The 142,636-nt window shown below is 44.7% G+C and overlaps 7 protein-coding genes across 13 annotated transcripts in view; 3 read left to right on the top strand and 4 right to left on the bottom strand.

Moving 5' to 3' along the window:
- Window positions 1-625: 625 nt before the first annotated feature.
- Window positions 626-49,641, bottom strand: LOC149352675 (heat shock factor protein 1-like). 3 transcript variants are annotated; one of them, XM_089581893.1, is made up of 11 exons: window positions 48,700-49,641; window positions 47,181-47,289; window positions 43,263-43,384; window positions 32,942-33,310; window positions 30,460-30,728; window positions 23,662-23,833; window positions 20,212-20,501; window positions 18,245-18,347; window positions 13,231-13,269; window positions 8,790-8,829; window positions 626-5,989 (listed from the first exon to the last, which is right to left on the bottom strand). In XM_089581893.1, exons 1-11 carry the CDS (start codon window positions 48,802-48,804, stop codon window positions 5,679-5,681), a joined length of 1,929 nt encoding a protein of 642 aa, XP_089438019.1. In that variant the 5' UTR covers window positions 48,805-49,641; the 3' UTR covers window positions 626-5,678. The 3 variants fall into 3 exon arrangements, with proteins under 3 accessions (XP_089438019.1, XP_089438018.1, XP_089438020.1); XM_089581892.1 differs by having other exon boundaries at window positions 18,203-18,347; window positions 48,700-49,639; XM_089581894.1 differs by lacking the exon at window positions 48,700-49,641 and adding an exon at window positions 47,915-48,656 and having other exon boundaries at window positions 18,203-18,347.
- Window positions 49,642-54,527: 4,886 nt separating this feature from the next.
- Window positions 54,528-70,129, top strand: LOC149352676 (programmed cell death protein 6-like). 2 transcript variants are annotated; one of them, XM_089581897.1, is made up of 6 exons: window positions 54,528-54,820; window positions 55,193-55,254; window positions 55,429-55,473; window positions 63,900-64,079; window positions 66,018-66,127; window positions 69,809-70,129. In XM_089581897.1, exons 1-6 carry the CDS (start codon window positions 54,753-54,755, stop codon window positions 69,908-69,910), a joined length of 567 nt encoding a protein of 188 aa, XP_089438023.1. In that variant the 5' UTR covers window positions 54,528-54,752; the 3' UTR covers window positions 69,911-70,129. The 2 variants fall into 2 exon arrangements, with proteins under 2 accessions (XP_089438023.1, XP_089438024.1); XM_089581898.1 differs by having other exon boundaries at window positions 63,921-64,079.
- A 6,284-nt stretch (window positions 70,130-76,413) lies between these two features.
- LOC149352677 (E3 ubiquitin-protein ligase RNF166-like) lies at window positions 76,414-96,156 on the bottom strand. Of its 2 annotated transcripts, XM_089581896.1 has the most exons (6): window positions 95,903-96,156; window positions 91,926-92,079; window positions 91,626-91,844; window positions 84,258-84,365; window positions 82,896-82,993; window positions 76,414-77,146 (listed from the first exon to the last, which is right to left on the bottom strand). In XM_089581896.1, the coding sequence occupies exons 1-5, from the start codon at window positions 96,022-96,024 to the stop codon at window positions 82,928-82,930; spliced, it is 669 nt and encodes a 222-aa protein (XP_089438022.1). In that variant the 5' UTR covers window positions 96,025-96,156; the 3' UTR covers window positions 76,414-77,146; window positions 82,896-82,927. The 2 variants fall into 2 exon arrangements, with proteins under 2 accessions (XP_089438022.1, XP_089438021.1); XM_089581895.1 differs by having other exon boundaries at window positions 76,414-82,993; window positions 95,903-96,155.
- A 194-nt stretch (window positions 96,157-96,350) lies between these two features.
- On the top strand, window positions 96,351-111,567 carry LOC149352678 (putative ribosome-binding factor A, mitochondrial). Its single transcript, XM_089581899.1, has 6 exons — window positions 96,351-96,570; window positions 97,316-97,346; window positions 97,467-97,625; window positions 99,069-99,184; window positions 102,561-102,732; window positions 110,706-111,567. The coding sequence occupies exons 1-6, from the start codon at window positions 96,431-96,433 to the stop codon at window positions 111,141-111,143; spliced, it is 1,056 nt and encodes a 351-aa protein (XP_089438025.1). The 5' UTR covers window positions 96,351-96,430; the 3' UTR covers window positions 111,144-111,567.
- Window positions 111,568-122,263: 10,696 nt separating this feature from the next.
- On the bottom strand, window positions 122,264-125,869 carry LOC149352679 (F-box/LRR-repeat protein 8-like). 3 transcript variants are annotated; one of them, XM_089581902.1, is made up of 3 exons: window positions 124,958-125,177; window positions 123,507-124,800; window positions 122,264-123,279 (listed from the first exon to the last, which is right to left on the bottom strand). In XM_089581902.1, the coding sequence occupies exon 2, from the start codon at window positions 124,744-124,746 to the stop codon at window positions 123,538-123,540; it is 1,209 nt and encodes a 402-aa protein (XP_089438028.1). In that variant the 5' UTR covers window positions 124,747-124,800; window positions 124,958-125,177; the 3' UTR covers window positions 122,264-123,279; window positions 123,507-123,537. The 3 variants fall into 3 exon arrangements, with proteins under 3 accessions (XP_089438028.1, XP_089438027.1, XP_089438026.1); XM_089581901.1 differs by lacking the exons at window positions 122,264-123,279; window positions 124,958-125,177 and adding an exon at window positions 125,729-125,869 and having other exon boundaries at window positions 123,429-124,800; XM_089581900.1 differs by lacking the exon at window positions 122,264-123,279 and having other exon boundaries at window positions 123,429-124,800; window positions 124,958-125,176.
- LOC149352680 (cancer-related nucleoside-triphosphatase homolog) lies at window positions 125,199-125,774 on the bottom strand. The gene has a single exon (XM_089581903.1). The coding sequence runs from the start codon at window positions 125,772-125,774 to the stop codon at window positions 125,214-125,216; it is 561 nt and encodes a 186-aa protein (XP_089438029.1). The 3' UTR covers window positions 125,199-125,213.
- Window positions 125,870-126,087: 218 nt separating the features above from the next.
- The window catches only part of LOC149352681 (ubiquitin-conjugating enzyme E2 C-like), a 17,880-nt gene continuing 1,331 nt past the window's right edge, over window positions 126,088-142,636 (top strand). The window contains exons 1-4 of the mRNA XM_089581904.1: window positions 126,088-126,351; window positions 126,726-126,753; window positions 127,762-127,848; window positions 136,282-136,486. Coding sequence (XP_089438030.1) covers window positions 126,251-126,351; window positions 126,726-126,753; window positions 127,762-127,848; window positions 136,282-136,486 — 421 coding nt within the window. The 5' untranslated portion in view covers window positions 126,088-126,250. The remainder of the gene's footprint in view (window positions 126,352-126,725; window positions 126,754-127,761; window positions 127,849-136,281; window positions 136,487-142,636) is intronic.

Genomic DNA, 142,636 nt, shown 5'->3' on the forward strand with positions numbered 1-142,636 from the left:
GCCCTGCCCAAGTGAAATTTTTCCAAAATCTCATCTGGAATACCAATGAGTCAGTCACATTTGCAGTCTTCTACATGCTGCTCTCTGCCTCTTGAAGGGTCCCTGGGCCTACTTCCCTCTCCCCTTCTGTTCCCACACTGAAATGGGCATCATGAAATTGCTCGAGAAAAAATGCCCAACAAACGGACGATATTTTGGAAAAAGTAAAGCCCACAAAATTACTTATGTTATTAAAACTAATGTGGCGCATGTGCACAGATGCTTCCATTTTTTGTACTGCACACAGAACAGGTGGTTGGAGCCCATGCATGTGAAACTGATATTTTTCATGCATTTTAAACTGCAATTTTCTTAATCCCCCATTTTCATATTAAAATTCATGGTCAATATACTTCCTAAAACTGCTTCAGCATTACATAATTTTTCACATTACTGTATTTACAAATTCTGCTGTTAAAAGTGCTGCATTGCATGCCTTAATACATATGGCCCATAGGACACCCTTTATATAAAGCAATATTTTGTAAGAGAACAGATTTTTGTACCCCAGAAAGCCTGCAGTGTCCACATCAGACATCACTGCAGGATATGGCACAGTGTGAAAACATGAACAGTAAGAGTCACAGATGTGTCAAAAGACCTTTAATAAACAACTGAATGTGCTCCTACAACAATCTACACAGAGTCCAAATATTAAGCCAGGAAAAGTGCTTCATACTTGAAATTACTGCTGACATCAAGATCAACCACCTTAGGCTTCCATTTTCTTGTTTTTTTTCTGCCTGCAACCTTGCATGATGCAACACCCAAGCAGCACTTACACACTTCGCACAAGGTCGCACTGTACACACACATCTCAAGCTCTCTTTACAAAGCTTAGAACTCTTGTGGAGGGTTCATTCCTAGCCTTGTTCAGGTCATGCACGGGTGAGGAAATGGTATGCACAGCCTTCGCTTGGGCAACATTAACCTGGATTTGTAATGTGAATACAGTGGAACCCCGATTATGCGTCCCACGTTCAAGCGGCAACCCACATTTTACAATGAATCTGCGTGGGCCCCATGAACCTCTCATAGGGATAATGCATTAAAAACCTCGATTATACGACAGAAAAATGCACGCCCTGCTTCATACGACGGCCAGTGGGAATTGTCTGTAAAAAGACTTATGCACCTCGGCGACCCAGTCAGCACGTCAGATGAGCCGAGCCTGAAGGCCCGGCTCCAAGCTGCACAGCGCAGTCTCTCACTGCTCCGAGGTAGTGATTAAGCGGAACGGGGTGATAGGGCAGACCCACATGATGTGGGATAGGGTAGTGTGCCCACCGCAAAATCTGCAGTTGGTAGAGTAGAGGGTGAGGTAGATATGGAAGAGAACTGCGGGATTTGGGAACGCATGCGTTTGAAGCTTGCACCAGGTAATTTCGTCCGAGCGGATAGGGACCTGTCGGCCAGTGGGTAAACACATCAGCCAAGTCTGTAATTTAGGGTGATGTCCTGATTAGTGGTCAACTGGTACCTCGCTCATCTCGCTCCATGGTAGGGATAGGAGCTGGGCCCCGCCCAGATAATAGTGCCTCCAGCGTGTGAGTGGCCCACCTCGTTCCCTAAGAGGGAGGAGTGTGCAGGAGTCCAGATGAGCTGGATGGTGTGGGTTTAGATTGCAGGAGGCAAAGGGTGATGGGAGAGATGCGGCCTTTAGAGAAATTATTGACTGCGGTTTTGGAGTCGCTGATAATTTTGGGGGTTGGGTTCGAAGAGATGATGGCTAGCGCGATGGCTGCCTGCTCAGCGATATCTGGGGAGGCAGGGCAGAGAAAGTGGGGCGGCCAGTATGGTCCATAACCATGTACGCAAAGGCGTTTTGGTGGCGATACTCTGCAGCATCCACATATACCACCTCCTCGTTACTGCCATAGCATTTGTGCAGAGTCTCCGCCCTTTCCTGTCGAGCGGTACGGAAGACTATGCATGTTACAGGGAAGGGGGCGAATGTCAAGGCACTGATGAATTAAGGGGGAAGGGAGGCTTTGCGGGAAAATGAGGGACTTTTAGAAGATACCAACATGATTGAGGATGTGGCGGCCCGTCATCATGCGCGAGAGGCGCTTATATTGGCCCAATAAGTGGGCTTCTGAGTTCCGCTGCTGTGTTGTAGAGGCCTAGTGCCTGAATCCGGGCAGTGGAGGTGCCGGGGGGCAGGCGTAAGATGCCTTTGTAAGTCTTGCGGATGAGGGAGTTTATCTTGTCTAGTTCTCCTGTCGAGAGTGCTAGGTATGAGAGGGAGTAAACGAGGAGACTACAGAAACGTGCGTGCAACGATGCGATCAAGCACACGACGGCGTGTTATGACAGTTCTGCTGACGGTTCAAACTCATGCGACCTGCGGCCATCACTGCAAGACGGAAATTGAAAACTGGTTTTTGAAGAAAGGAAATGGCACGCAATTGTCTCACACCTTAGTGGACACCCGAACCAAAGGGAGGATGGTGGGAGTGAAAGAAGAAAGAGGTGCCGTAGTGGAGGACTCCGCAATAATTCTCTGGAATGGAGGACTCTGGCCAAAGGTTCTTTAACATGCACTGACAAAGCCAGGCCCATTTTAGTGCATAAGCACTAATCGATGGGTACCAACCACGAGCAAAATCGTTTGTTGTTTGTTCGCAGCTGGCCTAGCACAAGCATTACGTCTCGCGGCACTGCCTGCTCATCATCCTCTTCTATAGCACAAGCCCATGCTTTTGCACCGATTCGAACATAGAAAACATTCTCTGTAGTTTTTCCGTGCGCTTCGCTGACGAAGGCATTAGGAAAATCAACTGTTTGTTCATACCAGAATTAGACAAAATTAGACATTTCTATCACCACCGCCGGCTAGTTTCAAAGTGCTTTCCGCTGCGGCTTCATTGCGGAGCTCGGTAGGCGAGCGAGCAGCGCGCTGTCACCCAGCGGGCCGCACAACGCTGCAAAAATCGCGCCCCAGGCAATAATCGTGTTTGTTTCCTTGACAGCGGTTCTAGAAGTCTGAACGGAAAGACATGCTGCTGGTATGGTCGTACTGCATGCTGAAAAACGTCTTTGAAGAGTCAGAGCAGCCATATTTCTGGTGCGTCGTTTAAATCGTTTTTGAGGCGCATGTGACGTTTTTTTCACGCGCAGGGACAAGAGCACGCGCACCTCGTGCGCCGAAAAGCCTGGCTGCATGCGGTCCCATAACTAATTCTCGCAGCACGAAAACAGGCAATTTTATAACGTGCGGACAAAAGAACAAATAATTTTTGAAAGGCAGAGTAGCGGACGCGTTTATTATGCAAATGCGTCAGTTCAGCGACATGTTCAATTATACGACGGTTTCACGTGTTCCCCTGAAAGTCGTATAATCGAGGTTCTACTGTAAATGAGAACACAAACACTGTCTTAATTCGCTGGTACTGTATTCTTTCCACGTTGCAATATCTAGTCCGGATGACTTAGCTGGACTTAAGCCTTTCCAGTGGGTCTTGTGGAGTTAGGCCATTGGTCATAATGGCTGACATGCATGACAATGAGAGCATAGAGAGCTCCCATGAGGCACTACATCCACTTCAGCGATCACTTCAAGTGACATCCATCACAAAAGCTTGCTACAGTGCAGGGTGCAGTACGTTTCATTAACGATGCTGTCAGCACATACATGAATGCACAGCATTCTTTCTCTGTGGTAGTTCTGGTTCAGCCAGAGCTAAGCTACTTTTTAAAGCGAAAGCTTTACTGGCCTAGTCAAGCCAAGGTCATTGGCACCACAATTCGACCTTCAAGTGGAGAAGCGGTGGAGGTGTGGCAGCCACATGACATATCTTCTCTCATTCCCTCTATCTCTTCCCTTAAGGCGTGGTTCAAGTGTCCACCGAGATGTGACAGTTACTGTGCCATTTCCTTTCCTCAAAAAACACACCAAACAAAAAATTTGAAGACACTTATGCTTCGCCTTTAGTAGTGGAATGCGACAGCGTGTTGCAGCGCTGCCAGGGAGTCCACGGAACGCCATCACCCGTTCGGCGTGACGCCTTGCCCGTTAGAAACACCCCTGACTGCAACGCATTTTGAAGCGAAAGCTTCACTATAGGACCTCGGGCTTCAATCGTGAACCGTACAAATTTGACCTTCAAATGACCTTGAGCTTCAAAAGCAAAGTAAAGGCGCATCACTGCCCTCTTGGAACAGTGGACACTTCAGTCGTGCTTTAAGCTATGTGGCGGCAGTGACAGATGTGCGCTACATGCGTTGGCATTTACAACGTTGTGGCAGAAATGCAGCACTGAAGCCATAGGCCGTCGGCATTCATTGTGTTCATTGGCATTGACGTTGAAAACATTTTATACTGCGATGATTTTAAGGAAAGGAAGTGTGCATAAATGGTTACTTGGGTCAGTGGACACCTGAATCGCGCTAATCGGTACCTGGGGTGATGAGAGAGAGATGTGGGCTGCATGAGTTAGCGCTCATAACGTGGCAGACACACGGCACTGCTGCAATAGGCCGCAGCATTCACTGGGTGAGCAAACTCTCGCAATCAACCATTAATTTCCACCTGCCAGGGTGGCAGGGTGGGTGCACTGCCTATCCAGTGTCCGGAACGCACTCAACATTACACCAAGCCACTTATAGTTGCCCGATATGCCATAGCTTTCGCTCTGAAACCAGCTTCAGCAGTAGTTGAACCACACCTTTTTTTGAGGAAAGGAACTGACGCAGTAACTGTTTCACATATCTCGGTGGACATCCGCAGCCCCCGATTATAGGTCACCGGTTCGAATTTCTGCCGCAAGCTAGGCTCTAACTTAACTAGTAAGTTTATGCTGCACGAAATGCTGAACATACGACACCATCCGGATCACTCTGGGGCAAACAGTTGGCATGATACGATTTTTTCCAATGCGCAGTGCCGACTATAACTACGTCACTGGCGGCTTTTTGACCGAACCAGCTTTATATGCTACCACGTAAAACAAGTAAGCCGCCGGCGTTCATTGGCGCTGACGTTGACAACGTTATAGAGTCCGTTGATTCTGAAGAAAGGAAAGGCGCACAGCTGGCTCCCTGGATCAATGGACACCTCAATCTCGCTTTCATGTACATGGTGTTCGTGCCCACCTGCAAAAACCTGCTTTTGCTCAATATTCCGTGTTTAGCAATGCTAAACTGCCAGCAAATTTTTGCTACATTTAAATTTTCAGCCGTAGCAGTTAACAGAGCTGTGGCTTGTCGCATGCTGTTGTCATGTTGAGTCCCCTTCCTGTTAATCCAAGTCATAGGTGTCATCAATGGCTGTGTGGCCATAATCAGAGTTTCACTTATCCTGCACAGCCACATATGCTGCAGGAAGTTGTAAACTGTCTCTGCTTGTGGTTCATTGGATCCATATTTCACATATCAAGTCCTCTCTTTATGCTGCAGACAGTTGTAAACTGTCTGTGCTTGTTGTTCATAGGATCTACATTTATCAAGTTTGCTCTTTTCTTTGAGCTTTGCCTTTTGAGCTTTTTTTTTTTTATTAGTGTTAGTGAAAGTATCTACCCCCCAAATTCTGATCTCGCAGTGAAAGTAAATAAATCATGGGAGCTGCCGTCGGCACTTCCACAACACGTAAGGCATACTGGGAAGCTCACATTGGTTGATGGCCAGATAGCTAGCACATTTCACTTCCTGCTACTTCCACGGCGCTTTTTACCAAAAGTAGATCCTTTCTTCCCAACTAACCGTGAACCAGTCTGAGCCACTGCTTTGAAGTCATCTGGGTAAAGGATGGAAGGGGATATGGATTGTGAACTTGGATTTTCTTTAGTGGTGGCCAGTGAGCTGATCAATGCACCATTGGTTACATTCGTTGCTGATGAATTCCTTGGGAGTTCATCATCAGACAAAAGGAGTTCATGAACAGGTTGGAATGAAGGGTCCTCTTCGATTCCCAGGTCAGTGAGGCTTGGTGTATACTGCACTACCTCGTTACCTGCATGAGAAAAACAACTGAGCCACAAGAAAAAAGGCCAGCAACCTTGTCACCTCGAGCATTAAAATGTAATAAATTAATATAAAGTGCACCACAGCACTGCTTGGAACTTCTGTGGTATGACAAGGAACACAACTGGCATATTTTTACACAACACAGCTTAAACGCACACAGAAAATAATGCTTGCACTTTTCAGTTGTTTCCTCAGAAAATGAAAAGCAGTGGAAACAGCCTCTGCTAATGAAAGTTAACACTAACAGGTAGCAATCTATTACCATTAGCAGACAGCAGCACTGCTAAGCATCAAGCACATTTACTGAGCGTTAATTATGCAACAAATGTCATGTGTTCATGGAGTTATCAAAAGAACATAAAACAGACTGTTTACTGAGCAAACTTAAGTGAATGCTGCAGTTTTCAGCCACTGGAGCCACTCATTATATGCACGGCTGTAGATCAAAGTCGAACGGCAAGCAGAGTCAAACCTCACTATAATGAAACAGTTTATAACGAACGATATAACCACACATGTACATACACATTACAGAAAATGACGCTCACATTTAAAGTGGCTGCTACAATAAAGGCAACACACACAAAAAAACTTAGCTTGCATGCATGCAAAAGTTGCAATCCATCCATCAAAAGTTCTCAATAAATAGACTTGCAGGCTTGAAGCTACCACACAAGCCCCATACTAGTGCACCACACAGCACAACCATATAGTCGCGGAAGCAGACACATTTAACTAAATTTCTTGACACAAACTGTGGTTGTCCTCACTGCAGTGCCTAAGGTAATCAGCTGCAGTATCTATACTTCGTCTCACAAGATGTTTGCAGCACTACGGAAGGTAGAGCTCTCTCGTCCAATCAGGGCTGCAGAAATGCAGAAAATAGTCCCTCGAATATTTGAGGAGTGTATGACTATTAATCAAAACAATAAGCATTGCAACTAAAAACATGATTTGGACAGGTATATTTAAATGGTAGGGAGTGTTTCAATCACTGGTGAAATTACCAGACAAAGCCCGTACGGACACAGCTCTGCGGAGGCCTGCTGCGAGGTAGTGATGCGTCGCCACTTTCCAACATGGCGTCGGTTGAGTCTGTTGTGTCTCCTGTGTGCTCTACACCGACAGTGCGCTGTTTCCCCACGCAGGCAAAGCAGGTGGCTTTAAATGTTCTTGAAGCGCTTCGCGTCGAGTGCGGGGGCAGTTGGAGTACAAATGCGCTCATCAAGAGGACGGCAAAACTCACGCAGGTGAGCGAGCGAACGCTTTACAAGTGGACAACGGAGACGTTGAACGCGGGCCGAGTGTTGTCACCGAAGAAGCGTTCTGGCGGAAGAGGCCGCGAGCGGACAAAGAAGCTGGACAATTTTGACCTCAGCGTGTTGCGAAGGGTGGTACACACCTTTTTCCAGAGAGGGGAAATTCCAACTATCGCGAAGGTGGTTGCGCATTTCGAAGAGGACGAAACGCTACCGACCGTGTCCGCAGCGACAATGCAGAGGATGTTGAAGAAACTTGGCTTCCGATACAAGAAGCGCTCTCGGAATGCGATGTTAATCGAAGCGACGCACATTGTGCAGTGTCGCCGCCGGTACCGGTACCGGTACAAAAAAAAAAAAGTGGGGCTAGTCCCTTTGGAACGGGCGTCCGCCTGTCCAAAAACAAACCAAAAAAAGAATAAAAAGACATCACGCGCCACCTGCTAGAGGTAGAAAGAAGCCACCTGTACATCAGGTGGATCGAGCCACAGGCGCGTAGGAACACACTAATGTAGTGCGCGCCATCCTGATTGGACGAGAGAGCTGTACCTTTCGTAGTGCTGCAAACATCTTGTGAGACGGAGTATAAGGTTGCGAGACTGAAAGCCGGCCATGGTGGCTGCATCAGATGATTTAAGATGAAGAAATGCCTGTGTGCTATGGGATGCCACTGTATATTAAAGTATTCGAAGTGGCCATTCAGAACAAAATTCAATACCCTAGTAAGGTCATGTCTGCAATTAATTCCATTGAAAGCTGTAAAAGGTGCTTCCTGAATTTACTGTATTATCTCAATGTAAACAAAGTAATGCTATTCCATATAAAAGTTTCGAACTACTGCACATATTTTCATTTAACAACCTGGCACCTATGTCAAATATTACACCAATTTTTAAGTGCCCTTCCTAAGCAATTATGGCTGATTTAGGTATTCTATGTACGTAGTCTCGAGGGGTTTTTCACGGCATTCTTTAGTGCATTGGACCTATTATTGTCATACAACTTTCAAGGTAGCCAGACATCTCACTGTTCTATATCCCAGCACACTAAGCTAACAGAAAAAAAAAATGGTAGGGTTTTAACGCAGTTAAACCAAGTAAACGTGCGAAAGCATGTGTTTAGTTAGCATGGTTGGCTCATGTTTTTGCTTTGCTGTCTCATCGGCACATCTGGTGACGATGTTAGTTCAATAGTAGTATTAGTTGATGAAGACGACGGTGTGCAATGCACAGCACCAGAGTGCGTATCCATAGCAGTATTAGTTGACGACTTGCAATGCACAGTGCAAGAGTGTGTTGCAGTTTAGCACGAGGCATGATAGGTTGCGGCAATAGCATAGTGCTCTCGTGCAGTGGCCAGCGAAGAACCTGGTCTTTTCACGCCACCGCGGGTTCGAATCCCAGTCATGGCAGTATTTATACTATTTATTTACTTAAGCTTTGGCCAAGGTCACCCTCAAGGTCAAGCTTCAAAAAATGAAGATGCAAGAAGTGCATATCACAAGCAAGATACATTTAACCTACTTACCAACAGCATCTGAAGAACACCTGTTTTCAGTAGCCAAGTCCTGAAACATAACCAGATTTCAAGTTGCAAGACTAGGTTTTCAAAGTGCAAAGAACTCAGGAAAAGGGTTTAGCACACTTCACAGTCTAGGCTTTTATGAATACACGCACGCAGTCGAGCCCAGACATATCAAACTCGAAGGGGATGGCAAATTTGTTCGATATATCGACACTTTGATATATAAAAAATGGCACTGGATAATCTTATCTGCAATCCAGAAGCGATAATACATTGCACCCACGCTAGAGAATTGTTTATTTGTGACACTAAAGTTGCCACATGGCATAAAACATGTCAGTAAGGAACGTTATGAAATGTGACAAAAAAAGCATGAAGTCTGGTTATGTCTAAAAAGTCACATAAACTTCGAGTGCAAATGTTTTCTGTCAACCAAAAGTGGAAATCTGAGTCATTATTGGAAGACAAGCCTGCCTCTTGAAGAACACGAGCGCGCACCAGCGAAGTTCCTGGGCATGTCCACAGTGGGTGGTGCAGTGGTGTCGGAAGTGGGTCTAGCGAAGACCACGCTAGAGAATGCGCTTCTTTCAGCGACGTGCCACCCACCGGCATGTTGGCAGAGCACCGCTCACTAGGCATTTCGCATTGGAGCCACAGCGGACGGTGCTTTAAAACTAGCCACCGCTTGTCATACCCTCGTCACACGGGCAGTTTCAAATCCCCATTGAGTCAGTGGACATCAAACTCAATGGGGATTGCCCAGTGCCACACAGCGGTTTTCAATTAACATTGAACTCGATGGACATCGACTCATAGGAGGTTTGCAAATGGCCATTGGAATCTCAAGGGCCACTGAAAAAAGCCTCGCACTCACATTCAGCATCCAGCGGGCATTTGAAACGGACAACAATGTTTGAGTAAGGCACAATTAGCATGCATAGTGGTTGAAACAACACTGCCAATAAGAAATCAGGCCAGTACCGCAGTTCTGCTGGCTCAATTTCAATGGGGGGGGGGTCAAAGTTTCTGGCACAGGGCATCAAAATTTGCCTTGCATAATGAAAAGTGCCTTAAAAGATTAAATATAAAATTTCACTGCAATATCTTAAGTCTTGATCTTACAGATCATGTGCTTGATTCGTATACCAACCAGGCTTGTAAAAAGCCAGGCATAACAAAATATACTATAGTCGGATACAACTTAAGTCTGCAGTGAAGCTCCGCCCACATTCAGCCTCCCCGCACAGAATTCCTCCCCGACGAAAAAGTAGTCCGCTGCTTAAACGTATTTTGTTACCTAAACAAGGAGCTTGTCACAAGAAAAAAAATTATGAGCTCTAGAATTCTGATGCGTGGATTGTTTGATATATTCAAACATTAAAAAGCTGATTTCGTTTACTGTTGCGATTGGCCACCAGAGTAATACAAGACGTGGCGGACCGCGGCCCAGTATTAGCAACTGCTGTTTTTTTAAGTTGTATCCTACTATAGCAATCTGCAGTCACTAAAATTTTACCTCAAGGAACGCTTGGTTCATTAGGGTTTAACGTCCCGAAGCAACTCGGGCTATGAGGGACGCCGTAGTTAAGGGCTCCGGAAATTTCGACCACCTGGGGTTCTTTAACGTGCACTGACATCGCACAGTAGATGGGCCTCTAGAATTTCGCCTTCATCGAAATTCGGCCGCTGCGCCCGGGATCGAACCCGCGTCTTTCGGGTCACCAGCCGAGCGCCGTAACCATTGAGCCACCGCGGTAGGGCACCTCAAAGATTGCTTGGTACCAGGTCTTGCTTTAATTAATTTTTATCAGCCTGATTTTTTCATCACAGAATGCTACGTCCATACTACCGCAGTGTGCCAATTAATGCCATGTCAAATTAGTGATGTAATTCAGAAATTTTTGAAAATCTTGGCACTAACTATGTATTATGGAAGACAACGCAACAAACGGCATGAAAATTCGTCTAGCCATTAATGTGCTATGCTCTCCAAAGCAAGGCAGTCGGGTCATTAAACACTTAAGAAAACTGGCATTGAAGCTGCACAAGCAGTTCATGCAGACTGAAATGGCTCAGGGCTGTAAATGTTTAGTGTACTTGGCTGTGAGGCCTTCTTACATCCGTCCCTTTGTTAATTCAGTCCTGCAGGCTCTTTTTTCTTTTTGTTGTCCTTTTTTACTGAGAGTGCGTGAGCACAAACTTGCACTCTATTGCCAACACCGTGTGAAGTGCATCAAGGATGCTTTGTTCTAAACCGTTTCCAAGGCGCCAAAGTGTGACTACAAGTGTCCCTGAATAACGCAGTATCAGCTAGACAAATGTTCATTGCTGCCCTGACAAGCTGGCGGTGCATCCCTGTTGTGAAAATGGAACTTTGCCTGCATCTGAGCTGTGTCACGATGCCTCCACGTTAGCAACCGAAGTCAGCTCTGGGCATTAGTCGGAGTCTGACAGCACATAACCGAGACCTTCCCTGCATGAGCCTATGCCTCTCCATGCTGCTGCGTGATTGCATGTGCAATTCAGACAGAGGTTGCAGTAGCTAGGAGAACAGCAGCAGCAATGATTAAGGTTTGGTTGGTTTCATGGGGTTTAAAGTCCCACAGCGACTCAGGCTATGAGGGACACAGCAGCAGAGGGCTCCGAGTAATTTCGACCACATCGGGTTCTTTAACATGCACTGACATCGTACAGTACATGGGCCTCTAGTGCTTCGCCTCCATCGAAATGCGAATGCTGCGGCTGGGATCGAACCCACGTCTATCGGGATAGCAGCCGAGCACCATAACCACTGAGCCACTGCGGCAGCTGCAATGATTAATAAACAAATGTGCCCGACAAGATGTTTATTAAAAGAATGTTCCCTGAAACGTCTCACAAACAGCCTAGAATCAATGGTTGCACCGACACCGCAGCAGACAACTCTTCTTACAAAGAGGTATGAATACCGTATTCAACAATACGTTTTGCTGGGCAAGTTGGAAGTAATTCATACTGTGGATCAGTTGTGGAACACGATACAGCGCCCGTGTCGTGTTCTCTTTCCTTGGTCCCTTGTCCGTTTTGCGCTGATCCACCGTATTCACTCGCGTAATTTGCGCATTTTTTATTTTTTTCCCGCAAAATCAAAACTTCAAAAAGTGGGTGCACAAATTACACAGATTTCACGAACATGACCTAAAAACTCTAAGATGGTCATAACGCGCAATGTATACAGTATACTGCTGCATATAAGTCGACCCCGCAAATCGCAACCCTCTCTGGCAAAAAAAAATGTCGCCACATACCGCACCCCCGGTTCCCTACCCGCCGGCCCGCGCAAGCCCAACCCATGTTATGTAGTTCCCCGTGTGATGGCATGACAGCATGTGCACAGCTCAAAGCAATAAACACAGAACAATACAATCACAAAGCCAGCAGTCAGAGGCAAATGAAGATGCTAGGCGAGAAAAAGGCACTCTCGTTGCATGTGGCTTGACTGAGTAGCGGCAAACAGAACAGCCAACGGTTCAGTAGTTTAGGATTCTGGCGTGACGCATGCTCTGGAAGTTACCGAAAGTTTGCTCACGCAGCCGTTCATACAGGAAAGCAACTGCTGGCACAAGCGAGCCGGGTAAACGGCATGCAATTGACTTTTCCTTACCGGAGCCAATTTACAAACGAATTACTGATGTTTTTTTGACACTACTCACTCACCTTTCACAGCCGCACATGGCAACGAGGCCGTGTGCCTATCTTCCCGAGCCTGCCCTGCACTCACCTGCGTGCATGCTGGTGTGCTCGTGCAGCTCAGGAAGCGTAAAGTATGCGAGTAAGTTTTTTTTTTTTTTCATAAATCTGAGTAATAAAATTAGAGGCACACAAATTACTTAGGGCGCAAATTATTCGAGTAAGTATGGTATATACACCCGCATGCATGCACTGATTGGCCACTGTGGTGTGGGTTTAATACCCTGCTCCATAACTACCAGTGGAATTCTCCACAACATGATGATTTTTATGCAAAAGAAGCAAAATTTAGTAGGTGCAAGTGTTTGACCGTGGCTGCCCCCTTTCATCACCACCAGCCTAACTACATGCCTAACTACATCCACTGCAAGAGAGAAACCCAGTGAGCTCGAATAAACCTTCTCCAGCACCAGCTGCAAACACCTTATTCCCATACACTTCCTTCACTTGGAATTCACTTGGAACCACTGGTTATTTTCCCTTCTCATTACTTGCCCTGCTCATGCTGATTTCTCCTTGATTCCAGACAGGATACTAAGAGATCGCAATTATTCCTGACCCACTCTGTTTCTTTCCTGCCTCAATGTTATACCAATCATTTAAAAACCAGTACAACAGAAATTCAAAGGTTTTCAAGGACCCGCATGGACTCTACTGGCAGGATGTAAAGACTCGCATTTTGACAGATTTAGTATACTATGTATAAAGAACTTACCCCCAAGCGAGATGTCAGTGGATCTTCAGGAGAAAATAACTAAAAAGAGAAAGAGAGAGAATGTGTTATGAACACACACTTCTTGCACTTCATGCAGAACAAGCTTAAGAAACAGAGCTCCGGACAGCATGATCCACTGTAAGAGCTCATTACAGCACTTCAGTAGAGACTTCTTGCAACAAAAATTTTTCCCAGTTTTACAAATAGCATTTATTAATTCAATAACTTGATAGTCTAATAACAGTGTCAAGAAAAAGACACAAGTATAATATATGCATTGAACTTTCAGTGTTTATGAAGTAATAGCTTCATTAGTTTATATGGAAAATACATGGTCAAAGCTTTCGTTGTACGAAAGGGTGGTACACAGTGAGTACGCCAAACCTCAAGAGCACAGCACAAGGATGATTAGTTACTTCTGGACACCATGGCCCGACAGTATCTTTACTTTGTTCTGACAGATTTTATCAGTACATTAAGCTGTGTGATATTTTTTTGTTAGGTACTTCATTAGGTGCTTAAATTTTTTATGTATCACATAATTTTATATCAATCTTACACGCAAATGTCATTCCAATAGACCAACAGTCTGGAGTTGAGCACTATCCTCTATGTGTTCTTTTTCTTTAGTTGTTCCAAGTGCGCTGCAGATCTTTAAAACAGGCAAGGTAACTTGCCTCAGTGATGAACAGAAAATGATCAGAAGCCCAAGTGCTGGCAGTGATAAATTAAGAAAAGTGAGAAGTAACCATAACAGAACACTGTGGAAATACCATGTTCATTGAAATAGAGAAGATACATTTCGGTTACAATGCAATACCACTTAGAAATGTAATTTTTCTACTTATAACAAGTAGCCTACGCTGTTACTGATGAGCCTGTTATTCACAATACATTCCACTACCTTTGAGAACACAGTAGGTCAACAGATGCTTAGAACCATCCAGCACCTCTGCCTTGTATACAGTGAAATCTCATTAAAAAGCACCTTGGAGGACTGTGGAAAGCTTATTCAAAGTGGCAGTATGCCTTAACTAAAAACTTTAAATACAGGGTGAAATAGTAAACTGTGGGATTCAACGCCCAGAAGCAACATATGGGCTATGAGGGACGCTGCAGTGGAAGGCTCCGGATCAATTTAGACAATGTGGGGTTTTTAACGCCGGCGTCAGCGTTGTCAGCAAAAAAATCACAGGCATGACTCTGGTAGGTGGTCCCCAGAGAGCAACCTGGGAGGCAGGTGGGCCACCTAGGTCACGTGACCTTGCGGCGTCATCACAACCTGCCCACCGGATAGTAAGCAAACTGCCCACCGGTGGCAGGTGACCGTTAAATTAATGATTGGTCACCCGGGAAGGGCAACCTGGGCCGCACAAGGTCCACCGCTGGAAGCGCCTGCCATCACAGGGCAGGGGTGCATCGCTTAACCGCTGCACCACTGCGCCAGGAGGGGTATAAGGGCTCCCAGCGTTATAAGAACGTAAAGTACAGAATGGCCTTCTGCATATATGGGAATTAACCCATTACGCCATTGCATCATACCCTTAAGTCGGAGTTTGAGTGTCCCCTGCAATTTTTAATATGAGCTGACGTTGCACAGCACACGCGATTTTTGTATTTTGCCTTCACAGAAATGTGGCCATCATGGCCAGGATTGAAACCTGCGACCTTGGGTCAGTAGCCGAATGCCAAAGCCCCGAAAATTGGCCCTCGAATCTGGAAAAAAAAAAGGGGGAGATAATGGGATGCTCTCCCTTACCATCGAGATGGCCTACAAAGAGAGAACAATCGCATTGAAAACGGCAGAACGGGAAAGTGGGACAGCTGCAGCGTCCACTGCGGCTTGGACGACGCCCCCTGCGGTGCGGGGCAGCAAATACGGTAGAGGTGGGGAGGGGGGACTGCATTCGGAGGCGCTCACTACCGCTCGCGTCTTCCCGTCGGTTACCCATGGGTTACCTTCCCGTCTTCGCCAGCGTCATTGCCCCATGCAGACTGACTGTTGTTGCTTCGTGCAGCGACTGCATTCATTCACGGCATGACCGCGGCCGCGTCCCACTATCTGGTATAATGATGTGATAGGGTGCGGACAGGAAGAAAGCACGGCTATGACTCAGTCTAATATCGCTTGTAGGCGGAACATGGGGAGCGCCGATTTTTGCGATTTTGAAAGCCGGTTTTCCCCAGAAAATTTTTTTTTTTTAAGTTCAAGGATTTTTAGGACTGTTCGATTATTCGGACCATTTTTCGGGTCCCGCCGAGTCCGAAAAATCGGTCTGCGACTGTTTATAATATATCAGTCCTTTGGTAAAGAGCAGGGAGCTTCATATTAATCATTATGAAAATGTAGCACATCTTTTTGCAATAAATTCGAGCTTTCTGAATGCCAGAAAGCCTAATCTGTTCCCCAATAACACAAAATACTTACATAATACAATAAGTTTGTTCCATAGCTCAGTGCCGTTTATGCCCTTTACTCAGTTTGGGGAATAGGTAAGCAATCCACCTATAGTCGGTTACAACTTGAGAATGCAGCAGAAGCCCCACCACCCAATGCCCCTGATATTTGTACACATCTGCCAGCCAACTGTGACGAACAGTACAATGCCGAACTTTTTTCAAAATGGCTGCCTACGCTATGTTGTATGCCGTCGCCTAGACCGCCGGCGTGGAAAGCCCGTTGCATTTACTGTATATACTCATGTAAGGGCCACACATTTTTTCAGCGGTTTGGATGGGGTGAAGCTCTTACACGGGACTGGAATTTTTCCGCCAAATTTTTTCGACTACAGTGGAGCCCCCGATTAAACGTCCCTCTATTATGCTGCGATACTCATTTTTACACCTCATTAGCCGAGCCCCAGCGAATCCCTCTGAAACCTAACGACTGAAAGTGTGGATGGCAAGACGCACACCCGACGACTGGTATGGATTAACTGCTCGGAGTAAAACAGGTTGTCAGATCAGTGTACTGACAAACCTCTTGTGCTTCAAAGTTATCAAGATCAGGCATTCGACTGGCGCTAATGATGCTTCGGCCGACGGTTCAGAGCAGCGCTCCAAGCATGCGACCCGCAGCTAGCCTTCGCCTGGCGGGCTTTTTCACTAGCTGCACTTTCAAAGGCCTTGCGGAAATCAATTGTACATTCATTTCACTGTGATGTTATTGTGTAATGGTACACTGGTAATAAGGGTAGAGCTTTTATGATGAACTTAGACTAAATTTAAAGCACTTTTGCTGTGGCTTTGATGCGAAGCACACTAGGCCTACTGACACTGGCCGAGCGGCGCGTGCTACTGCGGCGCATTCCGCCGGTGCCTGAGCTTGACGGGCGGCGCGGCGGTGCAAAGAAACTCACCGCTAGCACAGGAGCACAACATTTTGTCCTTTCTGGTGCAAATGCTGAGCACACAAGACAAGTTAGCAGCGCCGAGGCACTGAGTTCGCAATTCCGGGCGGAGTCGGCACGCAAGCCGGGTGTTTCATGTGTGCAAATTTATGCACACATGAAACAAGTCTTATGGCATTTTTTTTTTTTTAATAACTGGCTGCCAAGTTGGGGGTGCAGCCCTTGCACTAGTATATACGGTATTTTGTGCTGTATATTGCGAATTCTGTGGAACACACTTGTGACAAAGTGCCATCTGTGTCATCACCGTGCACCCTTTTGCAAGCGCTGCGACAGGAAGGGAAAATGTCAGCGAAAGCTAGCGAGCGCATAGACGTTGCACTGCATCAACTGATCCCACAGTCTATCGGTAAACACCTCAGCCGCCGACGAATACGCAGTGGCCAAAATCATTTTATCCTGCTTATCATGAATGCCAGGTAGCATGCACGTCATAAAGCTACGTCGTCCATATTCGCGCCATATGAGTATGTTCTGTGCTCTGTGAAGTGGATAAAAGCCATCAAGTGCCAGAGTCATAGCGTAGCAGCAGTTGGGGAAATGCCAGTGAGAACCAGTGTCCCCGCACCGCCACAGCTGATTCCATCGTGATGGTGGGCTCAGCATCCAGAAACCGGTGTGCATCTTGCAGTGTTTTGCAAGTAAAAGAGTGCATACCTACTTTGCATCAACCCAATGTCCACTCAATGAAGGGCAGAAACGTTCCAGGTTTGTGTAATAAATGCAAGGTTATAAAGTAGAAAGTGTTAGTGTTTACTTCAGCACTAACACTGCATTCTTTCCCTGAGAATGCAAACAGTTCCCCCACGTCACTAGTTGCTGAGGCTCTCCATCTTGCCACATTAAATAGGAATGAAAAGTGACTTCTCGCGAATGGCTCATGACACAACTGTTGCTTGTGTGCATCTTGGCCAGTTGTTTTGGTGTGGAGATGAGAGTGCACCAGACACGCTGGCCAAGAGAGAAGTGCATTCCAATGTCACTGACAACTCGTGTTCATGAGGACAAAAGTGCACACGCAGTGATACGGAAGCGTGAAGACCTGCAAAGCGTGCCATGGCAATAGTTTTGCTGGTATCCTGGTTGTGAATACCAAATTTTTTATTTCTTTGAAAGAAAAAAAATTATTTAATTCTTTCAATAATAAATTTAATTCTAAATTTATTCCTTTGAAAGAAATAAATGAATAAAATAAATTTTATTCCGGTAGAGGAAGAAAAATGCACATTCACGTTTTTCCAGGACAAGATCACTCAGCTGTTCGACGCCAAGCTTTCACTGAAAAAAAAAAAACTTTTTGTGTTGCTGTTGCAAACGACCTATGCTCATGAAAGCATTTTTTAAAAACATGTGCAACTTCCTACTGGTCATTCTGAGCTTGTTCCAAATGCAAGATTTGGTGTCCCTAGCAGTGGTTCTAGGCACTCTCTTATCCGTCGAAGAGCCAGAAAATTATGATAAATCGGCGGAGGTGGGGCCTCTGCTGCATTATCAAGTTGTGACTGCAGTGTAGTTCACACAATTATGTGTGTGCATCGGAATATACTTTTTCGCTCATCTACCTTTGAAGATCCCGAGAAGAGCCCCGTCCAGTCAGGACATACCCCCATCAGTGTGGAAGTGTCCAAGTTGAGCCCTCCACTCATCAGCTGGTCGTGCAGCCAGTCCAGGTCAGAATCGATGGATTCCAAATGGTCGGCAAAAACCCTGCAATCAACACACACAAGATCAAATTGCTTTGCACTAAGGTGCATGGTTATGTTCTTGCTTACAATGTTTACTACAGTCGACGACCGAAAATTTGGACACCTGAATTTTCGGACATGCTTGATTATTCAGACTTTTTCGCGGCACCGTGACATGGCCCGTAGAGCCAATGTATAAGAGCACCTGAAATTTCGGACGCACCGCAACTGACTGCTTGATTTTTCGGACCTCGTTCGCACTCGCCGCCAATGCCTAAGCTGCCATATAATGTGTACAGTAGAGCCCCATTAATTCAAAATGCACAAGAGATCGAAAACTTGATCAAACAAAATGAAATTCAAGCTCAAAAGGAGCCTCTTAAATTGCGATGCTGAAATTTAGCGCGAGTCGGCACATTGCGCCCATGTGGTTTCGAATTAGTACTGTTCTGGAACGTCTTCTGCCACATGAACTTGAACAGTAGTCAGAGTTCGTTGAACTCATCTGTGCCGAGTCTTTCGCCTCAAATACAGGAAGAGGCAGCAGCAAAGCGCATGGGAGGCGTAGGCTTCACGGAAACAGTGAGTGCAGAAGGAAATGGTGGTGCACCGTAACTCTGAGTTCCCTATCGTAAAACCGTAAACAACTGGCATTTCAATGACAAGCAAGACGCTTCTCATTATATGCAAGCCATCGCAGAGTGCACATCGGCGGATACGATGATGAAGGCCAACGCCACTTCAGCCGTTTCTCGGTTCTTAATTCTTTTGCCATCTTCGCGTTCTCGTTCCAGGCCCATCGTACTGCGGGCACAGCGCAGTTCCCACAGCGGCGTGTTCGGTTTCCCGCCTAGACTTAGTCCCAACCTGTGCAGTCATCAGCGGCATGCCAAGGGCAGCACAGCCAGGCCGAGCTCGTGAGAGCGGTCGCCACCCATCATCTGTGCACACGACGCGTGACGAAATTTAGTCATGAGGACCTTCAGAATGTGTGCAATACACTGACCGCTTCCTCCGGCAACAAGTTTGCTATTTTTTTTTGGTGAAATTTGGTTTCCCGGACTGCCCGATTTTTCAGTCTTTTTCGCGGTTCCTAGAGAGAAAGAAAAATCGGTCGTCGACTGTATTCTTGCTAGTAAGCATTACTAACAGTTCTGGCCAAGTTTTGCTCTGGCTAGTTCTGGCTAACGTAGTGCGGGAGAACATAAATTGAAACAATGCAAACAATGTTGTGCAACATTTCATTCTCAATAACTGTCTCTACTAAGCCTAACGTAAAGATGCACCATGGTAGACACATCACAATGATCACCACCAGAGTAGAATATAGCGCACTGCTAACATCACCCACTTGAGAGGGTAGTATGAGCTGCCAACAGACTTTGTTCCAGATCTCTGGGAACGTGGTGCTTGCGAATGTACCAGGTGCATCCTTTCTCCACTGCAGTAGAACATTCCAGCAAGCACATTTATATGGCCTCAGTTTATTCTGTGCCATGGAACGAAAATACGCTTACTCATACACATGTCTGGTAGGTCAAATGTCCAAACTCATTTGAGGATAGCTTCCTGAACTTTTCATCTGCTAACTGCCAGATTGTTTGCAAGTTCAAGTATGTCAGCACATGAAACTCCCTATGTTTCTATGAGCACAACCCTTCGTCATCAATATGCACCACATTGCTTGTGACAAAGAGGAGGGGTGGCAGTTTGCCAAGCATTAGCAGTGAACAGGAGATGAAGGTGCACAACCCTTGTCACACCAGCATGCAGCACTGGAATCTCCAACAGCATATCAACCACACACTGCCTGTATTTTCCTTGCTAACAATGGGTTTGGATTTTTAGATGCTAATGCATGCTGCAGCTCAGGCATGCCGGCCTACCTTGTGGTGCCGGCAGTCTTGTCCTGCAGTGCAACCTGCATCTCCATGTTGGCTGGTGGAGCTGTGGCCACCTTACTATGCCCAGAGGTTTCTTCTGTGGCAAGATCAGTGCTAGCTGCAGGTAAGCCTGATGGGGAGGCAACCACAGGGGGTGTGGTGTCACCCGCAAACAAGGGGAGGTCTTCCAGCAAGATGCAGCTATCGAGCAGGTCCGAGGCACCGTTGGCTGCCTGCTTGTCACCAAGCACTGTTGGCTTTTCCCCGTCAATCAAGGGCGATGCAGGAACGACCTATATAATAAACAAAAGAAAATGCAGGTGCAAGCTAATTACTATTCCACATGACTATGCACCAAATCGCAATCCACAAGCCCAAGCAACACTAACTGCTTGCTAATTAGGGCAGTAATTACTAATTATCATTCTCCTCAGCACAACCATACAGTTACAAAGGAAAGCTACATGGCTTCCACAGAAACCACACAAATAAAATTTGTCCTGGCCTGGGACTTGAACCCGTAACCATTGAATGCCCAAAGCAGTTGCTCTATGAGCTATGCTGACCAGGACTAGGGATAGGCAAAGCAGCGCAAAGAACGCGGACAACGGAAAAGAGTGACAACACACATACTGATCCTTCGTGCTGCTTTGCCTATTCCTAATGAACCAACTAGCCCAAATCGCCACTCTTCATCAGTTCTGACCAGGACAGCCAGCAGATGGCACGGTGAGGCTGTCCAGGGTCTGCATTCCAACATCAATCCTTGTGAAAATTGATTTCCAGAAATGTGTAGAGAGTGATGGAGACAACACACATACTGATCCTTTGTGCTGCTTTGCCTATTCCTAATGAACCAACTAGCCCAAATCGCCACTCTTCATTAGCTCTGACCAGGACAGCCAGCAGATGGCACGGTGAGGCTGTCCAGGGTCTGCATTCCAACATCAATCCTTGTGAAAATTGATTTCCAGAAATATGTAGAGAGTGATGGAGACAACACACATACTGATCCTTTGTGCTGCTTTGCCTATTCCTAATGAACCAACTAGCCCAAATCGCCACTCTTCATTAGTTCTGACCAGGACAGCTAGCAGATGGCACGGTGAGGCTGTCCAGGGTCTGCATTCCAACATCAATAATTGTGAAAATTGATTTCCAGAAATGTGTAGAGAGTGATGGAGGTGACTGTGGTGCTCAGCTGCAATGAAAAGCCAGGCTCATTGTCTGTGGTAGTTTCCCCTGGCTGCAGAAGGTCTGCACCTTGCCACAGTTGCGTACACTACTTTTTCAAACTGAAACTATCACACACCTGAATGTTTTTCCATTCATTAGCAAAAAGTCTTCGTGGTCACTGCTTTCAGGCGCAGCTGCTACACAAATAACGTGACATCACAGCACCTTTGAGTTCTGAGTGCAGCCAATGCGATGTCTGAACCATAGACAACCACATACGGAACAAGCAGTGCCACACGTAGGCCACTCTGGATTTCGACTTGGGCAGCTTGCAGCGGTCTCCCACCGCTCAATCTCTCCTCGGGCGAACAGACGACGGTGCGCTAAGGCTCTGATGCATGCTACTCTGGTGCCATCTCTTAGCAGGTCGCTGCCATGGAGCCAGTCTTCTGGCTGCCACCATACCCTCTTCCTCCACTTACCTCCCCACGCTTTCTATTGCTGTATTTTTATCCTCCGCTGCGATTCGCATTCACTCTCTTTCATCCTCTGCTGCGCTGCTCATTCGCTCTGCCAGTTACACTGAGGCCGACGGCGAGGGATGTCACTCGACCCACGAACAAGCGCTTAAGAGCTGCACTCTAAAATGAAAGGGCCAACTTATATGTGGCAATTTAAGGTAAGTGGAGAACAATAGGAGAGGTCGTATCCTGCAGCATATGTAGATGTGTTGATGATGATGACCCATGACATTTCGGCAGTTGTCTGGCTGGTTTACAGCAGTCAAGCAACTGCAGCATCCCTAACCAAAATTACATTAGAACCACGTAGCAGAGAGTTTTCCGTTACCACAGCAACACATCCCATAGGTGGTACTACTACTAACAGCTGTTGGCACAAAAAAAAAAATGCATGGACAAGCAAAGGTGGCTTTTACATTAAGTCTCCTAAAGCAGCCACAGCACCCCCTTAACTCTTTCTTTTCTTATTCTCAAGTGTGTCTGCTGTGTTCACAACTGCTAATGTTTACACCAGTAAAACACCATCAGTGAGGCAAAAATGCAATACGTGTGAACGCCATATGAGTGCTAACAGCAGGTGAAAACATGCACACATATGAAATGCAACTGAATTTGTTAGTCACACTCATCCCATTTTTCGCTAGATAGGGAGTCAATAAATGCACAACAATATTGACCATTTACATCAGGAGAACAATCCTACCACATGGCACAGGCTGCAGCTCCTATAGGTTGCTGGAATTCCATTTAGTTGCAGTGACGGCAAAATTTTATCAAAAATATCCAAACTGCAGAAACACACCACAAGTTTAATGTAATGGGACAGTGTGGCACAACTCGCTTAATTAACATTGTCACCACTGGCAGGAAGAAAACATGTTAGGTTCAAAAACTCCTTGATAAGATGTGCACAGTGGCTTTGTAAGGTTGCCTACACTAAGTGTAGGTTGCCTACACTGCAGACACTAACATCAATAAGGTTTGGACATTTTGGTTTAAATGAAACAAAACTAAGAAAAGTCCATCAAAATCAGTTTTCAAAATTCGGTTTTAACTGAAATAAGTTAGTATTCTTGGCGTGCAAGGCATGTAATGCGAAGGCAAGATAACTGCTGGTCCTTAAGGGTAACAGAGTGGATTCTAAGAGAAGGCAAGCGTGGCAGGGGGGCGGCAGAAAGTTAGGTGGGCGGATGAGATTAAGAAGTTTGCAGGGACACGGTGGACACAGCTGGCACAAGACAGGGTTAATTGGAGAGACATGGGAGAAGCCTCCGCCCTGCAGTGGCTATCTCATTTAACTTGAGGTAGTCTTTTAATGATGATAGTAATTTCTTCTACAAGCACAGCTCCAAGTACTGCCATTTGCACGCTAATTACTGGTAAATTAATTATTCTTGATGACAAAGCACAGACATAGACTTCAATTGACTTTTGACCGCACAGGATTGTTGCATTAAATCACCAAAAAAGGTCAGTATTTCATTCGTCAAAATTAACATCCACCGAAAAAAAAACAAACTTAGGTCTTGAAATAAAAACTAAAAGAAGTCTGCCAAATTTTCAACAAACAAACCGAAAAGTCCAACCTTTAAACATAAGATTTTTTTTTTTTTGGCTTAACGGCAAACAACCAATCCAACATGATACACTTCTTGTAGACTGCTTTTCCAGTTCAACTGCTGTATACTCGCAATTTTGCGCACAGTGAAACATAAGCAGAGAGCCATCTGAAAACCTCATCTCAGCAACAGCTTACCGATTTCTCAGGAGTGACATGCTTGACAGTGGAAGTAGCTGGAGTCATAATCTGTACAGCCTTCACGGCGGGTGTAACTAGGCCCTTGGAACAGGCTGCAATTGGCTTCTCTGGACTAGAATCCGAAGAATCCACAACAACTTCCACAATGTCACACGGCACCCCGTCCGAACTGCAACAAATAAACAAAGAATTTGAATAAAATGCACTGAGATTACCACACTCCAATTAATAGCATTAAAAATGGAAACAGCCAATGCAAGATCAGTACAGTAAACATGCAATTGCAATTTAATATGCAATTTTTTTTTTTTTTATTTTTCACGTCACCTCCTAACGTTAGAAACTGAAAAAAACTAAACTGAAACCAAACAGATGGTGTTATGAAAGCAAACTAGATGGATTTTTTTAGCACCGGGTTCAAAATGTCAATCATATATATTACCCATTTCCAATGGCACCATACGAGCACATTTGAACAGATGTATGAGCCGGAACAGCGCAACACCTACAAAATTGGCAGTGGTTTAGCTTTGGTTAAACTGAGTAGTTGCGACAGCTTCACGTGGCTACACCAGGCAAAGCATTAAGTTACACCATATGGTTGCACTTGGTAAAGCTTTTATTAAACTGTTGTTGTTTCCTTGGTTATTGCAATGAAGACACTTATGTGACACCAGAAGTGGCTGTATTTTATTCCATCAATTGAGAAACTACTATGAAGAGGCTTGTGTGGTCGCTGAAGAAGTTACTCTTGGTCTCGATCTTGGTCACACGCAGTGAAGACTGTATTGGCTCTCACTGTAACACTAAGTCTATACAAAATTTCCACTGAGTCGTAAACTTGGGCTGATGTTATGAGACGACAAGGTTGAAACGCTGTTGGATCTCTTGTATGAAGCCTGTCTTTGCTGGGGTCCTTATTAAAGTCACCGACTACAAGCAGAAGTTCTTGTTGGGTAGACTCGTTTGGCACACAAGTCGAGATGACATTGAGCGCTTTTCATTTATTGGCCTTGGGACCTATGTAAACGTTACTTGCGGATTGAAGATCGGCTCACAACTTCTTAATAAGAGTCAGGCGAACGGTTTTCGGATGGCATCTCCGATGTCGAGGCGGCGGCGCAGAAGCTGCCTTCAATGCCCGGTGTTCCCGCCTAGCTGCATCGTCAGAGCGTCATTTTGCGAAGCGCTGCTCACGTTCTTCTGGTGTTTCGGCTGCTCTCTTCACTTTGCTCAAATCACGTCTCTTCTGCAGGCTTTCTTGCCTGATCACTATGTCTTCCGGATCATCAGAAGCAGCCAGTCTCCTGTGGTACGTCGTGCAGTGGGTCACGTCTTTCTCATCGTCTGGCTCCATCTTGTGGCTCCGGCCGAGGCGCGCCGCGGCGCCTCTGTTTATACTCGAGTTTGACGTCAGTGATCACGTGGTTACAGCAGGTGTTCAGCTGCACAGTGCCCCGCGCCTCCTCATATACAGCCTGCTGTGACGTCAGACCAGAGCCCCTGCAGCTCTCCCAAAGGTCATGTTGCACACACGGCGATACCAGGCTCTACCTAGCAAAGTGAAGCTATCACTTCAAAAGAAAACAAAAACAGCAATACCCAAGTCAGCGTCTGATCTGATACGCAGCTGACCATGGCCCCCTGATGCATGGCCGATAGCAGACACCTTTGTGGGCTGGTAGCGAAGCTCAGAAAATTAGAAGCTAGAACTATGCGGCAACGGCGTAACTCCTTCCTTCAGATTCCTTAAATTTCGAGGGAATGATCATCACTTGTGCACGTAGCTACTATGTAACGTACTATTTGATATTAAGCTACACCATTCAACATAAAACGTCATGCATCACTGAGTACAAAGGGTCGCAAACGGGAGAAGGACAATTCCACACGTGTTAATTAAAATGGCGCGGCAAAATGCCCCGGGCAATGGTCGACACAGCTGCCCATCAACATTTTGATAAGGCGTTCATTCAGACAGAATGAAGGGAAGAGGGGAGAGGTAATCGCTGCACGCTGAAGGCAGTAGCACATTAATCAAGAAGACATTGACACACGAGTACGATCTGTACAGCGCTGTCAGAAAACCAAGCACAAAATTTTTGAAAGTGAGTGGTGGCACCGAGAACGGGAGTAGGCGCCGCAGCTTCTGTCAAGCTGCGTCTCTCCCTCCGACTTCTCAAGAGCGTTCGAAACAACTTGAACCTTAAGTTCACACGCACTGCTTCACCAAGGTCGTGGGGAGAGGAGGACCAGGGCTGTGAGCTATGACGTGCTCATGGGAACTCGAGCCTACAAGCGTGCTCCAGAACAATCTTTTCCTTCATTAGTGCCAAGGGCCACCACCACGCAACCTGCCTTCACGCTACTGCTTTCCTCCTCACGCTTTTTTCGCTATCACAGTCTCCAATCCTCCGCTGCGTTTGCTCTCTTTCATCCTCCAATGCGCCCGTTTGCTTGGTTACGACAAGGCCGACGGTGACGCTCAATGAAGAAACAGCTGCCTAAGAGCTACGCTCTAAAAAGTAATGCAAATTAAATGTGATAGCTGGCAGACAAAACGACAAATAAAAGTCTACTTCTAGGAACTAGGCTGACATGTTATCACTGCATGGTTGCTCTGGGTTGAGCCAGAGTGTGCGGCATCACGAAGTGTGTGTGTGTTAATGACAGTGACGGAACTGCTGCTCAACTGTAGCACTAGCCAGAACGTGAAGTTTTTTCGTGATGCCCATGCACAGCTGTGTGTCAGTGTCCTACATGCACACTACATGCGCCGTAGCTGCCCACAGGAAGCACTAAGACGGGTGGTCGTTCCTCCAAACAAGAGACTGGTGGCCCCAGAGAAAACTTCCACAGTTAGGGAACACTGTCTTGCTGGAATCCAAAACTTCAGCCAGAGCAACCACATGGCCACTGGCGGCGGATGGCAGTTCAGTTGTTTCGTTTTGTAGCTCACTAGCATAATCAGTCGCGAAGTCTGAACAAGCAGGTGTTGGAAGGTACACTGTTCTATCGTCTTCAATCTCTGTCAGCCCTTTCACTTGTGATTATATTGTCGCTTAGCTTAGCTATGGTCCCCACCCATGTGCATGCTGCGATGCCGTGTGCGTGCCATGATAGGTTGATACACGCTTACACACATATTTTAGAGTCTGCTGTTTATTATCTTTATCTTTTTTAGCAAGGCCTGTGAGCTGGGCAGTGGTAGACTCTGGAAGTCCATTCATGCACGGAAATTTGCAGTAATAACAAAATGGCCACCGCCATCATAGCTGCTGCCGTTGACGCACGTGTCGCCAAGACGTACCAAAAAGTACTTGAAGTTGAGCACTCACTGCCAAAAAGTTTGCTGTACCAAAGCCCGAACTAGCCAAAAAATCTAGTCAGTCTAGAGTTTTTCACACACACGAACAATGTCTTCCTCGACAACTTGGTTGTTAGTTCTCGCGTCTCCTGCAAATATCAGAAAACAAACCGCATGTCACAGAGTGAACTGCGCTACTCTGAAATCCAGAGGAAGATGATGGTGTTTCATCCCATAATAGTGACCACGAATAATTGCCATTTGAGCCATCTTGCAGGTGCTGGTGGTTGGGCTTATAAAACTATGCACTAATACAGCGAAAACTCAATCTAACAAAGTAAAGAGCAGTAGCAAATTATTTCATTAAATAAAAAAATTCATAAAACTGAGAATGGCATTTTTCGCCCCTTTGAAACCTAATATCATAACATTACGGCACCAAAATACTAATGTGGCATCGTATTTGCAGACAACCTGCGCCAGTGAGTGTGAGAATCCTGCAAAGGCATCCCAAATCATTTGTACATGAAAGCGGCATCTGGTAAAACAGATTCGAATGCAAGGTGGGAAGCGCTGCCAACTGCAGAGTCTGTTGTTCTGAGCAGCGGCGCAGCACGAGCCCTATCAAAACAAAGCTAGGGCCATAACTTAGGCAACTAGATGATACTGCTGGCCCACTGCCAACAAGCTGCGAGACACTGTGGACAAAATACTGCATAAACGCTTGTAAGGGCCACACCTGTGTACGGGCACACCGTTTTCCCAACGGAAATATTGAAAAAGAAAAAAAAAAGATCCATGCAAGGGCCACACCCAAACTTCCCAAGACCCACATGGCAATAGCCTTCAAAATGCCCGTGCCATGGCCTCCACGATCAGCTCCGGCTGCGAGCAACAGCACACTTGATCGCGGAGGCCAAGCACGCGCACAGGCGCTTCCAAGTGCCCTCCACGGATGACACTCGAGGCCGCGTCTCATCATCATCAGCATCGTTAACTTTTTCCCCCGCCGTGAGCTCCTGCTATCCATATCGGCATCAGTATCACCAGCTCCAGCTTTTTGTGACTGTTGAAGGCACAGGAGTTGCGGTAGCATGTTCTCCACAATTGTGGCTTTCGTGTGCTGTCACCGAGCGTTGGAATTATAGCAAAATGGGCCTTAATAGCTACATGACTGGGAGTTTGCTCTTAAACACGGCAAGCGTGCGGCAGGCAGAAATTCGACGTGGCCGAGAAGTGCGCCCAACTATGACGTAACCAAAAGGATGCATTGAGGAACACAAGCTGCAAAAAGGGCGGCTTCCAAGGCAAAACCATACAAGTTTTCCGAACTGGAAGAAGAGCTGCTCTGCTATGTGCAGTGCAGAACAACGGCAATGCGTTGACTACGTACATGCTCTGCGACTTCTCGTCGGATGAGCATGCACCAGAGCGCATGCACCAGAGCACAGCACCAGCTCGCGTAGAAACACTCTGCGAGTGACGATTGAATGTAGAACAAATGCTGTACATTCCCCGATTGTTGGTGTGTTCTTACTTTTAAAAAAAAATTTTTCCACATCGCATGTATAGGCCACAACCCGAAAATTGGCCCTCGAATCTGGAAAAAAAAGTGCGGCCCTTACACGCATTTATACGGTAAGAAATTGCCTGCTTTTTTACTCATGTCTTCCTGGATTAACTTCGTTAGGTCGGGTTTGTTGCTCAAGTTTGTTTCGTTATTTCGGATTGATGAAAACATTGAAAGATATGAGTACTTGCCAGGGAATCAAAATTTGTTCGTTAAAACGGGAACTTCGTAAAATCGGGTGTCATCAGATTGAGTTTTGACTGTACATGTTTGGTTTTGTTTGGTTTATTGGGGTTTAACGTCCCAAAGCGACTCCGGATATGAGGGATGCCACAGTGAAGGGCTCCGGAAATTCCGACCACCTGGGGTTCTTTAACGTGCACTGACATCGCACAGTACACGGGCCTCCAGAATTTCACCTCCATCGAAATTCGACCGCCGCGGCCAGGATCGAACTCGCGCCTTTCGGGTCAGCAGCCGAGCACCATAACCACTGGGCCATCGCGGCGGCCTCGACTGTACATGTAACCGGTGAATATGTCACCAGAAAGTGCCAGCAAGCTAATATTAATTTACCTTATTTACTCGCATAACAGGCGCACTCACATAATAGGCGCACCACCAGTTCGGTCGCGAAAACTCAGATTTTTTTTATTTCCGCACGTAATAGGTGCACCCCGAACTTGGCACTGTGATCAATACTGTATTTACACGATTGCAAGCCAATGCCTCCCCCACCCCCTCCCACCCCCCCAATCTTTATTTGAACAAAGTTTTTGCTGAACTGACTACTAGTCCTCACTAGTGCTGCTGCCGTCACAGCTGCTGTGGACCCACAGCACATACAACAACATTGCGTGGAACAGCCGCACACAGTTTTCAGGGATTCTCACTTTAAATAAGTTTGGAAAGCTTCATCTACAGCTGGAAACCTTCCCGACTTAGGACCACGAAAACTTCGGCGCTTGGAGTCGCATGTGAAAATTCAGGCATGCAGCAGTCGCAACTGCCGCACTTCTCGGCCACGTCGAATTTCCAACCTGCCGCATGTTTGCCGTGTTCGGAAGCAAACTCCCAGCCGAGTAGCTATTAAGGTGCTTGCCCGTCGTGTTAAAACAGCAACGCTCAGTGGCAAAGCCACAACTATGAATTAACACGCTACCACAGAACCCGGCACTTTGACAGCCACAAAAATACAGGAGCTGGTGATGCTGATGCCGATACGGATAGCGAAAGCTCGCAGCAAAGGAAAAAGTTGATGATGATGATGAGCTTGGCCTTGGGCTCCCTCAGTGGGTGGCGTCTGGAAGCTCCTGTGCGCGTGTGTGGCCTCCGCGATCAAGCGCCCGTTGCGCACAGCCAGAGGTGATCCCGGACACCATGGTGCATGCATTTCGAAGGCTATTCCCACGTGGGTCGTGGAAAGTTTTAGTGCGGCCCTTACATGGAACTTTTTTTTTTTAATATTTCCTTCGGGAAAACAGGGTGCGGCCCGTACACGGGTGCGTTTATGCGGTATGTTCAATTTTGCGAGTCGAAAAATTTCCGGAACTTTACCCCGCGTAATAGGCGCACCCCGAACTTTGAGCCGAATTTTCTGGAAAAAAAGTGCGCCTATTATACGAGTAAATACGGCAGAACAAGTGAAATATGAACACAATAGGAAGCGCCCATGAAAGGACAAAAATGAAAAACAAACTGCAGGCAAACAGTTATGCGACCAACTACACCTGATGAAAGAAAAGAGCATTATTGCATCATATTAGCAAATAGGTCTTTTATATCTGTGATAGTGTGAATTTATATGAAAAAACATAACACCATAACTTTTTGTTCACTACTGTAACTTCAAACTTTTAAACCACAGTGAACAGCTGAATGTCACAGCTGAATGTTAGCACATCAAGCACGGTCTCACCTCTGGCCACCCTCCAAAGGGTCAAGCAAGCACAGAGGTTCCATTACATCTGCTGTGCTCAGGGGACTGGCCACGATGGGACCAGCATCCAAATCACTGGAGGCTGCCGGTGAAGCCAAGGAGCGAACTGGTGTCCCAGCAGTAGACACCTCAACGACCCTTGGGGACTGGCCAGCAGACAAAGGCTCACTACTTGTCTCTCCGAAGTCATCCATTAGGTCAGTCACATCACGAATTACAGGGCCTTCGGACATCTGGGAACCAGCAGGCTGCATAGGGCAACAAAATCACCAGTTAACTCTTCATGGTCCCTAATCGGGCCCCTCCCGACAATGTAACACTGCCGTTTCAGTATGCTGTTGAGCGCCACCTGACAACTTTCCATGGCTACACCTGATGTGACATCTCTTAAACCCCTGACCAGGCCGCGGGCCGACAGCGCGCCTCTCAATGTGGTGACGCATGAACACGTAGTGCGCAGGCCGCGGGCGAATGGACCATCGTGTGAATCGGCCTTTACTGGAAAGCTCGATCTATCGCGCCGTTGCTGGCTGTCAACGAAAGCTGCTTAGGTATCACTTCTTCATCTGCACAGTCACGATTAACACTGTCTGTACGCGGCAGAAATCGACCTGATCACTCCTCGCTGTCGCGCTAAGCCCCGCTGGTGACGGCGTTATCGGGCCATCGCGAAGCGTCGGCGCTTCATTGCTGATTGTACACAAGGGGATGCGACCATGCAGCGTACCCAACGCGCTTCAGATCTATACCTTTCGCTGCCACAGGATATGTGTTTAATCCTCGCTGTCACGCAAAGCACCACCAGTTACGGCGTTATCGGGCCGTCGCGGAGCGTCGTCGCCGAATGTAGACACCAGGATGCGACAATACAGCGTACCTAGCGTGCTTCAGATCTCTACCTTTCGCTTCTTGTCAGTTTTTTTAGCCTAAGACTTGCGCGAATCGAAATATTTTGCTTAGCGCCTGACGAACCTCATTTGGCCGTGGCAGTGGGACAGGGCGACCCTCAAAATGGCTCCGGGCTGCAAGCGGTCAACACCGCCAACCAACCAAAAGTCGCCATTTCAGTCACGTGATTCGGAAAACCATAGCAGAATGCGAAATGGCATTCTTCTGGTCCAGTTGGTATGATTCCACATGTAGGCCAGCGTGAACTTTGGGACGCAGGGACGTAGAAAGACACTTTGAAACACGGAACAAAGTGCTGACTAACAACTTCAATAAAAAAAGGGGAGAAACGGACGGAAATATATAGAGTGGTATAAAGGTGGAGAGAGGGCAAAGCGCATGGCAAATGGGGCCGCAATAAAAGCAAAAAACAAAACCTTGGAAAAGATGGCGGAACAGCCGTTAGTCGGGAACGCGAACCCAGTGAAACCAGATAATCTGAGGCAGCGTTACAATTCTGTGCGCACGTGTGCTGAGAACCGACAGATAACCTCTTGAAAATCACTCCCGAGAGCAGTTACAACATAAGATCTAGGCCACAAACTAGACAGTGAAAGAACCGAAGCAGCGTCAAAAAACACAAAACGAAAAAAGTATAATAAATAAACAAACAAAAAATAGCACCAACAAAAACATGCCGAGACAAAGCTAAAAGTTTAAAGCATGAAGATAAACATGAGGCTACGAAAGTTGTAAACACTTGTAAGAAACTTCCCGGCTTCAGGTGAGGCAAGAGTCAAGTTAAAACTAATAAAAGCCAACGGTAACGCAGCTAAACAGGGCTAAAAAGGCTAAAAACAGGAACAAAAAACAATGGCGAACCAGATCCTAAGAACAAACGGGGCGAAAAAATTGGCCGGTTCATGGGACAGGGCAAGCATCATGGAGGTAAGTACGCTATTTCTTTCGTCGACAGTGCAGTTGACGCGGTGCTTACACGGTCCTTTAATTAATTAAATTGGTTTTTGGGTTCATGGGACAGGGCAAACATCATAGAGGTGCGCTATTTCTTTCCCCTACAGTGCAATTGATGCGGTGCTTACACAGTGAATTGTCAACTGATGTCTTCACAGCCTGGTAATCAGCTTGGTAATCAGCCCTGGCCAGCCTTTCTTTTTTGTGCAATTTTGTTTCTTTGCCGCTTTCAGGGCTTGCTCATAGTTTTCAGCTGGAATATGGGAATAGCCTGAATTGAGACCTTTCTAACGAAACCAAAATGGGGCCGGAGGAACGCATATTTCTCAAACTGTGGCCAATCAGTTTGGCGCGATTAGACCTCAATTCTCAATTTAAAGGGCCACGCGCGCGGTTTCACGCCTTTGCAACGCTATAACACATGAATTAGGTGGTATTTTCAACGAAAATTCGTAGATAGCTGCGTAATGACCTCAGGATCGCGAAAATGAAAAAAACAAAAATCCGATTTTTTGACCAGTTTTCGGCCGCAAACATCCATGTCCCCTGTTAAAAAATATTTCTCAGCTCTGCCAATGAACTCATCTGAAGCACTTACGGAAGCGACTTGGTAGTCAGTGACGAAGGTACTCTTCGTCAGTCGAGGAACTTTGGAGCTGGAGTTGGGGCTGTCATGCAACATCAGTGGTATCTTGCGCTTCACAGTAATGTTGCGGTTGGCTTGCACCATGGTGACCAGGAACTGGATAAGCTTCTCAACTATCTGTTGCTGTTTCATATGCTTCTGACGCAAACGGGCTACTTCCCGCCATAGAGCCTCATTTTCCTTTTTCATATCAGCAAGCAGCTGGTCCATATGCTCTTGACGACCCTGCATGCTGCCAACGTTGGAGAGCAGTTCCTTGAGGACCTCATTGCGGCCGCGTCCATCATCAGGACCGACCCCCCCGGCCCGGCCAGATGGCACCTGCAAATGTATTCCCCAACTCTGTAGCGCAGCCAACTTTGTGAATCCATTCATGATCGACAAAGCATAGGGTTATATTAAGATCAGCTCAACTGCCTCAGAGATCAACGACCGCGATTATGACAATGCAGCAAATGTAGTAAGCTCATCCGTTTCAGTGGTCAAATTTCAGGCTTAAATTGAGCACTCAAAACTATACACACGCCTCTACTATGCAGAATTTTTACGAGCCTTCATGGCTATTTAGTACTGAATTTTGGCATGGCCTACTACTGCACAGGACCAGTAACAAGCTTTTAGGAAGCTAACTGCATTTTAGGATGCTTTTGTAAAACTTTTCTTGCTCTATCACTGTTGAGTAACAGCTGTGCACTATGTGACACCAAACCAAATTGTTCACGACTCTTGGAATTTTTTTCTTCTTGTGCACATTCCTCACTCACAAAGCTGCTCCAAAGTTCAATTCAGCACACAATTCCGTACCCATAAACATACTTTTGTATGTCATGTCTTTTACGCCAATGAATTCTGCACAACGTAACATGCTTGAATAAAAATCCTGAAAATTTCAACAGGTAAACCACCAAAATGGCTGCCAATACTAGTGTTCATTATATTTAAGTGCACTTTATCAGCTAATTTTGTTTCAAGCTTGGGTTTTCTTGAGTGGGAGTATTATGATTACGTATTACGTATCATGAGCAGGCATATTTAAAAACGCCCTGTAACATTCTTGTACCTTAACCCTTTTGCAGTCAAAGTTTTACCAACTATTTACATTAGCTGTGGCAAAGATCTAATCAGTAAATTTTAAAAGTGCAAAGAAAGCTTCCCTCGTACACAGCAACTTAGTGAAAGTGCAAAGAAAGCTTCCCTCGTACACAGCAACTTAGTGAAACACTTCTCAGTGCATTAAAGCGACTCAGGCTATGGGGTTGCAAAGTGGGGTTGGATTGTAGGCCTTGTTTTAGTGAGAACAGAACACCCACAGTTTTCTGTGTGGAGAACCGGAATCCACTTTTGTCTGCCCATGTCTCTAGTTTGTTTACTGTCAACTGTATTTGCCTCTCACATGTTGCTACGTTGGAGGACCTGCATGCTATTTAAAGATCGACACAGACTGAATACATAATGGACTTTGGGATTATTTTGCTTATGGAATTCATTTTTACAACAAAGAGTGTTGTGTTTAAAATACACCCCTGAGGAACCCCGTTCTCTTGAACGAAGTTCCTGAAAAGGGTTGATCCCAGGCATACTTGAAATCAGCGGTTCAACAGGAAACCATTTAGGCAGTTTAACAACCTGCCGCGGATGCAAAGTTCTACAAAATTGCAAAGAATCCCAAACCTCCAAGTTGTGTTGTACGCCTTCTCCAGGTCGAAAAAGACAGCTAGGCAGTCTTGTTTGTGTCTGTATAAAAACTTCAAGCATAGTATTTTCAAGGCGAACTAGATGGTCAGTTGTTGAGCATGCTTTTTTAAAACCACATTGATGAATGTCAAGGAGTGCATGTGATTCAAGGACAAAAGTCAATCTTATATTCAGGACACTTTCAAAGAATTTGGCTAGGCAACTCATAAGGGCTATCGGTCTATAACTGCTAGGGGAGGTTGGTGGCTTTCCAGGTTTAAGAAACGGTACAATAATAGCTTTCTTCCAAACCTCAGGTATTCTCCCTAGTATCAATATTTTGTTAAAAATTTCAAAAGTGCCTCTACTGAGGCTGGGAAAGATGGACCAGCATTGAATAGTGTATTTCGTCAGGCCCCGGAGCGGTTAGTTTTCCTGCAGACAGCACACTATTTCTGGGAGTGTGAAGAGACTATTGTTCAATTGTGCTGCCGCTAGTTGGGAGCCTTTGTTTCTCGGCTATGTTTTTATATTTTAAAAAAGTCTGCATGCAGTGTGAGGAACTCGAAACTGCAGCAAAGTGCTCCCCTAATATGTCTGCCTGTTCCCTTATACTTGTTTGTGTACCAGGTGTTCTCAAAATAGGAACTGTGAACAGTGAGAAACTGCTAATTAATTTTCAAACCTGCTCTCACATTTTTTCGATGTGACCTGGCTGTTTATAGATGAGATGTAACTTTGCCTTGATGCTTTCTCAGCGCTACGACGAACGTATAGAGCTTTAGCTTTGGCTTTTTTTAAATTTATGAGGTTTTCCTGTGTCTGGTACCTTCGAAATATACCCCACGCTTTGTTTTGTCGTTCTTTTGCTTCCTTGCAGTCTTGTGTCCACCACACTTAGTGGTTTTGTTGCACCCCTCCAGAAGACTGAGGAATAGCTTAGTGTGCGGCAGCTAGACTACAATTTGTAACCTTTTTATTTATCTCATCGATGTTAAGATTATCTAAAGCTATTTTTTCTATAGTGGCTTCTGTCCTAAAAACTTGCCAGTCTGCTAAATGAGGCTTCCAAAGTCGCTGTTTTGTTGGGATGTTTTGTGGTGGAGATGTTAAACTTATTGGTACCGGAAGGTGATCGCTGCCATATTGGTTGTGAACGATATCCCATTTAAAATCGTTAAGAACAGACTGTGAACTAAAAGACAAATCTAAATAGCTCATTTTCCTTGAGATTGGAGAGCAGTGTGCACTTTTACCAGAGTTTAACAAACAAATATTACTGCTCAGAATAAGATCCTCTATAATTTGACCTCTGGTATGTTTTTTCCCTTCCCCAGAAAGAGGAATGTCCATTAAATCGCCAACTACCAGATAAGACTCTGGTAGTTGTGCTAAAAGGTTTTCTAGCTCTATGTGGGTAACTTTCAGGTGTGGCTCGAGGTATAGAAAGCACACTGTAATAGTTTTATATTTAAGTAGAGTGGCTGCTACAGCCTCTAATTTAGTTTTAAGTTTTACTTCACGGGCTGCTATTGCACTTTGCACAACGATGGCTACTCCTCCCAACAGACTGTCTGCACGCTTTCGGTCAACAGAATAACATTTTTTTAGTACATTTGTACACTTGGGACCTCGGTTAGTTTCCTGCAGACACAAAGCAATAAAAGAGAATGGAGGTAAGATGTCCTTTATGTCTTTTAGGTTATTTAAAAATCCCCTGCAATTTCAATGTATTAAGAATGCCATCTTGTTTTATGTACGTCGGCGAGAAACTGTTTAGATTGGCCCCATGATTCAGGACTTGTCTCTTTTTTCAATCCAGGGAGTTCCACCGTACCTGCAACATCGACAGCACGGAGCTACCCTGGCTCGTGTCCATCACCTCTTCAGAGGCGCTGGACGATCGTGCAGACTGCACGTGGGTCTTGTGACAGACCTCGCCTCGTGGGCAGAGGTCTTGAGGCCTGCTGCCTCGAGAGGCAGCATGATCTGCTTTGGAGGTAGTGGTGTAGTATTAGCTACTTCCACCTGGATCGATGGCTCCGCCACGCCTCATTGCATGAGGTCTACACAGGTGCCAGAGGACAGTGTGATGGATCGCCCCATTGCACCACATCGGCAAAGGTTGTATGTAGAGTCAGAAGAAAAGTTGCCTGCCATTTTGATACGCATTCTCACCTCTTTAAATTAAATGTTTTCTTTTGTTTTCAGTGTAATTATTTCTTTTTCTGTCCACGATGGGCAAGGCCTGGAGCAGGCTGGGTGTCCGCCTTCAGAGTTAGCGCAGCGGGCTGCTTCGCAGTTTTCTGAAGTGAGTTCTTTTGAAGTGCATTTCGCGCAGGTTTTGCGGCCATGGAAACTCTGGGAACCATGGCCAAATCTCTGGCAATTGAAACAGCGTGTGGGGTTGGGAATGTAAGGTCTCACGCCAATCTTTGTGTACCCCACTTCAATGGAGTCGGGAAGTGTGCAACAAGTGAAAGTAAGTACAAGGTGCTTCGTTGGGATTTCTTTGTTTTCCTTTCTTATTTGGATTCGTTCAACTTTGGTGACATTTTGATCGGCTAAGCCATCCAGCATTTCATCTCCAGTAATATCTAGAAAGTCTATTTCAGAGATCACACCACGGACAGTGCTTAGTAACCTGTGGTGTATGACGGAGACACGAATGTTCCCAAATGCCACAACGCTAGAAAGTTTAAGAACCTGAACTTTGTTGTGTATTTCTAGGAGCAAGTCTCCGCTAGCTAGTTTGGTCACCTTGTCACCTTCCCCCGGTCAGGGTTAGGCTGGAGGTGCCGTCTACAGGAAGTTGGGGATTAAAGTAGTGTGTTGCCTCTGCCGAGGGGCCTTAAAAGTCCCAACGCTCGGCATCAGCTCAACCACCAGGATCCCCTTTACCCCCGACATGGCAAAGCCACGCACGGCTAAGCGTGGGTGCTCGGGTCCGTGGTGACGCACTGCCACCATCATCCCCCTGCGGGGATGTCCCTGCGGATGCTTAGGAACCCGTGGTGTCGCAACTCACCAACATCTACATGTAGCAGATGCCCCTGCGGGGCGGAATGGCACCTGCGGCAAAAAAGACAGCAGCACAACATAGATCTCACATTAAACCTCTCTAGGATGCACTCAGATGGATCCCTTTTATGTTTTATTTTAATGCAATAGCGTTAAGGGTCCCGTGATACGGAAAAGCCGATGTCATCGTCGTCGGCTTGAGCAAAAAATCCAGATGGAAGAAAAGGATCAATAAACTGGGCTGAAAAGAAAATTGGATTAATTTGGGTTTCGGTGGGATTCGAAACCAGGACCTTCCGACTGTGAGATGGGCACGCTACCCAAGGTCACGAAGGCTCATTGCTTCAAGCTAAAGAAAGGTGGACCCAGCAAATGTGCAGTGCTCTTTGATTTCGTGAAGTGAAATGTCTTATAGACACATACTGACTCATACACAATTATGTGTATGTGAATTAGGAATGAGGAAACTGAGTAAGCGACGTGAGTGAGACCCGATGAAGCTACGGCATTCTACTCTTAAAGGCGAAGCCTAAACCTCCTTTTCTTTTTTTTGCATTACTTCTTCTGCTTGTGCATTCACGATGTCAGTTTTGGAGAATGCTGGCTCCAATAGCAACTGCGCTACTATGGTGAAAGCATGAAACGCTTAAGAGCAGGAGGAAAAATTCATGAGAGCGAAATGGGACTGGATTCAGTCAATCATCCTTTTAAGTTTTTTTTTGCAGAGAGCCTGGCGCTCACCACAACTCCTGTCAATAGTACGAACTGTATTCAAGCACAGCATTGGCACAAATTTACGAAATATCTCCCATCTGTACGAACATGCAGCTGGTTCAATGCAGTTCAGCGCAAATGGTGCAACTAATGCTTCCCACCACGGTATCAGGCATGTAGAAGGCAAACACAGAGGCAAAAAGAAAAAGATTGTTATAGTCAGTGGCACAAAAGAAGACCTGAAATAAAATCCAACAGCACAAAAAAAAAAAAAGACCACAGAACACAAAGCAGATGGAATGAGTACTGACTCAAGCTTGTTTACTTCACTGATGGAAACCCCCAAGAAAGGAAGCTGTGCCTGCATTCAGCCATGATTACAGTATCACATGTAATCTCCTTTTGCCAGGAGGAAGTGATACTGATAAAATCATTAGCATGTCAAAAAAATAAAAAACTCTTCAAACAGTTTGTGTGCAAGTGTGTGTCTGCCTTCACCAAGAATCTTAATCTACAAGAATCTCTGCTTGCCCTCACAGAACTGCCTGCTCATTGTTGCTCCTGCAAGTGTGAACTGAGATCATTTTTTTTTTTTTTTCGCTTCAGTGCAAATTGTTGGAAGCAGTTATTGTAAAAAGGCAGGGTAACAGTTTGACCGGTGACACTTCAGTATTACATGCCCTGATGCCAATAGCTGTCATCATTCTGGTCTCTTTCTTCTTGCTCGTGACGCATCAGCGGAAGTAAAAAGTGGAGAGGACACTTAAGCTCCACCTTAAGGGCATGCAGCAGTAGCATTAATGAGTTAATAATGCCCATATATGTGGAATTGGTCATTCTATACTTCACATTCACAGATAGTGGGGAGTCCTCATAACAATCCTGGCGCAGCGGTTAACTCTTTCCCTACCGCGCCCATAGAGCATCGTTAGCCCGCTAACGATGAATGCTTGCGCCGATTTCGGACCGCTCCGCGTTGTTTACAGGCACGCTGCGCCATCTGTCTTATAGTCTAACAACTATAGTTTCGTTTTCAATGACGTTCCTTTTTTTACCGCGAGGTGGCTATTTTTAAACATGCTCTGAAAACGAGGGAGCGTCTGTGTCGAAAGCGAGAATGGACGCCTCCGCAAGCACATCGCGCGCTCCAAAACGTCGCAAATCTCGCGACTCCGCTTTGTCTGAGATTGATTTTATTGACGACACAAGTAGCAGTGAGTCGGAAGATGCTGCATTTTCTTCAGAATTTAGTTCTGACAGCGATGACGATGCAAACCGGCCTGGAACATCGGCACCTTCGCTCCAGTTAGTTTCGGTTTGCTTCGTGTGGGTCATTTTCGGTGTCTCCACATTTTCTCCGGATGTTTTATTTCTGTTGTCGGTGTCATTTATCTAATCCCCAGGGTGTCCATGTCATTTGGGCAAGATTCCTTGCCTCCTGCGCAGCAGAGAGTGATGTTCTGCCCAAGAAGAGAGCCAGGCATTCACTTTGGCTTGACGCTCCGCAGCAGGCCTCGTCGACTGCTCTGGGCTACTGATGTTTTCCGCCTCTTTTTTACCGCGGAAGTGATTGGAAAGATATGTGAAAAAACAAACAAATATGCCTGGATGAAGATCCTAGTGAAGCCAACCTACAATGAAGCGGATGGGTCCTGGAAAGAGGTCACCCCTGCAGAGATGACGACGTTCATTGGTCTCCTCCTCTACATGGGGATTGTTGAATTACCGCGGCTCCATCTTTATTGGAACACATCAAGACTTTTTGCTGGAATGGTTCCACCACAGCTCATGCCCCAAAAGCGTTTCTGGGCTCTGTTGGCAATGCTGCACGTGTCCGACCCTAATTTGGAAATCGCATCAAAATTTGACAGAGTTTCGTGGCTGCTGCAGCACATCAATGAACGATCGGCCAGTCTTTTTCAACAGCACCGCAAACTTCCAGTTGATGAAAGAATGGTAAAATCAAAAGGGCACTCCGGAATTCGGCAATACATTCGAGATAAGGTTACCAAATGGGGATACAAATTGTGGGTTCTCGCAGACCCACAAACGGGCAACACCATACAGTTCATAGTTTACACGGGCAAGCGAGAAAAGCCAAGTGCCCATGGCTTAGCGTATGATGTTGCAACCCGCCTGTGCAACCAATATTTGGACCAGGGCTACTGTATATATATGGATAATTTTTACACATCGACCAACCTATTTCGAAGCTTGCTTCAAAGGACGACACTGGCTTGTGGCACAACCCGAAAAGACCGCCGCGGATTTCCAAAGGAACTAAAAGAAACCAGCTGGGAAAAAAAGGCGAAGCGAGGTGATGTGCGCTGGCTCTGGGACAAGGAAGTTCTCTACCTTCAGTGGAAAGATCGACGCATCGTCCACATGACGTCAACCGCGCACACGGCAAACAAGCATGTCCTTGCCAAAAGAAGGGAAAAAAAAGACTGGAAATGGCAGATTTCAATAAAAAAAACCGCACCTTACTGACGCCTACAACGTGGGCATGCTCAGGGTCGATAAATTTGACCAGCTGATTGCATCTTACAATGTTCTCCAAAAGCGCGTGCAGTGGTGGAAGATTTTATTTTTTCACTGCATCGACATAGCTTGTGTAAACAGTTTCTTAATTTTTCAAGAACATAGGTGGATGAATCGCGAGATTGCACAGCTTGCCAGAATCTCCCGCTATGATCAGCTGGCATTCAGAACTGAACTAGTGAAGCAGCTTCTCGAACTTGAAGATGTACCAAGAGTTCGGGCTCCACCACCACCTCAAGGCATTCAGCACCAGCCAGAAAAAATGAAAACGTACAGAAACTGCAAGAAATGTTATAATGAGGCCAAAATCCAGCTGAAAACAAGAGTGTTCCGCAAAACTTGTAACGTTCCTTTGTGCTTTACCAGCAGGAACTGCTTAGCTGCATGGCATGCCCAGCTGTAGGGCTTCGAGTTATCCTTACGTAAAAAGACTACTTTTCAACTTAGATCTTTAATTTTCTTTACTGGTGGTGGCCAATAGAATGTCAACCATTTTGTATGTTTTGGAAAATTTTTAATACTTTTTCTTCTCAGGTACAAGTGTATATTTACAAGTTTTGTTGAATTTTTTTCAAAATTTTCATTTTTCGCAAAATAAATTTTGTGTTGCAAGCCAGAACTCGTTGAAAATTATGTGTCAAAGAGCATTCATTCTGCTTTCTTTTCGTGTATTGTGTATAATTTTAGGTCCAATAGCTTTTGCACAAAAAAAAAAACTACTGAGACCCCCTAAAAAAGGTCATTTTCCCCATGGTAGGGAAAGAGTTAAGCGATGCGCCATCGCCCGGCAGGCTGTTGTTTCGAGCACAGCCACTGGTGAGGCTTGTGCATCCCAGGTTGCTCTTCCCAAGCAAACTCTAGTGACGAACCATTAATTTAACTACCACCTGCCACGGTAGTCAGTTTGCTAACAATCCAGAGAGCAGGTTGGCACCTACCACGGTGGCCAGGCTGTGATGACGTCTCAAGGTCACGGCTGGGAATTTCTCTGGGGATTTTCGCTCACGCCACCGCTGGGTTTTCTGCTCAATGGCACCCTTAACATTATCAGACTAAAAAGTTCAAGTTAGGGCCAGCACCGGCTACTTTGTGTTTTCAGTGTGGTAGCATTACTACCCGCATTCTCGCAAAAACCCAATCTCTGAAACTTGCTTTGAGGCAGGCTGCCCACCTGCCCATTGGGTTGTGAGCAGCCTGCCAGGTGTGTGTGTGTGTGTGTGTGTGTGTGTGTGTGTGTGTGTGTGTGTGTGTGTGTGTGTGTGTGTGTGTGTGTGTGTGTGTGTGTGTGTGTGTGTGTGTGTGTGTGTGTGTGTGTGTGTGTGTGTGTGTGTGTGTGTGTGTGTGTGTGTGTGTGTGTGTGTGTGTGTGTGTGTGTGTGTGTGTGTGTGTGTGTGTGTGTGTGTGTGTGTGTGTGTGTGTGTGTGTGTGTGTGTGTGTGTGTGTGTGTGTGTGTGTGTGTGTGTGTGTGTGTGTGTGTGTGTGTGTGTGTGTGTGTGTGTGTGTGTGTGTGTGTGTGTGTGTGTGTGTGTGTGTGTGTGTGTGTGTGTGTGTGTGTGTGTGTGTGTGTGTGTGTGTGTGTGTGTGTGTGTGTGTGTGTGTGTGTGTGTGTGTGTGTGTGTGTGTGTGTGTGTGTGTGTGTGTGTGTGTGTGTGTGTGTGTGTGTGTGTGTGTGTGTGTGTGTGTGTGTGTGTGTGTGTGTGTGTGTGTGTGTGTGTGTGTGTGTGTGTGTGTGTGTGTGTGTGTGTGTGTGTGTGTGTGTGTGTGTGTGTGTGTGTGTGTGTGTGTGTGTGTGTGTGTGCGTGCGTGCGTGTGCGTGCGTGCGTGCATACACAAGCATTCATGCATGCATACACACACACTGCCCACTGTGGCAGGTCAATTATTGATTGGTCTTGAGAGGTTGCTCAGGAAGAGCAACCTAGGTCCCACAAGGCCCACTGATGGCAGCACCTACCATCGCACAGCAGTGGTGCATTGCTTAACCGCTGCACCACTTCCCCAGAACAGCACAAGGACTCCAAAGGATATAAGAATGTGAAGTAGAGAATGACCAATTCCACATACATGGGCATTCACCATTATCGCTATCCGAACAGCTTCCATTCATGAACAATGAATCAGAACACCAGAACCAAAGTGAAAACCGAAGTGCTAGCACATCTAATTTGCGTTTAGCCTAACTATGTAAATTGACTTTCAATTTTTTAGTCTGTCTTTAGTCCATGTTGTTGGATTTTATTTTAGCAACATTTACTAGTTAACCCAACGTGTTTTACTGAAAAGAACAGGTGAAGAGACAACAGAGCATAAAAGCAGTATTTACCTTTCTCTTGATAAACTCAAGTAGACACTCTTGACCCCGCACGAAGAAGTTATGAAAAAACTCTATCCCTTCTCGGTCTGACCTGAGGCCCTGGTCTATGTTGGTCACTTTGCGAAAGCCATCTGCAAGAAGCAGCATAGAAAAAGTCCAATTCTGATTTCAAAACATCTATTCGCACTCAGTTTCAATTAGACTAGAAACAGTGTTCACAAATCCAAACTAAATTTCTGTGGAACAAAAACAAAAATTTTTTAACATGCTGATGTAATTTATGGCCATAACTAACCATAACTTACATCAGCATACCACCTTTGTAAAGTGACAGGTGCAAAGAACACAGAAAAAAAAAAAACATTTTCAAATTTACCAGATCACCAGCTAAAAGTAATGCCGTAAGAGAACAAACTAGCTAGGCTCACTTTATTTCATGCTGAAAATATAGACAGCACTATACTGAGACCTAAGTTGTTCCACAGCTCAAGGCTATGCTGTACGCTCCGCTTGCTTATCCATACACATCAAAATCTCACATATACTGCATTCTGCGCCCTATTTTGGCCTTTGTGCTTGCCAGGTTTGTCTTTAGATGCTATGCATAGCACCAAAAAGGTAGAATGAAAACAGTCTATTACAAGACAAGAACTGAATGAAAGGTGCCTTTCTGGTAGGGAATGCAGTGCCTAACACAAGTAACTGCAATCTCACAGATCATACAAAACGTGGAGATGCTACCCAGCAGCAGAACATGCACTGTTGAGCAAACTGTTTTTTTTTGCTGTGCCGACTTAAATAGAGGCTAATTACATATGCTAAAGGGGCAAAACTTTAGCTGAGGCTAATCTCCACTCATCTCATCTTTTGCATGTTTCATTACTTACAGTACGCTCTGTTTACCTAGACTGTGGAAAGTATGCATTTTTGTCCCAACTGCTATTTGATTACAACATTCCCTTTTGTATACCAAATAAAGAAGCAGACATGGTCATGCCTCCTTCAGTAATGACTGAAAATCCTTGTAAACTTATCGTTGACCTCACAAAATGCATCCTGAAGGCTGCTATAAAAACTGCTTCAGGTGTCACTGAGCTAACTACATGTCAAGTTAAAGAAGAAATGCAGAATTTTATTGAGGCTTATGAAGGTTTCAAGATGCAGTATTGCGCACTTCTGAACTTGGCGCACTCAGAAAGATGTGCTAAAAAATAACTTTTAAAGCAGTGCAATCACAAGAAATGAACTGAGTTGCAAAAATTTACTCACTAAAAACTAAAAAGAAAATAGAAAAACAAATACTGAAGTTGCAGAAACACTGCATCCAGTAGTGAAGTGTTCCTGTAACTACACACTGTCACAGCCGCACAAAAAAATCAGACACCAGTACACACAAAACTTCATGTATTCTGCCATCAGTAACAGCAACACCTAAGCAGCCCAAGACACCTAATGATAAGTGTCTAAGGTGTGTCAAAGAGATGCAGGAGTGATGAAAACTTTCACAGGGTAACCAGCCCCTGCTTGGCACCAAATAAAATATTGTAGAGAATGCAATGCCTGCTGCACTAACATGCACATAGAGTATAAAATTTTCCCAAGAGGCACAGTGCCCCATCAACATTAAAATTTTGAGACAATGCCAAAGCCTGCCAAACAGGCAAATGCACAGCTCTGAGATTATAGGCTGGAATTTTATCTTGAACTTCCTTAATGAATGGGCAACATCCAGGCACATACTGCAGGGTAGACAGATTTCTGTAGGAACAAAGCATTTACTCCACAGTCCTGCTGCTCACATAGAGATCCCGAAAGGTCTCCCACAAACTGTTTGACAACCCTTGTGACTGCCTTGAAACAGTTTTGCAGCAACTGCGAACAAGCAATGTTTCTACTATCTTGAGCTGTTGCCAATGTCTCAAGATTACAAAGTCCCTTCAATGAGAATAGTGTGAAAAAGAGCAGGGACCAGAATGAGAAACATGGGCACAAGTTTTCGACCATCCCTTCTGCTATGTTCACATCAAAATATGAGCCAGAAGTGACCCCAATCTGCTACCACAGCAGAACCATTTAATTTCCACATGCTTGTTCCCACTACATACTGAAGGCTCGCAGGCAAAGCAGTGGCTGTGATGAGTCAGTACACAGCAGACCTATGAGCAATCAAGCTGATATGATCAAATATGACATGGCATCCCATATACGTATCACTTCCAGGTACCAAATTATTTCCACTTCCAGGAAATACATTATTTCAAACATGCAGAGGCATATCAAATTCAGTTTTTTTTTTTTTAGTTTCCAAGTATCCACCCCTTATTCTGCACAACAGAAACAACAAGTATTTAATATCAGTACTCTTCAACTACAAAGGTACCATAGCAATCACAAAAAATTAACTGGCTTACTCTCATACCAGTTCCAGCTCAAAAGCTCCTTGCCCAAATAAAGGATTACCCGGCTGCGGCGCTGAAAAACCCCAGAACAATTTTAGTTTGGTTTGGCTCATGGGGGGTTTAATGTCCCAATGCGACTCAGGCTATGAGGGACGCCGCAGTGAAGAGCTCCGGAAATTTCGACCCCCTGGGGTTCTGTAACATGTACTGACATCACACAGTACATGGGCCTTTAGAATTTCGCCTCCATCGAAATCATACTACCATGGCCGGGACCCCCCAGAACAATTTAAAACAATTTTTTCATGAGGTAGCTTCGTTTTATCAACAGTAGAAACAGTCTGTGAAATAACTGTATGCAACTCTATGAACACGAAGACTGCCACGCTGCCTTGGTGACACGCAGTGGCAATAATGAGCATGACATTAAGGAAGAAAATTAGATTTTGTTGAATCTACAGTTGAGAGCACTAAGATGGTTTTAAGAACAGTATAAATAAAATAAAACTGGTGATTGCTATCATATATACCAGCAACCACTTTTGCTGTCAGCGCCACTGGTAGCATAGCAGCAGCCTGAAAACATTAGAACAGACTATCAAAAAGCATGGTTAAACCATGCAAGAAACGGTGAACAGTTGCAAGAAAAGAAAAAATTGAAATTTCTGAAGTTTCTTCTAGCAAAAACAACACAAATATTGCTATGTACTGCGCTCAATCCTATTCACAAAGTGCAGTACGTCAACTCCAGATGACGCAGCCAGATTACTTGGAGAGCCACGAATTTACAGCACAGCGCAGTGTAACTGCCGACTCTGGCCAGACCTCCTTTGCCAACTTTATACTTTCTTTCCCAACTTCATAAATTCCTCACGAAACCTTGACTTCTGCTCACACCACTATCATAGGGAAAGATCTACAAGAATATGCCAATATTTTTATGCTTGTCTCCAGATGTAGACTGTCCTTTCAACATTCTACGCTCAATATGAGAGCACAAAAAGTCAGCTGCAAGTGAGGTAATGGCTATGTGTAAGAAGTTTAATACCCACTGGTCACCACTGGGTACCAAACGGATGAGTGTAGACTTCGACCGCAGTATAGGGCTGTGTCACATGAGGATGGGCCAAATGAACGAGCAGTCATATGACCAATGATGTTTAGTCATGTTTGCTTGCTGAATTGCGATGCTATTTCATGCTGACGACAACCACAAGATTTTGGGGGAGTGTGGCATAAAAACACCACAACAGATTGCACACATCACTAGGCGGTAGTTAGTACTTGTATTTAATACATTGTGACGCTTTTAGTGAACAGCCGTCACCAATGGCACACAAATATACAATGTTGCATAAGAGAATATACAAATGTCATACGTTCACAAAAATGAAAAGCTAGGCATAATGGAAATGAATGCTGCCACAAATTTAAAAAGTGCAAGTTCTGCTTGTCACTTTTTTGCATTAACATTAGTTCTTGTATTGTTGTTTCGTTTTTTTTTATGAATTATTCAGCAAGTACTTACACATGTTAAGCTGTCTGATGAAGCTTGCCATGTTGTTGTGCTTGAAGTAGAGGGGCAGAAGTTCCTTGGCAAACTGTGTTTGGTTGTGTATGATGAAGCTCTGGCCATTCTACACAAATTGAAAAAAAGTTCAATCTGCACGCTGGTAGGCAGCAAGGCTGGAGATGAGTACATTGCACACTGAGAAAGAAAAAAAGGGCAGTTCCTGACCGAACTAGCATTCAAGCAAGAGAAATGGCTCAGTTCTCATTTGAAAGATATTAGCATTAAGTTGACATCTCATAAACATTCTTTAGTATTAAAAGCATCTAGCCCTAGCTTTAATGTTATAGCAAAGACTGGACTATTATTATTACACAAGTGGTACCTCGCTTTTATCTACCATATTAACGTAGACTGAACACATAATGCACACAGTTGTAGTCGGAATATCTTGAGAAAAAGGTGCGCATAACGAATTTATTTCTGCGCAGTCAGTCAGCTGGCATTCATTCTGCTGGAATGGATACCAGCTGACTGGGTAGGAAGACTACGCAGAAAATTTTTTTTCCGCACAGCTGCGTCCGACATGACTTTCTCAGTAGCCGATCATATGCGGCAGCATGCTTGATTATATCCCCTGATTATGGTGCAAAAGGTTACGAACAGGAAATAGCGCAAGGAAAAGAATAACAGCAGAGCATATATAGACTCCAACTGCCCAGCCTAAAAATGTGTCCCAGAGGAAACCTTACAATTATTAAAAGGAAGCATAAGGGTGGCGAAACTGGTGATGCTGCGGAGTTTCGACGGGGGTGAAAACGCAAAAGGTGCTCGTGTGCTGTGCGATGTCAGTGCACATTAAAGATCCCAAAGTGGTCCAAATTATTCCGAAGACCTCCACTACGGCACCTCTTTCGCTCTCTCTTATTTCACTACCATCTTCCTCCCTTCCGTTACGTCGCGGTTCAGGTATAGTGTACTAGATTATCTAGTACACTATAGTTCAGGTGTCCACCGAGATATGTGAGACAGATACTGCGCCATTTCCTTCGCTCAAAAACCAATTTAACCCAGCTACACCGCATGCAGGTCACCGCAACCGCAACAGTGAACTTTTACATAACTACTGACAACTATAAACGACGTTTACGCGCAGTAGAGCTGAGACAACCGAAGCGAATATTAAAGAAAAGCTGGCGGCGGAAAGCACTGCACTGCCCGCCGAATTTATCTGTCTAGCCGTCAAACCAGAACAAATAAATATGCAAAGATCGTTGCCAACTGGACGCGCGATCGCAAAAGACGGTGCGAAATTTGCATAGGCATTTGAGGTAGTATGCACGGCGCCTGATTGGCGGCCAACTTAAACTGACCAAACCTGATTAGCTGTTCAATAAGATCGCAGCACTGAAATGTACCCCAACACTACGAAACGCGACGGCAGGCACAGGATTGAGCGCAAAGCTAAGCAAACGTCGATTCGAAAAGGGAATAGAATTACTTAGCCCTAACACAAACAGCGTCAAGCGCGACGTACCGAGCTCCAGCTGATCAAGTCGTTGCATTTTTCGTCTTCGACAAGCTTCCATAGTTTAACTAAGAACGCGGGGACGTTACTGACGCCAACTTCCGTGGTATGCATCGCGAATACTAAGCGCCTTGAAAGACTAGGTTAGCAATATATTGTTCTGTGAAATTTGACCATCATAGGCAGACACCGCACGGACAGAAAGTGAAATACGCTACTTGTAGTACACCATTGTTGCCAGGACTGAATGCGAAGCTCCGCCCACATTCAGGACCGCCGCACAAAATTCCTCCACTGCAAAAAAAATAGTTCATCGTTCAAACTTTTTTTGCATACCTAAATAAAAAACTTATGACAAGAAAAATTACAAGCTCTAAAGTTTTGATTGCTGGCTTGTTTATAATAGTCAAACATCAAAAAGCCGGCTTCCTTTACTGTTACGATTGGCCAGCGGTGTAATACAAAACGCCGCGGTTGCGGTCCAGTGTTAGTAACCACGGAGGAAATGGGTAAATCATGCTAGTTGGTCCGAGAAGAAATGGGACTTGATAGAACGCGCGAGCGGGCGTGCGTTTTTGTTTTGCGCTTCGCGTGCCAGTCGAAGAAAGCAAAACAAAAAGTGCAGGCGGTTTAGCCCATTATTGATAAGCACGAAATATTGTGCGGAAAATGGCTGAGCCGGGTTATACGGAGCGAAAGGCAACCTAACTGGTGGCCGATGTCGACGCGGAAACGTTGGCAGTATCCGCCGCCCTTTTCCGCTTGAGATACCGCCTCAACTGTGGTTGCGGCGCATGCGAGCTCTCCTTTTCAATCTTCCGACATGTTATCAGGCATGCGACACAGCTGGCGAAGCGAGCAGAGGCGAGCGCAACGACGAGGCAAGCGGTGTGACGTGATACCATGGAGGAAGGAAAAGTAAATTTTCCTTCCTCCATGATCCATGCGTCATTCCAAACGGCGGCGGCGGCTCCGCCTGGCTCCGCGGCGGGACGCGCAAGGCGCGCAGTGTGACGTGATGCCAGATGGCGCGGCGAGCCAAAGGGGGCTAAAGTCACTGTAAAGGGGGCTTTGGGCGAGCGCGTGGCGAAAGCTCCTCAATGAAGGGGTTTTAACGGCGTCCGCCAGCTGCGGCGGTTGCCAGGCAACGGCTCAAGGTCTGTCTCTGTGCCGCCTCGGATCACCGCCACAGCGAAATCGCAAGTTCGTGGCCATTTGAGGAAAGGAAATAGCTCACCCGAACAGCGCCGTAAGGGAAGGGAGTTAGGAGTGATAGGAGAAAAAAGAAAGAGGTGCCGTAGTGGAGAGCTACTTATCCTCTATAAACGCAGCCATGGGCGTCCGGAGGGGGGGGGGGGGGGGGGGGCAAGGGGGGGCGGCTGCACCCCCCTGGAAAATCACTCCCTCGAACCGTGAGTGATGGCCGCACGCCAGGGGCCGTGGTGGGCTCAGCCAAAAGGGTAAAAGCAGCCCCGCTTCCACGCTTTGGGTCACATCTGCGAAATGCCGCGTCCGGGCACGCGTCTTTATGCCGTTTTCAAACCACGCCATCGTTAGCTCTGTTGAAGGCCGACCTGTTGCAGACATACAGCGGCACCGGCGAGCATGTGTTTCAAGCCGTCTTGAAATGGGTGCCTGTTTCTTTGATCTCTAGACAGATAGCGACACGGAGGCAGACAGTGCACAGTGCATCTTGTTTTCGCCTTCGTTATGCCGGCCACCGATGAATTCTTCAGGAGGGAAAGACAAATCAGCCGTGTCCACCCCCGCTTTGTCGGGCTGCTCATGGGCAAGCGGGCGATCAGTTGGCGCCGCCGCCGCTCGCTGTGCCTCCGATCCACGGGAGAGCGCAGTGCGGTAGAAGCGCCGCTATCAGAATCTTCGGCAAAGGAGATTAGCATCTTTTGTTCACGGCGACGCAGTCTCCAGAGGCGCCCCCATACCAGCGTCCCTTGCGTCTTCTCCGAAAACCAGCGCCTTTGGTCAACGCAGCCCGATGGCGCCTGCCAGGTAGTGGCTCGCCTGTCACCTCTGGCTGGGCCTCAAATGACAACAGCGCCCGTGTACTGTGCGAGGTCAGTGCCCGGTAAAGAGACCCAGGTGGTCGACATTATCCGGAGCTCTGTACTACTCCGTTCCTCATAACCTGAGTCGTTTTGGGGCTCTGAACCCCATAAAAACACACAAAACAAATTTTCCTACCGGAGTGGCGAGTGTCCCTTCCCCTTGGAAGTCGCACGGAAGTAAGCCCTTGCACGTGTGCGCGCCTCTGTATTTGTGCTTCGGTGTTTTTAGTGGCCGTTTGTCAACGAAGCTGAGAGCAACCAAGACAGTGGACGAGAAAACTACGAGCGGCGAGCAGTGTGCGTGCGGTTGCTCGACTGTGCGGATGCGCGAGCAAGATGGAGCGAGGTGTATGAAGCTGCGAGCGTGCATTTATCTTGTAAATAAGTTTTCGTTGTATGTATAGACATCTTTTGTTTTCAACGTACGCGTTCAACCGTTTTTCCAATCAATGTGTGTGACGAGTGTACGTGCACCGAGAGCGTGTAATGAAGCACAGAAATGAATTTATCACCCGTGTAATCACGCAATTCGCCCAGAAAAATCAGAAGAGTCTACAGTTGCTGTTCAAGGAAGACTGACTGAGTGACTGTAGTTGCGTGTTTGTGACCATATTGTGCTGTGTGCTGGTCATCAATCCGGGTGAGTCGAGAACCCGTATTCAGCAATACTGAGCACTCTTCTCCACGAAGTGACAGTATATTTTTGGATTTTTTATTAATTTTAATTGTTTCTTCGTTGATAAACTGCAATGTATCTCTCCTAGCCACACTTTAATTTGCTGTTTGTAATTTTTATTTCATGTGTGTATTTCACTTATTTTTTATTTATATATAAATAAATAAATTCATACCGCAAATAGTGCCTTTTTGCTACGAACATGCCCCCCCCCCCCCCCCCCCTCCGGCGCCAACAACCAATGGGGCCCCCCCCTGCAAAAAATTCTGCGGACGCCCTTGAACGCAGCTTTTACCGCCGGTGTCTTGGCCACTCCCCCGTAGTGGGCATGTGCCATTTTATTTCAGGCCAACCAACCAAGAGCTACAATCCCCACTGTTGGTATGTGCCGGCGGGGCGCTATTATTTTTCATTCCTTTTAATCGCCCACTCTAACATTTGTGGGTATGTGCCACTCCATCAGAGGACAACAACAATTTCGAACACCTGGGGATTTTTAACGTGCACTTACATCGCGCGCCTTTTGTGTTTCGCCTCCATCGAAACGCGGCCGCCGCGGACGGGCTCGAACCCGGGTACACCGGCTCAGTAGACGAGCGCCTTACTGAGCCACCGCGGCGGGTTAACGGAGTCCTTCCGCTGGTTTTGAGAAAAGGAAAGGCGCGCATACTGTGGACGGCACCGCCTACTCGCAGCGCGACTGAGGCGTCCATTGATCCAGTACTGTTCGAGCTGTTTACGTTTGCTTCTCAGAGGCAAGACCAGAAATATAGGAGGCGCTGGCAAGACACACACCGCTGAAACCCGGGGAGGGCGCCTATAGAAGTGCTTTCGCACCAAAAACGAAAGGAAATGTTGTACGCACAAAGCGAAGGGAGGGAAATATACGTATTTACGCCCCATCGCCCCCGCCGAGAGGCGCGATGCCGCATAATCCACTGTAGCAAGGAAAGACTCAAGGAGTGCAGGTGCGCGCTATCATCGTTGAGTCATATATCAGTCCACAACTCATAAAGCGGCGTATTCCATATTTCGATAATATCCGAAAACGCGCACATGTCAGGATCCGAGGTTCGTTAAAAGCCAGAACCACTGCACACAGCGGGCACCGACAGCGCTCATTAGAGCGGGGCGTGCGCGCATCGAGGCACCCTAGCGCCCTAGCCACGGCCTACTGTTATACAGTAGGTCGTGCCCTAGCGCCGCTCGCTGGCAGCCAGAGTTCCCCGCATGGAGGAAGGAAAAGAACTCCATGGTTCCCCGAGTGACGACAGACCGCCCTCGCGCCGGGGCTTGTCGCGCGGCTGTGTGAAGAAACGAGTCGGAGTTTTGTTTTTGGTTGTCCTTTTATATTGCCCTCATGTTAGATGTTACTGCTAATCCCCTGCATCCACCATAGCCGGATTTTAGGCAACGCGGTCCAAGACGCCGCATCGGCAGCCACCGTGACGGACGCTTTTTCACGCCAGTGAGATAGCAGAGACGGCGAACTTCTCTGCGGGCGCTGCTTCGCAATAAGCTTGATATTCTGTTCAGGAAAACATCTGCAATTTTTTTTTAATTGGGGTCTACGATACGTAGTCTTTGACGATAATTTCTTTACAATAGTTCAGTCCCGAAGAGATTCTTAGGAAGACGAATCACAAAAACTATTGTCAGTGATGAAATTTATTTGCGAAAGCAGATTAAATATCTCATTGGCATTCTTCAGAGTGACCTTAGTGAGACGAAAAGTTGCCGTCTGCCGCGATGACTTGTCGTCTTGGCATAGATCTCATATAGTGCCGCGGCCACTGTCTGGACGTCGGCGCAGGGCTTCCCATTCCTCTTTGACGGCATGCCAGACCTGGTCAGCTGTGCCACCACAAAGGCGCCGTGAGGAAAGTTCCTTCTTCATGACTCCCCAGATGTTTTCGATGGGGTTGAGGTCAGCCCCGTTAGGCGGCCACGGGAGCTGACGCACGGCGCAGCGCTCAAGAAGGTCGCTTACAGCACGCGCCTTGTGCACGGGGCTGCGGCCGTGCTGGAACACGTAGCAGCCATCCGGGAACGGTCCGTCCAGGACGTAGGGAATCATGTGACCGGTAAGGATCTCGCAGTACCTCGGCCCGGTGAAAGAGCCCTCGATCCGCACGAGTGGGCCGAGGCCGTCCCTACTGATGGCGCCCCAGACGCTGACTGAACACCGGCCGCGCACTGCTGAGCACGTTGTGGGTGTAGTCAGGGAGATACCTGTTCATAGGACAGCAGAGATGTTCCAACAAACATTAGCATATGTCGGCTCCCAAACTTAAATCAAGTAGCGCTAACATAATCCAACACTCTGCTGAAGCTTAATTCTGTTCGGCAGGAGAGAATAACCTACTTCGTATTCGATACTGAATCTACGTCAAATCAAACAAAAGGGAAAAACGAGGCTGCGCTATATTCTCAATACTACGATGTGTTGCAAAGCATACTTCATTAGCTGTAAGAATGACAGGTCTGCGGGTGCCACACACGTTGCTGCTAGCTGGTCCCAGCGCTTGCAGAATGTGGACTCATCTTAGAAAATCACTACCCGCCACTCCTCTGGAGACCACTGCTGGAAGGCTCTGGCGAAGCTGAGTCTCTCTTTCTGGTTTCTTGTGAGGTGCGGCTTTTGAGCTGCAACGCAGTTCATTAGACCTGCTTCTCGCCACCTGGATCTAATGCTGTCGCAGGAGCAGCTCATCCCAAGTTCGTCACGAACCTCCCTGGCGTTCAAGAAGGGGTTTATAACTTGTCCAGAGAACTTCTCCAGAGTTGTTGGGTATGGTTTGGACCAATTTGGACTATCTGTTAAGTTGAAATAAGAATTTTTTTTATACTGCAGCTTATCTCTCATTCGTACTTGCGCCTTGCAAGACACGTGACAACAAAATGAGGAGGACAAGGGGAGGGGAAAATGATGACGATGACAATTAAAATCCAACCATAAAATTGAAAAGTAGAAATTTTAAGTTAGAAGTAAACTATAATTAACACATCTAAATATATTCTTATTGATAATGGTGATAGCTTGCATGGTTGCCACATATTTTTGGTTTTCTAGTGGCGTGTTCAACCGATATCGTCCCTGGTCTGAAGCCACTGGGCGTATCCGAGTATCCGCTGGCCGGTCGGTCCGATGCTGTTGCGCTGCGCTGTCGGTACTTTGTGTGTGTTGTGCCGGGGAGGCTGTGATTTTGTGTGCACGCCGTTTGCTGTGTCCTTTTTGTGGCTACTTGGCTTAGCGTAAATCGAAAGAGTGCGACCAATTTCTTAACGTAGAAGACCAAGTCACCGAGGCAGAGAAGAGAATGTATTCCCATGCCCCGCCTCAAGCCCCAAAGGCTGACGTCAACTATCTGCAGGGGCTTTTCAGAAAGTACGTGCCTCGTTTCATTCGTTTATGAGGGTTTTCCTTGGAGAGATTTGTTTCAATTAGTTGGAGCTGTGCTGTAGTCAGTGCACGTCCATCCCCCTTCAAATCATTGATGTTATCAATAACCTTTGAAGTCGCATGGTATATATTAAATGTAGCACATCTCAAGATCACGATCGCTTTATGTTCGCATAAATTCTACCCTAGTATTTGGGCGTTTATCTGCGGCATTCAAAACGGTTTCACCGACAGTGGGTCCGATGCAGAACTTTCGGGCGATTGTGACAGCGGTGGCAGTGGCTGCGGTTATTCTCTGGATGATTATATATTCATGATTCACACAGTGAAATAGATTGATTCAAATGACTGTTGCAGTGTCGACAAAGACCGAAGCGGTAACATAAGCGCAGCAGAGCTACAAAGTGCCCTCTCAAATGGTAAGTAATGTCAACTTTTACTAAACTTGAGTGCGTCAGATGAAAAATGATGCGCTTCAGTCAGAACACATCTTTCTGATATTTACCTCTATGATGTTACGAACACTGTCATGCCAGCGTTTTCAGTACGTTTCTGTACAGTCTTTGGTAACTGCTATTATTTTTTTTTTATAGGAACCTGGAAGCCATTCAACCCAGAGACTGTGCGAATGATGATTGGTAAGGTCTTGGCATTGCATCATTGCTGCTCTTGCCATTTTAAAGCTTCTATAAACATCCAAAGACATCGAGCTTTGCAGAATTTATACTACACCTTGCATCATTTACACCTACTCTATTCTTCATGTAACCAACCTTTAACTTTAGCCATTAGGACATGCATTGGTTACCACTAGTTGGTTGCATCCTTGTCTTCACTTGGCATCGCCCAAATGATTGAGCAGTATGCTTGGTGACAGCTAAATGTCTAAGATTGCAGGGTAGCTGATCTTGTCCCTTCTTGTGCAATGACATAACTGTAGAGATAAATAGGGCAACCATTCAAGTATTATCAAAGTGGATTTAGGTTATGGCTGTCGTAGAATAGGCTGTGTTGTCTGTCATAGAACAGGCACTGTTAGAACTTTGAGCTGCACTTCAGAGCTTTTATTTGTAAGACTTCAAGAAAACAGACGATGACAGACTCCATTGGTGCTTGCATGAACTGCCTTGTGTGAGGTAATTCTAAAGCTGATGCCGTTGTGGTAATGTTGGCATAGCAAGTGGCCTGTGCTGCTTGCTGAACCAGCATGATCATGCAAAGTCAGCACACGACTTCTGAAACATATTCATCAAGGTTTTTGCTATAATGTTGTAGTTGATGTCATTGTTTATTTTAAAAGCAAGGTAAACACAGATGGCCTTATTGAGCGTGTTTTTCAAACAAGAAAAAGTTGAGAGGTGCATGAAATATGCAGTGAGCATGCAGGATGTCAGCGACCTCGAAAACCTGGATTGCCAGATAAATTTTGTGCACCTGGAAAAATCTGGGAATTGTCTGGGCTACCATCAAGAAATTGACCAGGTCAGAGAGGATGATAGACTCAGATTAATACGATGGTCTGCCGTGAATTGCAGCAGAACTGCAAGTGCCTAACACATGGTCTAGTAATGCCGGCATGACATTTTTCTGTTCCAAACGCATATAGGGGTGGCATCCTATCCATTTTAGCTGTCTTCTTCTCGTTGGCCACGAATTGCGCACTGCACATACTGGTGTGTTCTATACTGGTTGCCGCTCTGCTTCATTATATGTTGCAGTGTTCAGACTGATCTATTTTCCAGTGAATAAGCTGGAACCAGTAGTGTGCAGAGCTTGTGTACTTTGGTTTTCTCATGTGAGGCATCACGCTGCCTTGCCATGGAATTAAAGTTGTTCTGGAAAGCTTGCTCTCAGGCAGCGTCGATCTCATAGGCTATGCAGAAACTAAAACTAATGCAGGCTAGTTGCTCTGTGCTTTGAGCGGCCTAGTGGTTGAGCATCTGCCCTGCATGCGGGAGTTGCGGGGCTCGATGCCCAGCGTCACCGGGTGCTCACCGGTGATACAATGGGTACAAGCTTTCCCCTGCCTGGTGCTCGGCTTAATCAGGGTGAAATGCTTGGGAAATGAGTCTTTGACCCCACCTTGAGTAGACGAAGACACATTGTGACGTGGCACTCTTGGGCCACAGATGCCCCTGCACCATTAAAAATCATCATCATGCTATTACAAAGTCATAAGCTGCTATTTTTTGTGGAAATGCGGTCCTATGTCAGTGCTGCTGTCAAAAGGGACATCAGAATGAACAAATGGTACCGTCAGTGAAAAGGCTAGGGCAAAAATAGGGCTTTTCACTGATGATGAACCAGACAGCCTGCGTCAGCCCTCTTCTTGAAGGGTGCATTTTTGAAAGCCTGGAGCAAAAACTTCTGGCAGTACATTGAGTACGAGGTCTGTAAATAAAGTAATGAGACAGCTTTCACGGTGCTTAATCTGACAACACTGACACATGCTCCTTGCCGATGATCTAAGGTCAGTGGCCCATACACCTTGAGTTGAAGCGGGAACCTCGTCACATTGAGTTGTGCACTTTTTTTAAAGTCTTTTCTTTTATGCGTTCCGAAAATGAGTTGTGCTGTGTTGGGTTTGGTGGCACATAGGCAACTAAGGCCATCATGCGCCAAGCTCACATTCCGAAAATGAATGAGCACAGTTACGGGGATCAAGTTTTGTTTTGAACTCTGAGAACTGAAACTTTTGCAAAGCTTCAGAAGGCCTATGGGGAGGCTGCTTTATCCACAGCCCAAGTTTTTGGATGGTTCAGAGCATTTTCAGAAGGCCGTGAATCCATTGAAAATGACCCGCCATCCGGAAGGCCGTCAATACCAAGAATTGACACGAAAGTGGAACGAATCGGAGACTTCCTGCGATGTGGTCGTCATTCAGCTGTCAGATTGATTGCAGATGAGCTGAATTTGAACCGCACCACCGTTCATCAAAATTTGACTGACAAATTGTGGATGAGAAAAATTTGGGCAAAAATAGTCTTTAAAGGCCTCACTTCTCAACAAAAATATGAAGAACAAACTGTGCTGTGACCTAAAGTGGATTAAAAATGATCCAGATTTTTTGCAAGCATCACTACCATCACTACAACTGATGAAACGTGGATCTTCGAGTACAATCCAGAAACAAATTGTCAACATTGGGAGTGGCACTCTGCAAACGTGCCATGGCCGAGAAAAGTGAGACAGAGCTAGTCCGACTGACCAGCTGAAAGCTGTTCCAGTTTCTGTGTTCTAGCACTGCTACGAAGAGCGGAAACAATGTCTCGGGTGTTGTATTTCTTCTTAAGGGTACTACATTGAAGGAGACAGGGTTGGTTTCTAGTGGAATTTACTTTATGTGCAGGCCTCGTATAGTGTATGACGCCGCTGTACACATGCGGAGTGTGTCATTTAGGGAATTTCCTGAAACTTTCTCAAACTGAAGTTTTTCTTGCTCTTGTGAAAGCCCTCATAATGCCTTTGGATGCCACCACTCTTGTAAACCAGTAAAGCAGCAGAAAAAAGTTTTAAGCATAAAATTTAAACTCCCAAATCTAGGCGCTCAAATCAATCTGGCACTATTGGTGAGCTAAGAACAAGAACTGCTGCCAAAATTGCTTGCTGGCAGGGACAAGATTGATGTGAACATGCATTTAAAAAGTATGAAATTGGGCTTAGACTTGTTGTGAAGACTGTGTGGTCCCTCTTCATTCATGTTGTTCAGAGAGGAGAAACTTCAATGGAGCTTGTAAGAGAGACGTTATGAAACTAATTACTCCCCTCCAGTTAATTTCCACTTATTAATCTTTCTTCAAGGTGTGCCTAAAGGCACTTGTAAGCTTGATAGAGGCTAGTTCAGTGCTCTTGAATTTTGTGGAAAGTGTAGAGCGAGAATGGAAAATTGTTTATGTGTGGAAAAATACAGAAAGAACTCAGTGTAAGCATGTGAGCACTATGTAGTTGTATCTGTTTTTGTTGTTTAAAGTGCTCTTAGATGTACAAAGTGGCATCAAAAACATTTGTCTACTTTAAGTGTTCAAGTGGCTGATAGTCACATTAGCATGTACTATCGGGGACAAAAGTGGTATACTCCACGCGACCAGAGCCGGAGCAACGGAAAACTGCGTTTCAACTCCATCTGCAGGCGGCATCTCGGACCCAGACAGGCAATCTGTGACCTTTATTATCAGCAGGCATGTCGCTTGACTCGTTTCAATGTTTCGTGGTTTTGCTCGCCAAAATGACGAGCGGCGCCACGGCAGTAGCAATCTGATGGCTCTCTTTTCATTTTGTTTCTTCTTTTTTTCAACGCGCGTTCGAGATATGGCTTGAGAGCCGGCGCTCGCACCGTCATGATGTGATCAAAATGCCCGCACGCGTGTGGCTAGCTTGTCGTGGAAGCAGCGCATTTTTGAAACATTGAAACGAGCCAAGCGACATGCCTGCTGATAATAAAGGTCGCAGATTAGCTATCTGGGTCCGAGATGGCGCCTGTAGATGGCGTTGCAATGCAGTTTTCCGTTGCTCCGGCTCCCACCACTTGGAGTATACCACTTTTGTCCCCGATAGTACATTAATACTGTGCTCAGGATGACTTACAACATGGATTGTGGAGTTGGAGCCTACTTACTGAAGCAGTACTATCTTAGCTGTGCTGAAAAGTATCCATTTAAAGATATCTATTTAGCTGTCAACTGGAAGAATAGGGTTGGCTGCAGTGTCTGTGTATTTTACATGGAGTGCATTAGGGTGCTTTCATTTAAGCATGAACCACAGTGTGGCCACTCCCAGCATGTTGTAGGTTATACCAAGTGTACGTTGTATGTTGTACAGCCTTTGTCAGAAGTTCACAGCCCAAGGAGTTTGCTCCTGAGGCCTACAGCATGGGTTGTTTTGCATCCTCAGTGAACCTTATCTCTCAAAAATTGGAGGAACTCGGGTCCTCAACCCTCCCGAGCTGAGGAGTGCAAAGTATGCTTGAGAGCCCCTGTAAACGGCTTGGGAGCAAACATCTTGGGCTGCATATTTTTGACAAAGGCTGTACATGTCTTACGGCTCATGCACTTGATGTATTGAATGGATTGATTGGTGGATTTAGGCTATATTTAAAAATTAATGCCTGTTGTATGCTCATATTTTGCATACATATTTCTTTGGAGTAGGTCACACTGTAACGCCTGGATTCAAACTTCCTAGCCTCAGCCTGTAAAGATTGTGGTATGGTATATGGGGTCTAATGTCCCAAAGCTGCACACAGTCTATGAGAGATGCTGCAGGGGGGGCTGCAGATTAATTTTGACGTGCACAGACATCACACAGCATACGGGCATTTTTGTATTTCATCTCCATTGAAATTTGGCTGCTGTACCTAGCATTTTAATCACACTGACAGCTATAGGACTTGGGGAATGCAATATTCAAAACTTGTGCGCTCAAAAGTGTAGTAAGCTGTGCTGTCTGGCTTAATTTAATTGACTGTGGTTGGTTATGCTTAGGCTGTGTACTTGCGGACTTTAACCGAAAAACATCGATAAACGTCTGCTGGTAAAAAAAAAAAAATCTGGAGCGGTTAAAACCAAAATTTACCAGTTTCTGGGCATGTTTATATAGACTTGCCGACGGCCATTTTCATTGAGGAATTTTCCTATTCCTTTTCTTTTCAACGTACAAAAATGCTAAGGAGGTGCTCGTAACGGTGCTGTAGACATTTTAAACCCACCTCTACGAAAATATCTCCTTGAGGCTTTGTTTCCTTCTTTCAAAGCGCACTGTAGTCATTGGTCAAGCACCTAAGTGCAGGTAGCTGACTGAATTTTAGGAGTGGTTTTGTCATTAGTAGCAAATTATACCGATTGATGCGTGAAATATTTTTTAAAAATCTGCAGAGCACGAAGCTAGGATTCGGCAGAGTTCATGGGCAAAAAGATTACCTGTCTCGGTGGAGAGTACAGGACCACCGCTCTCACGAAGAGGTGCCAGGAACTGCAGCATTAAGTTCAGTGCTCTCTAACACTTCTTAGGTCTTGAACAAAAGAGCTTCTCTATAGTGAGCACTCCAGGATAGTTGTCTATCAGGTCCTTGCCTACATTGTCAAGCATTAGAGCCAAATTTCTCCTTTATCAAGAGCACTGACACTGTAAGCGAGAGAAGCCAAAAGATGGCGGCACTTTAAACTCTAGAATATTCGTTGAAACTTCTGAGGGTGGTCTTTCAGTTCGAGCCATATGAGTCGTTACTTGAGATTATGAAGACGCTTTAGTTGGAGGAGAACCTGATATAGAAAATGTCTCCTCTCCTTGGTGTGAAATTTGTGGCCCTCCCAAAAAAGTTGAATCAGGTAGTCGCAGAAGGCCTTTGAAGAGTGGAGAGCCTCATGAATATGGTAGTTGAGAACCTTAGAATGTAACTTGCAGCAATTCTACGCCATTCTTAAGAACATCCAGCGTAATACACACTATGACTTGCAGTCTGCGGGTGACGGCTGCAGATCGACATCCAAATTGTTGACCCTTGTGGGTTATGTAGGTGCCAGAGGAATTCGTGCACTACAAAAAGACCTAAAGGCTCTTAGTTTGGGACGAATGGAGCCTGAGGTCTAAACTTGCTGCCGGAGAGGGTCATTGCTGTTGTCGTCGCTCCGTTGTTTTGGCATCTGAATGCGTGCAACTCGCCTGTATTGTCCTGCATGTCTATTAACATTCCAAGTATCATTGATGAACGAGCATTTTTGAAGTTGGTTGCTGTCAACACTAGCACTCTAACAAAATCAAATCAACAAGGCCAGCAAGCCTATTACTACAATTAAATGTGCAAAGCATATATGCCATTGAGTTTTAAAAATGGTGGTCCTTGCTTATACATTGAGAAATTTTTCGCCGGTAATCACCGCTTTTAGCTTTTACACCGTACAACTAGCCGAAAAACACAATTTGCCCAAAAGAAGTAAATGCCAGAAAACATGCGCCAATTTTTCTTGCGAATTTTACTGAAAAATGCACGGCCTAGTTACGCTGCTTTGTCTTTATTGGATGTGTTATGCTGTACTTTTTTTTTTGTTACAGTAAGAAAAAAAAAGTATGCATGAACCTTAGGTGGAGTTTTAACGTGTTCAGGGTACAGGTAGCATAGTGTAACCCTCTGAATCAAATGCGTGATGTACCATGCCTTTGCTAAGGGAAGGTTCATAGAGTAAAAGTTTTCCACTTCAACTTCTCATTGTTACACGAGTAGCACTGCTAATACTATCACCAAATTACGGTTACTCAGGGGGGGGGGGTCAGAAATAGCTAGAACCCCAGACTCTAACCTGGTGCAGATAAACAAGCAACATTAACAGGCCAAGCGCTCTTTTGCTTTTGTGAACATACTTTGCTTTCTGTTATCTGTAGTGTTGCCTGTAAGCTGGTAGTGCTCACAAGCATCTGACTGATATTTTTTCCCTCAGACGTTGCACTCTCATCACGCAATTTTGTTTTGTGTTGGTCTTTTGTAAAGAAGCCATTTGGTCTGTCCTGCTTTGTGAGCACAAAGAAAACATTAGGCATTTGCATGCTTAGTGCTTCAAGCTTTAGTGTTTCATCAGTATTTCTCTGTTGTCTGGAAATCAGTGTAGGAAAGAAAAAAAAACACTGAACAGCCTTATTTACTCGCGTAATTTGTGCACCCCTTATTTATTATTGAGATTTATAAAAAAAAAAATGCTTTACTCGTATATTTTACGCTGCCTGCTGTGCCAGACCACCAGCATGCACGCAGGTGCTTGTAATGCAGGCTTGGGAAGACCAGTGCAGCCGCATCGCCGTGTGTGGCTGCAAAAGGTGCGAGTGGCGAGGGGACGAACTGTGCTCAGCCTATCCGGCTCACTTGCGCTAGCAGTCACTTTCTTGGACTAAAAGTTGTGCGCACGCCGGAATTCGAAACTACTGAACCGTTTGCTGTTTGGTTTGCCACTAGTCAGCCGGCCGCACGTGAGGGCGCCTCTGACTGTTGGCTTCGCGATTGTATTTTTGCGCGTTTATTGCTTTGAGCTGTGCACACGCCGTCATGCCATCCCGCAGGGAACCCATATATAACGTAGAGCAAAGCGGGAGGGGGTATGGGTCACATTGAGACTCAACTTTCTCTTGGCTAGCGATGGGTGCGAGTTGGGAGGTCGACGTATAGGCGGAAATATACCGTATGTATTGCACATTATGACTTTTGTAGACTTTTTTAGGACGTGTTCACAAAATTTTCTCATAATTTGCATACCTCCTTTTTGAAACCTTATTTAAAGAAGAAAAAAAATTCCCAAATTACGTGAGAGAATACTGTATGTACAATCGAATGGGCTACCAACAGGCTGTGCAAATGCTTAGTGTTTATCACCCAGCCATATGGCAAAACCTTGTGTTAAGTGGCCCTTGTTGCTGTGGTTGTGGTTTGTGGCTTTCTGTGAGTGATGTTTCTTGCGCTCTTGCTACCACCTTGGAACATTACTTGAATGCTCGACCACGCGGCTTGGACTGATGCAATACCTCGGAGTATTGGCTGCTGAATCCTACACTATGCTGCCTAGTTATGGTAGTATGGTTACGGTAGTAAGTGCACTGTTCTTTTAGACTACTCTTTTGTCTGTGGCCATTTATTTGCTGCTGAGTGTGCATACTTGTGGTAGAGGTGTTTAGCCAAGATCGAAAGCCATTAGGTAAGTAGAAGCTTTGCTTGCCCATATCGGGCAGCTGTGATAAGAAAACTGCAAGAATATAGCCGCGTCTGTGGTGCAGTAGCTGAGGAATAAAGACGGCAAAATGGTATCGTCACGAGCATGCAAGCTCCGCCATGAATGGCCACACATGTGAGAGGCATCCACTACTGTCAGCCACTGTAAACACACTGAGCAGCATGGTCTCGGGCCCAGCAGCCAATGCTCCGTGGCTCCTGCGTCAGTCCAAGCCACGTGCTCGAGCACTTGTGTTGTTTGCTGGCGGCAGGCAGTACAGTGCACTGTGGCTATGCAAAGGCAACCACTCTCCTCACCTTTCTGCTCTCTTTCCTCCTCATCATCATCATGTGCGCTGTCCTCTTCCTCCAACACAGACATGTTTCGTTCATCACCAGGCATGTTCGACCGCCACCGAACTGGCACAGTCAACTTCGATGAGTTTGTCTCTCTCTGGAATTACATTACCAACTGGCTCAACTGCTTCCAGAGCTTCGACAAAGATCGCTCCGGTAACATTGACAAGGATGAACTTTCTGAGGCGCTTACAAAGTTTGGTATGTACTAGTGCTCATGTATTTCACTGTCTGCGCTGCAAATCTGATTGTGCCTGTGCACCTCGCTTTGGTGCTACTGGAGAGCTGTAACTGGCAATTGTAGCGTGTTTCGGCTTTGGCAGACTGGTTGTCCTCATCATACTGTACTGAAGCTTTAATTAAAGCCCTTTCAGGTGCCATTTTCCATTTCGGTTCAAAACAAATATTCTTCTGCCTAAGTAATATATCCAGGCCTCAAAAAGCCGAATCATTAGTTTTCCAATGGAACACAACAATGGGTAATTTTTTTTACACTAGTGTTCAAAATTTGTTACGAACTGTCAAAAATAAGTGGAAACTGCAGTGTATTAAAGTACCAGGATTCGTAAAATTAATACCCCAAGGACCATGCAATCATTTTTTTTTTTTTAAATGCACAGGTGCTAGGAATACAGAGAAAGAATTAACAAGTACTATTGGCAAAATCTTTCTGCAAGAAAATTGCAGAGGACGTGCTACCATGCTGTGTGTTCTGGGAGTTACTACCGTATTTACTCTGTTCTAACGTGCACATTTTTCTTGAAAAAATTGCCTAAAAGTGACATGTGCATTAGTATCGAATATGAAAATGAAGCTACACCAGCAACACCCTATTCTCATCGGCATTAAAAAAAAATGGTGGCTTGGTGTTTGCGCATCAATATTATCGTTATCGCCTACCCACAGCCTCCTATGGCTTCGAGCATCTAAAGTGTCCTGACAGCAAGGCGCCAATGTGGACTCTGCCAACATGGAAACGTAGGTTGTGGAGACACGCTGTGTTCACTACGATGCCAGGTTAAGAAAAAAGGCAACCTTGCGTGCGTGGGCTTTCTAAGCACACTGGCACAGCCAGGCAGACCCGCACCGAGCACGCAACCACCACTGCCGCTCCCATCCAGGGTGCACAAGCTTCCTGGCACTTTGCTAAGTTCGCCAAAGTGTAACATGATGTTATCAGAGCACAGCATCTTGGTGTGCTACCAAAGTCTGTACTGCAAATGCCGACAAGGGTGCAATGGAACAAGCTAAGCAAGCTGAGAAAAGCTAATGCTTTAAAATAAGGTTATGTGTACGGAGGAAAGTGGCAATCGGGCGGCCTCACGTGCATATCACGTCCTTGGAACCGCTAATAAATGGCCACAGCGACATGCCGTGTGTGCTTTTCGCAGGCTCTTTGATAAATCATAGCTGATCCACGGATTCATTGTGTGACCCAGTATTTATTGCTGCACAGCATGAACACAACGTGACCCACCGGTGACCTACGACGCAGTGAACGTGTTAAATGGCACTGATGGCAAAAAAATGAAAAGGCCCTTAAGGTTGTGTGATTAAAAAAAAAATGGCCATAAAACAGCGATCTTTTCCCGTTATTTAGTACAACAGGCTTTCCGAAGGCCATGTATACCAAAAAAAAGGTAAATTACCAGCATTTTAAATTGATAGTTTTCATAATCTGACACTTTATTATGATGTGGATAACTTTCTTTAGTTCAGTTCAGGTAAGTTTACTACCTTAAAGTTCACTGCAGGGGGCATTACATAAGGGCTGGGTTTTTATAGAACGAAAAACATCTCGTGACAAGTGATCATTGAACAAAATGGTCCTTTAAAAGCTCTAAAGATGAAGATGCGCACGTGGTAGCAGCAATGTCTGGCGGAAGAGCGTTCCAGTCTGTGGTGGTTCAGAAGAAAAAGGAAGCAGTGGATGTGGCGGCTCGGGCTTGTGGGGGAGATACGGTAGTGAAATTTCGATTTTGTTCTAATAGCATAAGGATGCATCATTCCTGAAAGATTTATCAGAATTGGCATTGAAGTTTAGAAAGCCGATCAGCTCCACATTCTAGCGTAGTAAAGGATGATTGCATTTTGTGTGCTTGGTCAGGAGTTGGGCATAACTAACTATTTTTATTCCAGGTTACCGTCTCAGTGAGCCAATAATGAGTATGCTGCTTGTGAAGTTTGACAGAGATGGAAAAGGCTCTATCAACTTTGATGACTTTATCCAGTGTTGCGTGACTTTACAGGTACTTTTTTCCTGTTCATTCATAGAGACATATTGTGTAGGTTGTCTTGAAAGCTTAGCTGCACTTATGGGATCCTCATCTCCAGCAGTGTTGACCTGCATTCTTGGAATTTATTTTTTGGCTTTGTGATTGGTAATGGCAGAAAATAATAAAATATGAAATAATGCTGTCAAAAGGAAATGCTCCTTCGAAATCCATTGCCCCCAAATGGACCAACAACCAAACAAAACATGTCATGAAATAATGGTTGGAGTAAAAAGATCTTGCCTTTAGTATTTAAACATGAGATTAGAAGTTAAATGAGGAATCCTAGTTTTCTTTGGTGTGGAGAACTGCATAAAACTGAATGAGATTCTCTGGTGAAACTTTGATAATGCTGTTGGGGTACCCACCACATGACCTCATATGTAGGTATACTTTACCTTGCTGTTGTTAAATTATTAATTTTTTGTTTGTGTGTGTGCGTGAGAGTGAGATAGTGAACATTCATGCTTGAGTGGTTGACGTAGGCTGTGGCTATTTGTTGCCACACATGTGCACATTTCTGACGTGACTACCGGAGAAAACAGCATCATAGGGCAGCCTTTGCAACCGTGTGCCATAGCTGTCTTGATGATGCTGTGTTCTATCTGGCAGTCATGTCAGAAATGTGGGCATGTAAGGCAACAAATGGCTAGGAGCCTACATCATCCACACGGCATTTATGTTCATACCCACCATGGTGGCTCAGTGTCTTTGGCGTTCGGTTACTCATCCTAAGGTCTTGGGTTCGATCCTGGCGGCAGCGGCTGTATTTTGATGGAGGTGAAGTAGAAAAACGCCAGTGTGCTATGCGATTTCAGCTCGTGTTAAATAATGCCAGGTGGTGTAAATTAATCTGGAGCCCTCCACTATGACATCCCTCATAGCCTATGCGTCGCTTCGAGATTTTAAACCCCAGAATATACAATTTTTTTAGTGCACTAGCACCAAGAACCCCACTCACCAATTTCCCCACTCCGTCTGACTGTTGGGTTGTCTGTCTTGTCTGGCCAGGACGTAACCTGGTTACGTAGGTGGTCCACTTATGTGGCCCCCCTAGGTGTCGGGTGGGCCACCTAGGTCATGTGACCATGTGACATCATCACAACCTGCCTGCAAAATTGTGAGCAAACTGCCCACTGTGGCAGTTCAATTAATGGTTGGTCATGAGAGGTTACTCGGAAGAGCAACCTGGGTCTTGCAAGCCCCACCGGTGGCAGCACTAGCTATCGCAGGGCAGTGGTGCTTCGCTTAACTGCTGCACCACTGCGCCTCACCACTGACTCCCAGTCATCTGTTTATGTAAAGTAGAGAATGAGCAGTTCTGCATATATGGGCATTAACCCGTTAGCATTATCGTGTAATACCCTTAAGGTGGGGCTTAAGTTTCCCCTCCAGTTTTAGTGCACTAATACTAAGGCCTCCATTCACCGATTTTGCTGAGTCTTGGCTGAAGCCTGCTGGACCTTGAAAACCAAGCCTCGAACCGAAACCAAAACCAGAGAACCAAAGTGTTAGCACACCTGATTTGCATTTGGCCTGACCATGCTGATTTATCATTTTTTTTCTTATCTTGTTGAATTTTATCAGTGTTTATGCTTTCTTTAATGTGTCCTCTGATGTAAAAAAAATTGTCATTTTGAGCACTTGTGCTGTCTTCATGTCACTGAATGTAATGGCAGAAAAGTTGCAGCTTCCGTGGCATGGTAGTGAGGGTTGGTGTTTTTGCATGCATGCGTGCATAAAAAGTATACAAGCATGCATATTATTGAAGTGTAATGCAGCAGTTCTGCAGCCATGTGCCAAGGTTGCAATTGCATTGTTGAGCCCAAGATAATTTAAGCTGGAATCACATTTGTTTCCAGTTTGTCATTTTCGTTTTTGTGCCACTTTCGTTGCATTCATCAATAATTGTTTCTAGCATCAGAATACACAGGAAATGAAGGCAAACAGTGATAGAAGAACTGTTTAAAATGTTTGCTGCATTTAAGATACATGCATTGCGGGATTTGGTGTTTCAGACACTGACTTTCTTTTGCGCAAAAAAAAGGGGGGGTCCCTATAGATCGATTGTTGACCCCTTTAATGTTCTTGGTGGCTGCATGAAATGCTGCGATATGCAGCTGACATCGCTTATTTTCTCCAAATACAAAATTTGCATGAAAAGAGCATGAGAATAGCATGACCACAAATATCGCATGAGGCAAGAGTTTCAGCCTTGAGGAAAATTAAAAAACGTTATTGCAACTAGAATAGCAATAGCAGCCATTGCGTTGCTGCGCGCCTCTTGCTTCCTTTGTACTGTATGGTTCTAAGCCCATTTGTCCCTTTTTCTCTTCCTTAATCCACATGGCACTTTCACTTTCTTAATGGCCTGCTTCACCTTCTTTCCACATCTTTAGCTTTATACTTCCGTGTGTGCCGGGTGCTTTGCCTTGATAGGCCAAGGTCATCGAGAAGCTAGCTTCTCCTTGCAGTGCACTAGCCCAGTGGTTGAGCTCGATGTATGCACAGACAGTGTCAAAAGTTGAGATCCCAAGGGGTTTGCTTTTGGGCCTTGCTGTTTGGTTTATTATGCATGGCCACCTTTCGAAATCTTCTGTAGGGGAGAGGAACACTTGTCCTCACCCATACAAGTGTTGACTTCCATGGATGCTACAAGTGGCCCAGTACATGGCTTAGAAACAGACCCCTTGGTCTTTTTACTTTTGACAAAGGTTGTACCTTGAAGAGCAGCATAAAAAATTTGAGTTATATTCGTACCTGGTACAGAGCGTAATGCAAGGTGTGTTGTAAAGCAGATGATGCGAGCAAAAAAAACTCTCGTTATATTCATGCAAACATGGCACTTTGCTTATGTTTTTGCAAATGCATGATCATGTAACAATTTTTAAAACCTTGTATGGGGTGCAGATGTGCAGTCAGGCGATATCGTGAACTCTGTCTGCACCCCTAATGTCAGAATGATGTAAATGGTGATTTGATTTGAAATCCCACGGTCGTGCTGTACCATACCATACATTGGTAAGGTACTGAATAAAGGAATTTAGTACAGAACAGTCCATATTGCATTACATATATTGTAGTTTGTTATTAGAGAAAAAAATTGGACTCATTTTTTTTTTTAAAGAATAATGCTTGAAGGACCTTTGAGCAGATTTGGACAGGTTTTGGATCAGTGTGATGCATCATGTGCCGTTATCATCCACTGTGTCCTGGCAGCAGGTGTTGGCACAGTAAATCCAGCAGGGGATGGTTCGGGGCCCTTTAAATCTAAAATTTCTCTTTAGGCCACCTAACACTTTCTCATGATGTAGTTTTATTCACAGAGATCTAATGGGCCAGTAGGTTTATTTATCAACAGTTTACCAACAAAGGGGAAGAAAATGGATTACACAAATAGAAAATGTGCATGACAGTACCATGTGAGTTTTTAGGCAATTTCTTAATTCAGCATTATAAATTATGAGTGGCATCATGCTTCCTGTGCCTGTTTCTGCTTCCAAACAAGTAAATGAGTGGATATGGTTTTACTTGGCACATTACAAAGTGTGTTTGTTGACATTTGCTTTTAATTCTGTCTGCCAATATAGAAGCATTAGAATAGCAAGAAAAAAAATGCTCCATGGCATCATGGATGTGTAAAATGTGTTTTTCCAGACGTTGACAGCGGCCTTCCGACATTATGACACTGACCAGGATGGCTGGATCACCATTGGTTATGAAGATTTCCTCAAGCTTGTATTTAGCCTCCGGATGTGATATTTGCAGTCTACCGAGGCAATGATAGACCATGCTACACTCATTCCAACTCGCCACCTGTTGGTACTGCCTTGTGTTGTACGTAATCTGCTCATGGTGTACAGTGATTTGTACAGGATTGGTTGCTTCCGGTTTGTTGCAAGGCCTAGCTTGAAAGGATAATTTGCGATGTGACGATTGAAGTTATCAGCCAGAAATAAAATGCCATGACTGCTTTTATTTTTACAGTTGATGTCGTTGTGGAACTGCACATTGTGTTGTGTGAACTAGAGATAGAGTACTGTGGGCGAAGTGGCATTGCATGTGGCATTGGTGCACTAAAGGGTTTTAAAACATTGGCAGACATTTTCTTGTGCTTGAACAGTGGACATATGCATTAAGGATTTTTGGATTATTTTGGAAGTCCACATGTAAAACATTATGTCGATAACACCCATTATATATTGCACACACACACACAAATATGATTCGAACATTGTATTTGTACATAAGTGCTGTTATGAACTCTTCATACCATTTATTTCTTTTAGTTCCCTATAGTAGTAAAATTTAAAAAAAAAGAAGCTGTACTCCATTTCATACATTTCAGGCATTGCTGCGAAAGCTAGTGCGCCTGTTTAGCAGGCTGGCCGTGGCCAAAAATTAGTTTACCGTACAACCAAAGTGAACGCAGGCATATTTCATTGCGACAAATCTCAAGTACCGTGACTAGCAACCTCTTCCACTACATTTCACTCCTTGCCACATTTTTGTCCTGCGACGAGACTTCAAGAAGTAGGAATGACATGTGGCAGTATGATACATGGCTGGTAGGGCGAATCACTGACTCCATCCACGACTAAAAAGTTGGTCAGACTCTGTAGAAATTGTAGCCAGAGGGCTGAAATGCTGAGTACCTCACAGCTCTGACCATCATTCGCAATGTTAGCACTTTGTTTTATACCGCTCTTTGTTTTTGTCCAAGCACTTGCCAAAGCTTCGAGAATGAATGATACGTGGTGGAGTAATATGGTTTTGGCGGTTCACTACTTCCTCAGCCTCAGCAGCGTTGCCTGCTGTGTATAAAATGTAGTGCAGCAAAGCGATTCTGAAACAGCAAAAAAAAACAGCAGCCCAAAACTGAAACTTTACTGTGTGCCTTTCACAGTGCTCCATCAGTGTTTTTAAAAACCTGATATTGACTGGCTGAAGTAGCAACTGCAAACAGTGACAATTCATAGAATATATTTGAAATGACTGAATATCAGCGTGTCGAGTCATGTCTAGCAATCTGGTCCAGGTATCTCATGCAGGTAATGTTTTTGACGTCGCAAATGCAGTGTTGCCTGTAACATTCGCCTAATTGAGGTATTGAAAGTGGTCTGCTATAAAGTGAATGTGCACAGAAACGAATATGGTGTGTAACTTGGAAGAAATTATCAGGATGGAGAGAAGGACATGCAGTAATAGTCCAGCTAAAATATGTAAACATCAAAAATACACCGGAGTTTCATTTTGAAGTGTAGTTAGAGTTTTTAGGTGAAAATGCATTGTGAATTTACTGCTGCTTAATTGTGCCACATTAGGTTTTGTGTAAGGTTTTGCTACGAGCCCATTTACTAGCGTTGCATAGATGGAATGGTTGTATGTATCGCAAATGCTTTTAACACCACAGGCTGGGAGAATCTGGGAAAAGGCATGTTTTTTTAGCATCCATTCGACTAGGCAGTGGTTTGAAAATGGCGATACATTAAAGACAATCACAGTGGCAGTGTGGCTTGAAAGCTAGCTTTTTCTAGCAACGGCCTGGAGAGTTCTCAGACAGGTTGAATTCATCTCTGGAAGGGAGCCTGGCATGACTTTCATGTACAAGTGAAGATCTTGAGGTGGAGATGGCACACTCAAAAATGCCTGGAAAATTCTCACATGTGGGCATGTAAAAACACTAAGTATCCGTCAACATTTACATGTATTTTGGTTATATGCGAGTGTTTAAAATAAATGAGATTTGAGTAGGAATGATGTGACGAGCACAGTCATAACTTGTCCACATGCCATGAAAAGCTACCTTTTCCAGCAACTTTTCCGTTTGGAATTTTATCTGACTACCAATAAGAAATCTGTCCAAGCAATGCATATTTGGAATTAGAATCACAGACATAAAAATGGCTGATAAAAAAACGGGAAATTCTTTTCCCTGAAATTTTCTAGGTTAGTTAATACAGCGTCAATAGGTGCATCTCAACTCTCTCTCCTGTTTCATGATAAAGACAGAGACCTGTAATTTTGTCTAGACTGAACACTAACGCTCCTCGTGTAGAAACAAGCCTGCAAAACATCTGCAGCTTTGCTTGAATTGACTATTCACCACATTACAGTTGCACTGAATAACTGTACCGTATTTACTCAAATCCAGGCCGGCCTCGATCCTAAGCCGACACCGGAAAGTTGCAGGCCAAATAATAATAATAATAATAATAATAATAATAAAAACTTTCCTCGAATGTAAGTCGGCTGAAAAAACAATTGAGAACGACAGCAGGGACAGCATGCAAACTGTATTTATTACCATGAACCAGCTCCCGCTCACTCGTCATTGCTGACCTCCTTATCACTGACCTTTCCCGTACAGTGCACATTCTTCTGTGCCATCAGGTGCATTGTAAATGCTGAACTTTTGGGAACAAGCACACAAGTAAGCTTTTCGGGGTGCCATCCCAAGCTGCAGCTAGCTGCAACCCCTAGCAGCGCATGCTTGGTGCGGCTTGTTGAGTGTTTCACTGGTCCTGTGGAATGCCTCGCTCTCTTGCTTTGGCCTGTAGCACTTCTGTGTTCACTGGAAATGCCGCTGACCTCCACGATTTCATGAACTCTGCCAGCGCTGATTCCATTACAAGATTACAGCCTTTCTTCAGACCTGTGAAGGCCCTCCTCGTTGTGGCACAAGCAGCAAGTTCACCATGAATACAGTGACAAAATTTTTGAATCTAAGCCGACCTAAGAGTTTCATATCTCATGTTTTTAGAAAAAAAACTATTGGCTTAGATTCGAATAAGTATGGTACTCCTGCAATTTACAACACAGTGCTGCACTATTAGCCACTTGTCAGTTACAAACTGTAGGAAACAGTTTACGTTCCAAACTGCGGTTCAGTCCTGGCTGCGACAGCAATATCTAGAAGGAGGCAAAATATAAAACTCCTGTGTGGTGTGCAATATCGGCTCTTGTGAAACCCCCCTGCCCCAGATGGTCTAAATTAATCCCAAGCCCTCCACTATTGTGTCCTCATAGTCCATCTGTGGCATTAGGACATTAGACCCCACAATTTACAATCTTACAAATATAACCAGTGGAACACTTTTGACTTTAAAAATAAATAATTTCGACTTGGGAGTCGTTCAGAGATGACCTTCAACACCAGCACTAACAATGTTGCAAACCTCAGAGGTAATAGCTCTGCTGATTTTTGCTTGGCACTGTTTTTCCACACAAAAGCATACATCACCACAACAATATGTATAAAGCTATACCAGGCTGATGCTTCAACAATGTGATAGCTATTGTGTGTAATCCAGGTCAGTAGCTGAGTGCAGACAAGGTGGGCCTTAGTGGCCACCTAGTTTCATACAGTGGTGCATGTACAGTCAAGCCCACTTATAACAATATTCAAGTGCCATGGAGCCCCGCCGTGGTGGCTCAGTGGTTACGGCGCTCGGCTGCTGACCCGAAAGATGCGGGTTCGATCCCGGCCGCGGCGGCTGAATTTCTTGAAGGCGAAATTCTAGAGGCCCGTGTGCTGTGCGATGTCAGTGCACGTTAAAGAACCCCAGGTGGTCGAAATTTCCGGACCCCTTCACTACGGCGTCTCTCATAGCCTCAGTCGCTTTGGGACGTTAAACCTCAATAAAACCAAACCAATTAAGTGCCTTGGAAATACCATTGTTATAACCAATAATTGTTATAACAGGGTTGTGCCAAAAAAAGAAAAGATGACAAACTTCAGAGCATTTATTGACAGTAAATACCCAGAGGGGTTTGATTGTTCTAATGCCTGTAAAAGCTTGTTAATTCGAACTTCAGGGAACTGGAAAAATGTTCACCATTCACCGATGACCAAAGCACCGTCATCACTGCACCAGTGGGAGCTTTGCGCACCTCCACGTCACAGGAATTAAGCCTGCTTTCCGGAAGTGATTCTTAGGGGAAAATCAAGAAACATGCAGAACCAAGGGTGCGGTGACAACTGGCAAGAGAAAAACCACGCTGGCTGCATGCGCGCGCACTGCACCAACTGATTGGGGGTACGCATGGCGTGCGTGGCCAATGCTGCAGCTCGCCTGGCGTGATAACGCCTGCCCCTGGGACACGTGAAATTTGTGAAGTGGGGACCGTGGGGAAGTTAGCGAAGAACAGGGGAAGATGGGACAACGTACGCTGTGCCGGTGCCAGCCATAGCTCAGAGTGTAAAAACAAGGTAAAACGCATCGACGAGTTTTTTTTCTGCGCGCGGCGCACCCCTCAGAAATGTTAATAATGGACTGCTCCGCAAAGGCTCCCTACCATGCTCCCTACTTTCTTCTTCTTTGCATGGGCCTTTTGCTCAGGGGAACACATTCTCAGGTTTTTTTGCTTTGGTGGCATTGCTGCACCGCTTAGTTCATTGGTCGGCCCCACATGCGTGCGCGCTTGTGTGTTGTAAGCATTTCCTTGTTTTTTTTTTTCTATAATGGTAGACACTCAATTACCAGATTTAATTGTTATAACCAATAATGTGCCTTGACAGCATTGCTATAAGAAGTTTATTTTAACATAGAACACGTGGTAAAGCTGATGGTGCCACAACTGACCATTGTTATGTCCGATATATTGTTATAACCAGTATTGTAACAAGTGGGCCTGACTGTATGGGGTTCTGTCACTTCTTTACCTGTGAGGAAAGCTGAAGTCATCATTTTTACTGCAATAACAGTACCAATGGCACTTAGCGAAAATGGTTTGGGTTGCTAGAATGGTTGTGGGAGGGGGATGAGCAGGACTATGACGGGCCCTTGGGCCACCCTAGATGAAGCAGGCATTGTTGGCCCGTAGTGACCTTTAAGGCCCAGCTCACGATGCAAAGCTGTAGTTACGGTTGCGAGCTGCACAGAGCAGTCTCCCTTCGCTCCTATGATTCTATCCCTCGAGGAGGTTTCAGCGGTAGCTTCACTACTAGAGGTCTCTGGCTGATCGAGATCGCCGCGCGTTGCCGATGACCTTCAAGGCTCAGCCAAGGTCAGTTTATAAGTTTGGAGAACCGGTGGATGGTCAATGGTCAAGCAATTGGACAGGTCAAGGTCAAACCGGGGACGTCAGGGTCCGCCAAAATTTGGTCACGTGATCGACTTTGGGCTCGCCGAGGAGACTAAACGCGGTGTTTGTGATAGGGTGCGATGTCATGCCATCTTTAACTGGGTACATGACGGAAGGGGCGTCTGCGTGCCTAGGAATAAGTCAACATGCGGCGTTCACGTGCTAGGCCGTGATGTCACGGCCTCCTCAACCGTGTACATAACTGAAGTAGCACCGGCGGACCTGTGCTAGGTGCCCGAGCAGCAGCGCGCCTGCGCATGAAGTCCACATGTGGTTTGCCAGGCTAAACCATAGTGAAGCTATCGCTTCTCACTCTGTTTAACCAAAGCTAAAGCACCGTTATTTTTTAGGCTACCTCTCCCCGTCAGAGACCGAACAGGTGAGCATTCTAATTGGGACGGTCTACAAAATGGCCCTTCTCTTTCTCAAAACCATAGCTGCCACCAAACTTCTCCGGAACTTAGCAAAAATGCCGGCATCATCCATGAGACACCTCAGCGAGTGAAGCCACCATCCACCTACCTCCACTCTCCACAAGGCCTCCACACACTAAAAGCGTTGCAGCAGTGGAACGAAAAAGCGACAGTGAAACCAAATTCAAAGAGTCGGTGGGAAAGCCAGCTGCCCTCCAGAAGTCTCCCACCAGCCACCCCCTAGCTAGGGGCTGCCCACTCGCCCACCTACAACCTCCAGAAAAATTACTCTGCTTTGAATGAAAGCCTGATCCCACTGCTGTCGCAGCTTTCACACACAGTTTCATTATTGTCCCGTCAGTTTTATACTTTTCCTCCCTCTAATAAATTCATCCAATAGCTTTAACACCAGTAGTGTTTCCGGTAGCTAAGCAAGTGCTCCTATTGTTTGCCAAACTTTGCAGACTGACATTTGCAAGAACATGTTTCCCTATTGTTTGTTATTGAACATAGCACCTAGTTTTTATACAACTTTTTTTTTTTTTTTTTTTTACAACAAACCCAGATGGTTGCATCTATCTGCGACGCAAAAGGTATTAAGCAGTAGATGTGCATAAATGCTTTTGTATGTTTAAAAGCCAAAACCTGTGGAATGATTACTAATTAGTACAGTCATTTACATGTTTGCAGCAAGTATCTACAAGTTGGTGTGCTGGAATCTTTACATGTCCACACAGCATGCCCTAAAGAAACGGAGCTACAGAAGTTTTTCATAGAATTTTATTGAATAGACAAAGGCTATTTACAGATGGTGTACAAAAGTGAAAAATGAAAACTGTTAAACACCACACAGGAAGACTCCACGACTCTTGCAAAAGCAGGAACTCCTGCTGTACTATCATTGGGAAGTCATTGTTGCCTGCTAAACTAAACTATTTTGTCTTGTAAATGTGTGGATGATGTGGCGCACACAGCAACTTGAAATGTCAGCAACTAGTTCACATTGTGTGGAAGATGTCCATGTAAATCCTTAGTATGTGCAAAAGCTCCTTTTAAGGTTTGTAGAAGCTAAAATTTGGCTCAAGAGTGACTTCCTAAAGCTCCACTTGGAGAAAAGGGGCCGTTTCATATAGCAGAAAGTGGACACTGGCCAACCAGGCTCATTTCCTGGCTGTACAGGTGGATGTGTTTATGTGAAAGCACTTCCTCACTTTAGCTACAAAATGTAATGTGTACAAAGGCAATGAATAGATTTTGTATACATCTCGTGCAACAGGACTGGATTTCTTGCTATAAAAAACTGGACACCACACATTGGTCAAGGTGGAGGAAAAAGCAGAACAAATTATTGCTTTGACTGTTTACAAAAAAAAACTGATGAGAACAGCTGCAGGCCCCAACAAAATGTAGAGCTCTTTCACACTCGGATGCATGCTTCTGCTTCCTGTTGGATTCCTTGGTAGCTTAGCTTGATACTGATTTTGCACTGCAAGCCCTGTGGAGAAAACCAGAAGCGATGCAAAAACAGGGCACTGCAGAGCAGGGTTTGCAAAAAAAGGGATATGTCACTTCAATGATACAAACAATGGTGTCATAAAGCCTCTAATACAACTGCTTAGCTATAATGAAACACCCAGTCACGTTATTCATGGGCCTGCCCACCTTTTCCCACAATTTGCAGCCTGTATAATTTTTTTTTTTTTTTTCATGCTGAACAATGGCATTTCAAAGAATCTATTAGCTTTTTTTACAGCCCTGGCTGTAATGCTGGTCAAGTCCAAATTTGTCTGCTTCCAGTCTTTTAGGACAGCAGATTTACATAGCACCAAACTTGCACGAGGCATGTTGTACAGAGAACACAGACTGCATACAAACTTTGTCTGACTGCATGTATAGGGCATCCAAATGCTTTCAATAAAACATAGCAAAGCAATGAAAGATTTGTAGAAATGTTCAATTTGCGGCTTGTCCAAGTGCACTGTGCTGGAATACATGGTGAAGTCTGCACTGCACAGTGAACCATGTTTGAGTATCGTATTCCACCCATGTCTCTTCACACACGCAACATGTGTCAAGACCTACAAGTTAACAATGCTCAAACATTATGCAGTTGAATGACATGTCCACCTCTTTACACAAATTCCGCCAACCAGTGTCTTTAAACATGACAAAAAGCAGCACTGGCAAACAACATTTGTTTACAAATGCCAATTGGTGATGCTTGTCAAAACATATACAGGGTGTTTCGCCAAACTAGAACAAGGGCTTTAAAACATGCCTATTCATTTCACAGGAATGAAACTAGCAGTAGGTACAGTCAACTCCCCAAAATTCGAATTCAAAGAATATCGCAAAAATTGTTAAAAAATTATGCAGAGTTTGAATTAAGCACAAGTTGAAATAATGAAAGGAACGTTCTATTCTTGAAAGGGTGCCCAAGTGCACAGCAGTATTTTATCCATTTAACTGATAAACTTTCAGACCACTGGAGATAACTTAAAGTAGCGTGCGTCACCCTAACACTTTCACACACTTAGCCAGGGGCATGAAACCCCCAAGGCTTAAGGGAACAGGGTAAGCCCCCATCCTTGTTATGTAATTTATATTATTTTATCACTGATTTATGCTCTTCCTACTGAACCAAACCTATCTATGTATATTATTTTGATCAGCGATTTGTGCTCTTCCTACTGAAAGAAAACTATATAAAATTTTTAAATTTAATTTTTATCTTGACTAGATTTGGGGCACTTTTGGTGTTCTCTATGAAATTAAAAGTTCACTGCACATGCCTAATTTTGGTTCAATATATTTGCAGGTAATCGTATAAAGAACAAGCAAAGAACTGGCCTTTCAGCTTGTCATTTTGAAAATAATGGTACTGCTATTACAACAATTTTGTTTTTAGATAAACGAGTTGCACGTAAAAAGTAACTTCAATACAGTTTTTTTCTTTTCCAACATTCGCTGACCGATTTACTCCACAGGCATAACCTCTGTAGTCATCACTCAACTCATCTTTGCATTTCTTAACCAGTCGTTTGGCTTCCCAGGCTTGACACCAATCAACTTCTCTTAGCCAGCAAAGCGCAACTATGGTTTCTGGTTAGTCTGAAGGGCTCTAAAACCTTAGCTCTTGCTATAACACCGCCGCTGAATGCTATGACAGCATCTACTGTTGCCATTCCTTACTGCCTCCGGTACGAGAGGAAATTTTTGGAGCTTCTTTCTGGATGATGCAAATGAAGGACTAACAAGCTAACAAGAAGACTAAGAGCTCCAAGATTGTTGCCAGATAGGTTTTTACTGTAACTGAACGTGGAAACATTCACTTCCAGTCATGGATTTGTGTTTGAAAGGGAAGGTAAAACATTGCCTCAACAAAAAACGGGGCCTGGCTGCTTGCTTCCTCCTCTTCAAAACTATTCTTTACAGGGAAGCGATACCGGAAATGATGCACAAAAGAATGTACTTTCAGAGATGCAATGAAAGAAAAAAAATAATTTTTTTCATTTTTTTTTTGCTTACCCTGTCCTACTAAATTGCAATTGCTTTTGTACACAGATAGCTATGGAAAATTGTACACTGCCAGGCATGCAAAATTTAAACCAGTCAGTTGCAGATATTTCTATATTTTCACACACTACTGGGAACAAGTTCTTTCAGGCTCAGACTAGACCTGTTGGCAAAAACAATTCAAGTCGTGGTTTCTTGTGACATTCTAGCACCTCTAAAATAGAACTTCACCAATTTCCAGTGGTTAAAAAGAAATTCTTGATAGAAAAAAAAAAAAATTATTACATGCCAACCTATATCCTGCCCAATGTGAAGACATCTGAATTAACATTGTGAAGACATCTGAAGTGGGGTACTTTGACGTGGAGAAAATCTTGGTACATGAGCGTTGAGTGTCTCGGCTTCATAAAAATGTGGCCTCACAGAATCAGTCAACTTGTTCGCAACAAAATACCTTGAAGACTGAGCCTTTACACTGGGTAATTAGTTTAAATGGCTAATTAGGCCCCACAATACTGCTCCAGTTGTCGTCACAAAATATGGCACTAGTTATGCGAAACATCCTGTATACACTGCATATGATCACTTCATGTGCATGCACAAATGCTACCACCTGTAACTGAAGTATGGTGATCAAACATGAAAAATGAGATGAACTGATGCTGCCACCACAAGCTCTAAATACAATACCTTTGAATGCAGTACTACAAAGGTCTTCCTTTGCAGTCACAGGAAGTTTCAATATACAGGCCCTGTACAGCTATTAGATTATGTAAACACCAGAACAACAGTATAAAAAGCATGACAAATACAGGTTGGTCAAGGCTGACAGCAGCTTGCTTGCTCATTTAAGTTGATGGTACAGCCTAACATTTTGTCCTTGGCCTAAAGTTCACAGTTACTTGTTAAGTACATTGTGACTACAGTGGTCCAAGCAATTGCACTTGTGACAGTACATGTCAAGACATTCGTTCAACCTGTTTTATAGTATGCACAACGATAAAGTAAAAAAAAAAGTAATGTACCTGCATTACAAACAAAAAAATGGAATGCACAAAACTTACACACAATAACCACTCAAGCTAATCACCCAAATGTGACTAGCACACTGGTAACAAACCAGCAGTGGGCTCCCAGTGACACGTCTTTGCAGTAAGCATGCAAAAATATTGTTGCAGATTGCACCACAGAGAGAGAGATGTTCAAGGCAATTTTTTTTAAAGCTTGTCACCTAGAAGGTTGGTTCCCACCTTTCATTAGAAGGTCCTCAGTTTTTCAATGCACATACATAACTCAAATAATTGCTTGTATACGTCCGGAACATATTCAAAAACACTACTAAATGTATCACACGGGCAGTTTCAGTGGACCTTTTTTTTTTTTTTCAGTAGCGCGTCTGCAAATCCAGATTTGCCTAGTAGAAAAGGGTTGAGGGGGAACATAGCCATTACAAATGCCTTTACAATGGCCACTTGGGCTTATTCTTTAAGGCAATATACCATGGCCACCATGGTGCTGGTGCGTCGAGTCTCCTTCTCCTTGTGTCCTCCACAACAGCAGGCTAGAGCAATGCTGACTTAGTCTAGCCAGAGTGAATGAGTGTGAGCCATCTATAGACACATCTCCCATAAGTTGCCAGTGCTGCACTTAACATGCTTAATCCCCAGTTTAAGGACACTAGTGAACTGGATCACATCCCCATGCCTGAGCTCAATGCATGCGGGAACTACCGTATATACTCATGCAAGGGCCAGGCAGCGGAAAAATGCCGGTCCCGTGGAAGGGCCGCACCCTATCAGAACCGCAGAAAAGAAGTGCAGCCCTTACGTGAGTATATACAGCACGCGCACCTAAATGCTAGCATAGCACTTAATTATTGTGGGGAGGGAGGCTAGCCGCATGCACACAATGTCACTGGGAAAAGGTCCACTAGCAGAACAAGGAGTGATGCCACTATTACACGGCAAATTCCACTGCGACTGAAAGTTCCATTATCTTGCACCAAGAACCTGTGGCAGTGCTGCCACCTAAACAGCTAAAAAAAAGCAAGATATGAAGGTAGATGTGTATTCCTTAAGTTTACTGCACTTTCTTTTTCAATCAACATTCCTGTTTTGGACATGCAAGCAGTAAGGGGGATATTTTATATGACTGGCAATAAGAATATTCTGCTTGGTGTACTTTTATTTCTGCAAAACAGGTATTTTCCAATTTTAGTTTTTTTTAATGACTACAATACTCTCTTTCATTTTAGTGCATAGCTGTAAACTACCCACATCCATCAGTGCATGCTGTTACCACTCAAAGGCCTTCATAATAACAGTGCTCAATTGGTCACTGCTGACAGACTGTTGGTTCAAAGGCCTTTAAAATGCCCGTGTGACACGAGTATACGTCATGAAAAACAAGAAGCACCTTTAATGTTTCTTGTTCAGTCTACGCACTGCAGTATGCGTTATTTTTTTTTTTTTCAGCCCTTTAATTTTAAAAATTTTCGCTGTCTTCATAACAGCACTTGAAGGCACAGCAGCTGCAAGCATACAATAGCATTTTAATCTGCCAAATTAATTTCATAACAAATGGTACTCCTACAAACTAAAACTTTGTCCAGCTGCATGTGCTGTTGCTTGGTTCTATGCCATGTACAAGTTCTGAACTGTGACAGCACAAAAAAGATAAATCATCCTTAAAGAGTTGCCACTGTCAATTTTTATCGCTAAGCCAGCACAAAAGCATGAAAACTAAACCTAATTTAGAAAGTTACCATATACACAAAGGAAAAGCCTGTTATGGAAGTGATGCCATCTCTCTGGTTAACAAAACGTGTACTGCTGAAGCTGTCCTGTAGTCTCCTCTACAGACATAGAACTACCACTGCAAGACACACTGGCTATATTAAAAATGACCAAGCAGTCATTGCTTGGACGGCAGTATACCAACCAACAGACAACAGCCACTGGTGCCAACGTCAAACACCACTTTTGGTAACAATGCACTCTCTGAGGACGATGGCCTCTGAAGCAATCCACAACAGTCACTACTGCAGCACACTTATATGGCATGTCCTAAGGCATCACTGACACAACACACTTTGTTTCGTACTGCTGCAGCACACCCTTGGGAAGTGCGCACAGCACATGCCATGGATCGGCTGTCACCTGCTGAACCTGAGATATTACTCCAAACACCGGGTGCATTTCTAAACATGGCTATAATGTACACAATCACTGCCACACCTTTTCCATGTGGCTTTCATTAGCCAAAACATGTCAAATGAGTTTCAAGGATACAAGATGTTCTTGTGAGCAACACAGAAGACAGCAATGTGTATCTACAAATAGAGCTGGCACATTTGTGAGTGGCTAGAAAAAATGGTGCCATGCCTCATATTTTCATATGCTCATGCAGCCTATGACTGCTTTCAAGACAATGATATGCTAGACTGACGAACTTAGAGTACCCAGACAACAGCACATAATGCTCCTTTTGTCATGCGTTCTCTCGTCCAGGACTTAACTGAAATGGAACAAGATGCCTGAATGCAAAGAAGACCCTAGTCGCACTCCTAGATCATTGTGAGACACTGTTGATATATGAGTGCTGTTCCTGCAGCAACAAATACCTATGTCTAAAAATAGCAGTACAAAAATGTGGCACCCAGCATTTGTTAAGAAAGGCCCGTTCTATGCCGATCATCACTGGTACAAAAAAGCGTGGGAAAGGTACACCTTTCCAAACTGCTGGAATGCCACCTTGGCCTTTACTTTTCCTTGAGGGAAGCCTCCAGGGCCTGCTGCAGTGCGTCATCATCATCCATGCCATAGTCCTGCATCAGCAAAACAACAAAGTTTCCACTTGAGCTAGCCAAGCAACACTGGAAGGTGCTGGTAGCACCTTCCAAGGGTGCACAGCCTTGAGGGGAGAGGCCTCATTTCTTGAACAGCAGGATGTGGTCACAGGAGTTTGCCAGCTGTATGCTGTCAACAGTCACTGACTGCATGTGGCAATGACATGCCCATTCATGTACTCAACATGAGCAACACAAAAATGCAGCTCTGCCTGGAAGACCTTGGAAGAGCTACTGTACATTGCCGCGTATAAGTTGACATCATCTGAAATTGGGGGCTGACCTATGCACGGAGCGGACCTATTTGCAGGGGGTTTAAGGTAGCTCCAGCCGGTTAAGCCACGGGTAGCAGTACGCGCCTTGTGCCAGTTCCTCGCAGGATGCATGAAGCTCCATATGTCACAAATGAAAGGGGGCGGGGGACTATTAATTCGCTAGGAAATTGTTTCCACTACGAAAATTCGAACTGCACGCCATTTCCTGAGGTCACTTATGGCGGTCGCTTTCTTTGACACGTGCTAGGCAGCACAAGAGAAACCTTCCCGCAACCTCCAAAGCGTGCGTCTCGTCAGAATCCTGAACTACAGGATTGTTGACAGTTCAGTGGTTCGGATTTTCAGTTTGCTGTTAGGCAGCCGGCCGCAAGCAGCATGGAAGATGGGACGAGGCGCAGTTATCGTCTTTGACTGCTGGCCTTGCGATTGCATCATTATGCTTTTTTTTTTTTTTTGCGGCACGCATGCTGCAATGCTATCCCAGGGAGTGGGAGGGTAGGTACAAGTCAACTTGAGCATATTAGGAGTCATCTTTTTTTTTTTTTTTTTAATTGCCAAGGGCTGTGAGTTGGGGGTTCAACTTATACATGGCAATATTGATAATTGCATCAAGGCAGTTTCACTCACTGGCATTTACCTGCTGGCGAAAAGGCTAGACAGTAATTCCAATTCTGTGTTCTTTACTCATGGCCCCACTGCTTCAACTGTTCTGTAACGGGTAGGAGCATGCTATGAAAGTATGAGGTACCCAGGAATCACAAAATAAGCTTGACAGAAAACACCATTCAATCTCATTTTTTTCTTTTTAGATTTGTGCCAATAAAAATAAAGACAATATAATGCTAAACCAAGGAAGGATATTTGGCTGATTGACCCATGAAGTTTTTCATAAAAAAAAAAAAAAAAGCCTGTTCTCGCCTCAGTGTTCTTGCAGGTACTAGTGGCAAAATGACGAACATTTCACTCACCACATAAGTGTCATACTCAAAGCGGTGCCTCAGGTTCAGGTGGCTTAGAAAGTTGATGGACTTCTGGTGAGGATTGCCCCACGGCATGGATGCACACACTGGGCACACCTGCATAAACAAACCGGGGGCCAAATTACAAAAAGATCACAATCTCAAAACAGTCACAAAACGGTCAAAACTGTTTTGTGACTGTTAGGGTATCTTGAATACCAACCTCTCAATATACCCTATGCAACAAGCACCACACAAGCCGTCAGATTTGCATCAACTTGTAAGAATCTATACATAAAGGCCTGCAGCTGTAGTCATCCTTCTTGTTGGTTTTGACAGCCACAATGAGCAGCCTTAATTTACTGCCAGTGAAGACACGCTCTGTCAATGTGTGATTCTTCTCAAGACGTGCTATGCCTAACTCCCTAAAATGGGAGTGTGACAGTACAGCCACACTAACAGTGATGTATGAGCTAGCATGTGCTATGGAAATCGAAAAAAAAAATAAGAGCAAGGTTTTCTGCTAAGCGCTGATTCTAAATAGGTGTCAGCTTTTCTTCTTCCTTCTTTTTTACGCTTGCACAGCATGGCAAAATGAGGAGACCCAAGAAGTGGCTCATTAGCCACCTGCTGTGTCGCAACAAAGCACCAAGCCAAGTGTTGCCCTCTTGACTCCACACACAGCCACTACCAGGAACTAGCTCCATGCTGTTGCGGTGTTTGATCACAAAAGCACCAGATAATGTAGGCCCAGGTAAGCAGCGTGCTGTGGGCATTTTTTTAATAGTGTGGCCATACCTGGCAAAAGTGGAAAACCTTTTTTCTTTAGGAGATGAAATGCTGCATGCTATGTTATTGCTAGGGCCCGGAAATTTAGGCACTAAAAAACCCCGAAATAGGCAGGCACCTAGGCTCTAAAAAATCTAGAAATAGGCGCTATAAAGCAAATATAGGCGCTTTGAATAATACTCGTTATTAGTACACGGATTTGTCAGTCATGCACGGAGTGTACTACGTCCTCATTGAAGCACGCCATGATAGAGCACATTCTCAGGTTTTCGAACTTTAAGCTCATTCGGTTTTCGCTAAACATCGCGTTTTGTACTTTGAAAACCTTCTTTCGACGTCACGTGAAGTTAGTGGCGCGAACCTAAAGCGTGAGAGTTCATAGGGGCTCAGGCCTTCAGGTGATATGGCTGTACCGTCTCCGCGTAGAAGGTCTCTGATTTGGGAAATTGTTTCAAGGCCTTTATTTTTTCGGGCAATTGCTGCTTATTCGTGGAAGCAGCAGTGCCCTTTCCTTTCAGTCCCTGAAGTGCTGCTTGTACTTCTTCGACTGGCCTTAAAGATTCATCTGTTAAGAGTCCAGCCTTTTCCAACTTTGTCATCCTTTCCGTCAATGTTGCGAAGATTGCACTGCTGTATGTCAGGTCTCTTTCCAAATTCGCGCCTTCGAGATCACACACGCAGCATCATTTTTGATTTCCTCAAAGACAGGTTTGACCACTTCAAAGTGATGTGCATACTATACTGCTGCGTTTATCCATGTTACCAATCGAGTCAAGACAGGTTTTGGCGGCAGAGGAATGTCAGGTGCTGTGACGCGAAAAACAGCAATGCATGACGGAGATTTAAGAAACAGCTGTTTTGTGCTAGGCACTAACGCGTCCACTTGGGGAAAAGAGAGCCGGACACATTCGGCGACACGATGTATTGCATGAACAACGCAGGTCAAGTGAACCATCTTGTTGTATAAAAGCGTCAGTCATTTTTTTGCCGTGCACATGTAGGAGCCTTCATCCGTGATGAACGGAAGTACCTTCTCACACTGAATATTTCCTGGCCATAGAAGCTCCAGAGATGAAGTGAAAAAGCGCACTATAGTCGAATGGCTCACCTTTTCAAGAACATCTGCGTTGAGCAGGATTGCTCATCGGGCTTTCTCTAGGCTCAACGTTCCGACGATGAAGTTGGCCACATACCGTCCGCTAGCGTCCGAGGTTTTGTCGACTGACAGCCAAATGTAGTTGTCCTCAGTTTCATCTCTGATTTCGGCGAGAATATCTCCTCATAGCACTGTTTCACGTATCTCTTACGAAGCATTTATTCATCTTTAACATGCTGCTTGGTGTACTTTTCCAGAAAGCTCCGAAGATCATTGTTGGTTAGTTCCAACAACGGGACATCTGCAGTTAGAAATGTTTGCGACAACTCTTTGACAAATGACGATTCCTTTGCTGTCAAACTACCACTGAAAGCATCTGCCAATAGGAGCTGCCATGTCCCCTCTTTCGCTCCCTTCAGGTTTGCAATATGCTTGTTGGTAGCTACGCGTTCCACTACATGACATCGCTTCTCACTTGATACTGAAGTTTCGCACGTGTTGCAAAAAAGCAGCAGAAAAAAGCATCTCCAAACTGCAAAACCTAGTGCCTGCAATGAGCGCCTCTCGATGCCGTTTCTTCCGGCATGTCAATAGGAAATGAAATGGAGAGCGCTGATGAAGCAAAGGTTGTGAGCCCGCTCAAGTCAGTGTCACGGGTTCTGGAAGCGGCAGGCAAAGAAGTGGCCGTTCACTGAAGAGCGGTAGGCGGCCGAGAGTCGACCGAGCAACGAGCGAGCAGTGAGTGCGCGAATGTGCGAGTCTTGCACGCGTTGAGGCAACGGTCTCCGGCTGGACGATGCCGGTTCGGGTGTCGTGTTGCACTCATGGCGATTATAAAACCTCTTTGGTTGCGCCAGTTACACTTCGAGAAAAACGTTTGGCGAGACCCTCGCCTTTCATCATGATGTCTAAAAATTGAGAAAGGGCACCTAGGACCAAAGTGCCGGATTTAGGCATTTGTAGGCAACAAGTGCGGTTAAATAGGCAGTATTTCCTAAAAAAATGACAAAAAGGCAGGCAAGCACAAAAATGTCCCGTTTAGGCATTTATAAGCATGTTTAGGCAAATGCCTAAAGTTCCGGGCCCTAGTTATTGCACACTGTTGCACTGCTTATACTGCTACTGAAGTGGTTGCTGCTAAAAACATCTAACATTCACACCTGCACTTTTTAATACACTACTAACTGCTGACTACTCTCATCATGGTACCACACAGTTCTGATTCACTATGCACTGCTGCCCATCAAAGTGAGGTACAATGAGTTTCTACTGCTAGCAAACATTACTGGCAAATCTAGTTGTCTTCAGCACTTGGAGTGTTCTTCAAATCAAAGTAATATGACAAGCTCTGTGCTGTGTGCAGTTTCACACTAAATACATGTACTGATACTTGACACGTGCAATAATGTTCCGAGTCTTCTTTCAAATGTACATTTTTCAGAAACAGAGGGTGGGATTAAGGCCTTTCCAAAGAGGCGTGCTTGCAAAACAACTACAACAAGCTGAGCTCTGCTATATATGGTGTGGCTTTCATATTGTTGCTCGCGTTTGTCATGCAGTATGGGCACCAACAGCACAGAAGTCATCATGTTAGCAAACCAGGAGCACAGTGAGAACTTGCGCGTTTCTATAACCTGCCTATTTTCGCCTGCTCTGGCCTATGCTGTGGAGCCTGTGTGTGGATCACCATCATGGCGCCCATGACATCAAGTGTAAACCACTTAGATAACAGTCTGATTTAGCATTAATATAATTTTAGCATAAAATAAAAAATAAATTTAAGCATAAATTTTAGCATTAATATAAAGAACATCGCAGCAGTAGCCAAGTCGTTTGAGTATCTGCCTCGAATGCAGGAGGTACAAGGTTCGATTCACAATGCTGTCGGGTACCCACAGGCGATACAACGCTTTCCCCTGGCCTGGTGCTCAGATTCTCTTGCTGAAATTCATGGAAAATGGGTCTTTGAGCCAAACTTGTGTGGTCGAAAAATACCTTGTGCCATAAAAACTCATAACCATTATCAATTTGAAGACCTCCATCAGAATGGCTAAATCCACCACTTGTATCAAGAAAGGCCAGCCTCTGCTTTTGGATTTGGGCGCAACAGTATCTCATTTCAATCACCGTTAATTTCACTTCCATCACTGTTGCTGACACACACGCTACAGTGCACGAGTACAATCACGCAACTTGTGGTGTAAGTCTGCGTTTCTTTTCCACTTCCATGCGAACATCTCCCATGATCTGCTGTTCACATTTGCTGTCAACACAAAAAGCAGTTGAAACAACCAAGATACTAGTGCTAGTGGCTCTCAAATTCCAGTTCTCGCAACCTAAAATAACACACGCTTCTGTCCATTTATCACACTGCACATAAAATACAGTGTTTCATTTAGCAGCAAGCAGCTGTTACAGAGCTGTTCCACCAAGTGGATTATGTTACAAAGGGCTAAAAAAAAAAAAAAGAATGAAAACAGTAGTCCATCGCTCCTTGAAGTGATAAAAAAAAACTTAGGCAGAAAAAAATTCCCCCAGCAGAAGTCGAGCCACCGCCGGCAAGGTCCATCAAATGGTCACGCTAGAAGGGACCAAATGCATGCCAAAACCTACCGCCAGCGACATTAAATCAACGGTGCGATTGAAATGACCCTAGGAATGGTGTGACAACTGAAAGCTACTTTTTAAAAGAAGATCGTAAAGTATTATGATCGTGCGAATAAATGTGATTTAGTGTTTTAAAAAAAAGGACGTGAAATTTGTTTCCGGCACCAATACTGTTGCTTGTTTCTAGCATCCTCTCTCGGTCTTGAAGACCCACCAGCCCACTTAGTACACGAAACAAGGCACATGTGGAAACCTCTTTATGTGCAGGGAAGGCAGCGGCGGCGGTTTAGTTTTGCCGCTTTGTTGTCGTGTTGCCTTTTGCAAGTGTCTGCTTACAACGTGAGCTTATTTGTGTCTAATAAAACTTTCGCATTTCATTGTGCTGGTCGTGGTGAAGCTCACACTGACAGGAGGGCAAAGGTGGTGAGCACGCCCTGAGAACTGTGCCTTTTCGGACGGTCCGACTATGCTATGTCAACGCTTAGGCATAGCCTCCTGGAGCTGTCTCAGAAAGTGGCGGAGTGTTCTGTGCATGCACACCTGCATGACCGGTGTCTCGCTGCATTGTTTTAAGGGGGGACATGGGTCTTAGAGCATTTTTTTTTATTTACACACCAAATGCAATGAAACTGCACAGACTTATTCAGTTTTTTTAGGCCAATTAGTTCCCGAGATATTAATATATATCATGCCATTGTCTGCTCAAACAATAGGAAAAAAATGGGCCACCAGAAATTTAATTTTAATATGTGGGTAGATACTACAATGTCTGAGGAATGCAACGCTGGAAGCAGTTTTCAGTTTTTTGTCCGTGTGGACAAATGGGCTTAACAGTTAGTTTCATTTCTATTCATTTTCAAGCATGATTTCTCCAGTTACCAGACGCATTGAAGTAGTCGAAACCGAAACCTACTGGAATTTACAAACCCTGATCAGGAGTGAAAGCGTGAGCAGCTACAAGACCCAGCCAAGCGTGAAGCCAAACATGAACGTGATAAACTTTGTGGCCAAAGCAAGCACCAGCATCAACTTCTCGTGTTATTCGTGTTGGACCACAAGCTTAACTGTCGCAAATATTTGTTCCTTCGATTTATGATTTAACGTGCACCGACATTGCGTGCACAGTACACAGGCCTCTAGAATTTTGATGGAGCCGAAATTCTAGCGGCCCGTGTACTGTGCACACGATGTCAGTGCACATTAAAGAACCTCAGGTGGTCGAAATTTCCGGAGCCTTTCACTACGGCGTTACTCATAGCCCAAATCGCTTTGGGACGTTAAACCGTCATAAATCATAAATCATTTTTACTTTCATTTACGGACATCAGTTAATACCAATGTGACACGACTGTTTTTTATAAACGCAAGGATTACTTTATGAAACTTTTACACTCCCCCCCCCCCCACACACACACACAAAGAAAAGCAAATAGGACTACAGGCAACTGTGTGCAATTAAAATAATTAGTGCAAACTAATAGAACCTGGACCCATACCTTGAGTGCTGCATAAAAGAATACCAGGCTTCACTAACTACACTAAATGGAGTAAACACTCACTCATGCACTGAAGCCAAGGTCCATACAGACCCAACTCATACAGAGTGCAGAAAATTACAAAACAGTAGCATTATCTGAAGCCAACCTGTTTGCATGGCCACTTGAGACTAAATATTGCAGTTGCCAACATGCCTGTCAGTGCATCATCCATGCTTCACCTGGCAGTTCCCTTTGTGCTTGGCGCATGATAACCTTATACCCCTGTCACACGGGCACCTTCGATCCTCATTGAGTCAATGCTCATCGAACTCAATGCAGATCGACGGTTGTCACACGGCCACTTTCAAGCGCAATCGAGCTCGATCCTGCTTGACTCGATGCCGGTTCCTCAAGAGCACTTGAAGTTCCAAGCACAATCGAAAGCACTCTCGCTCTCACGAAGCTATAAAAATAAACACTAGTTAACAAAAAAAAAAAACTACAACTGTTGTTGTTGTAATTGATTAAAATGCTTATATGCAAACATATTTATAAATAATCTCGACACCACGCTCCAAGCTTCGCCGTCAGTGTAAACAACAAAGATGGCGTCCTCCTGCTCGTCGACGCGCGAACTGTGGAGCGAGCGCGAGACAACCGCTCTCATCGACTGCTGGCTAGACCGCCTAGATGATTCGCGGCGCCAGGAGAGACGCCGTAGCATACGCAGAAATCTCGGAGGCGTTGCGGACCCTCGGGTTCCATCGCACAACAGCAGAGGTAGCAGACATGGGTAGCAGATACAGAGGTGCGCCACGCGTCTGGCTACGATTTGGCTGCCGCTGCCCCCGACTGCACAGTGTTGCTGGACATCACCTCGTTATGGCTGTCGGAGGAACATTTGGCGCCACCTAACACACAAGGGAAACTTCTCAAGGAGCATTGAAAATGCCCGTGTAGCACCGGATGTTTCAAGCGTGCTCGAAAATCTCGATGCAGATCGAGTTCAATGAGCATCAAAAGTGCCCGTGTGACAGGGGTATTAGCCGCTTATGCGCCATTAAACCCAACACAACCTAACCCTTTTTTCCCCCATATGGACAGCCAGCAAAATGTCACAGATGTACTATCGCACTCAATATGAGCTGCAATGCATGAGCTGTGGCAGACGCTCAGTTCACAAAGCAGTGAGAGCCCAGTGGTGCTGAAAATTGATTGATGCATTTAGCCATCGGTGCTTAGAACGAAGTACACTGCATGGATGTGCAAGGTGGGTGCTGTACTTGTGTGGAGGCACACTTGATTCACTAAAACGCAAAAACCTCAGTTAGCTCACTTCGGACGCATTGCAAGTAATACTGAGCGCGATAGTATTAGCCCAGCCCCTCTTAGCGTCAGGGAACCTACCACAGAGTGTGGGCTGTTGTAGTGATTGGCATTGCAGTGGTCCCTCAGGGCAGCTAGATCCAAGTTGTCGGCCTCACAGTAGGGGCAAGGAAAGGTGCAGCGGTTCTCCTTGCCAGATGACTGGCCATGCGGGGGCTGGTAGACTGGAGGAGCAGCTGCAGCTCCCTCCAATTCATCCGAGCAGCTGCTGTGGTGGGCCCTCAGCTTGGACAGCGAGAGCTGGGCAAGCCAAATGTCCTCTCTGGCAGTTGCCCACTAGTGGGTCACAATAGTGTGCACACCAATGGCTGCACTGCTTACCACTTTCCTGCAGCCCGAACAGGGTGCCTTGAGAGTGGCAATACTCTTGGCAATGTCTTTGGCCCGCACAGTCTTGCTGGGATCAAAAGTGGAGCGGCACAGTGGGCACTTGGGGTCATCTTGCTTGCACTGGGCCAGACAGCCACTGCAGAAACTGCAAAGCCAAGCATATTGGCAGCACCGCTAACAGAAACAATTCTACAGGAGCACAAACACGTACTTTTACGACTACCACATGCTTGTTGTCCTTACGTGGATTGACAAAAAAGGGAAGGGGGCAGTACAGCTGCCAGGAAATAACAAAAACTACTTTATGCTGATACTGACCTGGCCTGAAACTGCCAGACATGTCCAAGTCACCACCTGTGCTATGTGGTATGCAAGGTTTAAAGTCCAGAAGCAAACCATGGTCTATGAGAGACTCTGTAGCAGAGGGCGTCAGATAAATTTAGATCACCTATAGTCAGCTACAACTTAAGTCTCTGCCCACATTCAGGACCACCACACATGGAGGAAGCGCGCAACTCTACTTCTCCGTCATTAATAATTTCGCGTGCTTCGAAAAAATTTTGAAGGGCAAAACCAATTGTGGATCGCTCCTTTCCAATGATTAGGCAACAATATATAAAAATTTCAAATGAATTGAAGAGGTTGACCAGCCACCCTTTGTTCGATCTTACGTGGAACCACCCATATATATTATATGCAGCACTGTGCTCCATGCCATGTGACCTTCCACTTCGATTGTTCGTGAAGGTCTGCACACCATTCAATTAAGATATATGACCTATAAAATATGTCAGTGTTCTTTTATGGCACCCCAACAGGTCTCCTCGATTTGGCTGCACTCTCTGCACCAGTTCGGGAGGCACAGCACTCTCACAGTCGATTTGACAGCGCAGCTAGCGCCACCTGCACTTCGGCACTTGATATGACTTCAGTACTGCACGAGCCTCCCGGCGAGTTCTCTTCTCGTGCAAGTAGTGCAAGGTGCTTGGCACACTCCATAGTAGACGGCTCCATGGCCACGCTTGTTTTAGTGAGCGGCATTAAGACCATGGTAGAGACAGCCACGTACCCATGATAGACACGGCATCTGCGCCATGGCCTCACCAAACAGCTGAAATGACAGTGCGCATATGTGCACTATGTGTGTGTACGTGCATGTAAGCGACTGGCTGGCAGGCACATTACGTATGGGTTCTCACCTTTTTGTCCAGCCTCACATTTTGCTTTGCACCATTTATCTTTTGTGTGCGAATATTATTATTACATGTAGCACGATCGAGCGTTTGCATAAGAGGCAGATGGTGAGATGTTTTTAATAAGTGGGTGATCGCAACGCTTGTAATGACTCGCTGTGGTCGCCATCAGCCCATGCCTTCACCTGCCAGTCAAGCCTATGATAGTCGCTTGGCCGCCACCGTCTGCCGACAGTGAACGAGAGTTTTTGAGTTCAAATACGTTTAAGTTATCAGGCAACTCTTTCGATCTGTAATTGGTGGAGAACCGCAGTCACGTTTTGGATACAACAAGAACAGCCTGAACCACGCGTATAAACTCAAATGTCATCTTGAGCGTAAGTCTCGATAACCTCTTGAATTCAAAGTTTGTAGCCTTTTCAAGTACCCACTGACTCTGTGACAGTCGACCTGCACCACTTTGCCCAATGCAAAGGAAAGGGCGGTATCAAATTTATCACTCCACGAGATGCGCCACTTTGAACAAATGCACAGCGTTAAATACAATTAGAACAACCCTGTGCATATGTCAAACCACGCGACAAACACCAGGCCACAGCAGACGAACATTTCTGCACTTTTTCACTCGATTTGGCCGCTCCACCGAGAGCACTAATGTCAGGCTACACTCGCACCACAAGAAATGGCACTGCGCTGGCACGGCACTTTTGTGAACTAGTGCAGAAAGGGCAGCCAAATCGAAGAGACCAAGCATTGACTGTTCAGTTCCCGTCCCCCGCTCTCTTTTTTTTACTTCGTTGAGTATTTATTCCCCCAATAGTCAAGAAAATGCAAGAAAGCAGCAAAAACATTCCCAATATTCATTTCTGCAGCAGATTCACCAACTAGGTTCAGTGCTCGCTGAGTGAGTTCAATGCAGTATCACATGGGTGCCATTGTTTTTTGACTGCCTACAATGTCGACCATAACTGCTGTTTGCATGCAGTATAAGCCTGTGCAACAGCCAGTTTGTTTGACACATGTTGAGAGCATTTTCGCGTTTGTTGTATGGAGAAACTCCACAGAGAAATTCAATGAAGAAGCTGTTTTTGAGTGTTAGCAGGTCATATGAACTTTCAGATAACAGCAGAGATATGTTCTAAGCAGCAGATCTTGTTACATGGTTGAAGGAATCAAAATATCCATATGGCAATTAAATTTGAATACTTTACCTTTAAAATTTCATTCCAGGCCTTCTTATTATCAACAAATCAGTTCAAGAGAATGCCTAATGGTTGTATAAAGAAAGAATAGTATTTCATTGCTCCATTTAAAGTGTGTATACACCGTCACCTACAGCACATTGTACAGCAAACGAGAAGCAATTTTCTATCAAAGAAAACTGCTTCTCCACAACGAAAAGGTTCGACATATGAATATATAGCACATTTTTTCCACCGTGTCACTAGCCATCTGCACACAGATCTAAAAACGCTGACTAGAATTGCATTAATTCGCAACATCACACGTGGTCGCATCCAATGTCAATTAATGAAAGATCAAACATGTTCTCGCAGGCGGATCGTACTCGCGTCACTTACAAGCAACCTTTGCCACACTGGTCGAGAGTCAGAATTGTCAGTTAAACATATATATATATAAAACTCCGATTGCTACTGCCTTAAAATTTTAAAATTGGATCTGAAGTATCGCATCGAGTTCTGACTTTCCATGAATACGGGAAAAAAAAAAAAAATACAGCGTCCGCGAAACACGACGACAGACCCATTGATAGTTCCTACACACAGCAGGCACTTCAATGTAAATTCCAGGCGCAGCTTTCGAATAATTCCAGCACACCCACAGCAGCAGAGATTCTGAACGATCATAGTGTATTCAGCATCCAAGGGAGTCTTGCCGCGATGTATGCGCAAAAACGAATCTAAACGGTACCTTTCCCGACAGCTGTTTCAGATTTCGCGTTCTTTCGCGACGTCACAATAGAAAAAATAAAGAGCGCGAAAGGAAGAACAAAGGAAGCTGGCGTTTTTCGCACGCGAGGATGATTCGTAGCCTTTGTCTCGCGATTTTTCTCAAAAACGGGCGCAGAACGCGCACAACAGCGCACGCCGAGCCCCGCGCGCTGCCCATCGAACTGCGCCGGAAGTTCGTGGAAGCACGCGCCGCTGTTCCATTGAAGTGCGCATATCAGCTGTTGCGTATACGTACTGGTGTAACAAAGGATGCACGCATCGTTGCGAAACCCTTCTCCTCCAACTGCGTTTCACCAGTCACTGCTGCTGTTTACATCCGCGTCGTGGCTCAAGGCTGGTCTTTACGCGATCCCCAGGAGTCTAAAAGGCGTCCGAGGCCCCCCGCATAGCAACAGCAGACCTCAGCGAGGGAAAAACGCCAAAACCGAAACTCTTTCTAGCCTCGCGACGGCTTCTCCACAAATGTCGCGATCAGCTGCTCACAGCGCCTGGCTCTCTAAGGTTGCACAAAATTAAATGCACATACGACCGCCGAGCCAACACTGTTGCACGCGACTCCAGGAACAAAGACGCGCGTTCGAAAAAGCGTTGAAGTCATAACGGACTCGGAAGCACAACGACCCAAACCTCGGGAGTTTAGAAAAAAAAGGTATTAATCGAACAGCAAAAAATAAGGGCACAAGACTCTAAGCACGTAAGCATTATGAGTTACAAGCTCACAAAGGATTGAGGTTCGAAAGAACGCAGCACAAAGAGGGTTGCGATGCGTTCCATGCGCCGATGAGAACAAAGCGAGCCTTACGTGTGGCCGCAGCTGATCGTGACTGGCTTCTGAAAAATCTCCAGGCAAATGGGACAGACGAACTCTTCTGTGTTGTTGGTCATGCTGCTGGTCGCCTTGAAAAGAGAAAGCCTCGCCATCATTGTGACTCGCGTTCGAAGCACCGGAGGCTACAGCATGAAGTCACTAAATTAATGCGCAGCAAAGTGCTCATTCTACAGTACACGAGCCTGATTGTCGTTGTCGTCGTCGTCGAACGGGTGCTCCTATGTTTTCGTCTGTCAAGCCTGCTGCTAATGTACTAAAAAAAGCTAAAATAACCTATTAGCTGAATTTATAATGCAGAATAACCGCTGTTGTAAAATATACAATATAAGTTGTTACAATTTAGTAATAGTTTATGCAGTGTTGAGGCGGTATGAATTTTTATTTGTTAGTGGCGACCTCTGACGTCCGCTCATGCACTTTTTCGGTTTTCACACGTCTTCACGTACTGTAAACAAAAACCACGCGTTCCCGTCCCAAGTCGACCCAGTCCCCTATAATACGATGGCGGAGCTGGTGGGCTTGTTGCGCAGATTTACAGAGTCTCATTCCGTCTTTTCTTTCACGAGGAAACATTTTTCAGTGTGCTATCGAGATAATGCAAAAATGGGTGTCTTCTTGCATAAGCTCATTCACAAATCGAAGTAAGCTTTAATTTTATTGTATTTCTTCGCCGTGAACAAGCATGCGAAGTTCGCCTGTGCGTTTGAGTGTAGTTTGTGGACCCGCATAATTTTTTTTTTAATCGATAAAGCTTACTGTCCATTTTTGGAAAGAAAGAAAGCCACATTTTCCTCAGCTATACTTTCGTGTGGCTTAGACTTAGCCTGATCGCATCGCTGGCAATGGTTAGGATGGGGGCTAGTTGGTACAGTCATGAAATTTATGAGCGTGAACACGGGAGCGCGTGGCAGATAGCCTCGAGCCCTACTTGTGGCGATACGCGGCGGCCGCTTTTAGCAACGTGGTGGAAAGGGCTATGCCGCCTTGCCTGCTTCCAGTAAGCCGAAGGACACACCTCCCTTTCCACTTTGTTTATGAAGGCGGCCGCCGCGTATCGCCACGAGTAGGGTTCGAGGCTATCTGCCACGCGCTCCCGTGTTCGCGCTCATAAGTTTCATGACTTTTGTATGTTTGAAGTCGTTGAGCAGTTTCAGAACGTGCGGGTAGCAGTCCAATGACATACTCGTAGGAATGTAACTAATAACAGACATTGCTCTGAAACTGCACATGGATTTCGAGCATAAAATTTTCTCTTTACTACGGATATGAGGAATGAAGGTACGCCGTTCGCGCCTACTGGACTTGCTGGAATAGTGTTTAGCTGTGTGCTTCTACGGTGATGAAACGCATCCAGTGCCATGTCATGCATTTTTTTTTCTATTTCAGAACGCGACACCCGCAGCAGTACGTATATTCGGTAAGTGTGCTTTATGCCGCTTATTTGCTCTATGTTCTACTGGCAGGGGAAGTTGATGCACTGTAAGGAAACATCGCTGTCCGTTCACGTTCGCAGTCGCTTATTTTCATCTTTCTGCAGGCACCCAACTCGGCTGTGCCATCAGCACCGAAGAAAGTTCAGGAGCGTACCCGGAGGCAGCGAGTACTGAACGCAGTGTTGATGGAGAATCTCTCAAACATCATGGTTACGGGAGACATAAGCGAAAAACTGAGGGGGTGTGCTGTTGAACTCACTCAGGTAAACAGTGTTTATTCGATTTTGCTGGTTCAGAAGAGGTTGTTGAGTGCAAGCCGCTTCTCTATTACTCAATGCATTGAGGTTTGTTTTCCAAACAAATCTTTCTCATTGACATTTCACTCGGCTGCAGCCATTTAACAGCAGAGATAAGCCCTGTCCTTTTTTTTCTTTTCTCCTGCTTTCTGCAAATAGCTTTTTAGTTCTGGATAAATCGTTGTAGTGCTCCCTTTCATGTGTTTTAAAGCATAGAAATTATGTCGAAGTGAGCAAAAGCATCAGACAGTTCATTTGGCATTTTACATTGCAATATTGAAACCAGCCGCATGGACTCACCTCCACGATATGTCTGTTTTGTTATAAAATAAAGCATGGAAAAGGACAAAATAGCAAAGCAAACGAGCACGGTGCTGCGTTTGTTCATTGCTATATCTCTTTATCTCATATGTGTTTTCTGAACTGTATTTTTAACATCTTACCAATAAGCTCAGGGTTTTGTTCCATCTTTTAAATTGGTCGGTTGTGGGAATGGTGAATAAACAATTGTTCAGAGCTGCCTGCCTATTTTTCTTGTTATTATGCACATGCCTGGCTTTTGGATGTTATAACTGTGAGGTGCAGCATGTACAGGGGCACATTTCTTGTAAATGGAAAAAACCAGTCACAAAAGACTAGGGACATGAGGAGTGTACACACCACAATGACTGGACTAACAACTGAGGCACCAGGTTCGAAGATGAAGAAACAAGATTTTCACTGAGCCCTAGTATAGCACCGCTTGGCCGCGCCGCTGCAAAAACAGTAGGGTTCAAAAATTCCTATTTTTCTGCCTTTTCACAGTACCAGCATGATTGATAGAACCATTTTTTTGTAGTACTTCCAATTAAAATTTGGCAGTGAAACTTGGGACATTAAATAAATTGAGTCATATGAGCTGGTACTTTGATTTTTAGCAAATTTTTTGCAGTTTGAAAGCCGCGTCCACCCTATGCCACCTGTTATCAGTAAACAGTGGTTGGCCATTTCCCCTTTAGCCTTCTTTTCTTACACACACCTGTGCATATAAGGGCTGTGGTCAAAAGCCACCGTGTAAATACCGGTCACGTGTGTTCAAACAGGTAGTGCTTTAAGCATGTGTTTTTGTGCTTTAGCTCTTGCTTCCTGAATGCTGCAACAGGTCCCTGGTGTCCCTGGTGGCACCGAAGGCCAGTGCAGATATGTTATTCATCTATCAATTGTCATCAGTATGTGAAATAAAACCATCAGCCCTGTAGATCACTTCAGATGTACTGAAAGAGTGCTTGTGCTTTCCCTATCTTTTTTTTGTCTTGGAAATCAGCATTACTTGTATGTTTCCTTCAGATTTGCTTAACCTGTGTTGCCAGCTCATTGCACTAAACAAGCACACACCACGCAAGAATATCACGCACATTTTTGTCTGTCCAGGTTCGCATATCTGCTGACTGCACCCACCTGAATGTTTACTGGGTTACCTCACTTCAAGAGCACGGGGCTGATAAAAGGGTTGCTGACCTTCTGCAGTCAAATGCTGGATTTCTGAAGTAAGTGCAGTGCGCACTCTGCTTTTAGGTGCCTGCACCTCTTCGTTTCTTGCCCAGCCATATTGTACAAGCCATTTGCACTTATTTTGGCCTGGGATTGGTCCTAGTGTGCAAATGATTGAAGAATTGAGGCACATAAAAAAAATGTGGCTGAGCAGCACCATTTCACTTTTATTTTGTCTTTGTGCTGTATGGCTTGCCTTATCTCTTGTTTATACCTACCGTGATGGCTTAACGGCTTTGGTGTTTGGCTGCTGAGCTCGAGGACGCGTGATCGAATCCCAGTCGCAGCGGATGCATTTCGGTGGAGGTGAAATTGAAAAGCGCCATGTGCTGTGCGGTGTCAGTGTGCATTAGAGCCCCAGGTTGTCGAAATTGGCCTACTGAAATTGCTGCAGAAGTGTTAGACTTCAGGAAAAAAGTTTCTCACTCAAGAGGTGAAAAAGGCAACTGCACCAAAATGGAAACCTCCAAGCACTTGGACATCCAGCCCCGCAATCTCAGTCAGTTTGAAGAGTTAGCAGTGTGTGGTAGATGGACACATGATAACTTTTTCAAACAAAAGAAGGGGCATCTGAAACATGAGCTACTTCAGGGTAGAAGCAATTGTCTTGAATGGCTGAAGAATGCTTGAGCTTCCACCAGTCATTGGTCTAACACTGGCTTTAAAGGTTGAGGTGCTTGCCTTGCAAATGAATTGTCTAGAGTTCAAGGATTTATGGTTGACATGAACTATAAGAAGCAGGGCAGAGTTTGTTTTGAAATAGTTGTGGTGGGGGAGTGCGATGTCATTCATTACACTGTTGACACTTGATGTGGGAATAGATTGACCACCCGTTTTTAGAGGCCCGTGTACTGTGCGATGTCAGTGCACATTAAAGAACCCCAGGTGGTCGAAATATCTGGAGCCCTTCACTACGGCGTCTCTCATAGCCTGAGTTGCTTAGGGACGTTAAACCCCAATAAACCAACCAAATAAACCGATCACCCGTTTTGACCGTTGTGAACATGGTAACATTTGTAACCTCATTAAGGCTGTGTTATTTTATGAGCTCTTGACCGAGTGCACCTGCAGCATAGCAGGCAGTTCTTCAGGCAGCTGGCAAAGCAAATATTTTTAGCTCTGCTGCTTGGCGTGAATGCATCGGGCCAGGACAAGCTTTCCTTATTAATTCATAGTGCGGAAGGCTAAGAAACTTCTGACCAATGCTATGATTATCCAAATCTCTCCTTTTCTGTGTATGTGTCTTGTGCTCTAACCCACCCACCCGCCATGGTGGCTCATTAGCTTTGGTGTTTGTCTGCTAATTTAAGAGTCGCGGAATCGAATCCCTGCTGAAGTGGCCACATTTCAATGGAAGCCACGACACACCACACCACTAAACCAGCCATTGTGAAGAACCGGCTTGCTCGATTGTCCACACCACCACACATCACACCGCACCACGCCACCACCACACCAAACCTTTTAGAAGACCTTTCAGAAAACAGTTTTGCAATGCAGCAAATTTAGCTGATGAAAAGATAAGCAATGATCGTCTACTTGTTAGTGAAAACTGAGCGGCAGTGACAATTTTTCGCAATTCCATCATGGCACACTGCATGCCCGCTGTCGTGAATATCAGAGCAGAACTGCTGCAGAATAGTAAGGCCTTCTGCAGCCTCCTTCACAGGTGCGATGCAGTAGTGGCGGAGCCACCACTCAACGAGCAGCTTGTGATGGCCGTGCATTTGTGGCACATACGACTGCACAGAGGGAAGCGAGGGGAATGCACATTTGCGCCAGAACAGCTCAACGCCTACAAAGAAAAGACCAGCGGCGTGTCAGTCGGCATCCAAACCAGTGCGCAGCTGTCCTTAGCTCTCTGATGCACGGCTGGCAACTGATATCGTCGCAGGCTGGTAGTGAAGCTCAGAAAATGAAACTATGCGGTGACGGGGTGACTGTGATTGACATGGCCCCCCTTCGATTCGTATCTAGGTTGGAGGGGCTGAATTTTTAGCTCATGCAGCGCCGCAAATCTGATGTTTGAAGTTTGAAGTTTGTTTATTTTACATCATAGATGTGGGTAGGTCCGGGTAAAAAGTGATCGCAGATCACTTGAGGGACCCCCGGACCCCCCTTTACATGGCATACAGCAACAAACATCGGAAGATGGTCAAACGCTAGAGACAAAAACTTTTTACACAGACACAGTTATACATACAACACATTTTATACATCATAAAAAAAAGAATATACTTAACAACGTTTTGTAGCTTATTTAAAGGCAGCTTTAATTTCGCGCAAGCTGCTTTTCGAAATATCGATATTCATGGACTGTAATTTGTTTAATAAGTGTGGCATATTGTAACGTAGCATCTGATTGCCGTAGTTGGTGCGACAAAAAGGAATAAACCATTTTTCTGTATTGCGCAGGGTATAAGCCGGTACAGTTTGAGTGAGGCAGGTCAAGTCTAGAAAGGCTCGATTATTATATTGTAGGGATTTCTTGTATCTGGTTGCTAAGTAATATCGGTACAAGCTATGGACTGGTATAATCTGGTAGTGTGAAAATAAGTGATCAGTAGGGGCATGGTAGTCAACATTGGCAATGTAACGGACAGCTTTCTTTTGTAGCATGTAAATTTTATGCATATTTGTTTCTGTTGTAGTTCCCCATACCAAAAAACAGTAGTTTAAGTGTGACAAAAAAATGGCGTTATATATCTTTAGCTTGATTGCAACAGGAAGGAAGTTTCGGAATTTAGCGAGAATACCAACACACCGTGACAGATGAGCGATGACAGAATCTACTTGAGCGTTCCAGCTCATGTGGTTGTGGAAAAGTATTCCTAGTGTTTTAATCGTGTCTTTGAATTCTATGTTGGTGCTCCCAAGTATCTGACTCAACCGCCGCTTTTTTGCGCCCCTTTGAATTGAGTGAATTTAAGGCAGTCCGCGGTACAAATTAAGTGGCTCTAAATTGCATTGAAAATATAGCCAGCCAACCAGCGTTTTGAAATGTATTTGAATTAACTGAAAGTTAAATGGTCCGAGTTTGAATTATTGCTAGTCTACTGCATTGAACACCATGCTTTTTCCAGGATTTACCTCGGGTCATATACTATGGACATGTTTGTGCATTTTGTAAGTTTATTTAGGAGTAAAACCAGGGAGTGCTGTTTGGAGTTTGATTCTTGCAAGTGCCCATTTCTTTAAGTTTATTTTATGCTGGACAGAAATTTGAAGTTTATTGGGTTTTCTGCGGCTCTGGCCTTTAATTTTGAAGGGAGTCTTTCAATTTAATTTTCAATCTGGAAAGGCTTTGTTGAAAGTGAAGCAAGACTCTCCTGTCAAATGCTTAGCAAGGTGTACCTTGCATATAACTTGCAGGTCAGAGTTGATCAAGAGTGGTTTCATTGGTAAAGCTCCAAAAATCACCTTTGTGAAAGATGTCACTTATGGAAGAGGTGCTGAAGTGGAGAGACTTATTGACAAAATCAGTGCTGACATTCCACCAAACTTGGACCTTCCAGAGAGCACGGATGACCAGTTTTCTGATAGCGTGAGTAATTTTGCTAAGAAATTTTTGCTTATGTTTAGTTTCAGTAAACCAGACATGAGAGTGTGATGGAAATTGCGCTGACTTGCATGAATCGTGAGTGCGTGTTCAAGCAGTTTCACAACAGCTGTCATTCCTTTTTTTGATCTTTCTTTATTTATTGTCTTCCTTATCACTGCTGCAGTTTTCCCTAGAGAGTTTCACGGCAGGATTTCGCTTAAGTATACTTTGTTACACATGTACTGGCCCTCGGTGCTTGAAGCATGGGCAGATTTTGCTGATACGTACAGACCTTATCGCTGGGAACAGAGTTCTGGAACCTCCCCATTTTTCTAGCTATTGGGGCTTCAGCAGATTGAGGTTATAAATTTGGAGAGAGTGGTGAACTAGTTGGCAGAAGCTGATACAGCCATGTAGACCAGTGGTTAACCAACCTTTTGAAGTTATTCACTCGTCAGAAATGTACAATGGATTAAATCTGTGGGGTTTGAGAGTTATGAATTCACTAACTTTTTCACAGTGTCTCTCTTTGGCAAGCATTGTGAATATCTGTGGTGGGCCTACAAAGAGCTTTATTAGAGGCTTGTATGTAAAAATTGTACTCTAAACAGCAAATGCTTTGTTGTCAAAATAAGTTGAAACTTTACTGTGTCAAAACAAGGTGAGTTCTTCCAGCGCCTCCTTTATACTTTCTGTGCCTGGGCGAACGCTCTCCTCAGGCCGTCGGGCGCTGGCTCCGCCGCCGCTCGCGGCTGCCGCAAGGAGGCGCTGTGTGAGTAGAATACGTCGCGCGCGGCGGGTACGATTCTTGTTTCTTTTTCAAGGATCAGGCTGGGCGCACTTCTGCCGTGTCATTTTCAGCTGCAGGGCCAACCATTACGTTCATGAAGAACGTTTATTGGTGGTTCGTGCTTCACGATATCAGCAACACGACGCAGCCCATACACCAACATTTTCCGGATGCTCGACAGTGCTGATCCGCGGCTTGAATGGCTTGAAATCACTTTACTTATGTATTTAGAAGGGCTAAAAAAAAGATCTGGGCATACCCGTGAATTTTTTACAGACGAAACCTATCAGACAATTCTGATCACTACCTATTTCACAGTGGCGTGTGTCAAATATCTGCTGACTGAGGAGAAGTTTTTTTTTCTTCCTCACCCGAAAATTCAACAGCGATCCAATTTAATCCCTGTTTGGTAGTTTGCGAATGTCATCCGGGTGTAACAGCATGTTGGATGTTCTGGCTGCAATGTCAGGTCTCGAAAAGCTACTGAAGACCGGGATCGCTGCGTCTAATTCAGCATCCAATATTGCCCACAAAGAATGTGCTTCGATGTCAAGACTCCTACCCGCTGACGTCCTTTCTTCTGCGCAACCAACTTCTACTTCAGCTCCAAAGTCTCCCCTGACGACGACTGTGCAAGCAGCGCCGAAGCTGTCGAGAGCAAGATTGGTGCTTCAGAGGCTTACTACCACAATTTTGCCACAGCACCTGCCGTCGCTTCAGACCTCGGCTATCGCTTATGTGGGCGGTTACATTGCGCGAGTTGTTGGCGAGCATATGGATTGCGAGAACTGCCTTACTTTGTGTACGAAGCCGGTTAGCAACCAGCCACTCCTTCAGTTCACCCGCAGCCAAGACCGGGGTGGGCTGCTCTACCCGTCAGATCAACTTCTCTTCTCGACACATTAAGAGCTTTTGCTGACCACGCCCTGCAGGACGATCAGACCTTGAAAAAGCCTCTCACTAACCTGGTGGCACTGACATAGCTGGTGGCACTGACATCAGGCCGCATTTTTCGCGCGTACCATACACGCTCAAGTTGAGCGTCAACGATGCGACTCGAGACACCATGCAGTCTTGCAGGAGGTGCGCGGCAGATCAATTGATGAAACCACATGGCAAAGCTCCACATTTTCTAGCGCCAACTCTGGCTTCGTTGGCGACAATGGTAACTCTCGAAAACTTTACAGAGGAAACGTGGGATCAGGTACCGCTTTGGAAGCAGTCTAACGTCTTTAGGTGCTACTTACATGAGTAAACAACAGCACGCAACGTAGCTCTTCCAGAGCCCAAGCTTTCAGTATTAGCTGCTGCCAAGCACTGCTTTCAGATAACGACCCTCAGACAAGCGAACTTAGAGGTGACAGAACAATTTTCCACGCAGTGGATTTAAGCAGGCGCGCACTGTCATATCAGCGCAGCAGACGACGCGCGGGCGCATTGCACAGCAGTAGCCGCGAAAGAAACGACTAAAATGGTCCGGTTACCCTTAGCGACAAGTGCTTCCGAGCTCCCTTTTAAAAAAAAGTTTTGATTGTACTTGAAACAACATGAATGCAACCGAAAACTCAACGACAGAAGAGCAGCGAACGGTCTGCGTTTCTATGAGCGACGGCGCGGCAGTGATCCTACTCCGGTGGCGGCGCGTGGCGGCGAAAGGCCGTACTAGCCCCGACGGCGGGCTCCCATTGTTCGCCTCTCGTTCTCCCAGGCACAGAAAGTATAGAGGAGGCGCTGGTTCTTCAGAGCATTCTAGTTTGTGTTCTGAGGTTATATTTGTCCACATTGCAGAGCTAAAGGGGGAAAAATTTCAAGGTAGGAAATGATGCAGGCATTTCTTATAGCTATTGACCAGTGTTGAAGAATCTATACTCCAGTGTAATTACTCCACATGTATTTGAACTCTACAGTTAATAGAAGTGACAAAAAATCTTAATGCTGTGAACAGTTGCCTGTGGTACACTTTCTACATGAGACTTAGAATGTAGATTTTTGATACTTTTATAGTTTTCAAAATGTTTTCATAATATGTGCGTTAATCGTAGGCTCTACTTTGCAAGTTGAAAATCACTTGGAAATCAGTTTTCTTAGGACATATTCCAAACTTGTCTTCTCTTTTTTTTTCTATTTGTGCAAGAAGTTTGAGGGACTGACATCTGACGCAAACATGTGAAGAAAGTATGCTGCAAATGAAAAGATCTTGCCTTTATATTATAAAATCATGCCTAAGAGAAGAATTTTTTATTTTTATTGCACATGGCATTGTGCGCCGCGGTGACTTAGTGGTTACGGCGCTCAGCTGCTGGCCCAAAAGACATGGGTTCGATCCCGACCGTGGCGGCCGAATTTCGATGGCGACGAAATTGTAGAGGCTCGTGTCCTGTGCGATGTCAGTGCACGTTAAAGAACCCCAGGTGGTAGGAATTTCCGGAGCCCTTCACTACGACGTCCCTCATAGCTTGAGTTGCTTTGGGATGTTAAACCCAAATAAACCAAACCAAACCATTCTGCAGTGAAATATTAGCGCTGTCAGTGTGCCTCACCCTGTGACAACACCTTAGTGATGTATAATCTACCTGTTGAATGCATTTTGTTCTCTCTTTTTAAAAAAAAAAAAAATGTTTGCTACATTATACTAGTTTTTAAGTTCTCAGCTCTGGATCTTCTTTTACAGAGAGTCTTTATTGAAAGGTATCATTTCCTTTCTGTCAGTGGGTGGGAATGTGTAATAGTAGCAGCCTTCATATCATGGTGTGGCATGCACCAGTGCTTTTGTATGGACGCACACAAAGTGTGCAATTATATATACATTAAAATAGAAGTTGTGTGAGAGTCCTGAAGGCATGTGCTATAATGGCAGCTGAATTGTTGAACAAAAGATTACTTTCTTATTGCTGGGGCTGCATTTGCTTTTGGTTTCTCTTTTTTGTTGTCATGCTGGTGTCTTCACAAGCAGTTGAAAAATCACTGCCACACAGAAAAAAGACAAAAAATTTGGCAGAGTCACTAAGACTACTTACATGTGAGAATGCGAAAGCATTAAAATGCTGAGTCATGCTACACTGCAGCAGTAGAAGTGCTGATTCATTGTCATGACTATGACTATGTGTGATGACTACGCTACTTGTAAAGTGCTGAGGCATGCTACATTGCAGAATGGTTATGAGTATATGCATCATGACCATGACGACGCATATTTTGTACAAACTCTATACCGCGTGTTCCGTATTTATCTGTCCCTGTTACGAAAAATTCCGCTGCGCAATCTACTGAACTATATGGGCTCAAAACGCCGACTACAAGGTACCTTATGATGGTCTTCGTCTTTCGATAAGTAATTTAACATCTAAAATTGCCTGCATTTTCGGGAATCGGCGAAAAACTGCATTGAGCTGCGGCAGAACTTTCCGTCCAAGCGAGCAAAGAAGCCACTTTGACAGGTTGCGCCATCTGGCGAGTGGTGAGGCAACCGATGTCACGGCTTGGGGCTGGAATGCGCACCTCGTGCGGTTTCTTGGGATGTGCGTGTCGTCTGCTCCTTGAAATTAACACCGCTCGCCAGATGGCGCAGTCTGTCAGACTGGCTTCTTTGCTCGCCTGGACGAAAAGTTCTGCCGCAGCCGAATGCAGTTTTTCGCCGATTCCTGAAAATGTAGGCAAGTTTAGATGTTAAATTACATATCGAAAGACGAAGACTATCATAAGTTACCTTGTAGTCGGCGTTGCAGCCCATACAGTCCAGTAGTTTGCGCAGGAGAATTTTTTCTAACACGGACAGATAAATACGGAACAGGCGGTACATCTTTCATTACGTCACTTGTAAAGTGCTGAGTCAAGATATGCTGCAAAATGACTATGAGTCATGACTATAACTACAAGTCATTACTTTCCTAGGTCATAATACGTTATGTTTCTTCATTCATGACTATAAATGTTTGCTTATGTGTTGTGACTTAATACAGCGGCCTTCTTACATTGCCCGAATTTCGTACCATGGACGGCAATAGATAGCGGACGATGGCTTTCGTGGTCATGGGACTCAGGATGCGTTCAAATTAGTAACAAGAAAATAAGACTAGTTTTCTAGCTTCAAGGCAGATGGTGCAGCATGTTCAAAAACGGCGTGTAAACATTTGAAATTGGTGTTTGCATCTATCGTTAACAGTCTAAAGATGGTCAGTGGGCACGGTAGGGAAAGAATTAAGTGTATCAGGTGCGCTGGAGTGACTTCTTTGTTGCGGAGACGAAAAATCGTAAATAAGGGTTTTCTTTTTAGGATTGATTTGCAAATTGTTATTCTGGCACCAGTCCTGGTTATTCTGGCATTATCCTAAGTTTGCTAACTGGCCCAGCTTTTTGCATTAAACACTGCTGCAGGGAGCTGCTCTTCATGATGAAACAGAACATTCACATCCCGCAGTTAACTCCCGAGGTGCACCGCATTTCGGTATACCTTATGGCCATTGACAACGAAGACTCGGGCCTAAGAATGATTACCTAGATAGCTGTGTATTACAGCGTCAATGTAGCCATGATTTATTTCAGGGCACTTCTGGGGAAGTTCAGGGAAGAATTAAAAAAACAAAAACATCTTGCAGAGCATATTCATCTTGTCATTGTTGCTGCACTACTCTTTGAAATACTTTAACCTCTGCCTAAATTTATCAATTGAACATTATTGACGATTGACAGTTTATCAACTTGACCTGACAACACCATATTATCAGCATTAACAAACACACAGGACTATTCAGTAATGTCTCAAATTGCACTGAAAACAAACTTGGCCTGGCTATTCCAAAAGTAGTGCCACTTCATCCTCGGGATTCTCAGCATTAGTTGTTAGCCATGCTACATAGCACCGTCCCTCTTTACACACCACAGTGCCAGTGCAGTGTTCTCTTGTATCATGCTGCAGCGCCATATCGTCTTCCACTGCATTGTATTGTAGCTGTGAACCCTTACTTTCTATGCTGAGTCTCTGTATATTCTATCATCCTTGCCTCTTGGCACTACTGCTGGTGCTCACTTCTTCTGTACTCAACAGCAGCTGCCAGACCCCTTGCCATCTCTGCTGCACTTCTGCAGTGCAGTTCTTCCCTGTTACTGTCGTCGTCCTTTGTTGTGGTGCTCCGCTTCCTGCTGCATCGCACTTCTATCACCTTCCTCCTACCCGCTCTCCTGTTCTTCTTACCCCCCTTGCTGTGTGGACGTCTATGCCAACATCATGCATTTTGTGGTTCCTCCCATTGGCAGATGTCATTGTGAAAGAGAAAGGCATAGCATGTGACTCACTTCATAGTGTCTCCCTTGAGGCATTAGTGGGCAGGATGCTGATGCAGTCACCAGCATATGCTATATGGGCAGCATCTACTTTCTCGTAAACAAGTTAGTCTGGTCTTTTGAAAGGTATTATGGCTGATTTAAATTGGGACGTGTTGCATAGTTTTCGCAGTGGATCCCGAGAGGTGCATGGATTGCCTGGCTTACCACACAGACTAGTCATGCTTCAGAATAACAGGTTGTTTGGCGAGTTGGTGCATGATGCAAGAGAACAGCGGTGCAACACAGCACAGGAAAGAACACAACATATGCGCATACTACCAACTGTTTATTTTACAGAAAAGAGGCCTACTTATAACACCAAACTCAGGCATGTGACACATCGCATGATCACTTCGAACACAGCCGGCAACATGAAGGCTTATAAACCCATGAATGACCCTTCTAATCGCTTTCGTACAAAGCACCGCCATTATTGTCTTAACAAAACAGGTAATTCTGGGCAAAAGCACCATCAAGCGTTCATAGCAAACCCATTGTCAAACAAGTGAAGCAATAGCAGTCAGCATACAAAAGAGCTTAAACCAAATTAAAAAGAAAAGGTGGTATGGTTTTTAACGTAATTAAAGCAAGTAGGTGTGCAAAAGCATGTATTTAGCATGGTTTTCTCATGGTTTTGCTTTGCTGGGTTGTCAGCACATCTGGTGACGATGTTAGACTCAGGTTAAACTCTGATCGAGGTTAAGCTGATCTCATCTGTTCGCGCCGAAGATGGAAGTTGATGAAGACGATGATGTGCAGTGCACAGCGCAAGAATGTATTGCAGTTTAACACGAGGCGTGATCGGCTGCGGCGATAGCATAGTGCTCTCGTGCAGTGGCCAGCAAAGCTGATCTGTTCGCGCCACCACGGCTTCAAAACCCAGCGGCAGCAATATTTATTTTATTTGCTTTCGCACTCAAATTCCAATAACAACAAAGCTATCAGCAATAACAAAGGAAAAAGCAAACAATATCCATTTTTTTCTTTTCCTTTCAGTCCCGCAGACCTAATAACAGCAATCAAAGGTTTCTTCATGAGACCATGTCATCGGAAAGAGGTTTCGAGAAATGTAATTTAATTGTTTTGAAGAGCTACAGAAATGTTGCTAACACATGTGCTGCCTCTCTTTTTAATCAAAAAGCCTCCAGTATTTCACGCGCTACCTGATCGCAACTCCTGCCTAGAATCTTAATGCCACTTAGCACCGCTCATACTTGACTTCTTTGCAGTGGTGTGGCAAATTGGACCCACCGTTGTTCTTTAGTGATTTCTCGTGCTCCCCTGCACTTTCATTAGTACAGTGGCCTTCTTGCCTATGTAGACACCTCCACAAGTCAGTGGGATTTTGTACACCACTCCGACCACGCACCTGGGTCTCGCAAGCCCCACTGATGACAGCACCTGCCATCGCAGAGCAGTGGTGCATCGCTTAACCGCTGCACTACTTCTCAGGAGTGGGGTAATGACTCCCAGGGATCTGTGAATATAAATAGGGATTATAAAATAGGGATTGACCAATTCCGCATGTATGGCCACTAACTGATTATTGCTATCTGAACACCAGAACCGAGGTGAAAACCTAAGTGCTAGCGCACCTAATTTGTATTTGTCCTAACAATGCAAAGTGACCGTCATTTTTAACTTTTTTCATTTTTATGTGCTTTATAAAACCATATGCCTTGTGGTTTTAGCCATGTACCATTCATTTCAAAAGCTTCTGTGCTGAAGCTTTTGCTTCTGTGCCTTGCTTGTGGCTTGTACAGTATGGCATCTGCAGTGCTCAGAACACAACAGTTTATTAAGAGTTGCCCTTATAAAATTTCTTGCTGGTTGTGTCAGATGACATGTTCTTCATTCATTGCAGGAAAGTGCTATAGAGAGTGCTAGCACAAGTGCAACAGATGGTCCTTCAAAGCCGTATGTTCCCCCTGATATGAAGATAGACGTTTATGGACTGGATCGTGCTGTCATTATGAGACAAGTTCTGCTCAAGACTAAGGGACTTGGCAGGACTCCCTTGGAAGGACCAACTTTTCTAAAACCTGGCACTGAGAACTCGAAGGAGACTCAGGCCCGAATGTTGAGCCTTGCAGAATATGTGCAACAACGGAAGCTCAAAAGTCGCCTACAGATCAAGGCTGAGAGGGAGGCACAGAGAAGCCTGTCTGGGATTCATGGGAACCTAGATGAAAAGCATCCACCAGAGAATGTATCTTACCCCGAAGTGAACTACGAGGTGGACATTGATGAGGAGGTGGAAGACTTATCTAATGTGTCATTCTTGGATGAACAAGAGCGATGAACAGAGCATAATTTTTATTCTTCTGAATGTCCTTGCACCTTGGCTTTATAGCGTCTAACAGTTTGTTCGCAAGATTATGACACTTTTTTCGATTAATTTAATGTATACATTATCTTCCATCTAATCAACAGGTAGCTGCATTAAAAAAGTCAATCTCAGCCTGGAACAGAGATAAAGAAGGTTCGCTGATGCACTCGCTGCCAAGTTTCTGTATGTGGTAGGCTTCTAGGCTTATCCGTGCTGTCCTGTCTTTACTTTTACCAAGAACCTTTGTCTCCTCAAACCGGGCCACACATGCTCCACAAATACTTACATGTGCAACAAGATGCTTGTATTTATCGTTTTTCTTTTCTAAGTTTAGGGCGTGTTCCCCCTAGACGGTCGTTGACACAACGGTTCTTGGTAAAAGTAAAGACAGGACAGCACGGATAAGCCTAGAAGCCTACCACATACAGAAACTTGGCAGCGAGTGCATCAGTGAACCTCCTTTATCTCTGTTCCAGGCTGAGATTGACTTTTTTAATGCAGCTACCTGTTGATTAGATGGAAGATAAACGGAAGTGTGATGCCGTTGCCTACCCGCGCATGCGCGCCCGCGATTTGATGGCTCTGACACAACCCTTGTTTTTTGTCATCTTTTCTGTCACGATCCTTCGGCCTATAAAAGGTGTGGCTTTCGACGAATAAATCCAGTTGACAGTTAGCGCTTGTGTGTGTGTTTCGTCTCTCTTGTCCGTGTCTTTGTTTGCGCTATAACATTTGTACTTCAAGATGAACTACCAACTCGCCCAACAGGAAGTTTTAATGACCCTTACCTTTAGTTGAATCCTTTTCGTTATACCTTTGGGGATTTTCCTCTTTTGTTAGAGGTTATATTTAAAAAGTTTTGATACCTCATTGGGTCCTCAGCCAAGGCAGTTTTTTAATTGAATTTAGAAATTCATGAGAGAAAAAAAAAAAACTAACTGTGAAATGCTGTAGTGGGCACATACCATTATCTGCATAGCGTGAACAGAAAGGTGATACATGCAAGAGTAGACATCTTTTCAGTACTATGATGTTTGCTGGAGTATATAGAATTTGCAGGTTTTCCTGAAATTTTTTTGTCATTGAACCTTGTGCAGTGATGTGAAATATATACATTTTTGCGCAAGTGATGGCAATACCTTTGTTCATGTTAGTGCTGGCAGCTTTTATGATAACGGAGCATGCTGCAATTACAATTTGGCCAAGTACATGTACGCAGTGTGCTACCGATTTCCTTTTGAAGGAGTAGTAATCAGACTGAAGGAAGCTAGCTTCATTGTGTCATTCTGTGAGACCAGAAGTTTCAAAATGCATGATTGGAGCAAGTTGAACTGTAGTGTGGACATGAAAATGGGTGGTATATGTGTGATATTATTGAAGCTTTTTATGTGTGTGTGTGAGCACTACAGAAAATAGTAATTGAAGGCCTCCTTAATTGAGGGGAGATGCGAGTCTTAAAATGAAAATTTTTATTGTTAGAGATACTATAATTTTTTTTTCTTCTGCTTTTCTAATCAATTACCTTTAAGCAATAACATATTCATTAATATTCTAAATTGATCAACACCACAAAATAAATAAGTAAATTAAAAAATCCCCTGTGCCCCTTGGTTTCTGTGGCTGTTGGCTTCTAACATATTTATAACGAGCCCCTCATTCCCCTTCCCTTGTTTGCTTAATTGCTTAGTGAGGGCCTCGATTCTGGCAGCCTTGATGCCATAGGAAGCATAAGAGAGTTCTCGCACAGCTTCCACCCTCGCCGTTCGATGGCGTTCTACGTCACACCAGCGGTAACTCTGGACGTTCTACGTCCGCCGCTTACGAACGTGGGTGGCGCTGATGAACACTCTCAAGGTTAGGTTATGTGTAAACATAAATACCCCCGAAAGCAGAGGATTTGACAGCCGTCGCCGTAGCTCAGAGGTAGAGCACCGGACGCGTAATTCGGAGGTCGTGGGTTCGGATCCCACCGGCGGCATGTGGTTGTTTTTTCTTCTGCTTTTGTAATCAATTACCTTTAAGCGATAACATATTCATTAATATTCTAAATTGATCAACACCACAAAATAAATAAGTAAATTAAAAAATCCCCTGTGCCCCTTGGTTTGTGTGGCTGTTGGCTTCTCTCATATAATGAAATTAGGTGTGTGTAAGCCGCCACAGTGGCTCAGTGGTTATGGTGCCCGACTGCTGACCCGAAAGACGTGGGTTCGATCCCAGCGGAAGCAGTCGCATTTTAATGGAGGTGAAATGCTAGAGAACCATGTACTGTGCGATGTCAGTGCATGTTAAAGAACCCCGGTGGTGACGATTATCCGGAGCCCTCCACTACAGCGTTCGTCGTAGCCTGAGTTGCTTTGGGATGTTACACCCCATTAAACCAAACCGAAATTATGTGTGTGTATGTGTATTTCTTTCTGCTGTTATCAAAAATAGAATTAGTATCAGTATATCTCATTTAGTTCCCATATTATAGGGTAATAGGTGAAAACTAATCAGGTAATTTCTTATGGGTTGTTCACACTTTCTCTCAATATTTTTCTGGTTCCAAATGAAATGAAGCTGTAGCCAAAGCGCTGCCATGTGGTGCTATGCTGTTTATATTGTTATTGAGTTAAATCATTATATAAAAATGTTCAGTTATGTCGAAGCACCATAAATAAGAAATATAGTTTGGTGACATTGTTCACAAAAATTTATATGTCCAACTAAGCCATAAAAAATAGCATAGCTCCATAGTTTAGTTCTTTGTGAATTCAACTGCATAAGAATAATTGAATTTGAATCATAAAGACATAACAAAAACTTCAACTTCTGTAAGTCTAGTCGTGTCGGCAAAAAACACTAAGCTGACAAAATCGCATTTGAAGTGCGGGCGTCAGCCATTTGGAGGTCATTGTAGAGACCTCGGAAAACGGCGTTATGTGGATGTTCTAAGAGGATATCACAGTGGTGAGTAATCCCGAGATATAGAGAAAAGCACTTTCGGACAAGACCAAGGTGGTGGCCATTGGGGACACGGTTGCAGGGAGCGACAGGCACAATGTTCTGCTGCATTTTGCTCCAAAATTACTATTTTGGTGCTTTGGAGGTGCCAAATATATCAATCTTTTAGTATTTGGAGGTCGAATTAGACTTTGAAACTTTGTAGGTAAGCACTTTTAGAGTATATTGAACCCGAATATGCCATTTTTGAAGAATTAAAAATTTTAGCATTCTTTTTTGCCATTTCAAGACGTGGGTCTCCCCGTAAAGAAGCTCTGAAACACCTTCTAAGGGGAGCGCATCAACTTGCTCAATCACTACACTCTGTTGTCATGAACACCTGAACCAAATAATACACATCTACGCGCAGCAGAGAAGCCACAGTCACGCTCGAAAGTTGGCGAGCCCTTTCTGGCGACTTTTTCGTACTCGCTCCCTCCTCCGTCACACGCTCCTGCATATACTAGTTCAGAGATAGCAACTGGTTAATTCTTTCAGACGTAAAACAGCTACCATGGCCGCAGCCAGTTAGCCACGTAGCTTTGGTGGGCTGGGAAACTTCGCTTCCGGTGATAGGGCCGGCGGAAGAGCACCGACCTTTAAGCATGCAAAAAGAGACGAGAGGAAAGGGTAAGGCGCAAAGACACTGAATTTCAAGTTTTGACTGCAGATAACTCAAGTTCTACTAAGTGTATTAAATAAACGTGCTGGAGGGTATGTTTGAAGTGCCGTTCTTTAACATCCCAGGCATACCGCAACTTTATTACAGCCCCTTTCAGAGCCTCTTTTTTTGTGTGGTTGTTGAAAAGTGTGAGTGAATCACACTTCTGATAGTTTTGGTGCTTCACGAATTCTGCAAGTTTCCAATGACAGAGCACCACCATGAAGAAGGGAGACCAGAAGATCAGAGCTGTTGTTGGTTGCAATCTGACCAAAAGCTAAAGCATCCAAGACAATAAATGAGGCAGACCTTGAAATAAACTTTTAAGTAGATTTTCTCAGCTTTCACCTTTTTTTGCGATTGCTATCATTCATCCCTTCGGCATTTCGTAATGAATGACAGTAGAAAGATTTTTTTTTTTTGTGTATGAACCCTGAAGTGTTGAAGTGTGCAATAAAGCTCCCTATTTTCCTTTGTACATGTGCAGTAGTTTTCTAAAGTTATTTTCTTAAAAAAACGTTTTGATGTCAATATGCATGTTGGAATTTCAACTTTTATTTTCATATGAGTACTGGCCGTCTAAAAAAGAATAATGGCTTTATTGCACAGACAAGGCCTTTGTGAACATGCTGGCATAAAAAACTTGTGCACTTTGTAATTATTCAGTGCCCCAGGAATGGCTTTATGAGAGTACTAATTGTAATTACTCACTATACCAGCTAGCTTAAAATAAACTGCAGTCTGAAATCAGCATGAAAAGTTACATATCTATGCCAAATTTGGTTACATTTGTGCATAAATAACGACAACAGTTTTAAATGCTGCATCCCCTCTTGAGAGCACAAGCGATGTTTTGTTGTTCTTGAGGCATAAAATCCATTCTTAAATGCTTTTAGCATTTCAGGTTCTGTCTGATACAATCAGAGGCATACTGCAAATCTCGTGGACTGCTAGAACTTTGTATTACAATCAAGTGCATGAGAATAGGCCACATAATGGATGCCTAATAACAGCACACATAAATAGGCTCATTAACGAAGGCTTTTTTTTTAACAAATTGTGCAAAGAGGTGTGTTTGCACATGGGTGTGATTGCATATATAATGGTGCCCCATTAATACAGCCCCCAATAACATGGATGACTCATATTAGTTTTTCTGGGGACCAAACTGTGGCAACATATTTACACCTTATCAATATGGAAACTGTTCATACAATGAACAGCATGAAAATGCACACAGTACTTTGGGGACCTATGTATTTCTGCTGCATTAATATGAACGACAATATGAACAAGATCTTTACTTCCCTAACAAGAAATTTCTTGTGTTTAGAGTGCAAACTTGAATATCTCAGTGATGGCCTTTTCTTGTGGTTTCATGCCTTGCAATCCAACGTGCTTGGTTGACACACCTTTTCATTTGCCACGGCATATTGCATGCACGCCTATGAAGAAAGGTTTCTCAGCAGCTTCCACTGGTGTGACACGCTCAGCATCTGATGGCCATCTGAGTGCAGATATGTACAAACGATACATGAGAAATGAACAGCCGTCATAGGAGAGACATGTCGCCTTATGACATGACGCACCTCATGGGCTTAGAGGGGTTTTAAATTGCACGGCATTTTTTAAAAATCTGCCAACCAAGATAATGCTGAAACCTTCGAGCTTCTAATTATTTGTGTAGTTTCAATTTCGCTGCATGCAGCCGTGTGTAGAAGTTTTTTTTTAGAATTTGTTATTATGGACGACTTGCTTTAAAAATAATTTTATCATAGAGTAACATACATGTTACTCTATGGTTTTTATTCAGAAACTAAAGTGTACATATTAGCGATTGTGCTGTACCTACTTCACTGAAAATACTTGCAGACTTTTCATTGTTCCCTGGTAGAGTGACAACTGCAGCTGGTCTGCACTCTCCACGAGAGCACCCACTCTCAGCCCCACGGGGTCACACAAGCACAGATTGAGCTGCCACGGTGGCGCAGTGGTTACGGCTGCTGAGTCAAAAGACGCGAGTTTGATCCCAACCGCAGCGGTCGCAGTTTGATGGAGGTGAAATGCTAGAGGTTCGATGATGATGAATTTTTATGATGCAAGGGCATCTGTGGCCAAGGAGTTCCATGGCACAAGGTTTTCTTCTCATACTCAAGGTGGGGTCAAAGACTCATTTCCCAAGCATTTCACCCTAAAGAAGCCGAGCACCAGGCAGGGGAAAGCTTGTACCCATATCACCGGTGGGTACCCGGCGGCACTGGGGATCGAACCCCGCTCCTGAAATGCTAGAGGCCCATGCACTGTGCGATGTCAGTGCACGTTAAAGAACTGCAGGAGGTCAAAATTATCCGGAGCCTTCGGCTACGGTGTCCCTAATAGCCTGAGTCGCTTTGGGATGTTAAACCCCATAAACCATAAACCACAGTTGGCATGTTCTTAACAGTGCCCGCGTTCTGGCCCACACAGCTGTTATGGCCATGGCCTAAGGAGATAACACATGCCGCAGCGATGCAATGACTAAGGCATTCATCTGCTGAGCAGGAGGTTGTGGGATGGTATGCCAACTGTGGCAGCCACATTTCGATGGAAGCAAAATGCAAATGATGCTTGTGTGCAGTTCAATACGTTCTCTGTGAATCCCGGATGAAAGCTCACCAGTCAAAAGCTCACAGATTGCAAAATGACCCAGGCTAAAGCTCAATGAACTGAAGCCTGCCAATATCTTTACAGTAAACTGTTGGGGACTCGCGCAGTAGCTTTAAGCCTCGCTGGAGTGAGGTTTTGTTGGTGGCTCAGTGAGCTTTTGTCCCGATCAACTCAAAGACAGGTGAGCATTTGTCTAGTGCCAATTCTATACATATCAAAGAGTATACGTGGTCGAAACTTGCCTGGAGCCCTCCATTTGCAACATAATACAATGGTGATGACGTTTAATTACCCCAGAGGAAGCCTCATATGTTGCTATGAAATGGCAGTGACTTTTATGAAAGTATAAATTAGGAACTAGAAAATATGGTATATAGTTTTAAGCATAAAATACCCTTAGCTCTTGTCCTTGCCAAACTTGGATGGACACCGTCCACGAACCGCGGCTAACCTGAGGACAAATATGAAGCGAATTTCCCGAAACTTTCTCAATGGTCGATGGAAGCAGCACTTTGGGGTGGTGCGGTGTGTGGCATGGTGAGTGGTGTGGTGTGGCGTTGCTGTCGCATGACCTGGATGAACGAGACCCAGTTCAAGAATTCGGCTAGCACCATCCTAGACTTTGCCAATAAATACTGCTTACATCTACCCTCGGTGACGAGAGAGGCTGCAATTCTTTTGGCGCTAGATATTTTTTAAACTGAAATATTGCATGGCTTCATACTGCTGTTAAATGTATGCTTTAGAAATTAAACGTGCCCTCTTGCTGTGGTGTTCACAAGCAGGACTGTACCAAAATATTATGCCACTGTGGCAGCATTTTTTATGAAATATATGCTTATCAGTCAACTTAAATAATGCGATAGTTGTGGTTAGTTACAAATGGAAAAGCACTACCATGCTATTGTGGCTTCCACAGAAATGTGGCAGCACGACTTTCCCAGCTGAACATGTTTTGCTGAAGTGTTTTTATTTAAGCTGCAGCATCAAGGTGTAGCTCGAAAACATGGCAGAGGCCTCTAGATTTCATCCGATAGGTATTTTTGGGTTGGTTTTGGCTCTTTGTGAGCTTACATATTAAATGGCTGCAAGGAGCCTCGCTTGCAAGGTTGTTTCCATAGCTAAATTTGCTTACCTCTGTTTAGGAAATTTAGAACTAGCTTAAGTGCTTTTTATTGATCGTGATTATCGCATGCCTCCTACTGCTTGCACCGATTTCACCTGGAGCTTTTGCTGTTTGCTGTCTTTATATATTCTGAAAATAATGCTTCTGATTATGTGCACTGAGTAGTTCAAGGCTGTGTGTAGTTTCGTAGTTTGAAGAGCAGAACTGGCCAACCAATCCTCAAGGTGTAGACACTGCAAAAAATACAATGTATGCCTGGATCGGTGATAGCTCAGGTTTTAATTGGTAACTATAAGTACAAAAAGGTGTTAGAACTGGTCCTGCAGAATTGATTTAAAGCTGTGTTCAGATGCCATGGTAATGGTTTCACAGTGTGTACAGGGTTACCTACCAAAAGGCCTACGTTTTTGAAACTGTCTTCAATAAATGGACACATTGAACAATTTGTGTTGTATGCACTGGAACCAATCCTTGAATATTAAAGTTTGTAGCAAAAAACTAGAGAATGTTTACTACATTCGAATCGGAGCGAAAGCATGGATTTGTGCTACGTAGAAGACGGTGAGCAGGCAGTGCCACAGGACGGAGCAGATGGAAGTTGACGACGACGCTCACCAATGCACAGCGCGAGAGTGTGGTGCAGTTTAACACAAGGCTTGTTGGCTGCGGTGATAGCCTAGTGGTCTCGCTGAGCGGCCCTTAAAGGAGATCTGTTCGCGCAGCCGTAGGCTCGGCTCCCAGTCATGGATACTGATTCAATTTCTTTTTCTCTTTTCCATGGTCTGACCTCTAACTCAGCTGGAGGACAAATTTACACGGTCCGCGATTGAAGCCCGAGGTCCCGTAGTGAAGCTTTTGCTTCAAAACAGCATTGGCAGTTACAATATGAATGAGCAGTCATGGATAAGCAGGCATATGATTATGCCTCCTTGGTAAGCTTTCACCTTTCCCTAGTTCCAAACAAAATATACCAGTAAACATCAGAACTTAAATCTGACTCTGAAAATAGTTGAAACAAGCAAATAAAAAGCAATTTTTGAAAAAGACGTGGCGCTACAAGTAGACGTACAAAAAGATATCTCCTCGTCTTTTTGTGCACATACTTGAAGCGCCATGTCTTTCTCAAAAACGCAAAAGCCCAGCAACATGTGTTACTGAAATAAAAAGTGAAGTTGTGGGGCCCTGTGCCTGTGGAAAATATTCATTTTTGTCTATTTTTTTCCAGGCATCACATATGCCTTTCACATAGGTTTAACAAAAATAAAAATGAAAAAACAAGGCACTTCACTTTTTTCAGAGCAATAAGAAGAGCAACTCTGCACCACTATTACGAAGTGTTAATGTTGTGGAGGCCATCCATAGAAAAAAAAAAAAAAAAACTTTGAAAAATGCACCGAGCATGAATTATCACTGCATAAAGTACAACTTAAAAAAGTTGCTTGAAATGGTGACTAAACCAAGTCCTCCAGAGACTTCATTTTGTTGTCAATCCTATACAACATTTTTGAATGAAGGCCCTTGCAAATAATTCACCACACAACCAAACAGGAGCAGTTTCTCATTGTTTTGAATTTTAGTCAACACCTGAAGCTGCCTCTTGAGGGGCCTCTCTGTCTTGTATCATTTACATATCAGAGAAGCAGTTAGGCAACGTCACTTTTGAACCATCTTATCTCTGAGTCAAACGAGTATTTCTAACGGTTTTTGCTGATAATCACTTTCCATGTCCATTTGTAAACATAAAATGCGCACCAGTTTAAAACATTGGTTGGTTTTTCTAGGCACTAGGTATCTGGCGGTACGCAGGGTTTAATATATCCCAATGCAACATGAGTGCTATGAGGTACTACACCGAGTATCTGGTGGTATGCAGGGTTTAATATATCCCAACACAGTATGTGTGCTATGAGGTACTACACAGCAGCAGCGAGCAAATTAGTTCTGACCACCTGAGGTTATATCACATGCACCGACAGTGCACTGCATACAGGTGTCTTAAGCATCTTGCCTTCATCAAAATGTGGCTACCAAGGCCAGAGCTCAATCCCATAACATAATGCTCAGCGGCAGAATGCCCTAGTCATCACATCACTGCAATGGGCAATGTGAATTAAAATGCACGCCTAAATGACTAAAGACACTTTTTTTTGTTGTTGAAAATTAGCTGTGGCTGTTTATTTCGTTAATATGTGCATACATCTTGTACACATTTTGCGTACACTTGGATGAAAGATCACTATTAATCTATATATGCTGAAATTTCAGAATTATAAAAAAATTGCAGTATTTTTTATATAAAATGTTTATTTCAATTCACAGCTGAGAATTCCTTTTTATTGGTGGGAATATTTTTCTCAACACAGACTTTTGAGCTGTCTTACAATGTAGGATACTAGGCATATTTGCTACCATATGTGTGTAGTAAAGATTCAGACATTTGACTTAACTTTAAAATCACATTTCTCATCATGCGTGGTGGTTTCCTTATGACAATGCGCAAAAATGATTTGTTTTTCTTGCAGAATTATGATGTATTCAGTGGGGTAGAATTTTAAAAATAGCATCCAAAGAAGACTGGCGGATCTTTCTGAACGCACACAGCACAACTTTTGCACAGGAAAAGTTTGGACCCTCTTGAACCTGCGCTAGTGGGCACAAGCTTTTACAAAATAAGTTTTAGAGTTGCCGCTCAAAAAAGCGGTGTCCTACATGTAGGATGCTAAGCATATGTGGGTTGACTTAATGAAGTGGAGGGAATATGCATGTCGGCTTTGTCAAAAGCTTTCGCTGAGCACATGCCCTATTGCAGCAGCTACTGCAGTGTGGCCCCTTCCTAAAATAGCTCAAAAATATGGACTGGCTCATCTTATCCTTCAGCTGGGCTTCTCCATCATTTACTCAGATAGAGCTGCACAAAATGTCTTTTATGTACGATCTACTCACTGGCATCATAACCTTCCTAAAAGTACTGTGCAATGCAAAGTAGCGGGGCCATTATGTGCATAAATAAGGCCCTTCATTTTCTGGTAAAACCCGATTTTACTGAATTTGTGAAAAAAGCTAAAAAAACACAGAGCAACTTTGAGACAGGGATGAAGAAAAGACGGGACACCACACTGCATGCCAAACAGATTTCTCAAAAACTGGGTTAAACGTAACTTCCAGCTCAAAATGTCCCTTCCAGAGAACACACAGAAAAAGAAAAATGAGAGGCTCATTATGAGCATTCTTTATTCTGCAAACATCTAGAAAATGCACATTTTCCAGTGCACAAAGCTGATGACATCACATGAAAATTAGCGGATATCCTGTGCTTACTGCAGAGAAACGTCTTTATTCAAATGATGCTCTTAAACCTCTCTTGACGCTTTTTGTTCACGACATGATTGTATCAAGTGCTATCCAGGCTAACGATGCCCTACTGCTGGGCTTGAACTTTTAAAACGTCTACTGTGATGTTGCATTACTGTTGTGTGCAAGACAGGCACCCACACGGAAGTGCTATGTAGGAGATTGTTATTGTACATGAAGAAATAACACAATGCTTGAGGTAAAAATATCTGATTTGGTAAGCAGTTTTTCAAGGTAACCTACCATTTCGATGCTGTTTGGGACATATTGAGCAAGAAAGAGGGCATTTTGTGTCCCACACAAAATGCCCTCTTTCTTGCTCAGTATGCATAGTAAATCGTCTCATAGTAAATCGTCTTTTGCTTCAAAAAAGGACCTGAAAAAACCCAAATGATGGAAGTTTTTACTGAATAACCCGATTTGTACTCGAATTTGAACAAAAAAAGTATCGCCCGATTTTTACCTCCCTGAATTCTGGAAAAAATAAAACCGGAAAGCGACGGGCCCTATGTATACAGCAGGCCATAATGTTTGCGTTTTAAATTTCCAAAAATCACACCTCTATTAAAAGACAGCACTAAGCTGCAGTTGGAGCACTAAGGTACCAACACTGTTGAACAATCTGTGCTTTTTTAAGGCAGCAAACTGAAGTAATTGCCTAATTAAGAATTGCGCGGTGATGCCTGCAACATTATGCTACCACTCGTTCAATTATTCAAGCTTGCTTTGGTTTCTGGTTTTACAGGACAAACTGAGCCCAAAGTGATTGTGCTCGCTATTGGTTCAGTTACGGGACTGAATGAGTTAGCTTTGACTTATCTGTAGTAATTTGGATAATGTTGGAAACGACACCATGGTTGCTGTAAGCTGTGAGCAATGAAAAGGCTTCCTACCTTCAGTAGAGATCACTTCTAGCAAAGATGAATGTGCCCTCAACAGGAGCACGAATCCAGCAAAAGTTGTAAGAACTCTGTACAGTACAGCTAGTAAAATGTGCCCATAAAATGTGGTTGTTACAGCTGCATTTTTGTTGGTATATTCACTTGAAATCAGATGTCATTAAATGTCTAATAACCTTTTGGCAACTCAAAACCATTTCTGAGTAGATTTTATACAGCTCAGCCTTCATCATTTCACTAAGACCTAAATTATATTACTTAAATTACAAGCTAAAGAAGTGCATTGAAATATCAAGGAATATGGAAGAATATAGTTTCTTTCCTACCCACAGCTAGGAGCATACATAGCACAGCCGCTGTCAATGGCTTTTTTGCATTACTGCAGTGTTCAAGGATGACACGAGAGCTGCAAATGTACACTTGGCTGCAGAGCAAGGAAACCTGCAACAAAATAAGGTTAAAAGATTAAAATTTGCAGGCCATTACTGAAAATGGCTTGTAACATAGTATATGAACAGTCAAGCTACATGACTATGATACAATTATGCATGCTGCAATGCTTGTACCTGTGAAAACGTGAACCTCCTCTGTACTAGAAGCAAGCTTTATTGTTCTGTTGAGCTTTTCCAATGTTTATGACTAGAAGTAGAGCGAAAGCTTTTATATACCATTACAACAGTGGCCGAGGTAGTGCTGGTATCATGCATCCACCTTCTCATCCGTTGCCCATGGACCATCATTGCCTGCCTCTGATCTAAGTGTATAAAGCCCGCTAGCCTTCATACACGGGTGCTCCCATAAGATAGTGTCTATTGTTTGCTCACTTAGCGGGCAGAAAACATGCAATGCTCTCAGCTTAGAGCATCGACGTGACACTTCCAACAAGGCACATTCCAGTTCAGCACTTGGTGGTGCTTGCAAGATGAGCTTTTCAAGTGTTTCTGCGTAGCTATATGCTGCCAGCAGCACCATGTCATGTATGATAGTGAAGGTCTCCAGCCTAAGCACTGCACATGGCACCTCTGGCCTCATGACCAAGGGGATGACCACCAGCGGGCAAGTCTGGTCAAAATGAAGAGTCACACGCAGCCGGGGAAGGCCAGAAACCACACGCGACCACAGCTCTGAGCTCAGCTGCGTCTTCTCATCCTGTGGGTGGCTAGCGATGATCTCCTCACTGCGGCACTGCAGGGAGAGGTGTTCAAGGCCGACACGGTGCTGTTCCAGGAAACACAAAAGCACATCCTGCGAGAGGCTGCACTTGTGCACACGGAGGTCACGCAGCCGCCGGCAGCGCTGAGCAAGTCTGACAATGCACTCTGGTTGTACTAAGCAGACAAGGTTGTTGTTCTGGATGTTCAGACGTTCCAGCTGGGGGTTGTGCTGAGACAGAATGTCAATGGTGTGCGAATCAATCATCATTGGGAACTTGCTGAGATCCACTTCAACCAAATGGCTGTTACACCGCTTGAAGACGGCTTCCAAGGCTGACACAAATTCTTTTCCAGCATAGAACAGAGGATTCTCACCAGTGCAGATGATGCGAAGGTGCGACAACCTTGTAGAGGAGCATTTTGCAAGTAGAAGTAGTGCTTGTACTGCATTCACACGGTTGACGTTTTGGAACTGGTTAAGTTCAATGACAACTTGACGCAGATAAGAACCATATGATATAATACACTGAAGAAGTCTTGTGTCCTTGCGCCCATAGAAACGAAAGTGGAAGTTAGTCCATGCAGCTGGAGAAGTGAATATGTTGCACCATTGACGACAGGACAGTGCTGCCTGCAGGCGATCAGGAAGTGATAGCTTCATGAAGATTTTCAAAAGAATTGCTTCGGGAAGGCTTTCATATGAAACATTCTTGTGATCATCTTCCATGGTGAGAGTGCAATGGAAGTAACACATCTCAAATGTCTTCTCTCAGCAAGACGTGCCATCTGACCAACTCCTGGCGCGCATCTGGACAACAGAAAAACCATTTAGTTAAACATGTCCTGAATGAAACGTTTCTAGTTCACGACGTCGGCGAAAACGAGCGCCAGTACTAATGCTACGGTCGCAACATACGTGGCTTACGCATTGAACAAACTTTAACATAAACATCTCGTGTACTTACAGAAGTTTCAACGCAGTATTCCTCAACCGAGGTTTGAACGACGCCCATATCGCAACTTCATAACGCACAACGCCAACGAGGCTGCTCCCTTCGCCTGTGGCCAAGTCGAACAGCTCAGCGTCTAAATTTACTCCGCCGCACTCTCTATCACGCACCCAAAAGGGGAAGCTCGCCTTCGCGAAACTTGAGAGATTGGAACTGCGCAGTTTACCACAAGAATGCGCCAATAATTTGTATAACAGAATGGCTCGTAGTTTTATTTTCCAACAGCCTTGCGAAGAGCGTCCAACACTTCTCTGAGAAGATAGTCTCTATTCGAGCGGTTTACGCTGAAAACCCGTGCGCACTTATGGCCTTTGATATGCTCCACAAGCGGCAGGCACTGTGTTCCGGTGCTCACGGGCACGGTCACGAGGATGCAGTTGTTTTCATCGGCAAAGAGTTCACTGACACGGTTCCGAAATGGTTCTGAAAAAAGTTCCATCTTGCCAACTTCATCGATAACTAGGACATCGCTCTTAGTTTTCAGAGAGTCCAGGGCAACCTCTTCGAACTTCTTCACAGTGACACAATATCTTCCCACAAATGGCCCTTTCCCAGCAGGAAAATGGTCACGAATCCGGGCAAGTGGAGCCTTTTTGTTGTCGGTGGTAACAACGTCAAAACCAACCCTGTTTCCGTTTTCTCGCAGTTCGGTCGTGTAGAAGCCCGAAACGGTGATACCTTGCTCACCAAGTGTATTTACTGCATTTTTCACTATTGTGGTCTTACCTACACCAGGTGAACCAGTCAGAACTACGAACTTTGGAAAGGCCATTGAAAAGTACGTGGAGGCCAACAATCTGGACAAGCCCAAAAATCCAAGAAAAAAAAGAACGCATCAACGGATGACGACAATCGAAGAAGAGTCGGAGAATTTCGCGCACGTGACTCGCTGTTTATACCAGGGTTCGCTGATCCCTGAACGATTTATGGAACAGTCATTTACAAAAAATGACTCCACCAGTTTACCTGTTTAGTGAAAAAAAATTCCGTTTACAAGACTAATACAATTTGTGAAGGTTTAAATACCTAATTAAGCTCAACTTTTCCTAATGCGCAGCTCGCGCTGTTCACGCCATCCGAGCACTGCAAGACACGGCTGCAAGGCGTCGCCGCGTCACCGCGTCGTGTCTGTGCGACTACTGATTGGCTCGCTGCTGCATTCGTTAGTTTTTGAACGTAGGCTTGCATGTAAGCATCGAGCCTGAAAGCAGGTGCTGCAGTAGCAGATTTCGAGGCACAATTCTCGAAATGGCCTCTCAAAATGTTGATCCATTGGCCCAGGATGAATATGTCAAAAGCAGTGACGAGCAGCGGAGCGTTGACTCTGGCAGGCACTCTGTTACTAAAAGGTAGGAGGTCATGTTTCAGGAGTTAGCGTGCCAGCCGTAGGCCTAGGACTTCCCGTATAATCCGAGACTTTGCTTTGTTTGAAAACGGGAACACAGTTTGTGAGAGCGATGGATTAGCGGTTTATGTTTTAAGTTATCTAGTCTGTAACGTTCCTCGCTATGCGTTTGCGTCTTGATAGAAGCGAGTTTTATATTTGTGTGTATGGCTAGCATACATTATGCTCATAACGTGTAATAAGGTCTACTGTTCTTACCTTCGTATTTGCTCAATCGAAAGGGTCAACTGTGCGCTTAATAGTATAAACGAAGATGAACCCTGGAAGCAAATGACATTGTGGATTGCTCTAAACTATTGTGGTATTCCCTTTTTACAGACTTCAGCAAGAGCTGATGACGCTAATGGTACGTTGAAATTCGTTGCAAAAATCTCTGCATGCTTAGGATGTGCGTAATGAGACTAAAACTTATTTCTATTTGCACGAAGGTTCCCTGCATAAAGTGTAGTACTTTTGTTTCCATATTTCGGCCCACTTTTTTTTTGAATCCTAGCATTTGTGGCGGGAATCTCGCGACTGGGAGGAAATTTCATGGCTGGCTGTGCCTCGCCGAAATTATGAGCGTCGTGTAGTAGTTGTACCGACCTTATGCGGTTGCTAGAAAATTCTGATATTGCATTGATACAAACCTTTGACTGCTGCAGGTGTGTACTCTACTATTGATTAGTATGCCTGAAAACTGGCGACTTTGTGGCGCTGTAGCGCACTGTACTACGTAGAGAACAATTTCTGCCGATCATCTTGAATAGCCTTGTCACTTTTATTTACTTAAATTAGCGTTATATGCACAGCACGCAGCAAGCTGTGCAAGTTGCTAATATTACCATGCTGACAGCATATCTTCCGTGCTAAGTGTTGCTGAAATGTTAATCGTCTTGAGAGGTTTTGATTCAAAAACGCCCTCTGGGAAGCATACATTCGTTTTGTGCTCATGGTTGTGAATGTGATACAGTTGAATATTAAGAGCAATCAGGATAAATCGTGTGTCAAGCTTTGTTTGAGGTGCAGGTGAAGCAGACTAGTCACAGCTCTGCACCTGTTCACATCCAAAACACGTTATGTGGGAAATATTTGCTGTTTATTTGCAAGTTTAGGTGACATTTCTTCAGTGTGGGGTGTATGAGCAACAAGCCGGTAGCATGGTTTGTCTGTCCTGATCTGTGCAAGTGCTGAAGGAAGCTTGGGTAGAATGGGTGTAGTAGCCTGTGGCTTGACTAGTGTGGGTTCTGGCAGCAGAGCAGCAGATGGTATGTCCACAGGGGGTGTTACTTGCGGTCATTGATGACTTGTTCACAACAAGGATCTGCTACTTCAGCATTTCTTCACTGCTGATATGACAGTTTTTTCTTGCTAGATGTGTGGTGACCAGGGGATTTCTGCATTTCCTGATGGTGACAACCTCTTTCGGTGGATTGGGACAATACAGGGACCCTCAGGCACAGTAAGTAGCGTTTTAGTTCAAAGGCTTTGATGACACAAATTACAGCAAGGTGTCTGCCACAGTGCATGTCCCTTGTTGGGTCCCCAGTATTTTTCCCCAATATTGTGAGTTTGTGATAAATTGCATGTTTTTGCTTCTGCACCCAGGGGTAGCTTACCAATTCTTTTTCCCCTGTGTATCAGTAGTGGCTGTATCATTCCACTGGCTTTCACACTCAGTCTGCATTGGCAGAATATTCGCTTCCTGGAAGCTGCGTGATAACCTCTGAAATGTTTCGAGCATATACAGTTGCATCTTATTTTTGTGGGGAACAAGTTGGGAAGCATATATATATACTGCTTGAGTGTCTTGTCACTCTTCTTCATTCTGCTACATCCTTTTGTAAGAACCCTAATATACCTCATTACTGTGCCGTGTACAGTGATGCCACACTTGCGCCTAGTGCTCCAAACCATATGAGCAGAGCCATCCTGATCAGAATGGAGAGAACTGTGCCAAACTGCTCTAGGTTGACTGCTTTGGAATTGGGCAGTGCTGTGCACCAGTTATTCGGCCATACATAACCTTAGCTGCATGTGCTGTTTCAGGAACGGAACAGTTCATTGATGCCCACTTATAATGAATGTGACCTGCACTCAACATTCGTTTATTATGTAACTGCATTTGCAGCCAGTGGACTAATGAAAACAAAACACCATAACGCGGGCTTGTTAAGTTTTGTCGCGTGTTTTCGTGTCGCTGCCTGTCTCCCTCTGTTAGAAGACGGCGCGATAACACACGCATCAAGATGAGGCTGATCGACGTCCTGAGGCCTGCGTGTCTTAAGAATCTGCCCATCGCATGCATGATGCCAACTGGCCATCTGATTCGGCTTGGCACAAATCAAGTGATCGGAGATTGGTTTTAATTACGATGCAAATGTCAGTTGTTTGGGAATCTGCTGTTTAGATATGGTGATTTTTGTTTACACGGCATGTCTCATGTATTAAGATATCTTTGCTGAGCAGTGACAGGTGGCAGCTTGTGAGAAGAACCTGCGCAGAAACTATGCGTCGCCGACATACTTGCAAAGACAGCATTCCATGTCATGCAGCTTTGATTCGAGCTATCATACTGTAATTTTTAGTGCAAAAGCACTACTTCACGAGGTCTAATCGGCTCGCAGAGTTTGTGTGAAGCTTGACTTTGAAGGTGAACTTGGCAAAACCTAGCATAGCAACAGCCCATGCTGAAATAAAATAAATATTGCTGTAATTGAATATCGAACCCGTGGTGGTGCGAACAGGATCAGCTCTGCTGGCCACTGCACGAGGGCAGTATGCTATCGGCGCGGCCGATCATGCTTTTTGTGAAACTGCGACACACTTTTTGCGTTCTGCATTGCACATCGTTGTCTATTCATAAACTTCCACCTGCGGCATAAACAGATAAGATCAACTTAACCTCGATCAGAGCTTAACCCGAGTCTAAGCCAACCAGGCTTAACTGGTGCTTTCGCACGTCTACTCGTTTTAGCTAGGTTAAGACTCTACCACTTATTTTACTGATAAATGGCAGGGACCTTTGGAAAGTGCATATGTGAACCTCTCAAGCAGCGTTGTCCGCATGGCGGGCAGTTAAAATGACCAGGAGGCGCACAGTCTGCCCATCTACTTAAGGCTAAAAGCCATTCAGTTTTGCAGGTTTGGCGAAGTGGGCAGGCACTTTCAGCTGTGTAGTGTTTCATCTCTATTTGAAGGTATTAGGAATTGGCGTGTGCAGCTCATGCATTCTATTAACAAAGCATTCTAGTGCAGGATGAGATCATGTCATTCCTGTGGTTTTGGTTGAGGCAATGATATCTCTTCTTTCATGGTCCACTGTGAAAAAGAATTCATATTCCTCTAGGAGAACTTCTTGCTTGGCTAGTTGGTCCATTCTGACATACGTGAAACAGCGCGAAAGAAGAAGCCCGAAGGTGAAACGAAGAAGGGACAGCGCTCTTTCCTGTCCCTTCTTCGTTTCGCCTTCGGGCTTCTTCTTTCACGCTGTTTTCACGTATGTCATATTCCTCTGTCAGGGAGGGGAAGAGCGCCATGCTCAGTTTCACGAACTTTACGCAGCTTTGTTTGCTTTGTTACTGCTTACTAATGTTGCTGGACTCTGTTCATGTTTGTTCATGAGGTGGAATAGATTAGACCGGACTGCACCAGCCCCTCCTGGCTGTACTTTAGGTGTTGCGCCTAGAAAGCCACCCTAATCCACTCGAAGCGAATGCACCCACCCTTTAAATGGAAACATTGAAGCAGAAATGGTTTGCCCTGGTCAGTTGGGCACCGTTCGAGCAATATGCCTTTCTGGTGTAATTGCTTGCCCCGAGAAGAGCATGCATTCACTCCGCGCTTGTAATGAGCGAACACTTTAAATATGCGCATGTCATGTATGTCAGTGGAAGAGATAAGGCGTCATGAACTATACACCTTGCACTATTTTTTTATATAGTCTCCACTGACATTGAGACATTTGTCGTAGCGTGCAGTCAGTTTGGAAAAACCACTCTGGTAAAACTCAGTGCCGTGCGATGTAAGGAATTTTCGCAAAGCCTGGTCTACCTCAGCATTTTTTTGCAAGTGACGTCTCGAGAGTGCGAATTTCAATGCAAGCAACAGGTGAAAGTCCGATGGGGCAAGATCGGGGCTGTAGGCCGGGTGATCCAATCTCTGATCATCTGAAACAACAAATGTGATCTTGTGTGAGCCTTGCTGTGTGGTTCTGCGTTGTCATCCAAGAGTGCAACTCTTTCACTCAAGAGCCGTGGTGTCTCGTCAAATGGTGGACCTGAGTTTGGTAAGGGTGTCATCATAGCCTGCCGCATTGATGGTCCCTTCATGGAGGAAATCAAGGAGGATCACATCTTTTGTATCCCAGAACACTGGCTATAACCTTTCCTGCAGTGACACTTCGAATTTTTTCCTCACTGGTAAACTGGGATGCTTCCAAGTCATTGAGGCGGCTTTAGTTCCAGGAGTAAAGTGGTGCACGCATGTCTCATCGCCTGCAATGATTTTGAACTGGAACTCATTTCCCTCTCACGCGTACTGCATCAAGTGATCGAGGCTGATTCACATTCTTGCACTCTAGTGATACAGAGTCAAGTATCTCAGTACCCATCTTGCAGACACTTTTGGGTAACCCAACACAACACGGAGCATGTGATGGGCCTGAGCACGACCAATATGCAGTGTATGTGGATGCCACTTCTGACACAGTTAGGGGCCTGTCCACTGATACCATGTCCTGTACTATAGCAATGTTGTTTGCATTCGTGAGTGTGGAGGGGCATCGACTTCGACCTTCATCCTCTACACTCTGCCTTCCATCACTGAATATGCAACGCCAGCGATGAACCGTTTGACGCGACATGACCTCTTCACCATACACGATCTGTGTATGGTGAAGCCCATTCATACCGGATGACGGCATGCACTTCCATTAGCGATCACATTGTCAGCACACGTCTGTCTGCCATCGTGATTTGTACTGGAATAACCTCAGGCATGTCGGGCTGGTGCTACTCTCTCCTTCGGCACTCTATGCATGCGTCATTCCTCCTCCGCTGACTTTTCTTCCGTCGTTGAACCAGCAACGGGTGTGTATTCTTATGGTGATATTTTGTTTCACCTGGTGTACCATCTTCTCTTTGAAAAAAAAAAAAATGATGAAACTTACTTTCGTCGCGCCGCGGTGGCTCAGTGGTTACGGCGCTCGGCTGTTGACCCGAAAGACGCGGGTTCGATCCCGGCCACGTTTCGATGAAGGCAAAATTCTAGAGGCCCGTGTACTGTGCGATGTCAGTGCACGTTAAGAACCCCAGGTGGTCGAAATTTCCGGAGCCCTTCCCTAGGCGTCCCTCCTAGCCTTAGTTGCTTTGGTACGTTAAACCCAAATAAACCTTACTTTCGGAACATTCCTTGTACCAGCTACAAAATGTAATCTGTCAACATTCCTTCAAGCAATGACTATAGTGGTGCACATGAAAGCAAGTCGTATTTCATTTTAGTTCAGCAACAAATACTTAGTTGCCATCTAAGGAACTTGGCAGCTAATTGCACGTGTGAATAATTAAGAGCTTTTGTTTTCTCTAGCTTTATTATTGCTACCTTTTCACAACACTGCACCTGTGTCAGCTAATCACAAGTCTGGTGCTACATCCTCAATGCATGAGAAATCTGTTTTCAGTCTGTGTGGAGCAAAATACTTTGCATGGTAAACAAATGAGAAAGATTTCTTACCAGGTAAATGCTTGTTGGCATAGGTGGCATACTCTGATCAGCTCCGCGTCTATCAAGGCTCAGCGATGCTCGCCTGTGGCAAACACTATCATCCCTGTGAGGTGTAAGATCAGCTACATGTCCACTCTCATGCAGTGCGATTACCTTGTGCATGTTTTTGCCTCAAAATTAACGATGTGGGACTGGACGCCCATGGGTAGCAAATGACGCGTGTATGTCAGCCAAGCTAGCGGTGGCAGCGGGAAGCTGTGGCGAGCGGCCTGCCTACAGTTCTAACGGCTGCCACTAGGAGGCTTTCTGTGGCGCCCCTGTAGGCGTTGCCCATGGCTTCTAAAGAACAACTGTAAAATGAGTGATGTGTGAAAAACGCCACTAGAGGTACTGTCTGTCCATTTAATCATGAGGTTTGTGGTACTTATGGATACATATTCTAGACAGCAATGGCACCTGTGTCTTGCAGCTTAATTGCAAAGGAGTGGAACCTATAAGCGTGATGCGGGTGGCTTTCAGGCCTGTGGTACAAGTGTGCGAGAGAGAACACGCTTGTAGAAACCAGTCGCCTTGAGCTTGTAGCTTCTACTCTGGTGCACTGGCAATGCGGCTGCACGCTTGCACCTACACGAGCCACCTGCAGTGATCAGGTTCTGTTTTCATAATTGCATGGAATGATTAGATGAAGGCTATACTCTATCTCACAAGTAATTTGTCGTGCTGTGAAGGCTGCGGCGATATAAGCCAATCAGAGCGATGTGTACTGCAAAATATGTTCCTCCGTACCCCTTTGTGCGACTGGTAGCTCTATCACCGGGAAGGAGAGAGCACCAGTGTCCAACTACTGCGCGTAGAAGACTTGGCAGACTCGGCGGACCATGTTTACAAATGGTCGTACATCACTTTGCAGCAGGCCGCCGAGTGCTGTGTTCGTGTGGACTTTCCTTGGTAATTTAGCTAGTGAATGAAATATTTATCCTGAACTACTTTTTCAGTTACTGTAATAGTTGTTTGAAAAATGTTCACAACACTGCTAAAATATTTGAGGAACTATGTCTCCCTTGTCCCTGATCGGACGATAGAGCTGTACCTTTCGCAGTGCTGCAAATTACTTGTGAGATAAAGTATAAGTGCAGGGTTGATACTTATTGAATGGCCCTCCCACCTTGAAAGTAACAAAAAAACAACTAAAATTTGAGATTCTTTTTTCCTTAACTTTGAAAAGAATTAGAGGAGGAGGGTATTGCTCTGTCAAAGAATGGTACGCCATATGCTTGAAAAATCAACTCAGCATTACGAATGTAACAGTGAGGCATTGCTGGGTTGCCTAGGTGGTTGTTGCCCTGGAAGCAACATCGTCGTCCTGTGCAAAAAGAACTCGTGCTGAACAGACTGTCATGAAGTGCATATTTCATTTAACGTGTATAGATAGGTTGCTTCTCAAGAGTTCACCTGAGGTGTAACCGGCGTCACTTCAAAAAGTGTTTTAGGGCCCCTTCAGTTGTAATGCTTGCAAAGCCACGGCTATGCACACAGACTTATCATGTGGTATTGCAGACATGGGTATCTTGGTGCAATTCATTGGTTTTATTTTGCTGCTACCTTACTGAGAAACTGCTAAAATGTCTGCAGCTGAGCGTCCCAGACATAAGCGGCAAAATATATTCTGATGACTTCCGTGTGCTAATTATAGTTGGATACAACTCAAGAACGCAGCGACGAATGCCCCTCGAAGGAGGGCCTCCAGACATTGGCATTGACCAATTCTTGTGACGTCGCAGTTAATCCCCTAGCGTGAGATCGCGGGTGACTGGCAGGTGCCTCCATGAAATGGGATTAACTGTGATGTCAATGAATTTGGTTGACGCCATTTGCTGAAGGGCCTCCTTTGAGGGGTATTTGCAACTGCAAGGCTTTCGGTTGCTTTTGTAGTTAACCTCTTCACTGGGAAGTATTTGGCAAAAATAAATGCAGTGTTAAACAAATAGAAACCACTTTCTCTTTTCTTGGAAGTCATACATTTAGTGTGACATTAGAACTAAAATTCTTTTGCTCCTCATGTCTACCTCTTTCTATGGTGTTATGAATCAGTGTGTTGCACAAAGAGAGACTTTTGCCACTTTCGAGCATACATGTCACACAATTCGAGATTCCCGCCAAAAAGAGCGAAATGCCGAGGCAGCGTATGAGTAACGAGCGTTAGCAGTATCAAATGAATATTGTGTCATTAGCCGTCTTCGTTATATCCGGTGCAAATTTTTCGTTACATGCGGGTATCTACTTTTTTGATGCCAAGGTATACAGCGCAAGACGACAGATCGTTTGACACCACTTCGAATATCCTACGTCAATTAGTTTAGTTTGGTCATAATGGACGTTTGAAGTTTCAAGAAGTCATGGTTTGGGGAACCAAAGGTCGTCGGTGCAGATCCCTACGATGTGCTATGCTTTGATTCGACTAGTAATCTTATGCTCCGTAACACGCTGAATCGTTTGACACCACTCCGAACATTCGACGCCAGTTAGGTGGTCCACAATCTGGGTCCCACTGGAATGACCTTGTGTTTCTTACTAGCGCGACCTTGAGTAATGAGAGTGTTAGAGCTCACGCTCTAAAAACAGTGTTCCTGCCACTCACTGCAAATAATGGGAACTAGACTTATTTAAATATAGTTTACAGTTGGCATTAGTTCCCAAAGCAGTTAGTCTACTAGGTGTACTCGGCATGTTCCAAGATAAAAAAAAAAAAAAATCTCTTTAGATGCGCTTTTGGCGCTGTCGTGTTGGAGAGCATGTGCATGAAGACGCAGTTCCTAGTGAAAGAATTGAGATGAATACCTTTCTTCAGAAGCACACTTCTGCTGCTACGTGAGCTGCTGCAGGCAGCGTAATCTTTGTTCCGCCACTCTGACTAGCTAGAATGCTAGACTGTGAACCAGATAATGTTATTTCGCTTCTGTCCAGTCGTCCCATAAGATGTTGTGTGTGACGAGATATAAAACTGTTTGCTGTGTACTAACTGTAACAAGTGAACCTGTTCCCTCATAAGAGGAATGCATGCTAATCTTGTGTCCTCCAAGATTGAATGCATTCTTTCAGCGATTTCTTGCACAATCACTCCGCACTTTCTTTTTCTGAAGCTGCTTATTTCTTCGCTGTTCTTGCTCTTGTGAATGAAAGATGTACAGCAAAACCTGGATGTAATGAAATTGGGAAAGTTGTTTTTGTGTGAATACTTGAAAGGGCAATGCAAAATGGAAATGAAAATAAGAAATAAGTGTAGGTGGAATAACCTGAAAATGTTCACAGTAAACCCCTGCTACTCGAAAACACTGAGAAACATTTTGTGATCGCGCTAACATGGCTGAAGCTGCAACTGCCGTGGCCTCTGCTGCTGTGGCTTGCACAATGGTGCTAGGAGGGGGTGGGAAGAGGCAAGGGAATCTGAGGCATAAAAAGACCGGACTAGAGGAGAGTGCGTGCAGTTGCTCTGTCGCTGCTAGACTGGCCATAGAGGCACCTACCTCTCCGCTCTTGGTCTGCCCTGGTTACTGTTGCCCTAGGACCAGGTTACTGTTGCTTCGTGTCACTGGCGCTCTCCGCCGCTGCCCGCGCGAGTCGAGGCTACGGGCGCACACTGCTTACCCCCTTTTTTGTTTTCTAGCTATGTGCTGTTGTTTTTAACTGCCTTTGTTGAGCATGAGGCCTTGTAATGCCATGTGATGTGCTGTTGAAAAAGTGAAAGCTGCAGACACTGCTGCGTTTGGCACATGGAGGCACCGGTGTGTAAGTACAGGAGCATTGCACGTTGTCAACTGCAGTCGCTCGTTACGGTCGTACATGCTCCTTTGATGTCAGTTCATGTTTTATTGTGCTGATACTTTCAGGCAATGCAGCATTAGTTAATACATAGTTATCATAGTGAGTTTGCTATATCAAAGCCTGTCGCCGCAGCACCTTCGTTACTTGGAGTTTGCTGACGCACACGCTTCGTTTGGGGTAGCATTGGGGAATTAAAAAGCTTAATAGTATTGAGAAATTCTTTACATGAAGGTTCTTTACATCCAGATTTAACTAAAGATAAAATGTGTTGTGCTAGTTGGCTTTTGTTAGTACTGTTTTCTCATCGGGTGACTGTTTTGAAGAATGATGCAAATCATTGTATTTCCAGGTGTATGAAAAGTTGGTGTATCGGCTGAGGCTGGAGTTTCCCAGTACCTATCCTTTTGAGAGCCCACAGGTGAACTTCGAGACTCCGTGCTTTCACCCGAACGTTGATGCTCAGGGGAACATATGCCTTGACATCCTCAAAGAAAAGTGGACTGCGTTGTTGGATGTGCGCACTGTGTTACTCTCCATACAGTCATTGCTAGCAGGTGAGCACCTAACAGTTTGTCCGCATAGTTGCATTGTTTGCACAGAAGGTGAAACCAGTGAAAATGGACGCAGGACGAGGAGGCACACAAACACAGCACCACTGGACTTGCAACTGATTTCTAAACTGAAATAAATCACTAGCAAGTCCAGCGTTGTTGTGTGTATGCTGCCTCTGTTTTTTGAAAAAGTAATTCAGCGCTGCATTTTAAGATGAGGAAACAAAGAACTTGACAGGATGGGCACTGTCTTAATGCAGCACAGGATTATTTTTTCAAAAAACAATGCATAACCAACTAGCCCCGAAATGTGTTCTCCACCTTCTGTGCATGAACCAACTAGCCCAGTATTTTACGCTATTGTATTGTTTGTATGTCCTACTTAAAAAAAAAATGAAGGTTTTGTATAGTCTACTTTTACCAATTCATACCAGGTTCTAACCCCACTAGGTAGGGCTGTGCAAGTATTCGAAACTTTGAATACCATATTTACTCGCATAATTTGCGCACCCTTGACTTTTTACCAAGATACCTGAAAAAAAAAAAAAAACGCATATTTTGCGCTTTGCTGCACAAGGCAGCTTGGGAAGATTGGCGTGGCTGTGTTGCCGTATGTGGTTGCGAGTGGCGAGGGCAAGGATTGTGCGCCAATCACGGGACACGCTTGCGCTGGTGGACGCTCTCCTGGACGAACAGTTGCGCGTGCACCCTAATCCGAAAGTACCGAACTGTTTGCTGTACAATATGCTGGTAGTCAGCCAGGCTGCATGCGGGGGCATCGTTTTATCACCCGCTATCTCCTTTGCCTCCCCCTGCTGTCTTGTTTCGTTACAATTTTATTGCTTCCAGCTGGGCACATGCCGTGATGCCATTCCACTGGGAACTAAGTAACATGGGGCAGGGCAGGGCGGGGCAGGGTATGCTTCTTATGTTTGAAGAGACTTTTTTGTTGGCCAGTTAGCGGTGTGAGTTGCAGGGTCTACATATTGGCAGCAATATACAGTATATATTCCACTTCACGACCTTTGTAGTGTTTTTAGGACGTGCTTGCGAAATTTCTGTGTAATTTGCGAACCCCCTTTTGAAGCCTTAATTTTAAAAAAAAATGCGCAATTTATGCAAGTAAATACACTAGTTTTCAAATGCCGTAAAAACCGGAATATAGGTCAGACTTTTTCTCAAAAAACCATGGCAAAAAGTCGATCCCCGTCTTATATACTGGTCATTGGCGGAAAAACTACGGAAGTCTTGCAACAATGGGCGGCTGAAGTGAGCAGTCTCAATCACCATCGCCATCAGCACCAGCGCGGTATGGTGACATGGCACCGTCAGTTTGCGTTTCCGTTGTCACAAAGTTACTTTGGTTTGTGGCTGGGTGTTGCCGGCATGGAAATCTCACCCCGCAGAGATGGTGCACAAGTCTTTTAGAAAATGCAGCATAAGCAATGCACTAGACGGCACAGAGGATGATGTTCTATGGGACGTGGGCACGAGAACCAATTGTTATCCGACTCGAGTTTGGACGACTCAGATAACTCGGAGTAACGCTTGTGCACTTCATGCCCTTCTCTGTACTGTATACCCAGCCAATTCTTTAACAGTATCGCGCGACCATTGCCTCACATGTTTGTCAACACCTTATCACGGAGCGGCGAAAGAAGCGAGAGTAAGCACATGTGTACACATGTGCGTATCTCGCTTGTTTCGCCGCTCAGCACTGTGAATAAGGCGCTGACAAGCACGCGGGTCGATGGTCGCGCGATAGTGTTAAAGAATTGGCCGGGTGTACATACGAGTAGCATCTAAATGAAAATAGATACTGCCACCATTGTGCAGCCAGTTGAGTCGCATTTATTTGAAGGTAAGGGTGTCTTTCGGTACTTTTGTCGTTGAAAAAAAGATTTTTTTCATTTTTAGAATTTGTTAGTTGGGGGGGGGGGGGGGGTCGACCTAATTCCGGTTTTTACGGTAGTATTGTTATTTGATTCGCACTGCACTTTCACTATTGAAATCTCCTAAACGTTCAAAAATTGCAAATTTTGAGTTCATCTAAACTCGTGGTGAAACATCGCGACATTTCCAAACTGGAGTATCTTGCACTTGTCATGTGAGTTAATGCTGTTTCTTCAATTGACTGCCAGCATGCTGCAAAAGCCTGTGTCGGTATTGCTAGGCCTTGCATCAAATCAGTGCGCTGACGGCCATCGACAACCACAGTCGTGCGCTCATGGGTTCGAAAACGAAGTGTAGCCCCGCACGGCACGTCAGTGCGTTTAGCCATGATGTTGTCAACAGTTGGCTGTGTGGTAGGAATTCTCTGGTTTTAGATCACTTCGATCAGATGTGTGTGCATTCACGACAGTGGCTTTGCTTGTGGATGGTAGTGGGGGGTGGGGGGAGTTGTGGCCCGTGTGCACTGCCGCAGTTGTTTTGTGGTGACCGCTGTGGTCATTCTCAAATTTCGTAAGTTAGAAACTAAAAACTGGGTATCTTAATCCACAGAGGATATGAAAAAAAAAAAAAAGTACGACAGAAACATCGGGCTCGAATCCAGCCCGTGCAACTGCACCACATACAGTGCAGCATGGCCCGACACAATGTTTTGCTTGCTATTTCTATGGGAAAAATGGCACGTCATCTGATTGGAATTGTTGTAGCCTGCAAATTGGCTCTTTTGCTTTCTTTTTGAGGGATAGCAGCACCATACTGGTGGAAAATTATTTTTTTATCACGTGGTTTTGAGGGCCTGAATTGGCGCCAAAAATCGCGGTATGATTTTCACTGTGGGAGGAAAGTTGTCTAAACAGAAACTTGTCTAATGACTTTGTAGACATTGAATATGACTTTAGTGGCGAAGACTACATTGAAACCTCGTCACAGCGAACAGGTGAAATCTTAAAATAGTTCGATACAAAATTATATCCCACTTCAGTGAAATTTTTTGCGGGTCCCGTGAATTTTGTTGAAGTTGAAGCTTCGTTGTCTTGAGATCAGGCTAGAATATTGACAGATTGGACTGTATAGTTCATAAATGTTATTTTCCAAAAATTTGTCAGCGTCGGTGTTTCACCATTTGGAAATTGGCAGTGACGAGATTTTCTTGGTACTCCGGAAATCATGGAATTTCGAATTAAGTCAAACTTTGTTATTAGACTAATTCTTCACTGGCAGCAGTTGTTATTCAAGAACTGTAAACAAAGTATTAGTTTACAAAAGGAAATTTATTGCTATTACTATGCCATGAATGCTGCCTACTTATTGAATGCCTGGTAGGCCTTACAGATACAGTTAAACCGCATTTTAACGATGTCGATAAAATCTGCAGTTTACTTCGTAATACTTAAATTGAGCTGTATCGAAATTCATCTTTCATCTCCTAGCATGCTAAGAATCTGCCATAAACATGCTGCAGATAACTCAGAGGAAAAGACTTTATTTGCGATGAAAGTGCTTCTTTACTTCTGCCCTTTCTTTGCCAACGGCGTTATGAGAGTCTTGCTTATGTTGCAAGTTCGCGAGCCGTCTCGGTATGTCTATCGCGCCAACTGCCTCATGGGTAATGCGAATGACGCACTCTTTTTACTGTCATCATCATTCTCTTGTAAGTGCCCCGAGCGCACTGCTAACATGATGATGCGCTCCAACGCTGCCACTGCTGCGACCTTATGGCTGGTGGCCTCGCGGTGGCCACCCTGTGTCTGCCCCCTCCCCTCCCCTTACTTTCCTCTCAGTCTCGTCTCAGTGAGAAGCAAGGTTGTCAGGTATGAAGCGCGTGACTGGTTTCACAGCTGATGGGTGTGCCAACGGCACTGGCCCTTCCAGTCCTCTTACCAAGCTTTGGGCATCTGTAAACGCAGCGTGCTGCCTTCGGCGCCGAAGTTTGGCGAGATAGCAAAAGCTGCGGGCTGGCCTGTCAGGCTGCCAAGGCTGTGCACACACTCGTGACAGCCTCGCCCATACTATGCCAAATGGCACGGCCGGTGGCGTGCTCACCACTACGATTGTCGTCGTATTTGCGCCTGCCTATGCGCTCTTTGTATGAAAGTCGGGCAGTGCATATTACGTACAGCAGTAATGGAAAGAAATCTGAACAGAGCGGAGTCTAGGCACTCTGCTTTTCTCATTTCTTTTCATTACGCTTTTACTTCGGTGGTAGTAAAGACATTGGAGTCGTCCGTGATGCATTCTAGGAGGATTATTAACGTCTTTTTTTACACCCAGGTAAAAGGGCAATTGTGTAACAGCTGTTGGCGTAAAAGCACAGATGAAATTGAATTAAAAGACTGTTTTGGAAAGCCCTCCAGAAGCACCACCCTTGAGCCACCTCCGCCCACTTTCACTGTCCAGATTAATTCCATCACTTGTGCGAAGCCTCGACTTTGAGTAAAAGTATCGAAGTAATCATCGAGGTTAAATCCAACTGCTTTCGCAGAATTGTTGCATCAGATGTCATCTGTAGTTTTTTGGGGTGGGGGCAGGTTTGTGAGGTTACACTGCACTGCCAGTAACTTGCAAATGATGATCATGGAATAGTCTTTTGTTATTGATGTTGTGAATTTTGACTTGAGTGGCAGGAAAATTTTTAACTCCAATTTTCCGAGTGAAAAATGCATCTTCTGCTGCCAGGCAAACATGAGCACAGCCAGAAAGAACAAGAGAATCAATTTTTGCTAAAAACAAAATTGGGTGTCTTCAGTGCTCCTGTAAATTTGACTAAACATGGAACAAGCTATGTTTTCATGCGATTGAAATTACCACTGTATGGGCTTGGATTTGCTGCTTGCAGTTGCATTTAGATAGGACGGTGTGTCGTGTTAGCTTGCATGCATCTTTGTGATTGAAGGGGAGATTTACTGGTGGCATCTGTTTGCGAGACTAATAGCATTATTCGAGTGGTTCCACAGTTTTGACCTGTGGCATGTGCTTGAAGTTGTATTTTAATGTTTCTTCAGCATCGGCCTCTTGCAAAACAAACACTTTAGCAGTGTTCACTCTAGCCGCAGTGTCTGCTGCTCTTACACACATGAATCATGGGCACAATCCTTACTGTGTTGGGTCAGCTGTGGTGTTTAGCAGCTCTCGAGTCCAATGTAGTGGGATCGAATCTCTGCTGTGGCGGCCACATTTGAATGTAGGAGAAATGCAAAAATGCCCATGTGTTGCATGATGTCGATGCAGATTCCAAAACACCATTTCATCATTTGGAATCTTCCACTGTGGCACCTCTCATAGCCATGTGCAGCTTTTAGAGGTGACTCCCTGCATGTGAACTGCCCTTTTTGGTGTTGTCATTACTGTTGATAGTTGTGCCTGGTTATGGCGTGAACTATGTTGTTTGTCAGGAAACCAGAGAACTCCATTGCAATGCCATTCTCAGCTGATTTGTCAACAGATATTGCCAAAAGCAGATTCAGTACTTGCAAATAACAAATGTGTTTTCACAAAATGCAAAAGGTTGCAGTGTACGTACAGTCTGGCAGTCTGCTGATTTGGATGAAACAGTGGGAATATTTCACCAAACTTATGCCATTGCATTAAAGCCTAGTGCAGTGAAACCTCATGAATGCGTACCTCGCGGTACTGCAGAAGAACTTTATGCAGAGCAGCAGTACGCCCTAACTGAAAACAGCTTAAGGGACTATAGACACTTTATTTTCATGTTCTTTTAAACAATGTGTTAGGGCGCATCATAGCCTCAGTTGCTTTTGCGCCATTAAAATCAATATAACTAACTAACTAAACGATGTGTTAGACATGAGCATACATGGATCACCACATGGTATTTGCATTTGACTGCTATTTAAAGTTTAATTCCTTTTCTCATGCTGTTTCGGTTTCACCAACCAGAGAGTGTGTGTGATGTGTTAGTGTTTAAGTCACGTGAGGCATGAAAAACGCTGCAATATAACTGCTCATATGTCATTTGTTGTCATTTCAGCTCTTAAAGCAAGGTGGCTCAAGCGTTGCAGTGCATTAAAACGAAGTATCAGCAATAATGTTCCACTGTTTTTCATGCCTTACGCGACCCAAGCACTTCTTACACATCACAGCCATACACGTCACAGGGACGCCACAGTGAAGGGCTCTAGAAATTTCGACCAATTGGGGTTCTTTAACGTGCACTGACATCGCACAGTACATGGGCCTCTAGCA

The sequence above is a fragment of the Amblyomma mixtum genome, chromosome 3 (genome assembly GCF_055824585.1).
Source record: "Amblyomma mixtum isolate Tamu chromosome 3, ASM5582458v1, whole genome shotgun sequence".
Classification (NCBI taxonomy): Eukaryota; Metazoa; Arthropoda; class Arachnida; order Ixodida; family Ixodidae; genus Amblyomma; species Amblyomma mixtum.

Excerpts from the sequence above, each read along its gene's own strand:
- LOC149352675 (XM_089581892.1), bottom strand. The coding sequence starts at position 48,804 with ATGCATACCACGGAAGTTGGCGTCAGTAACGTCCCCGCGTTCTTAGTT. Across the intron at positions 47,290-48,699 it reads ACTTGATCAGCTGGAGCTCG|AATGGCCAGAGCTTCATCAT; the intron begins GTACGTCGCGCT and ends CAATTTGTGTAG. Across the intron at positions 43,385-47,180 it reads CATCAGACAGCTTAACATGT|ATGGCTTTCGCAAAGTGACC; the intron begins GTAAGTACTTGC and ends TGCTTCTTGCAG.
- LOC149352676 (XM_089581897.1), top strand. The coding sequence starts at position 54,753 with ATGTATTCCCATGCCCCGCCTCAAGCCCCAAAGGCTGACGTCAACTAT. Across the intron at positions 54,821-55,192 it reads CTGCAGGGGCTTTTCAGAAA|TGTCGACAAAGACCGAAGCG; the intron begins GTACGTGCCTCG and ends TGACTGTTGCAG. Across the intron at positions 64,080-66,017 it reads TGAGGCGCTTACAAAGTTTG|GTTACCGTCTCAGTGAGCCA; the intron begins GTATGTACTAGT and ends TTTTTATTCCAG.
- LOC149352677 (XM_089581896.1), bottom strand. The coding sequence starts at position 96,024 with ATGATGGCGAGGCTTTCTCTTTTCAAGGCGACCAGCAGCATGACCAAC. Across the intron at positions 92,080-95,902 it reads ACGATCAGCTGCGGCCACAC|TTTCTGCAGTGGCTGTCTGG; the intron begins GTAAGGCTCGCT and ends TTGGCTTTGCAG. Across the intron at positions 84,366-91,625 it reads ACAACAGCCCACACTCTGTG|GTGTGCCCAGTGTGTGCATC; the intron begins GTAGGTTCCCTG and ends TTGTTTATGCAG.
- LOC149352678 (XM_089581899.1), top strand. The coding sequence starts at position 96,431 with ATGGCGGAGCTGGTGGGCTTGTTGCGCAGATTTACAGAGTCTCATTCC. Across the intron at positions 96,571-97,315 it reads AAGCTCATTCACAAATCGAA|AACGCGACACCCGCAGCAGT; the intron begins GTAAGCTTTAAT and ends TTTCTATTTCAG. Across the intron at positions 97,626-99,068 it reads GTGCTGTTGAACTCACTCAG|GTTCGCATATCTGCTGACTG; the intron begins GTAAACAGTGTT and ends TTGTCTGTCCAG.
- LOC149352679 (XM_089581902.1), bottom strand. The coding sequence starts at position 124,746 with ATGTGTTACTTCCATTGCACTCTCACCATGGAAGATGATCACAAGAAT.
- LOC149352680 (XM_089581903.1), bottom strand. The coding sequence starts at position 125,774 with ATGGCCTTTCCAAAGTTCGTAGTTCTGACTGGTTCACCTGGTGTAGGT.